Raw genomic sequence first — 144,179 nt, 5'->3', positions numbered from 1 at the left:
AGCATTTTTTCTGCTTAGATAATTAACAAAATTCTTCATAAAATCAGATGGATGGGCTGTCTTCTTCTTTTTCTTTTTTTCAATTTTTTGTTTTTCCTGAGTCAATTTGGTTATGTTTTTAATGGATTTGTCTATTTTAATCTCAATTATCATATTTATTGACATAAAATTATTTATAAAATTTTTCTTATTGTCCTTTTAATAACTGTAGCATCTATATTTATATTCTTTCTTTCACTCTTGATTTTGGAGTTTTCTTAATTGATGAGCCTTACTAAGGATTTATGAATTGTATTAATCTTTTCAAAGAACCAACTTTTAGCTTTATTAATTTTTCCATTGTTTGTCTTTTTTTCTATTTAATTAACTTTAGTTCTTCATTATTTCCTGCCTTCTATTTCCTTTGTGTTTAATTTGTTTTTTTCTAGCTTCTTAAGGTAGACATGGAAATCACTGATTTTAAACATTTCTTCTTTTCTTAAAAAAAAAGTATTTAAAGCTTTAAATTTTCCTTCAACCCTTTCTGTAGATATATACCAACATTTTGTTTCATTCAGTGAAACCTACTTTCCAATATCTTTTGTGACTTCCTCTCTGAGACACAGGTTATTTATAAATGTGTTGTTTAATTTTCAAATATTTGAGAATTTTTCTTGATACTTTTTTTATTGGTTTTTAATTTAATTTTATTATAGTCAGAGAATACATTCTATGGGATAGGAGTCTTTTGAAAGTACTGAGAGTTATCTCATGGTTCAGCTTATGGTCCAACTTGGTGAATATTCCCTGGGCTCTTGAAAAGAATGTTTTTTCTGCTATCATAGGGTGAAATGTTCTATAAATGTCACTAAGTCAAGTTATTGACTGTTGTTCTAAGCTTTTAATCCTTACTGATTTTTAAAATTTACTTGTCCTATAAATTACGTAAAGAATGTTATTAAAATCTCCCATTATGGAGATTTCCCTGGTGGCCTAGTCATTAAGACTCCACACTTCAACCGCAGGGAGTGCAGATTGGCTCCTTGGTCAGGGAACTAAGACCCCATATGACATGTGGTGTAGCCTAAAACAAAAAAATCTCCCACTATAATTGGATATTTGTCTGTCCTTTTAGTTCTGTCACATTTTCCTTCTGTTATTAGATGTATATTTAGAGATGGTATGTTTTCCTGATGAACTGACGCTTTTATCATTATGAAACAGCCGTCTTTTTTTTTTAAACAGCCCTCTTAATCTCTGAAAATACTCCTTGACTTAAGTCTGCTAATGTTAATATAGCCATATCAAATTGCTTGTACTACTGTTTAATTATATATCTTTTTTCCCTTCCTTTGACTGTAAACCAATATGTGTGTTCTTTGTATTTAAACTGTGTCTCCTCTAGATACCATATATACTTGAGTCTTGATATTTTTTTTACTCATCTGAAAAATCTCTTTTAAATGAAGTATTTAGTCCATATTCATTTAATGTAACTATTAGGATCATTGGGTTTAAGCCCAATCTTGCTATTTCTTTTCTATTTGTCCCATCTAGATTTTTTCCCCTGTATTTCTCCTTTTCAGCCTTCTAGCTTTTTTTTTTCAATTAATGGAACATTTTCCATATTCCCATTTATTTCCTCTATTGGCTTTTAAATTATATCTCTTTGGATTTTTTCTCTTAGCAGTTGCTCTAGATATAACCACAACCCACACTGCAATGAAGATGGAAGATTCCGTGTGTCACAACTAAGATCCAGCACAGTCAAATAAACAAAGTAATTAAAATAAAATAAATATTAAAAATAGGATAGTCCTCTGATTTAAACACATATTTATTTTGTCTTTCATTTCACCTGATCTGAATTTTCACCTGGTATCATTTTCCTTCAGCCTAACAAATTCTGGGAACAAATTCTCTCAGCTTTTCTCTATCTAAAAGTGCTTTATCCCACCTAAGATTTGAGGGATATTATCACAAAATATTGAACTCTGGGTTGACAGGGATGGTTTTTTCCCACATGTCATTCCATTTTCTTCTAGCCTCCTTTGTCTCCTATGAGAAGTCAGCTCTAGTTTGTTTCTTTGTTCTCCTACATCTAATTTCCCCCGTCCCCACTTCTGGCTGCTTTAAGATTTTCTATTTATTTTGGGTTTTCAAAAAATTGACTGTAATTTCCTGAACAGCAATTGAATTGATGAACATTGAAACTGGACCAGCCTGTTCAGATTGCAGATTAAATCTCTGGAAACATTTCTTAGTATACTTTAGTCTACTTCACAGTTTCCCAGCTAAAAAGGCATTAAAGACCTTGAAGAGGAGAGAGATTAGATGCCCAGAACAAGGAGGTAGAAAAATAAAGCCATGAGAAAAGGTTAACATATTGTTATACTAGAAGATAAGAAGTCTGGAGGGGCTCATGAAGAGAAAATGCACAGATACCTAATAACAACTACATAAATGTTGAGCTCTACCTAAGTAAAAATTTATTTTAATATCAGAGTTGTCTGTCTCTAAACGTGAGTTAATAATGGTCACTGAAGTATTCAAATAGGAGCAGGAAGAGTCCTTGACTAGAGGCTGGAGAAGATGGTTCTGTCTTGGGCTGGGAATGAGCCAGTCAACATCTATGTTTTCATCAAATAGTAGCATTCTATAATTCAACTTCAGAATTTTGGGATTCTCTTTCATTCATTCATTTAACAAATACCAAATGCCTATGATGTGCTGAGCGCTGGGAATACCATAGTGAGCAAAATAACATAGTTTCTGTCCTTAAGGAATTTACCCATCAGCAAAGGGATGAGAAGAAATAATTCTGGGCTCTAGCACTAAGGATGTAGATAAGCTCTAAGAAAGGGTTTGCTTAGTTGTTAAACACAGCAGTTTTGTAATTTGTATTCCGCTCCTGTAAATCTTTTAATATAAGATAGATTCTCATCTACCTGGGACACTTTAAAATGTAATCAGGGAATGCTTGTAGACAGAGGAATGAACTCTCTAGTCACTTGAAATCTTTTCTATTCTTGTGAACCAATTATCATCTGGACATATTTGGGACTATGTCAACTTAGAATATTTCATTCAAGATCTTCATGCTACTTCCTAATCTCAAGTAAGCAAAGTTTACAAGATGGGAAAAATCTCTTTATCCTTCTGTTTAAAAAGGAAACTGAGCAAGATGATTTCCCAGGACCAAAAGCCAAACTTTGACAAATAACCTTTATTACCATTAATATTTACTGAATATCTACTATGTGTTATGGACCTACCGGCCTAGGTATCTTAAGTACATTATATTATTCATTCCTTCCAATAATCTTAAGGCTATGTATTGTTATTAGCACTTTAAAATGAGAAAACTGAAGCCCAAGAGAGTAAATATAATTTGTTAGTAAGGAGCAAGATGAGGATTCAAGCCCAGATCTAATTCTAAGACTTCTGCTCTTTCCCTCTGTACTGTAGTATGATCATACACAAAGTGTATATAGTAATTGAGTTTGCAGTTCTCTAGGCTCTGCTGGCCAGGAGGCATCCATGGCATGCCCTCCCACTCAGGGAAGACACATCTTGCCCTGGAACGTGGAAGGTCCGAGCTACACAGGTTAGAGAATAGCAGGACCCTGAGCCTTCAATGCCAAGCAACATATCTCCTAGTGGCTGGGTGACAGTGCTCCTGATGAGGCGATGGATCTACTGCTAATTAAAGTCTTCATTTGAGCTGGGTCCAGCCTCCTTCCAGGGCCAGAGGCAGTACAGATTAAGCCCCTAATCCAGGTGACACTGACTTGCTTTCTGATGCCAGAATCACCCTCTGATATATTGGGGAATATATTTTCCATTTGCTGATTGGGTATTAGTGTTATCCTTCTTACCAATTCTGTAGGAAACCACTGACATGATTACCTTTATCATACTCTTTAAAACATCCTGGAAGATATTTTATAAGAGAAGGCATAGGTGGAAATCCCTCAGAAGTCAAATACCAAAGCACTGATATATCCCTCAAGAAGCCTTTTCAAACCCAGTTTGTGTGCTCCATTATTACACTTAATCATATGCCAGTTCATAGCACAGTTATTAGTGTATGTTTCCCATCCACTTTACTACATACAAGTCCTGGTGAAACAACTTTTGGAAACAGATAGATCTGGATTCAAATTCAGTCTCTATCACATACTACTTCTATTTGGAGTTAGGCAAATTGTTGAATTGCTGAATTTCTCTGACTCTCTGTTTCCACGTATTAAATTTGGGTTGACAATATTTCCCATTAGAGAATAATTCTTAGAATTAAAATAGACAATGTGTATAAAAATCCTAGCTAGTTAACTAATAGGCATTTGGCCCAGGGTTCTTTCCACCTGGAAAGCAGAGGCCATATCTCTGTCATCTTTGCGTCCCTCCAAGTACCTAACTTAGATGCTTGAACTTCCAGAATGTTCAGTCTCTGTTTGCTGAGTGAGGAAAGCACTCTGAACTTGCAACCAAAAGGTCATACTTACTGCCTGTGTAGCTGTGAACCCTATGCTTCCCTTTGATGAAACTCAATTTTCTTACTGGTAACATAGAGTTGATACCATTTATCTCATCTGGTTGTTGTAAGGATGCAGTAGGCATCACTGTGCCAAGCTCAGTGCTTATAAACCCTGATTATACATTAGAATTAGAATATGGGAGCTTTTGAAAAATACTAATCCCTAACCCCACATAGCTCCTGAAAAAGAAGTCTCTAGGGATGGGGTCTTGGCAATGTATAAATTTCTACAGGAGCTTCTAGTGGAGAATGAAGGCTGAAAATCACTAGCACGTGTCTGAGGAACAGCAAGCACCCAGTTAAGTGTTCTTCCTTCCAGGTAGAAGTAGTAGAAATGGTGACGACGGGAGCAACTTCCTAGGGGAAGGACTCACTCTTTCAGAATCATTCCACACATATCTTGTCACTTAGAACTTCATATTTTAAAATTATTTTAAAGATTGAAATGCTGCTAGGTTGGTTATATTTATAAATATTTATAATTTAAGCTGGTGGAACCCTTTGAAAGCATCTGTTCCACACCCCTCATTTTGTGGATAAGGAAACTGAGTCCCAGAGAGAAGAAATGGTTTTCCCCATGTCTCATAGTGACAAGAACACAAGTCTGCAAACCACCAGACTGTTGTACTGGATAATGAGATTTTGCTCAAGCTACCAACTAACTGAAAGCGATGGAAGGGCAAGACCTTGAACAGGTGCACAAACCTTGTGCATGATACTATACGTGCTACAGCTACAAGAACAATTCAAGCAGGGATTCTACCCTGATGGAGAGATTAGAGATTTTCTAAGAAAAAGGTAGAGAAAGGAAGGTGGATGTTTCTTTCCTTGCAGTATTGCCTTGGACCAGGGGTAGGGGGATCACTGTATCAGTGCATCATGAAAAATCATCCTCATGCTACCCTGGGCACCTAATCTAAACTCAGTTGTTACTGTTGTTGTTGTTTATTCTTAATATAATATGAGCATTATAAGCCAAGTTTGCTAATACAGACTGACCACATCAGAGGTTCCTGGAAAATTCATATTTAAAATGTACATAATTGAGATTTCCTGCTGTGACTGGAATCTGTACAGATCAATTCTTCCAGCTAGAAAATCCGGATAAAATATCTGAAGTAAAAGCATCAGTTTGAAGGTTCAGAGAGCTACCAAGACATCAAACACTTGAAGACAAAGACTTTGACAATGAAGAGATGAGCACAACTTTCAACTTTACTATCTTAGACACATTTGTTGATTTAAAAGTGGGGACCATGAGGCTGGGAGAATGAGCAGAGCCACTGGCAGCCTTAAACACTGGGAGAGCAGAGCCTGGAGTCAGGATCCACCAAGGAAGAGGAACTCTAATAAAACCCTAGGCTTTCACTTAGGACCTCTAAAAGGTAACATTTTAGGAGTGAATGTCAACTAGAAATAGACAAAAAAAAGATAAATCTCAAAAAGGATAAATCTCAGTGAATTCAGTCATCAGTTGGATTGGGATAATTTCCCTCTAGACTTCTGCTACAAGCAAATGTATTTATTCTCTGAAGCAAAAGAATGCCAGTAAGAGCTTCTGATATTTTGTACACAATGCCCAGGATTCGAACAAAAGTTACAGAAGCAACAGGAGACAAGACTGAATGTGTGAAAAACAAGAGGGGGAAAAAAACAGAAAATGAGAGACCCAGAGAGACCCAGACCAAGATCCATGAGAGATTCAGATCCTGACATTATCAAATTAAAATAACTGTGAATAATATACTCAAAAATAGATAAGATGGAGAAGTTTCCTCAGACAACTGGAAAATATTTTTTAAAGAATCGAATGGAAATTCTAAAACTGAAATAAATACAATAACTTAAATTCAGAATTCAACAGATAGATTTGACAGCACATTAGACAGTTGAAAGTAGATTCACAAACCAGAAAAAAAAATCAATATAAACTATCCAGACACAGAAAAAGAGAGAGAAGTACAGAAAAGAGCATGAGACATATGGACACGGTGAAAGGTCCAACAGACACAATATTTGTCTTTAAGGAAGTGACAGAGTGAATGGGAAAGAAGCAGTATTTGAAGAGATATCAGCTGAGAATTTTCCACAACTCATTAAAGGCATCAAGCCCCGCACTGAGAATCTCTGTGAATCCAAGCAACAAAATACAAAAACAAACCAACCAAACACACCCACAACTAGGCACATCACCGCAAAACTGTTGAAAACCAAGACCAAGGAAAAACTAAAAGAATATGGGGCAGGGGGCAAGGGAAGGGGAAAATGGAATCACATTACCTACAAAGAAGTGAAATAAAATTGACAGATGACTTCCCAATAGAGACTATAGAAACCAGAAGGCAAGGACATATTTTAAAATGCTGAAGAAAAATAGCTGCAGTCTAGAATTTGATAACCCATCAGAAAAAATTATCATAAGTGAAGCTTAAGTTTACCATTTTCAAACAAACAAAAAAGAGAGATTTCATCAAAAGTAGGCTAGCACTGAGAGAAAAAATAAAGGTAGTTTTTTAGGGAGAAATAAAATTATCCCAGATAGTATATTGGAGATGCAAAAAGGAAAAGAGGAAACAGAAAAGATAAATATGTGGATGATTCTAAAGGAATATTGTATAAATTGATAGTATCATGTAATGAAACCCCAGTTCCCAAAGCTGCTCGCCTGGTGGAGGCAAAACCACCGTAGTCACTCAGGTGATAATTAGAAATCCTTCCACATTTTTCAACCATCACATTTTTTCTCACTTTTCTTCTTAAGCCACAGATGATTTATCTGCTAATCATTAATACTAACTTTCATTATTATTGTTAGATTAGTTCATCTTTGGCCAGGATTAGTTGATCTGTTATGATAATACTGTTCCAGTACATCTGAACATGTCTTCTTCAATACACTATGTACAAATGCCTGTACAGTCTTTGCCAAGATAATCTGATGAATTCTTGGCCCCAGGATCTAATAATATATATTTAAAAAGTAAAGGTCTATTTTCTCCTTCATTGCTATTTATTTTCTGCTTCTCCCACCAACAATGTTGGAAGCTTTAGTACACTTTGCTCTATTCCAGCACCAATTATTTAATTCAGAGTCACAACCACAGCCATCTTCAGTTTCACCCAAATGCAAACCTCTCTTTAAGCTAAAATTAAGCACAGTTTTGAGTATGGAATTTAGGCTAATCAGGTATAAATGCAGTGCAGCTCTTTCAGGTTTTTAAATTTAGACTTGCTAGTATGTCATTGTCGGAGAAGGCAATGGCAACCCACTCCAGTACTCTTGCCTGGAAAATCCCATGGACAGAGGAGCCTGGTGGGCTGCAGTCCATGGGGTCGTTAAGAGTCGGATACAACTGAGCGACTTCACTTTCACTTTTCACTTTCATGCATTGGAGAAGGAAATGGCAACCCACTCCAGTGTTCTTGCTTGGAGAATCCCAGGGACGGGGGAGCCTGGTGGGCTGCCATCTATGGGGTCACACAGAGTCGGACATGACTGAAGTGACGCAGCAGCAGCAGCAGCAGCAGCAGCATGTCATTGTACATTATTGACTAGTCTGTACTCTAGATACTCAAGATGTAATGGGCCCAAATGTTGATTCCGTCTACTGATTGTTATTTAGTCAATAAGTCATGTCTGCCTCTTTTGTGACCCATGGACTGTAGCCCACCAGGCTCCTCTGTCCATGGGATTCTCCAGGCAAGAGTACTAGAGAGGGTTGCCATTTCCTTCCCCAGGGGATCTCCACAATCCAGGGATCGAACCCATGTCTCCTACATTAGGGGCAGATTCTTTACCACTGAGCCACCAGGGAAGTCCTTCTATTGGTTACTTATATCTTTTTTTTTTAATCTAAGTTTCAAAGAAGTTCAGGTGATGTTAAGTGAGACAAACTATATTTATTCATTCAATAAACAATTTTTGAGCACTCAATACAACAAGATTCCTGCAATGACATAAACTAGAATTAAGACAATTGAACATGGCTCCTATCCGCCATCCAGCCCCTATTCTCACATATAGTAGTCTGTTTGTTTTAGTTGCTAAGTTGTGTCTGACTCTTTGCAACCCTATGGACTGTAGCCTGCCAGACTCCTATGTCCATGGGGTTCTCCAGGCAAGAACACTGGAGTGGGTTGCCATTTCCTTATCCAAATATATATATATATTTATATATATATGCCTTTGGAAGCAGAGAAGTGGAGAGTGAATCTCAACATCCCCAGTATCTTCTGGATGTATTTTCTTGAAGTAGGCCAACAAATGGGTACTACTGATCCCGAGATTGCTAGAATTACTGTTTTTGTCCTAGAAATTCCAACAATAGATCACAGAAGCATCCCCAGAAATATTTAAGACAGAAAAGATAACTGACACCAGAGATTGCCAAAACTCAGCCAGGTGTTGATAAATTTGGATGGGAACTCCCTGCTGGCTAACTGAGCTGGTTAGCCCCAATTATTTCTTCTATTTCATTAACCTTATTAATTTGACCCCCCATTTTTTGTTAGTGAATTTTTGGACACCACTTAATCAAAGATTAGTGAAATTTTATTGATATGAATTTTAATTAATATGCCCTCAAGGAACTTGCATTTTATTGGAGGGACTAGTTAAACTAATCAATAATTATAATGCAATTTAATAAATTCCATAATAGAGATATGGATAGGATGGGATTATCCCAACCAACCAAACAAGGGGATAATTGACTTTTTCTTTTATCAAGTTTTTCAAGAGACTAGGATGATCATCTTCATTGTAAACACTTTTAGACTTTGAATAGATTGTTAAGAATGATGGATTTTAGATCTTTGTCGGACCAACAGCTAAGTGTGTTAAACTAAATACTACAAATGTATCGCCACTATCCCCTATTGCAATTTTCTTTCATTAATATTCAATGCTATCATCACTGTGGTTATTATTTCAGTGGTTCTTAAAGTTAGAGCTGCATTAAGTCCACTCTTAAACTAAGCTAATTAACTCCTAAGCAGGTATAATCATGAGCTCTATTTGACTATGCTAGTGGAAAAAAGGCCAGTTTAAAGAGGTTATAAAAATTATTAAACTTAAAACTAACACGAGGGAGAAGAAAAATTCCTTCAGGGCAAAAGCTTTTTTATTTCTAAGAATAGAAGATATGGCAACAGGCAAAATCATACAGTTGGAAGTTTAACATTTTATAAGGCATCTGGGGAGAAGTCAGAGGAGAAGGCAGTCCAAGGTTGATTTCTTATGAACAGTACAAAATGAAGGAAGACTGGAGACCAGAAATCCCCAGACACTATAATCTTCTCAAGGTTCTTACCTTGCTCTCCCTGCACAGTTCCTCTACAGCCTCTTCTTCCAATCTACTTTAGCAGTCAGCCAAATAGCAGCCGACTGGTCTGGTTACAAAGGAATTCCCCACCCCCAGGAATGGCTACAATAGGGTTTCAAAAATGCAATTTATAAGCAAAAATTTACAGCAGGAAACATGAAAGGAATAGGGTTATGCATAAACCATGAGACATATCTGCCAGGGCTCTCTTCCTTAAAAGGCTGGATCTAATTATACAGGGAGCCATAAAGGAGATGAGTTAGCGTGAATGACCCCCAGAGTTTCACATTCCCAAGACTAAGGGACAAGGGGAAGGGGAGGACTTTGGTGTCTCTCTAAACAGAAAGAACTCCAGCTTAGCGATGAGCTATGTGTCCCTTCTTTCTGTGATCCTCTGGGTCTTGGTCCCTTTCATGCTCTTGTATATTTGCCCAGTTATGTGTCTCGGTTTCTTTTATCCAAGCCCTTTCCTGACTGATTACATTTTATCTCTCGCTTTAATGGGCATGTGAGAGTACAGGCTCTTCCACCCCCATGTCAGAGCAGACATCTTATTTCCTAGTCTTTCATTCCAGTGCCCACCTAATAAAACATACTGAGCTTAAAATGATGTAGGATCTGCTTCCACAAATCCCCAGTTTAAAGCTTAATTGTAGACTCTTCCTTCCCCTCCCCTGCTTGCCTCTTTAACAAGGGAAAGCAAATAATGTTACCAGAGTCTTGAACTCCAGCTCTTATCTCTATCTCTGCATTCTCCAAAGTATCACGTGATGGAAAAAAACACAAGCTTTAAAGTTCAGGGGGACTTGGGTATAAATCCTGATTCTGCCACCTCTTAGTGTTGTGACCTTGGACGAGTGAATCAATATATTTAAACTTCATTCCCCCCATCTGTACAATGGGAATAAAAGAGCTACTTTGCAGGGCTTACATGATTTAATGAAATGATAAATGTAAAGGTGCGAGCCATATAATGTACATTTAGTAAGTGCTAACTATTAGAGAAAAAAACTCTTCAATTTTAGGTATATACTTTTTTCATCCTCACAATAACATTGAAGTTCATATCCACAGATGTCTCACTCTTAGAATGTTATGGCAAATGAGACCTACGTTGTGTCAGTTCCTGATAGCATGAGTGATGGACAGTAGCAGACCTTCTTACTTATAACTTTGGTCAAGATGTTGTCGTGCTTTCTTTTTGTGTCAGATTTCCAGCCAAACCAGGTGATGAATTCGCAGAGCTGAACCCGTATCTCTGCTCCAGTAATGGACAGAATCATTTCTCAACCTAATCCCACCCAATCCTGGGGTCTTTCTTATTCACCATTTGGAGAAGAAAGTTAGCCTCCTTCAAGAGAGAAAGTTCCAGCACAAACAATGGCCCAGATTTTAACCAGGAACAACCTGGTGACCATTCAGAGACTTATCATGAGTCCAGAAGCAGGGAACTGCTCTATCATTCAGTAAACACTTCACAGTTTTCAAAGGGCTTTCATATTTCTAACCTTCTGGGAAGGCCAATTCTTAATTATTTGCATATTCAACTCTCCCCCTGTCTCCTCCATTGAGGAAATACTAATTAGTCTGTTACTTATCCATATTATTTGGTCCATGTCAATCTCCAGGAGGACTGACACCATGTGTAACTGATGTAACATTGTATTTCTAGCTTCTAGCCCAGTGCCTGGTATAAAGTGGGTACTCAATAAATATTTGGTGAATGAAAAGAAGTTACAATACCCATATGCCCATCAATCTCTAATAAACTATTTTTTATCGGGCTAACAAGTTTAGTTGGAAAATTAATCTAATGTCAAGACAAATGTCATGACATTTCCCAAAGCCAAAAGTAAGTATCTTTTTGGATAATCCCAGTTACTGCTCCACAGATCATCAGAAAAGGACTGTAGACACCCCTAACTCTCTCCGCTAATGAATTATCATCTCATTTAAGAAGCCAGCTGAGTATTTTCTTCCCAATTCCATTTCATCAGTTTTACTTAAACAGCTGTCAACTCTAATAGGTTGTTTCTACTGATTAATTCTGCTCACTTTAAAAAAAAATTTATTTTGTGTTGGAAGTATAGCCGATTAACATTGCTGTGATAGTCTCAGGTAGACAGCAAAGGGATTCAGCCGTACATATACATGTATCCATTCTTCCCCAAACCCCCTCTCATCCAGGTTGCCACATAACATTGAGCAGAGCTTCCTATGCTGTACAGTAAATCCTCATTGGTTATTTATTTTAAATATTCTGCTCACTTTTTTAGAATGACTGATGACCCATCACCCCCATTCTGATCTTTCTATTCTTCAAGATCTTCCTTCTAGAAGATAGCAATATCATTTAGAGACTGTCTTATCAAAGTGGTCCAGGACTCAGGAAGCATCCTAAAATTCATTATACATATTTTTTTAATTTTAAGAAAGTTTTTAGATTTCTCTAGAGTGGTCTTTTCTGATTCCTCCCCCATAGCTCTTTCTTTTTCTTTTCTTTTTTTTTTTTTTTTTAACATTTTCCTGTTAGAGACTCTCAAAATAAACAAGTATTGAGGGAGGTGTGATAGAAGCCCTGAGATGTGCTCCATTCCTGGCCTTACCCCAGATGCACTGCAGCTGTGCCCGAGGCTGCCAACACGGCTGAATGACATGTCATACACACTGTCCATGACCTGTCCTGTCAGCCAGTGCCAAAAGTTGCTTTGATTAATTTTATTTTTAAATGCAATTGCTGTGTGGGTGGAGCATAGATCCTGCCTCTGCAAGTTTGGAGCAGGGCACATAATCTGTCTCTTTCACCTCTTTGTCCACTTGCAAAACTGGTATGGCAATAAGATTTGTCTTTACACATTGATATATAGTAAGACATAAACTATCCAGGACCACTGATAGTTTGAGCATGAAAAAGTGCCATGCGAACAGCACAAAATGATGTTTTCTGAACTCTCTGCATCAAACCTTGTATCTTTAACAAGGTTCCCTTGGCTGTGTACTGAGTCCCCAGCCCCAGCCTTTAATAATTGTATAAGCAACAAACACAGATTCATCTTAGTGCAAATGAAGCCAAAAGAATTCCCCTAAAACATAAATCGTGGCATTCAAAAGAGTTTGGATGATCTAACCCACAGCTCCACAGGCAATGAAGGCTGGCCTCCTTTGGGTACTTACTCTGTGCCAGGAACTGTGTTCAGTACTTTACATGCATTAACTATTCAGTCCTAACAATTACCCTATTGCTACTGCTGCTGCTAAGTCGCTTCAGTCGTGTCCGACTCTGTGCGACCCCATAGATGGCAGCCCACCAGGCTCCCCCGTCTGTGGGATTCTCCAGGCAAGAACACTGGAGTGGGTTGCCATTTCCTTCTCCAATGCATGAAAGTGAAAAGTGAAAATGAAGTCGCTCAATTACCCTATTACACAGGTGCTATTATTAAACTTCATTTTATAGGTCAGGAAACTGAGGCACAGAGAGATTAAATGGTTTGCTTGATATCACACATCTAGTATGTGGCAGAGTCCAGATTTGAGCCAGCTGGCTTAGCTGTCACACTCTACTGCATTTCCAGATAATGAGAGTGGCCATTCATGTGCCAGCCATCGGGCCAAGTACTCTACAGAGACTATCTTGTTAAATCCCCATAACAGTCATCCCCATCTATAGATGATAACACTGAGACTTCAAAGAATTAATCTGCCAAACATCACAGAGCTAAAGAGTGGGAGGCTCAGAGACAGGCTTTCTGATTATAGCGTCTGAGAGCAAAGGAAATACTAGATCATGTTGAGAATGTCAGTGATGAACTCTAACCACAGGGTCTTCCATGCAAGACACCCTCATCCTTCAGAAGGTCATGCAAATGTCCTTGCTAGATCTGGTGAGGAGGGAGATTCCTCTGGAGTCTGTACTCTAAGGAATGTGCAGAAAAGCCAAGGGCAGAATGAACTTCCACATAGGCTCCTGGAGTCTATTGAGGCAGGCTTTCACCCGTGATGAGCCAGCAGGCTTTTGGAGGACCAGGCTAAGGGTGGGTAGCTCACAGCCGAGGAAGCCCCCTCCCAACCACCTTCCACATGGCCCCAGCAGCTCCACCCACCCCACCCCCAGCAACACAGGCTGCGTGTAGCATTCAGGTGGATGGGTTAGATTCACAGAATCGCAGCCTTAACTCTTAAAATGGACACTCTGCTATTCTCACCAGGATGGCCCCGGAATGTTTCTGTCTTCTGTGAATCTAATCTCTGAGATCAGTCTTCCATTTGCTGAAGTTTATCCTTTGCCATCACATGAAGCAACACTCTATTCAATCCACAATTGCCTTTTTAAACTTTTTTTAAACTTTTTATTTTGTATTGGAGTATAGCCAATTATTTCATGGCATCACTTCGTGCATACATGCTCAGTCGCTTCAGTCATGTCCGACTATGAGACCGTATGGATTGTCGCCTACTAGGCTCTTCTGTCCATGGGATTCTCCAAGGTGAAAATACTGGAGTGGGTTGCCATGCCCTCCTCCAGGGGACCTTCCCAACCCAGGGATCAAACCCGTGGCATCTCCTGCATCTCCTGCATCACAGGTGAATTCTTTACCACTGAGCCACCCAGGAAGACCTGGCATCACCACTTCATGGCAAACAGAAGGGAAGAAAGTGCAAACAGTGACAGATTTTCTTTTCTTGGGATCCAAAATCACTGTGGACAGTGACTGCAGCCATGAAATTAAAAGATACTTGCTCCTTGGAAGGAAGGTTATGACAAACCTAGACAGCATATTGAAAAGCAGAGACACCACGTTGCCAGCAAAGGTCCGTATAGTCAAAACTATGGTTTTTCCAGTAGTCATGTACAGATGTAAGAGTTGAACCATAAAGAAGGCTGAGCACCAAAGAACTGATCCTTTCAAATTGTGGTCTTGGAGAAGATTCTTGAGAATCCCTTGGACAGCAAAGACATCAAACCAGTCAATCCTAAAGGAAATCAACCCTGACTATTCATTGGAACGACTGATACTGAAGCTGGATCTCCAGTACTTTGGCTACCTGGTGTGAAGAGCTGATTCATTGGGAAAAGACCTGATATTGGGAAAGACTGAAGGCAGGTGGAGAAGAGGGAGACAGAGGAAGAGATGGTTGGATAGCATCACTGACTCAATGGACATGAGTTTAAGCTAACTCCAGAAGATAGTGAAGGAGAGGGAAGCATGGCGCCCTGCAGTCCATGGGATCACAAAGAGTCGGACATGACTTAGCAACTGAACAACAACAACATAGCCAATTAACAATGTTATGATAGTTTCAGGTGAATAGAGAAGGGACTCAGCCATATGTAATACATGTATCTATTTTCCCCTAAACTCCTCTCCCATCCAGGCTGCTACGTAACATTGAGTAGAGTTGTCTGTGCTCTACAGTAGGTCCTTATTGGTTATCCATTTTAAATATAGCAGTGTATACAGGCAACTATAAGTTTGTTGTCTAAGTCTGTGAGTCTCTTTCTGTTTTGTAAGTTCATTTTTAGATTCCATATATAAGGGATACGATGTTTCTCCTGCTCTGACTTTACTCATTACAACAATCTATAGGTCCATCCATGTTGTGCATAGATTTGCCTTTTTATGATCAAATATTGCCCCCACTATAATAAGGAATACAGCAGAATAGTGCGGGACCAGAGGAAACAAAGATAGGCCTGGGAGAGGGAAGAGAGAGATGTAGAAAAGAAACTCCAGGTTTGGTGGTTTGGAATTCTGGGGCTGTGGGAGACAGGACAAATATTTCAGTGATGAAGGGCTAGTGAGTAGGATGGGGGAAAAGGGGGCAAATGGGGGATATCCTCTGCGACTTCCAGCTCCACCAGGGAGGGCACCAGAAAATGTGGTCACACAGTAAACAGTTCCCCAAATGTGGCCGGCCCAGGTCTTTCTCCTTTGCATTTCCTATCATCTCAGCCCTTCCCACTGAGACCAAGTCCATCTATTCTGATGTGATTAAAAAGAGCTCACCCGACTCCCTCCTCCCTCGAAGACCTTCTATTGAGTTATTTTTTGGCCGGCCCTCTGAATTTGTCCTAAAAACTGTGCCTGGAGCAAAAGAGAGTCAGCATCGCCCTCTAGTGACTCAAAGCCAACCCCTGTGGTGCTCTGGAAGCTTTCCTGGACGTCTAGGCAGAAGCACATCGCCAGAATGGAAATAACTCCCTTAGAACCTCTGACTGTTAAATGGCTTTAACAGTCGTTTTGCCCAAGTGGTGAGGTCTCCACATATCCCCCTGTTCCCCCTATCCTGCCAGCCAGTTTCCTGTACAGACAAATGAGGACTGACTGTCTGCAGTGTCTAGCTCTTTTTTCTTTTAACTAAATTTCAAGTTGATTTACAGTGTTGTGTTTGTTTCCATTGTATAGGCTTCCAAGGGGGCTAGTGGTAAAGAACCTGCCTGCCAATGCAAGAAATGTAAGAGATGCGGGTTCAACCCCTGGGTCGGGAAGATCCCCTGGAGAAGGGCATGGCAACCAACTCCAGTATTTGTGCCTGGAGAATCCCATGGACAGAGGAGCCTGGCAGGTTTTGGTTCATAGGGTCGAAAAGAGTTGGATACAATTGAAACAACTTAGCACATAAATATATGCTCTTTTAAATATTCTCTTCCATTATAGATTACTACAACATATTGAGTCTATTTCGTATTCTATACTGTAGGTCCTTATGGGTTATCTATTTTATATATGGTCGTAGTTGTTGTTTAGTCACTAAGTTGTGGCCAACACTTTGTGACCAACTCTTTGTGACCCCATGGACTACAGCCTGCCTGGTTTGTCTGTCCATGGGATTTCCTAGGCAAGAATACTGGAGTGGGTTGTCATTTCCACCTCTAGGGAATCTTCCTGACCCAGGGATTGAAAATGTGTCTCCTGCATTGGGAGGCAGATTCTTTACCACTGAGCCATCAGAGAAGCCCATATATAGTAGTATGTATATTTTAATCCCAGACTCCTAATTTATCCCCTCCTCTTCCCCTTTGATAACCATAAGTTTGTCTATGTCTGAGTCTATTTCTGTTTGGTATATAAATTCATTTGATTCATTTTTTTATGTACATCGCTTCTGTAAGAAAGCTTGTGGGTTGGTAAGTCAGCAGATCAGGACTGGAAAGAAAAAGGGAGTTCTGATGTCTTTGTTTCCATTTCAGTCCATTTAGCCAGGTTGAAGCAGACTCCCTTTCATTTGTCTTAAGTCCAAATAAGTAAATAAACCTCTCAAATCAAACACCATCACATATTACTCCTAAGGAATAATGAATTACCTTTTTAGGTAAGGGAAAGAAAGGCCCAGAGAATCCCAGCCAAGCCTGAGGTGAGTGGAAGGAGGCAGGGAATGAATTTTGTTGACTAGGGAAAGGTCTGGGCCTTGAGCTCAGAAGCCAGTCTAGGGGCATCGAGCTCTGTGTGCCTAGGTCTGTGCTGTTCCCGCTGCAGACAAATGCTCTTCCTGCTGCAGGTCGCTCTGGGACCATCGGAGGCTTTGCCACCACACTGAGGTCACCATCCTCCCAGGACCTCCTCTGGCTCTGATAGGAGGAGGTAAGTGGAGGGTGGATACCAGAGGACAGCTGGGGTCCGGCCGGAGCCGCCCCTCCATCAGAGCGCAGAGCTCCATCAGAGGGCAGAGTCCAGACCCATCCTGGCCAATGCAGAAGCGGGGAGTGAGAGAGGCAAAAGGAGCCAGCCCGTTTCCATAGATACGGATTGCAGTTGCATTTTATGACAGCCGTGCCGGCTGCGTGCAGAGGCATCGCGTTTGGATGCTTGGGGACGCGCTCCGAAGGAAAAATGAAGAAACAATTCAACAAAAAATAAATTCCAAGTGGCTTCCCTCCCAGATTCAGGCCAAGAGGCCCCTGTGCCCTCCAGGGAGGTTCCTATTTGAAATTAAGAGGGGGAGTCATTTGCCTCCCTGGAGCCCTGGGTTATGTGAGCAAAGCTGGCCATGAACTGCACTTACCCACTAGCGGAAATCTCCTTTTGGAGGATTTAGAACTCCATCTCTGCTTTCTCAAACCTCTTCTCTATCCTTGGCCAGCTTTCACGAATAAGATAAAATAGGACCTGTTACCAGAATGTTCCTCTAGCCACTTTGGGGGTGTAACTAAAATGCCTCGGTGTGTCCCAGGGGCATATGTGAGGCCCTCTGACCATGGGAATGCTGGAGTGGGGGGCGGTTACAGGTCCCTCCTCTGGGGCTCCCACAAGCCTCCCTGTTATGTGTCCAGAGTCCCTTCATGCCTGTGAGACTATAACCTGGCTCTGACCTATTTTGATGGACAGCCTGGGGAGAAAGGGCCAGGTGTCTGCAGAGACTGGCCTCAGCAAGTCATGTCAGAAGCACAAAAGTTAAGGGAAACCCCAACTTCCTCAGAAGCCACAGAGTATCTGAGGAAGTATAGAGACCCAAGGTAGCCAGTGTTTTGGTAATGGGTAGCCTTTTTCCCCAGAGAAGGCAATGGCACCCCATTCCAGTACTCTTGCCTGGAAAATCCCATGGACAGAGGAGCCTGGTGGGCTACAGTCCATGGGGTCGTTAAGAGTCAGACACGACTGAGCGACTTCACTTTCACTTTTCACTTTCATGCATTGGAGAAGGAAATGGCAACCCACTCCAGTGTTCTTGCCTGGAGAATCCCAGGGACGGGGGAGCCTGGTGGACTGCCATCTATGGGGTCAAACAGAGTCGGACACGACTGAAGTGACAGCAGCAGCAGCAGCAGCAGCCTCTTTCCCAGCATTACCTGGGAGGGTGGGATGGGGTATTAATTGGCCAGAGACCTTCAAACTAAACTTTCTCAGGTCTTTATAACCTCACAAGGTGAGAAAGTAAAGATTCCAGGTTCCAGATGACAGGACACTGTGGTGCCATCCTCATGGGAGAGGCTCAGGAAGAGGCAATGGGAAGGCGACATAATACCTCAAAAGGCTGACCTGGAGCCATTTAGCAGAGTCTGCTGCTTAGGGAGTACCAAGGCAGCGTGTGTGTGCATGCTAAGTCGCTTCAGTCATGTCTGACTCTTTGCGACCCCATGGACTACAGTCCACCAGGCCTCTCTGTCCATGGGATTCCCCAGGCATGAATACTGGAGGGGTTTGCTATGCCCTCCTCCAGGGAATCTTCCCAATTCATGGATCAAACCCATGTCTTTTATGTCTCCTGCATTGGCAGGTGGGTTCTTTACCACTAGTACCACCTAGGAAAACCCAGTGAGTACGGCAATTCCATTGCTGTTTTCGGAGGGAACACAAGTCTCCCAACATTCTGAAAACTTCATGCCCTATAGGGCCAGAGAAGGTGATGGCTTTGTGGTCAGCTCTCTTTGTCCCCACACACAGTGCTAGCTCAGGACTGAGTCCCGTATCTGAAACCGACATCAGCCCATCATAGCAAGGTCACTTTCATTAACCCCAAGGGATCCTGTTCTATCCTTCTCAGGTACTCTCAGTGGACATTCTCAGGTATCTTCTTCTCCCAGGAGAGGAAGGAAAAAGAGACAAGGGATCATCCCTGGCAGGATCCTCTAAGTACAGCCTCTATCACTCCTCACCCTCCATACCAGAATGAAAGTGAAAGTCACTCAGTTGTGTCTGACTCTTTGGGACTCCATGGACTATATAATCCATGGAATTCTCCAGGCCAGAATACCGGAGTGGGTAGCCCTTCCCTTCTCCAGGGGATCTCCCCAATCCAGGGATCAAACTCAGGTCTCCCGAATTGCAGGTGCATTCTTTACCAGCTGAGCCACAAGGGAAGCCCAAGAATAATGGAATGGGTAGCCTATCCTTCCTCCAGGGGATCTTCCCAACCCAGGATTTGAACCAGGGTCTCCTGCATTGCAAGCAGATTATTTACCAACTGAGCTATCAGTAAAACTCAGGTCACAGTCAAAATGATTCTTAACAGCAGACCACGGCTAGGGCTTCTCTTACAGCTGCCACAGGTCTGAAGGAGTTAACAGTCCCCCAACCCCTAGTGACCCATCATGAAGGCAACTATGGGAGCTGTGAGAGGAAAGGTTTCACCCTGGCCTCCTCTGGGCGGCTCAGCCTGCAGCCTGAGAAACTCGTCTTACTCCCAGATACAAACCATCCACTCCCTGAAGCACTCCTTCCCTTTCCCACTTTTACGTCTTCATCTCCTATCACCTCACCTACTGGGATGACTCTTCTACTTTACACTTATTCATATATCTGTTTACCGAAAAACCACACTGAGTTCTTTCATTTGCCCAGCCTTCCTAAATTAGACACAAGGAAGACACATTTCCTGCCTCTCAGAAGCCTCATAGACTAGTGGGGGAGACAGAAACATAAATGAATTATTGAAAAACAAAGTAGATAAGGTCAGAGACGAATTCCCGGAGAAGGGAAAGCCCAAACTGAGCCTTAACAGATGAGTCAGAGTCGGGGGAGGGAGGATGAAGTAGAGGGGACTGCATGGGCAAAGGAATGTAGGCAAGAATCAGAGTGACATGTACAGGGAACATGTAGATCAGAGATGCTGAAGGTCAAGTGCAAAGCTCTGATCTGAGAAAGATGGGCTGGAGTAATAAGCAGGCTTCAGACAGCAGAGGGCCCCGTTCACCTTGTTAAAGGGCACAAACTTCATCCTGCAGTGGTTCTTTTCTCTTTTTTTTAAAATGATTCTAAGTTTCAATTTATTTTATTTTATTATTGGAGTATAATTGCTTTACACTGTTGTGTTCATTTCTGCTGTACAACAAAGTGAATCAGCTGCATGTATACATATTCTCTCTCCCCCTTGAGTCTCCTCCCACCCCTCTAAGTCATCACAGAGCGCCGAAGTGAGCTCCCCGTGCTATGTCGCAGCTCCCCACTGGCTGTTTCACACATGCTAGTGTATCTATGTCAATGCTCCTCTCCCTGGTCCCACCCTTCCCTTTGCATCTCAACACTGTGTGCATATCTGTCTGTTCTCTACCTCTGCATCTCTATTCCTGGCTTGCAAATAGGTTCATCTGTAGCATTTTTCAAGATTCCATATATATGCGTTAATATGTGATATTTGTTTTTCCTCTTTCTGACTTACTTCGCTCTGTATGACAGACTCTATCTCCATCCACATCACTACAAATGACCCAATTTTTTTTTCTTTTTATGGCTGAGAAATATTTCTGTGTATATATGTACCACATCTTCTTTAACCATTCATCTGCTGATGGACACTTAGGTTACTCCCACGTCTTGGCTGTTTCAAATGGCAAGACAGCAGAGGGCCGTATTTGCTTTGTTAAAAGGCACAAGCTTCATCCTAAAGTGGTTTTTGAACCTTATTTCCTGGAGCTCCTGAGAGGCAGGACTTGGGGCCCATCACCCCTGACCCAAGTGACTCAACTACACAGTAAGGTTTAATTTGAAATAAAAATATGGAACAATACCTCTATGTGTAACCTACGGAAGGGTTTTTAGTATAGGGAAGGCCAAATTTGTGTTTCAGAAAGACCTCTCTGGCCTCTGGGTCCCACTTCCAACCATTCTTTAGGGAAAGTCTATTGTTTAAGAAAAACTTTGACAGTAATAAATTACTTGAAGCAAAAAATGAAAGCTAGACTGTGATAACTGTTGCCAAACTTATTACATTCAGAAGAAAATGAAATAGGGATCCCTTTCTCCACTTGGACGTCAGACAGAATCATCTTCGTCAGCTCTCTGTGTTGATGACGCCATCTAGTGGTATGAGTACACCATTACCCTAAAAGGAACCAAGATTGCTTCCTAAGAACCTTGGTGTCACATTTGTAAAATTCCCTATTTTCTTATTTAATCCTCAAAATATCTCAGTAAGGTACGTGCCATTTTTCATCCATGTTACAGGTCAAGAAACAATGGAATTTATGGGAAATAATGTTTCTGTTGAGTCTTCTTTGGATTAGGAGCCATGTTAAATGATTTACGAGAGATTGGCATTATCCCTACTTCAAGGGTGAAGAAACTAAGTCCTTAGTGATTGAGAGATCTGCTATATTAAGCCATAGACAATGAAATTTTTCTGCTGCCATAACCATACTCTTTCTAATGAATCTGGTCAGGTTCAAACCCCTTACTTAAGTCAAACGAAATGAAGTAGCAGTAAAAGAATGAGTAAGAGGCAGGCTTTTTTTTGGAATTGTGGGTAACTGTCCCAGACTATAGCTATTTTATTTGCCACCAAATAGAGGGTGGGGAGAGAGGCAAAAAGATAAAGATAAAAGCTGCTCCTTATAAAAGGGTAGAAAATATGACTGTAAAACAGAAAATAATAACATTCATGCTCTCTCTTTCTCCACCCACCCATAATACCTGAATATAAGTAAAAAATTAGGCATTCAGAACGATAAGGAGGCAAGACAAAAACACAAAAGGACACAGATGATTCCTACGTTTGGTTTCCTGATTTGCAAATCAGAATAGGTCCTTGAAAATGGTGATGATGATGAAATCTGTTGCCACTTACACCAAGTTGATAAATAAAAATTGTAGAATTTCTTTATCAGTAAAAAAAAAAAAAGGCCAATAGAAAAAATAAAGAGGCTAAAAACTAGAAGGAGAATAGACAGTACTCATATTGCTCTGACAATTCAGTTTTTTCAAGGATCCAGGCTTAAATGCTGAACTAAAACAGAGTCTACTCTGGCAACTTTTTTTTCCTAACTGATTTCCTGAATTTTAATGAGACATAGAGGCCTTTCCAAGCCAGGCGCAAAGTCAGGAACCATAAATTTTCAAATGAGAGATTCAATTATATAAAAAATATAAATCCTCTGTATAGCAAAATATGCTAAAAGCGAAGTTACAGAAATTACAAGTGATAGTTTAAAAAAAAAGTTACAACATACATGACAGAGAAATAATAACCACAGTCTATAAAAAGACCTTATGAATCAATAGGAAAAAAGCAAATAAACTGTCAAAATTGGACAAAGGATATGAGTGGGCAACTCAGAAGGGAAAAAAAAGCAAATGGCTAGTAAACATGTAATGAGTCACTTCATCTGTCTAGTAAGCAGAAAAATGCGAATCAAAAAATACTTTCTGCCCAGCCTATTGTCAAAAAATGTAAAGACAGACAATAGTAAGTGATGGTAAGAATATGTCATGAAGTGCCCTCTCACAACCTATATCTAGAACACTGGTGCAGTCTGGCTTGAGAGTAATTGGAAGTATCCCATGAACTTAAAATTTTTACCTATCTTTTGAATAACCAATTCTACCTCTAGGAAGACATCCTTCAAAAATATTCCAGCGCATGCTAGAATATTGGAATATATGTATTCCAAAAATATCTATATGTGGGTATTTACTTTAAAAATTTGTAACAGCAAAAAAAAAAAAAAGAAGAAGAAGCAACCTAAGTGTCCTTCAATAGAGAACATACTGAACAAATTTATAAGATGTACTTTTGATGGAATACTACTGCAGACATTAAAAGGATGCCATTGCTCTATATGTATACTTCAAATATATCAAGATATATTAAGTGAAAAAAGCAAAAAGTGTCTGAGAGAACACATAGTGAATTGTCAAGCATGGTTACAGTGCTCATGGGGAAGAAGGGGATAAAAAGAGATCTTTACTTTTTATCTTATAGGCTCCTATATTGTTTAATTTTTTTTCAATGTGCAAGTATTCAGGCAATACATTTGCAGTTTTTTAATATGGATATATGCCAAGAGAATTCATCTATTTAGAAAATATTTGTAGCTATGTTGGTTGCCCAGAACATGCAAAAATAATAAAAGTTAAATACACAGATATTAACTGGTTAGAACAAAGACCAGAGACCCCAAATGCTCTGAAAGGTCAGCACTGTAGTACTGAATCTCCTAATTAAAGGAGACAAGATGAGCAGCCAGAGCAAACACGGGCTTTGGAGTCAAGCAGATGTGATTTCTGTTCTTGCCCTGCCCCTTTCTTTCTGTGACGGTGAGCAAATTACTTAGCCTCACTGGGGCTTGATAAAAAGTATAAAAATGTTTTTATCCCCTTCTGATTTATGGTATTATAGACGGTTGTCATTGCTGTTCAGTTGCTCAGTCATGTCCAACTCTTGCGACTCCGTGGATTGTGCCCACCAGGCTCCTATGTCCATGGGATCCTCCAGGCAAGAATACTGGAGTAGGTCGCCATTTCCTTCTCCAGGGGCTCTTCCTGACTCAGGGATCGAACCCACGTCTCCTGCATTGCAGGCAGATTCTTTACCACTGAGCCAACAGGGAAGCCAGTATTACAGATGGAAGATGGGCTAATATGGCAGCTGAGAGCCATCAGGGAAATCACAAGAGTTGTGTTTTCTGGATAGACTCAAAGAAAGGTTTCTAGGGTTTTGTCTTGGCAGCAGAGTGTCAGGAAAGGCAGTGGATGTGGGAGAAGGCTATACAAAGAACATTCTGGGTACCAGGACTGGGATGATCAATCCTAGTAGCGGGGGCTACCTCCAGCAGTCTCAGAATCACCTGAAGGGCTTGTTAAAACAGTTTGTTGGACTCTCACCCCAGAGATTCTGATTCAGTAGATCCAGGCTTGGTCCAGGCTTGAGAGTCTGCATTCCAGAAAGTTCGCAGGCAGTGCTGATGTTGCATGCTTAAACTATAGTGCTGATGCTAAAACTACAGTTTCAGGCCCACTGCCCTAGAATATCAATAACTGCTCCCACACCAATGAATTTTAGGTGGCAGCAGCCTCTTTCCCTACCCCTCTGCTGAGATGTTGTCTCTGCGAGCCTCTCTCGGGCACCTAGAATGCCAGGACGCCCCCTAGGCTCACCCCTGGCCAGCCAGTGGCCACTGTCTGCGGCCTGTGCTCCTCTTGTGAAGATGATGGGGCAGCCAAGAAGAGCCCAAGACTTTGAGCAGGGAGAGGGGAGGAGATGAAGAGAAACGCCCAGCCCCGGCCCTGGCCCGGGTCCTGTCTGCTCTGTGTGCTCAGCACAAGGACAGGAAGTGTGTCCCTCTTCTGCCTAAGCAGATTGGAAAAGATAATTTTGTTAGCAGAAGAAGCCGGTCTGAGGGGTCGTGCTCTATAGAACTGGCACAATCTGCTCTCATGCATGAGCTGCTCTGCTCAATAGAGAGCCCGGCCTTGTCCTGACAGCTCGTCTGTGCGTCTGTGAGGGAAATCCTCTCCCCAGTGAAAGTGCCCCCGATCCACCCTCCACCCAACCCTTTGCCCCTCAGGGCACAGGAGCCCTTGAACTTCAGCCAAAGAGCTGTGATGAAGAAGAATTTCTGTCTGATAACCAAGTTTGCCAGGGAGGAGGCACGGAGAGAGCCATGTGGATAACAAGCAGCAGCAAGTATTGATCCCAGTGCTGGTGAAGCAAGGGACCTTGACCTCATTCCAACAGTATCCAAACCTTCCTCTTAACAGTGGGAATATGTATCCTGATAGCTCAGATGGTAAAGAATCTGCCAGCAATGCAGGAGACCTGGGTTCCATCCCTGGTTCAGAAAATCCTCTGGAGGAGGAAATGGCCACCCACTCCAGTATTCTTTCCTGGGGAATTCCACGAACAGAGAAACCTGGCAGGCTGCAGTCCATGAGGTGGCAAAGAATCGGGCACGACTGAGCAACTAATATACACATTTATCAAGAGCTTCCTGAATGCCAAATACTGAACTCAGTTTTACTCACGTTGCTTTATTTGATCACTGCAACTCTTTTTCGGTGGATATGGGTTCTCATTTTTCATAAGGAAAAACTGAGGCGGAGACATGGAAGTCACTGACACAAGCTTAGGCCGTGTGCTAGTGGCAACACTGACACAGTCTCATTCCAAACCTTGGCATCATGGCTAGTCAGTCTCCTACAAAATGGAGGCCCCATCCCAAGGCCTGCTCTGCGGGGTCGGGGCTGGGAGGCCAGACTCCCATGGTCCCGTCTCCTTGAACAGATCTGCACGTGGTAGCATCCCATCGGGGCCTGTGCCTTATGCGTCTTTGTGCTCCCAGCACAGTGCCAAGCAGAGTGACAGCTGAGCAAAAAGTATGATGGCTCAATCACTTTGCTGTACACCTGACACTAACACAACATTGTAAATCCAATATAATATAAAATTTTTTTTAATTTCTTAAAACCTATAAGGGCAGAGAATCAGAAAAAACAGATTTATATGTATGTATGACTGAATCACTTTGCTGTATGCCTAAAACCAACACAACTGTGTAAATCAACTATATTCCACTATTAAATTTTCTAAGTTTTTTAAAAATGTGTAAGGAAAAATAATCTTCAAAAAAATTTATTTATATGTATGTATGACTGAATCATTTTGCTATACATCTAAAACCAACACAACCGCACAAATCAACTATATCCCAATATAAAATTTAAAAATCTATAAGGGAAAATAATTAGCAAAATATAGATTTATATGTATGTATGACTATGACTGAATCACTTTGCTGTATACCTGAAACTAACACAACATTGCAAACCAACTATACTAAAATTTTTTAAAATTGAAATTAAAAAAAATTTTTTTTCAAGTGTGTAATGGAAAGGAAGGGCAAATTTGCACATCGGATGCTGTGTGGGATCTCGTCTCTTGGTGGTACTGTAGTTTTAAAGACATGCAAGTGAACAAACCCTATGTGGACAAATAATCAAGAGACAAAAATTTTCATTTCCCAACAATTTCTGTCCTTGCCTACTCTGATTCAGCCCCTGTTGCTATGGCTGACAGCCTTCCCTCAATACCCCACAGCTCCATCCCTTCAAAGCAGACCTTTATAGTCTGTTCAAACCTTATGTTCTCAGTAAGTTCTGTGTCAGTACCACCTCCCCTCCCTCTGACTCTCCCAATCCCTCGACTTTGTCATATTTTTTTCATATCTAGTAGCACTTATCAGCTTCTAATCTACTAAGTGATTCCCTGGCTTTTTGTATTTAATGAGTATTATCTGCCTCTCCCACAAAATATAAGCTCTGCTGTGACAGGGATCTTTGTTTTATTCACCAAAGTGTCCTGAACATCTCAGAGGGTAGGAGCTTAACAAATACTTGTTGAATGAATCTCTGAACATTGCCCACTAACTCAGAGCCAGGCCTAAGATGCTCAGGAAAGGGACCCAATTTACCCACAAGGTCTGGTCCTAGGTTTCTTAGAGGCTCATTCCCTCTCACACCTTAGCAGCTGGAAGGGAATAGATGTGTGTGTATGTTCGTTTCTCAGTCATGTTCAACTCTTTGAGACCCCATGGACTGTAGTCCATTCCACTGTAGCCTGTGGAATTCTCCAGGCAAGAATACTGGAGCAGGTAGCCATTCCCTTCTCCAGGGAAATCTTCCCAGACCAGAGATCGAATCTGAGTCTCCTGCACTGCAGATGGATTCTTTACCATCTGAGCCACCAGGGAAGCCCAGAGGGGAGGAGATAAGTGTCCCCCAATTGCAGTCACTGGGATTGACTGAGGACAATCTCCTCTGGCCCATGTAACCACCTGCCCTTCTACTCATGCCCAAGCTCACCTGCTTCTCCCTAAAGAACCCTCTGCTTATATGAGACACGGAGGCACCAGAGCCATGGACAGTGCCTGAACCTCAGAGCTGCAACAAAACATCAGTGTCATTTCCACACCAAGCCTGAGTTTCCTCATCTATAAAATGAAGGCAGTTGGAGTCAGTGATCTCTTCTGGTCTTTCCCAGTTCTGACACTTCCTGCAGGAAGAGGGGAGTGTTGGACCTTGATCAAGGTACACTTTGAAACAAACCAATTCAGGTCCCAGGAGTGCAGGACACAGCCATACTCGGAGCAAGAAGAGATCACAGCAAACATGACCAACAAGTGAACAGGGATTCACAGCATTGTATGGGCTAGATAAGCAGCCGCCATCATTATAGAAGGTTCTCTTTACCAAACAAAAAGGCAGGTATTATCCTATTTCACAAATGAGGAAACTGAGACTCGGAGAGGCCAAATAAACTGCCCACAAACAAGAAGCAGAAGAGCCACACCCAGAGCCAGGTCTCCTGACTACAAACCCCACAGTCTTTGCACACATGTAACTGCTTCACTATTTCCAAAATGCAGCCTGGTAGAAAAATGCCACCATTGAATTATTTAAAATGTTAATAATCTATTCTAAATAATTACGGAATATTAAAAAATTGGAATTTGCATTTGAATGTGGTTATGTGCCGTGTTTTAAAGATTTATTTACATCCAATGAGATAATAGGGCCATCATGAGAAAACATTCCTCTGAAAGACCTGAGAAGCTGACTCTGATTCCTTTAGGATTAGGCCGCCCATCTCTCAGCAACAGCTAAGATGAGTCTCTCTCCCCACGTCTTTCAAAACATTCCTCAAGAGGTTTGGGATTAAGTGTTTATATTTTCAAGGACTTTGCAACTGCCAACAAATATATTTTAATCAATTGGGCACTATTAGCAGAGTGTCTTCAGTGTCAACAGAATAAATAAGCAAAGAAAGTGCTCGATTAGAAAACTGGATTCCTCCAAACCAGAGAGACTGACTGGTTCAGAGCAATGTGGACATTCTCTGTTTTTCCAGACACAAACACATGCTCTACTATCATCTCTCACACAATGATGTCAGGAGATGGGGTCACCCCAGCACGTAGCCAAACTGGGCTGGGATGCCTTGAGTGAGTGAAGTTCATTTTGAAAGTTCTGGGATGTCTCAGGGAAAACACAAGTGTCAGGAATCAACAGTTACTGAATGTTCTCAAAAGAAAGAATGATTGGATTTCTTTCCTTCTCTGCTCTGTCTTCTTGCCTTACTGATATTGGGAACAACTATGACTGGCTGTTTTCAACAGAGGGATTCCCTGGAGGGCATCATCTCAATCACTGTAGGCCCTTAAACCTAGAAGTTGGAAGGAAATCAGAGTTCTAAAGAAAATAAGGCTGTGGGCTAGTAAACATTTTAATAAAAATAGAAGTTGAGACCCACAACCTTGGTACTCTCCTCCTTCAAACTGCCACCATCAAAATGCAATATGCTGGAGAAGGAAATGGAAATCCATTCCAGTATTCTTGCCTAGGAAATCCCATGGACAGAGGAGCCTGGAGGGCTACAGTTCATGGGGTCACAGTGAGTTGGACACAACTTAGAAACTAAACATCACCAAACTAAGAATACCTAGGGCAGTGGTTTGTTGTGAGATTAAAAATAAAGTATGCCTGCTGCTGCTGCTAAGTCACTTCAGTCGTGCCCAACTCTGTGCGACCCCAGAGACGGCACCCCACCAGGTCCCCCGTCCCTGGGATTCTCCAGGCAAGAACACTAGAGTGGGTTGCCATTTCCTTCTCCAGTGCCTAGGACTTGAAAAATAAAATGCAATGTGCCCATGACACTAGAAAGGACAGGGAATAAGGTGTGCGGCTGAGGCAAGTGCCCTTATCCCCCTGGCTTAATCTCAAAGTTGCCTTCGATTTAGTAATCGCACATTGCAGATTTCTTAAAACAATTCCAGTTTCAACTATTTTGCTCTATTTTTCCACAAGTAAGTTTGTAGAATAAAATGCCCCAATTTTTGTTTTGGAAAATGTGGTCACAACAACCATTTTACCATTATACCAGTGCAATAGTGGAAAGGTAGCAGGCTCAGAGAGGCACAGAACATGCACTCAAGCCCTCCGTGCCAGCTTCCCAAGCATCATTCCTCGTTCAGTAATACTCGTGTTTCCTCCAACATTCTCTTGGTGAGCAAAACTATCAAACCCTCATTTCACAGACGGAGGCACTAAAGTCTAAAACTCTCACTGACGTTTCTTCAGCTTTCTTCCTGTTGATTGTTCAGCTTCTCAAAAGTATTTATAATTATGAGTGAAACAAAGTGGGAAACATCATTACCTTGACAAATGGTGCCAGAATTCTTTGGAGTATTAAGACTCCTTTCCAGTGAGGGAGACTGCCCTGCTGAAAGTTATGAGACACAAGAACAAACCACCAATGGAAGATGAAATATCATCCTTTAAAGGGATCAAGTTTACTCTTTCTGGAGTGGCTTTGGCCCGGTCTGACTCGGTGACATCTGACTGTCCCTACATCCCTAAGATTCTCTAAGCCCACGATAAGGTGCTGGGAAAATATGCCCAGGGCTTATGTCCTCTGGAGAGAAGTCAAAGATCTCCTGTTGCAGAGGGCCAGTCTGCTGCTAAAAGAAACTTTTGGAGGCTGCAGAAGCCCCAGCTAAGCTTTCCCACATCAGCTTTTCCCCACTCTCCTCCCCTCAATGCCTAACACAGCTCTCCCATTCTCTCTCGCCTATTGTTTTCCAAACATCCCTCCTTTCATAAAAGCTGTCTGGCTGGGAGCTTAAAATATTGCTGGACAGTAAAACCTACCCATCAGGGCCAATCCAGTCATATCTGCTCAGTCGTGCAGCACAGTAGGGGCGGGGTAGAGAAGTGGGAGGTGGGCTTTTAGGCGCCAAAGGAAAGAGGCCAAAGTTGCCATTTTACCGCTGAGCGCCAAGAGACGAAGAGAACACGTATCTCTCCGGGAGACCTACTCCTATTGGCAAGTTTTCCCTGGGTGATATTAGCTTGAAGGCTTCCAAACCCCTCCCATCCCCTACTTCTTTCCCAGCCTAATCTAAGCTACATCTGGAATTCTCCAAAAGGAGAAAGGTTGCCACTTATGTTCAGTCTTGGATTAGGATGGCTGGACTTCGAGTTCAATTCCAAAAACCTTGGAATTGGCCTAGGAGTTGGCAGAGGTTTGGAAGGGAAAGAAACACGAGAATGGAGGGACAAGGTGGGGTGGTGGCAGAGATGTCCAAATTCTAACTACAACTTGACTTTCTAAGGCCTTTCTTTTATCAGAATGAATTAACATGCCCCCAGGTAGCCCAAGGGATCTAAACCATGTATTTGAGGTTATGAAAGTTTTCTGTACTTTTTTACTCAAACTCTGCCATAGAAGTAGCAGTGATATTAATATCTGTTGAGTGCCATGGGGGTAGGAGAGGCTTCATGCTCAGCATTTTCGATGTTGGAGTATTTACTGGAGCACAGGAATGGGTTTGTAAGCACTGCTAAAATCGTCCTGGGGGCAGGTTCTGACAGCTGGTGGTTAAAGGGAAATGTGGCGGCACACTTACACTGCCTTACCCACTGGAGTGGTGCTTGCTTGCTTTCTTGCTCAGTTGCTCAGTCCTGTCCGACTACAATCCCATGGACTGTAGCCCACCAGGCTCCTATGTTCATGGAATTTTCTAGGCAGGAATACTGCAGTGGGTTTCCATTTCCTACTCCAGTGGTAAGTGGCCTCTAATCCTTTTTATGGAACTAGTTAACACGGATGTATATGTGTTGTTCTGCCTCTTCAAAGCCAGAAGAAGGCTCTGCTATCCTGAAAATTACCCTGGGCTTGAAGTCGAAGACCACGATTCATGTCCCGGCTCTGCCTTCATTAGCTGAGCTCCCTTGGGAGACTTACTTAACCTCCCACTCCATCTCCCATCCTGGTAAATGGGGCTGATAATGCCAGGTTCCCTGGTTCTCAACCATCCATCTGTAGACCTGTCAGCTCTGGTCCAAGACGAATTATTCAGCTGCCTGTGACTAAAATGTGACAGTGATGTAGTAAACAATGGAGTAAATTGTTCACCAAGTTAAACGTGTTCGATTTCAAGGCCTGTCTTTTATTCCAAAATTACGTCCTATCTAGGGTTGTAGTATTAAAATTCCCCTTTTTTGAGATGATGGTGAAAAAAGACTGCAATCATAGTAATTTTTAAAGTTTTTTGGCAAAATAAGGAGTCAGTAGCGATATGTTGGAGTCAGTACCCTATTTTGTTGTTATTGTACTAGTCTCTGAAATCCAGGTCTGATGATCACTGGCCTTAGTTCACAGGTTGTTATGAAAACTGAAATAAGATATGCTAAAATGTATCAGTTATAAATAGATAAGGGCTACCCAAACATAAGGTATTATTTTAATCATGACCTAAAACCATAATCCTCTGGTGGGGTGTTATGGTGGATAGCTTGAGGGTGGAGGCTTGAATTCTGTCAGTTTGTTTTCCACCTGTAATAGATTTTAACAAGCAAAATAAATGAGAGAGTTGCCTCCTTGAAGAAAAGGGAAATCCTTTGCTTCAGATTTTGCCATTCCAATGAAACAGTTTGCCCAGATTTACTCTTATCTGACTTCCTTTAATTATAATTTTCACTTTTAGAAGTCAAGAACCCAGGGCACCTTTCCTTAGCACTTCTAAATCTTTTCTCCTTAATGGCATTGTTGGCCTGTTTCAATAGCATGAAACTGGAAAGATCTTGTCCTCAATTATAGTTTCTCTTTTTTCATTATTACAAGAAATTCTGTAACATAGACATTTAAAAAAGAAAGAAAACCAGTCAAACAATCCTAGCATTGCAGGGTGAGGTGTGGAAGGACACAGCTCTGTCTGGTTTTAGTTCGGAAATTACGAATGGGGTAGTCAGGAGGGTCTTTATGCATCATGAATGTGTGTCATGATACATGTCAAGAATTATTGGCCTTACAGCTTATATCTTTAATTTTATACAAAACAATACCTCAAAACAACTAGTTCTGGATCCATTTACCATCCTTTTTTTGAGTTTACCATTTCTTTGCAAGTTTTCAATCTCCCCACTGCTAGCCACAGCAAAAAGGATTGAAGTTCCTTAGGAATTGGAGCTCCCTGTAGGTAAGACTAGTATTACATGCACTCAGGGATTGAGAATTTCAGATTTCAAATGATTACCACTGATCCTATCCACTGGTATCTATGGAGCTCCCACTCTGTGAGGTCTTTGTTCTGTGTCATGGTGGTTCATAGAGGATAAAGACAAAATGGTCCCTGTTCTCCAAGAGCTTTTGATTCTAAAAGGGGGAAACAAGACTAGTAGACATACAGTCCTGAGAATTGGTGCTCACCACACACATTCATGTGGATACGTGAGTGAAAAACATACAAAATTTCAAAGGGACCAATATGGTACAATACAAGTAAGCTTGTAAACAGAGTTGATGTATCAATGGGGATAAGACACTGGCAACATGACATTTAGAGTTCATTAAAGCCAGACTTGATCTCCCAGGAGTAAATTACATAAATTATTGTTTTGACATGAATTTTAGATTGAACTAATTGATTAAAAAATATTGGATTTTCCCAGCTCCATCACCAGTAGGATTTATGCATAGACTGTTTACATGATTGTTTCCCACCTTCTTCCAGAAGGCAATGGGAATGGCTGCCACTCTTCATAGGGCAAAAACTAAATTTGATTGCCATCTGAGGAGTATTAAAGGCAGTAGTATCACTAGATGCATGTGACTGGGATTCTGAACAGCTAGTTTTGAGTCAAGAACCCTTGCTGCTGCTGCTGCTGCTGCTGCTGCTGCTGCTGCTGCTGCTGCTGCTGCTGCTGCTGCTAAGTCACTTCAGTCATGTCTGACTCTGTGCGACCCCATAGACAGAAGCCCACCAGGCTCCTCCGTCCCTGGGATTCTCCAGGCAAGAACACTGGAGTGGGTTGCCATTTCCTGCTCCAGTGCATGAAAGTGAAAACTGAAATTGAAGTCACTCAGTCGTGTCTGACTCTTCACAATCCCATGGACTGCAGCCTACCAGGCTCCTCCGTCCATGGGAGTTTCCAGGCAAGAGTACTGGAGTGGGGTGCCATTGCCTTCTCCGAACTCTCTCTACTCTCCACCAAAAGAATAGATAGCCGAGAGCCTAGGTTGGTCACTATTCACCCCTGCCATCAGTATCTGCCACCAATTCTGTCTGGCCAGGCTCCAAACTACAGGTTAGAAGAAAGCTTTCAGATGTCATTTTGTTTACCCTCTCCTAAAAATGACAATCCCACTTAATTTAAGATACCACATTTCATCACTCATCCAAATGTTTAGCAAATATCACTGTCATTAAATGCAATGGGCATATCCTTTGGCCCCATGGACTTCTGACCCTATAATGTAGGGCTCGGCTAGAGAAGCCCAGACCAGCATCCCTATCATGGGCTCTTGCCCTGATCTGAGGGCAGTGATGAGTAAACCCCACAACTCTAAAGATGTTCAAGCTGGAGGAACATAGCCAAGGTGGAGGTTTTGACCAGAGTCTTTCAGAGATTACCAGCTTGTACCACAGGTTTGCACTGGACAAATGACCTAGTTTGCACACATCACCCCCATCAGTTCAATCCCATGTCCATTAGTCATCACCATTGCTAGGGGCATTGTATACTATCATGTTTAATGGTTTTGTTTTTTTTTCTGACAGATGAAATTTTAGCTCTATTAAAGCAGCCACATGTTACAGACCCTAAACACTTTTCACTCTGTGGGACAGTAAAACCATCTTAATGGATTTTTCTCACCCTGTCACATGATTTCTTCCCAAAGCACTCTCCCCATTTTTTGGATTTAAAAGAGTGATAATAAATAAATATAGATATATATGTACATATATATATCACTCTCAATTTGAAAAGCTATTAAGAAAGGTTTCCAGATTTCAACCTAGAGAAGAGAAAACATAATGAAGAGCACAGGAGTCAAAGAACTGTACAGCTCCAATCACAGGCAATGAGTCCCAAAGGGGTGGCAAAAAGAACCTAACAGAAAGAACTGCTGCTAGCTATCTGATCTTGGACAATTTATTTAAACTCTCAGAGCCTCAGTTTTCTCATGTGATAGAATCAAATTAGTTAAACATTTATCAAGCTTTCATTATGTGCTGGGCTCTGTAACACGCATTGAGTAGGTCTCGAAGTATCAAATTGAATGAAAAAAATGTCATGTCAAAGGTCGGCAACAAAGCAGATATTCAAAAAATATGTTTCCTTCCACTTCCCTTTCAACATACGATCATTGTATACCCCAACACAGTCACAAGTAAGGTGACTACAAGCAATTTCATACATAGGAAAAAATTTGGAGGGGGAGGGCAGACACCAACGGATTAGAATATTTATTCAGCATTACGCCTCATGAACCTCAGTTCAGCTTGTGGTCTTGACTTAAATCCATGAAATCATGAGTTTCTATTTATGATCAACAATGATTTCTTATTTGATACGTAGTTCAAGGCTTATACAGACGCTGCCTCTTTTATCCTTTCAGGCAGCTTGTGAAGTGAATGAGAACCCATTTTACAGATGAGAAAGCCAATGAAAGCAGATTCTTTTATGCTCCTTTTGTTCCCTAGTACTAGTACTAGTCTGCACTGAGGAAACACTCAAAAGATACTGCTTACCCACTGACCGTTTCAGCCACCCATGAAGGGAAGGTACCCCGAGAGTTAGTTTAAAAAAAAAAAAAAGATAGATTGCATTGTAGCCGCTCAGCTTTGCCTTCTTCCTGTAGGTAGGTGAATCATGGGAGACTGGAGTTTCCTGGGGAACATCTTGGAGGAGGTGAATGAGCACTCCACGGTCATCGGCCGCGTATGGCTCACGGTGCTTTTCATCTTTCGGATCCTTATCCTCGGTACTGCTGCAGAGTTCGTGTGGGGGGATGAGCAGTCCGACTTCGTGTGCAACACCCAGCAGCCAGGTTGCGAGAACGTCTGCTACGATGAGGCCTTCCCCATCTCCCACATCCGTCTCTGGGTCCTGCAGATCATCTTCGTCTCCACGCCGTCGCTGGTGTACGTGGGGCACGCGGTGCACCACGTCCGCATGGAGGAGAAGCGCAAGGAGCGCGAGGCCGAGGAGCTGAGCCCTCAGTCGCCGGGCAACGGCGGCGAGAGGGCGCCCCTAGCGGCGGACCAGGGCAGCGTCAAGAAGAGCAGCGGCAGCAGCAAGGGCACCAAGAAGTTCCGGCTGGAGGGGACCCTGCTGAGGACCTACGTCTGCCACATCATCTTCAAGACCCTCTTTGAGGTGGGCTTCATCGTGGGCCACTACTTCCTGTACGGTTTCCGGATCCTGCCTCTCTACCGCTGCAGCCGGTGGCCCTGTCCCAACGTGGTGGACTGCTTCGTGTCACGACCCACCGAGAAAACCATCTTCATCCTCTTCATGCTGTCCGTGGCCTCCGTGTCCCTCTTCCTCAATATTCTGGAGATAAGCCACCTGGGCCTAAAGAAAATCCGATCCGCCTTCAAGAGGCCGGTGGAGCAGCCACTGGGGGAGATTCCTGAGAAGTCCCTCCACTCCATTGCCGTCTCCTCCATCCAGAAGGCCAAGGGCTACCAGCTCCTCGAAGAAGAGAAAATCGTGTCCCATTATTTCCCTTTGACAGAGGTGGGGATGGTAGAGGCCAGCCCCCTTTCTGCCAAGCCTTTCAGTCAGTTCGAGGAGAAGGTGGGCCCGGGTCCCCTGGGAGACTTGTCCAGGGCCTACCAGGAGACCCTGCCTTCCTACGCTCAGGTGGGTGCCCAGGAGGGAGTCGAGGAGGGGCAGCCCATAGAGGCGGCCGCAGAACCAGAGGTGGGCGACAAGAGTCAGGAGGCAGAGAGAGTGAGCACAGAAGGCGAAGAGACCCTGGCCGTGCTGGAAGCAGAGAAAGTGGAGCCCCCCGAAGTGGAGAAGGAGGCTGAGAAAGAAGAGACGCCGCCTGAGAAGGTATCAAAGCAAGAGCTGACGCCTGAGAAGGCGCCTTCTCTATGTGCGGAGCTGCCAGGGGAAGACACCAGACCCCTGAGCAGGCTGAGCAAAGCCAGCAGCCGGGCCAGGTCAGACGATCTCACCGTGTGAAGCGGTGCCAAAGAGAGAAAGAAAACGCCTGAGCTAACACAAGGCAAGATGAAACCTAAAGTTGCCGACACGATTTGAGTCTTCTCTCCCTCCCCTCACACCCACTCTGGTTGGACGGACCCCGTGATGGAACCATGCATGCAGTACAACCAGGAAACTGCCTTTCCCGTGTACAAAGGCTGCCCAGATAAACCCATTGTCCCATCAAAGTTCCCAGTCTCGTGACTGCCCTGGCCCTCTCCACAGCCACGGGCAATTCTGCTTTCATCCTCATTTCCCCATAGAAAGCCTTTCAATCAGAACTGATTGCCTCAGAGCTTTTTACCAGCCTTGCGGCAACTTTACAAACTCAGCTGAACTTTATCAACTCAGCACTTCCCTAGCAGACACCGTGTGGCATATATCAGCAGTCCCAAACTTAACCACCTACAAGATGCAGGCGCTTTAATTGGTGAAGTGGTTTAAATCGGGGAAGTGCACCTGTTCTAATGCCATGCGAGGGCTGGGGCTGTGAAATTTGGAGAGCAGAGGGCAGCTGCTCGGTTTCAGGCAGCAATTACCAGACAGTGTTACCTGGCCATCTGATTTTCCAAGAAAAGCCAGAAATCCACATTTTTAAAGGTTCAGGTGAAGTTTTCCACATTTTTAAAGTTGCCAACTAAATTTTAAATATGCCATGTGAGCCTCCCCCCCAAAAAATGTGCAAGCCAAATTTAACCTGCGGGGCACCAATTTGCAAGTTCAGCTTATACTTGTAAGCCCAGCTTTCCTATGGAATTGGTCATATTATTTATGGTCTCAACTCATTTCTGTGGCTTCCAAACCTCATTTTACCATTTTGGAGTGTTTAGTTTAAATCATCAGTCCAGGAGATGTCCAGAGTTCTCACTGGCCTTTCTTTTGGGTCACTGTAGCCCTGGGTTCTGATGCAATTACATCCCTTATATTAGTGGGAATTCTGCACTGGGCACCATCAGAAAAGGAGAACAAGACTCCATACCCTCTCCCTGAACTGCTGCTGCTGCTGCTGCTAAGTCGCTTCAGTCGTGTCCGAATCTGTGCAACCCCATAGACAGCAGCGCACCAGGCTCCCCTGTCCCTGGGGTTCTCCAGGCAAGAACACTGGAGTGGGTTGCCATTTCCTTCTCCAATGCATGAAAGTAAAAAGTGAAAGTGAAGTCGTTCAGTCATGTCCAACTCTTAGCAACCCCATGGACCGCAGCCTACCAGGCTCCTCCGTCCATGGGATTTTCCAGGCAAGAGTACTGGAGTGGAGTGCCATTGCCTTCTCCGTCCCTGAACTGAAAAGGTTTTAAAAATCCTGGTTGCAGTTTTCTTCCCTAAAGCAGAAAAGGTCTCTTTCTTTCCTGTCCTCTTATAGGTGCAATACTCAGCCTGAAATCTACACCTCCTTTTATCAGGGACTGGGAACAAACCTAGCTCTGGGCTAGATGATACCTCCTACTGGCTTGTCTTGAGGAGAATCAGCCCTCAGGCCTTGCTCGGGCACAAGATGTATACCAAAAGAGTCATCAGAGGGCCACCAGGGAGAGCCTCTTACAAACTGGGAACACAAACAGCCAGGGTCCCTGTCAAGCCCCAGGTCAGACTTCATCCCTGGAAGGGACCTAGAGGCTGAAGGGAAAGATCTATCTTTTGTGCCCTCAACCAACACTCTGCATATCTAGAGGCCAATTAGAGGAAATCCTCAGGTATAACTACATATTTCTCACACACAGTAATTTTAACTAGAGCCAACCAGTTCCCAAAGCAGAGGGAGAAATTGATAACCAAGATGGTTCATCTAAACCAAAGCTATGCTTCATGGGTTGCAGTGCCAAGGCTAAGGTGGGAGGGATAGAAACCAAGCTGACATCACAGGGAACTGGACAGGAGAACCCCAGAGACCCAGAAAAACTGCCTTCATTGTATCCCCCCATCCAGCACCATCCCCCCCAAAAGCCAAATCCCTTGTGCTGACCTCTGGTTACCACCTTCCTTTTAAGATATTCATTCTAGATATGCCCTCCACACCAAAGCCTCCTCAAAAACTATTCCTCCCCTGTGACAGTATTCCCACTCCTTGGTGCTCCAACCTAAAGCAAAATGGTCTAAAAATTAAATTCATTCTAATATATGATTTTTTTTTTATAATTACCCCAGGGAAATTTTACATTTTAAAAGAGAAAGCCTAAAATGTATTTTGCCTAGGTTAACTCAAAGTGACAAACTTTCAGTGAAGCAATGTATCAGGCGGTGGACAGTTAACAGGTGTATTTATCTTGTGGACCTATGGCTTTCTGGCTACTACCTGAATCTTCCTTCCCCTTTCCATCAATGCTATTCCAAACAGAACTTCTCCTGGATGGTGAAAGAAATAAAATCCCACGCCTGAGAACTGGACATCATCACACTCCCCTGCCCCCAATGGCTACACTATTGCTCCTACAGTTTTGCTCCTGAAGATCCATTTTAAGAAGATGTAAACTCAGAGCCTGAGAATAGCTCGATCACTACCAGAGTAAAGTATCTATCTCAACTAGGACCTAATCCAGAAAAGAAAAAAAATTTCATCCTCTTCTAAGTGAAAAGTGCTGGTGCTCTTTGGGACCAGCAGCAGATGTGTAGGTGAAGGCTGCTGGTCTCCTCGTCTTGTTGCTTTTTCAGTCGCTCAGTAGTGTCTGACTCTTTGTGACCCCATGGACTGCAGCATGCCAGGCTTCCCTGTCCTTCACCATCTCCCAGAGCTTGCTCAAACTCACGTCCATTGAGTCAGTGATGCCTTCCAACCATCTTGTCCTCTGTCACCCCTTCTCCTCCTGCCTTTAATCTCTCCCAGCATCAGGGTCTTTTCTTCTTATCTTGGCTGAGGCCTAAGTGTGTGTGTGTATTTCCTTGAGTAAAGTGGCATCCTGCTTCAGAGTCTGTACCTACCCCACCATCGTGGAAGTTGCCATTGTCCCTCTCAGGCTTCCCAACAAGCGAGGAAGCCTCTTTCGGAAGAAACAGACCCAGGCATCAAGGGACCACGAATTTTTCTTTTTTTCTCTCTCTGCCACTTAGGATTTGTGTTATTGTCGTCTCTTAACCTCTCTGTACCTAAGTTTTCTGTCTGCAAACTAGAGATAGCATTTGCCACCAACCTACCTCCAGGGGTATTAGAAGGATTAATGAGTTGGCTGCCAACTCTAGCCCCTGCTGAGTGGTGCCTGACTGATTCCTCAAACAGCAGGGAGACTGAGAAGAAGGGCAGGTGGGTAGCTTCTATCCGACCCTCCTGACCTGCCTTACAGTTTTCTGGTGACAGCTTTTCAGTATGGACTGGACACTCTGGAGATGTTTTCTCAGAGAAGACTCAAAACAGAATCTTGACCCCTTATGTTTGGTAGGAACTTATCTGACCTTGAGACATAGCTGGGGACAGAAGGGTAATTACTTTCTACCTGGGGAAAGTGTTCCTTCACGCTCCATCTTAAGCTACACATAGCTCTGTCAGATTCCATTCACAGGCAGCAGCTGACTCAGGATTATCACCATCCCTGGGCTCCATTAAGGCCAAGCTTTCAATTCTAATCCTGGTCCTGCCTTTGTTAGACTAAATCTTTACGGTTCGTGGAACTACCAGTAAAAAGAAGCATTACAGCAGGCCATCAAAGGTGCAGCTCTCTCCAGAAGCAAAGGACTAACTGCCCAATAGCAGTTATACCACCTTCATTAGGAGAGATCTGTGACCAGGAAGGATAGAGTTCTTCAAAGCTCAGTGAGAAAGTTTCAAGCTTGGCTCTGGTAATCCCTGGGTCTCATGTTTGGGTCATCGTACAAAGGCCTGTCCGCTTTTCATCATGACTTGGTTACTTGGCACCCACGTGAAGCATGCAACACAGAGTTGGACAAATATTCCTGAAGGTCAGTGCAACTTGGGGATCAGATTTTCCCATAAGGAACACTGAAGGTCAAATAAGAAGTGTGGGCTGTACCTCTCTGACTCTGGGAACCCCAAGATGTCATTTACCTGCTCCATATGACAATTTTCCTTAGGTAAATTGTGGGTAATAAGTTCTGCCCCTCCTCCACGGGATAGATCCAGTGAATTGATATGCAAGAAATACAAGGAGCATACTAGAAGAAATAAGTGGGGTTTTTTAATTCACTTATTGGGAAATGAAAGGGGGGAAGGTCTTATTCAAATCTGTCATAAGTCCTTATTCTAAAATGTTGACTGAAGAAATAACAGTCACCACTTTCAAATGCTTCACAGATTGTAAACTAAGCAACTGGTTAAAATTGAGCCAATGAGTAAAAATGAAAGAAGAAAATGAGGGTGATGGGGGGAGGTAAATTTTTCTGTAGTTTTGAATTCCTGAGAATTATAGTGCAAAAAAGAACATCTTTGATCATGCATGAGATTCATTTTTGAAAGTGGTGCTGAAGGATTCAGCTCACTAGGATCGCTGCGGAGAGATGTACCAGCTCTGGGGCAGTCTTACTCCAGGCGGAAGGAAGTTCATGGAATCAAAAAAGCTGCATATAGCAGCTCTTAGTTAAAGCCGTGAGGAAGGCATGGGGTGAGACTTGGACAACCGCATTTCCTGAGTTCCTAAGGAGGGTCTCTGAGGCAGCTCCAATACCACTCAGACAGCACCTCCCACCCACCCCCAACTCCTTCTCGCTCCTTCCCCTAACCTTGAGTTACCCCCACCATGTGTATTGTGTGCAAATGATCACACAATCCAAAGTAGCAAAGTGTAGATGAAAAACATTTGCCTGGTTGGATGGAAACTCTTCTAAGCATAAATGTGTAAAGCGAAATAAGTATGTACCTAGAGGTGATAGTGAAATAGGCAGGGAGACTGTCCCTTCTTGTAATTATTGTATTATAACTAAGCATGTAATTGGGGGAGAAAGGAGAAAAAGGACGCAAATTTCTAGGTTCAACAGTTAAATAGCAGGAAAGATTTTTATGAAAGACAAGTCATTTCCACCATCTTAGACATTGCTGCTCCCAAAGTCTGGAGAGAGTGGTACTCAATACAACCAATGAGGGAACAGTGGGCTACATTGCAAATCTCCAGCCAAGGCATTCTGAAAGTTCTCCAGAACAAAGGATATTCTGGAAGAATTCATAAAGTCACCTGGAGAGAAAAGTAGATAGCTTCATTGCCTTTTTCTGCAAAATTTCCATCTATGAAATAGGATTAGTAAAGACTCAGCTAAGAAACATAATCAAAACAAACTTCCTGGGGAAAACCTCTGGCAAAGGCATTATTGGGATTGTGTCCTGAATTCTCCAACCTTCCACATCTTTATGTCAGAGCTAATAGTCACATGTTAGACTGTTACAAAACAATAAACCTAACTTGACTTTTCACTGTCTTTGTGTTTTCTTTTGCCCTGTCAGCCACACTACCCTGTCAACAGACTTCCCAGTATCTGGTGTTCTTCCTTTGAAATTAAGGGGTTGAAGAACAAGAGCACCGGGGGGAAAAGGGAGGGAGGCAGTGGTAAGATTGTAAATGTGTAACAAGCAGCTCTTTCCAGGGTAAAGAGGCCCTGGTTTGTAGTGTTTGTCAATTTCCTCGGTGTAAATTCTCCCACCATCTCCAATTTCAACTCACCAACATAATGCCACTGAACATAGAGATGAGATGTACAATAGCACAACTATATAAATATTTCTATCATACAATAGATATAAATAATATCAAGAGCATAAATAATAGTAAAATAATTAAGAAGTGATAAGCTTTGAGTATTATCTTTATATCATTTTTAAATTTATGTAATTTAATTGTTAATAGGGAGGCCTGGCGTGCTGTGATTTATGAGGTCGCAAAGAGTCAGACAGGACTGAGCGACTGAACTGAACTGAACTGAACTGAATGACTGTACTTAGAACTGGCTCACAAAATTCTAAGAAATTTAGCAAATGATTCTTACAAGCCAGTACAAGTAGCTCCAGCACACCGCTAGGTGGAATGGAGGAGAATCTGATTCAGAAAGAACACGAACACTCTCTTTATTAGCTGAAGTTTGGTCAGTCTGTCCCCTCCCTTATTCTACACAAATCTCAGGAAAAATCAAAGTATACTACTTTGGCCATTTGAGAAGAGACAAAAGAATAGGATTTGTTCGCTCTTATGTCATTGACAACTGTAGAAAGAAGTAAAGTTATTCATTACAAATAAAAATACATCAAATAAAATTAGCCAAAATATTCTGCCTGAGATTTATCACGTCACTTCTCTGCCTAAAATCCTTCAGTGACTCAGTTGCTTACCTCAAATTCTAAATTCCTTAACATGACTTACAAAGCCTTTGTAAGTGACTACAAGCCACTTAGAAAAGACCTCTGTATTTACTTGCCCAGAATCTATTCTCCCTTCTGCTCTAATAACATCTCTATTGAGATTTATGCTTCCTCAATTGGATATAATCTTGGTGGGATTCTTAGTAACATTGTTTTTTCTTCTGTTTACAGCTCCGAGTTTTATTCAGCAAACAAAGGACAGTACACCCTTGAGGCGGGAGGGCAGGCCGACCCCAAAGGAGAGCCCTCAATCCATCATGGGTCAAGTTTTGTTTGTTTGAACTCAAGTGGGCCAATCATACACTCTCTCCCTGGAATGTGAAACTTGAGTGTGGTAACAGAGACTGAAATGTAGTTGGGATTCATTTGTCTTGACAGATGCCCTTGAAGAGATTCACAATTAGTTCCCGCTTACCTAGATTTCTGGCAAATGCTTAGTTCCTCATTTTACAGATCATGGTTCAACAACCTTTCTTCAGTTTGCTAAGCTACTCCAGAGTTCCTTTTTTTTTTCTAATTTAATGTTGCCAAAATTATTCCTGTTGCTTACAAGCTTCTGGCTGATAGGTACACCACATCCCAGCCTCATCTCCCACATTTCTAGCCTCATTTCCCACATCCATCCACACATGCATATGCCCCAGTCTTACAGAGCCATTGGCTGGTCCCCAATATTGACAAGCCTGACATTTAGTGATGAAGGAATTTTTCATAGTATTTCAGGACTCTGCCCTGTCCAGCCTTTTTTCTGTAATCAGCTCCTTCTCATCCTTCAAGATTCAACTCAGTTGTCTCCTTCTTTATGAAATTTCACAAAATTCCCTCTATAAAGTGAGTTGCTCCCTCTTTTTGATCCCTTAATATTTGTGTACACTTGATCATAGCACTTATCAAAAGTGACTTCAAAAAGAGACTTCATATCATCACTCCAAATTTTTGTTGTGATGAGACAGAACCGAGGAGAATACACTCGCCTGACAATATTATTATATAATCTCTGAATATTCAGTACTTAGCACAGTGACTGGAACATAGTAATGTCTGGGGAATGAATGAATACTACTCCCAGGGCAGAAAAGAGATAATTGGCTAAGTATGCCCCAGCACCAGAGCAGGCTGACACTATAAGGAATGTATCTGAGGAAGAGCTTCCCTGAAGGTCCCAGGAATTCCAGGTTTAAGGTACTGGGCTTGTTTTATCATAATTACAGGAAAAAAGAAATTTTCGGACAAATTTCTGGCTGTCATCAGCCAAAGCAGCCTTGGAAGCCATATGTCCACAATGGCAGTCAGTCTTCAAATGACTATAGACTAGAGGATCACTGCCACCCCCACCAACACCTCTTCCAATTCCCATGAATTGGACTTTTGGATTTCACATGAAACAAAAAATAAACTTGTGTTGTATTAATTCTCTGAGATCTCAAGATTTATCTGTTATCGGGCCTAGCAGTATCTTTATAGAAATTGAGGTTAGATGTAGATAACAAAACCCTAAGATATGTGGCTTTATCTTGACAGTTGAACAGTGAGTGGTGAAGAAATGAAAATCAAAGGTTACAGTGATTGAGGGCTTCCTTGGCAGCCCCGTGGTTAAAAGTCTGAGCTCCCAATGCATGGGGCCTGGGTTTGATCCCTGGTCAGGGAACCAGATCTTACATGCTGCACCTATATACCACAACTAAGACCTGCACATGCAAACCAATAAATAAATAACTTAAAAAAAAAAAAGTTACAAAGAGCCTCAGACTATGCCATGCAAATATTTAGTAAAAAATGTAGTCTGTGATGAGTCATACAGTAGTTATCTATTGCTTTGTAATATATCACTCCAAAACTTCACGGCTTGAAACAGCAATGTGCATGTGTGCCAGCTGCTTCAGTTGTGTCCAGCTCTTTGCACCCCTGTGGACTACAGCCCATCAGGCCCCTCTGTTTATGGGATTTTCCAGGCAAGAGTGCTGGAATGGTTTGTCATGCCCTTCTTCAGGGGGATTTTCCCAATCAAGGATCAAACCCATGTCTCTTACATCCCCTGCACTGGCAGGTGGGTTCTTTACCACTAGTGCCACCTGGGAGCCCCTGAAGCAATAATATGTATTATCTCTTATAGCTTCTGAGGGTCAGGAACTCTGGAGCAGCGTGGGGTCTCTCATAGGGTTGCAGTCAGATATTGACAAAGTCTGCAGTCATCTGAGGCTTGACTGAAGAGGTGAGATCCACCCGTTCACATGGTTATGTGATAAGAAGGTTGGTGCTGACAAGTTAGTATCTCTCTACTTGGGTCTGCTTGAGTGACCTCATGAACCAGTGGCTGGTTTCCCCTAGAACAAGTGAATCAAGAGATCAAGGCAGATGCTTCAATGTCTTTATGACCTAGGTTTGGAAATCACATGCCATCACTTTCATTGCATTTTTAGTCACATTCTCTCAGATTGCTCCATCTACTGTGCAGAGAATACACTAGAGAGGAGCAAGATTTGAGGTAAAGATGCCACTTGATTCAGAACTACCTCTGACTCATCTGAACCAATCAAAGCCCTGGACAAGGCATCCTAAGTGCACACTAGGTCAACACCAGGGTCAACACATCCAAAATGAGGCTGCTGCTGCTGCTAAGTCACTTCAGTCGTGTCAGACTCTGTGCGACCCCAGAGATGGCAGCCCACCAGGCTCCCCTGTCCCTGGGATTCTCCAGACAAGAACACTGGAGTGGGTTGCCATTTCCTTCTCCAATGCATGAAAGTGAAAAGGGAAAGTGAGGTCACTCAGTCATGTCCGACTCCTAGCGACCCCATGGACTGCAGCCTACCAGGCTCCTCCGTCCATGGGATTTTCCAGGCAAGAGTACTGGAGTGGGTTGCCATTGTCTTATCTGAAATGAGGCTAGATAAGAAGAAAGAACTAACGCACATAGCCAAGAAGGTTTGGAAGAGTGGTGACCAACTTATAAAGAAGTTCAGTCACGTGGATGTTTATCTAGTGTGAACATTTTTGGAGACATTCTAAAATCAAAAGCAGGGGATAGCAGTTTCTTGGGTCACCCACATCAGTCCTTGACCTGGACACAGGTGTTAACAGTAGGGAGAATTTTGAATTGTTGCTGTTTTTCAGTCACTCAGTCATGTCTAACTCTTTGTGACCCCATGGACTGCAGCACACCAGGCTTCCCTGTCCTTCATCATCTCCTGGAGCTTGCTCAAACTCATGTCCATTGAGTTGGTGATGCCATCCAATCATCTCATCCTCTGTCATCCCCTTCTCCTCATGCCTTCAATCTTTCCCATCATCAGGGTCTTTTCCAGTGAGTCAGCTCTTTGCATCAGATGGTGAAAGTATTGGAGCTTCCGCATCAGTCCTTTCAGTGAATATTCAGGGTTGATTTCCTTTAGGATTGACTTGTTTGATCTCCTTGCAGTCTAAGGGACTCTCAAGAGTCTTCCCCAACACCACAGTTCGAAACCATCAATTCTTTGGCACTCAGCCTTCTTTATGTCTCACATCCATACCTGACTACTGGAAAAACCATAGCTTTGACTAGATGAACCTCTGTTAGCAAAGTAATGTCTCTTTTTTATATGCTGTCAAGGTTTGTCATAGAATTTTGAATGGTGTCTTTCAAAGCTTTACACAGCCCTGGGGCCAGTGGGATTGTATACCTTTTTCTGCTGCCAGCTTCACTGAGACCCTGATCCCCACCATGCATTCCAGTAAGCCACTAAGGTAAACTGCTTGCCTTGATAGGCTAACACAGCATTCTGCACTATCACACAGCCTTGATAGGTGAGAGTCTAACTCATCATCTGCTTACACAGATGCTGCTTCTTCCCCGATAGATGTAGCCAGGGACACAAAGTTCTCTGGCTTAGACTCTCCCTTAGTATGGATGTCTCCACTGCTCCCTGGCCTTCTGGATTGGGGACAGGACATCTGAGAGGTGTTTGGGCTGCTTAGTATGAGTAGAATTCAAGTCTAAGAAAGAAAGATACATTTCCTTGTGTGTAATAAATCTGAGTCTCAGTTATTCAGACTGTAGTAAACTAAACACTCTGGTCCAAGTTGCAAGTATTGACTTCCAGGTATTGACTGTAGCCTTGAATGCAGCCAGTTTCACATTGGGTGATGGCTGGGGCCAGCTTCAGGATAAGATTATGAGCAATTCATGGACTAGGTAGAGGCCTGGTGGGAAAGGATAAGCCCCACAGCAGTGCATTAAGCCTTCACAAAATGAGTATTGACTGGATAAATTAGTGATTCTGTCTACATTTGAGCAATTCCAACATGGGTGGGGCAACTATTTCCTAAAATAACTCATCTTCAGACTCTTAAAGAATTATTCCTTCTTTTGAATTAAATCTATCTTTATTTAACTCCCAGTCCTTTGTCCTACAAATATCTTTTGAGGCCATATCAATTCTACCCATTCTTTCAAATGAAGACAACTGTCAATGTTCCTGAGCCTTCTTTCTTCATTTCCTTTCATCTGTCCTTATCTGGTGACTCACCTCTGAGCATGCTCCAATACATCTATTTGCCTCTCAAAAGAGTGGTAAAAGAATCAGAAATTTATTTGATTAGCTATATGTGCTAAAACCTGCCTTTATATTCTTCCCTCTTTATGCCATTGTTTGTGGACCCAAGCTAAGTTGTGACATGTAGAACACAATGCCTGATTTGTGGTATAATCCATTATTATTAACTCCTCCATTATACGGACTTCCCTGGTGGCTCAGACGGTAAAGCTTCTGCTTACAATGTAGGAGAGCCGGGTTCGATCCCTGGGTCGGGAAGATCCCCTGGAGAAGGAAATGGCAACCCGCTCCAATGTTCTTGCCTGGAAAATCCCATGGATGGAGGAGCCTGGTAGGCTACAGTCCATGGGGTCGCAGAGTCAGACACGACTGAGCAACTTCCCTTTCACCATTATAAAAGAGAATTAAAATAAGATGTTATCTCAGGCCCCACCTCCGTTAGCCTCAGAGGTGGAAATGCTATCCTGTATTACATCTGCTTTCGAATTTTCAGACCTCGTTGCTGTACTTTGCTCTTTTTAGCCAGGCCCCCCTCTAATTAAGCCCCGCCCCCAGAACGTCCCCTGGCCGCGCCCCCCGCTCTCAGCTCCTCAGCGTCCCTCCCACTCGTAGCCTGAGGCGGGAAGCGCTGGACGTAGTTGCTGATTGGCTGGCTGGGGCGCAGCTTGATGGCGTCGGGCTGGCGAACCGAGGTCCCCGGGCGACTGCCGCCGGTGTGAGAGGGTCTGTGGTCTAGCGTGCTGTGGCTTCGGGGAAAGTGGAGGCACGAGCCCTCCTTACTCTTCGCCATGAGTTTCCTGATCGACTCCAGCATCATGATTACTTCCCAGGTGAGCCACCGCGGCCCGCCTCAGGACTCCTCAACCTCTCTCCCGAGCCGTCTTCTCCAGGCCTCGGTGATGCGGGCTGGCCCGGAGTCTCGCCCTTGTCGCCTGCGGCTAGTGCCTGCCGCACCTGTGCTCAGCTGCGAGAGGGTGTGGGATTTGCTGCTCCCTGCTCCCTCGCTGTCAGGAGGAGTCCCGCGGCCGTCCGTGTCCCACTCATACTCCGTTCCTCCTCCCATCCTACCCCACCTCCCAGTTTCCTTTCCATTTGGGGGAGAGGTCAGGTGGCCTTAGGGCTCAGAGCCGGTGCCGCGGGAAGGGAGCTGTCCCCAAAGCGCCCCGAAGCTCTGGGCTACGCGGCTGATCCATGGATTAGGGAAGAGTGTGGTTCCGGGTGCAGAGTGTGCCACTCGCCAATCCAGCTGGCTCCTGGGGACACGTGAGGGCTTTGTTGGTTAGTTGTCAAATTCTGAATCCGGATGCGGAGGAATTTGTCGCCGTCACTTCAGAGATCTAAGTATCCGTTTTCGTTTGTTAATACCTCCAACGTGTATCCTCTGTTTGCGGCCACGCTTTCGGATCTTTTTCTGACCCTCTTTCCTTCCAGATTAGCCATCTTCATTCATTCGTACAGTCAACAAACACGTTTATGGAGCATTATATAAAGTTCTGAGGCTACACAGCTAAATAAGACACTGACTTGTCCCTGCTCTATAGAAACTTCGTCTAGTGAGCTTTTTGTTTTTACTATGTAAATTTTTTGAGTTACTCTTATTTTCTCCACAGCATTTATCATAGCACTGATATCATTTATGTATTCATTTATTTATGAATTTATTTTTTTTTTTGAGAGCCTACCTTTTTAATAGCTCTATCCTCCCTCCAGGTGCAGGCGCTCAATAAGTATTTATTGGCCAACTGTTAAAATTTATAGAAGCTCAGACTACCTAATTACTGATCTCCCCGCTACTTCATTTCTCCACTAACTTATGGTATTTTTCTTTAATTGCTCTTTTTTTCAAGTGGCACATGACAGAAACAGTTCCTTCTAGGAGTTTAAAGTAAACTAAATCTTAGGGTTGGTTTTTTTTTTTTTTTTTTCTGTGTTTGTATTACTTTATCCTAATGCTTCTGTCTTTGGAGTGGAGCATTGTCCCTGTTTCTTGAAAAAGTTTTATTGAAATACTTTAGAGTATGAAACAAGTAACATCCTGATAACAATTTTTTTATTTTTAAATTTACCAGCTTTTATAAGTTTTCATATTGCTTTTATTGGCTACATAATATTCAAATGTATCAATATACAAAAATCTGAACATGTAATTCTCTTGCTTTTCTAACTTTTCTCAGGCTTCCTGTTTGCCCTTTATGACAACTCAGGGTTATTTTTAGCCCGAGTATCAACTCAGGAAAAATGACAATATTTAAGTAGCATTTTCTTCATTTAGAATAAAAATAAGAATGTCATTGAGGAAATTGGCATTGTATTGTAACCTTTAAGATTTATAGTATGGATATAATTGATAAGTTAAGCCAAGAAAGTGGCTTTCTGATCTTATGTGCCATATAATATTTTAACTTTCACACATGCATTAACATGCAGTATTTAATTCTCAAAGCTGCTCTTTACAAAGGAGGAACTAAGACCCCCAAAAATCCTTTGTGTGGTATGTTCTCTGTTCAAATATTTATGTGGCTACTTCATCATCATTTAGATATCAGTAAAAATGTCACTTCAGGGAGGCTTCACTTGACTCCCTACTCCTAGTCAAGGTTAACATCCATTCCAGCCACCTTCTGTCTCATGTCCTTGTTTTAGTTTCTTCTTCATATCTGTCACTACTGTTTGTTTGTGTTTGTTAGAGTTGAACTTCATGAGTTCCAGGATACTCTTTGTCCTTGTTTCTGCTGTATTTCCCAGCATCTGGATCAGTTTCCGGCACATAGTAGAGGCCTTTTTGTTGTTGTTGAGTTTCTGAATTGTGTCTGACTCTTTGCAACCCCATGGACTGTAGCTCACCAGGCTCCTCTGTCTGTGGGTTTTCCCAGTCAAGAATACTGAAGAGGGTTATCATTTTCTTCTCCAGGGGATCTTCCCAATCCAGGGATGGAACCCGTGTCTCCTGCATTGCAGGTAGATTCTTTACCACTGAGCCACCTGAGAAGCCCTATAGTAGAAGCCTAATAAATATTTAATAAAAAGCACCTTTCTGGAGAGGTGTGATTGCCTTAGAAACATCTCCCCCTCATTTTTCATGTTTTATATGAACTGAAAGATTTATTTGAAAGGAAATCTGAAATCAGAGATCATGTATTGAAGCTGGTTCACCCCAGGCAACATCTTGGTATAGAGATTGTTCATCATTCCACAGGATAAAGTTCACATCCTTAACTGGCTTATGTGGTCTCTTAGGATGATTCCACTCTTAACCTCTTCAGCCTTGGCCTTCACCATTTCTCACTTCAGTTTATACACTAGCCTTACTGAACTTCTTTTAGTTCCTTAACCTGGCCATGCTGTCATGCCTCCAGGTTTCTGCTAGTCTGTTCTCTTTCTGGACCTTTTTCCCATACGCCTTCTTTCTCCCGACTGACCCCTACTTAGACTTTGTTTCTCAACATGGATATCCATAAAACCTCTTCCAGACTGGACTAGATATCCCTTGACATGTTTTCCTAGTACCCTTTGCCCACTTCCCTTATAGTAGCACTATATAGTAGCACTGTCGCATTGTTTCATAATTCCTTGTCTATCTCCTCCATAGGTTACAAACCTTGAGACAGTGTCCATGCTGTCTTGTTCACCCTTCTACCCTTAAGACCTGGTGCATATTATATACCAATAAATATTTGTTAAATAAAAGTGTAAATAAATGATCCAAGAAAGGAATCTTTTTCTAATCTGTTCTTTCAATTATCCTGCTAATGGCCTTTTTTTTTTTAATTCTGTAGCTAATTTTCAATTTAGGAGTTATCTTTTGTGAAAGCAACTGTTATCTAACCTCTGTTTTCAGCCTTCTCTACAGTTATAAGACTTATCAGTTCAAGTACACTCTAAGTCTCAAGGTCAAGACTGCACAATTTCAAAAATATTCTCTTTTTTGAATAAATGCAGTGCACATTCTTGTTTTATTTGCAAAATGTTTAAAATTGCTTTTCCCTTTTGCCTGCTTTTTAGATCCTGTATAATCTTGCCAGAATTTGTATTAATCTTGGACTTCTTGAATTTTCCTGGTATTTTTTAATATTAGTTATATAAAAGTCTTTTTAAACTTTGTCAATATGAAAGGAAGCCATAATGAAATACAAAGGAGCATATCTCTTTTCTCTTTTTCTCCCATTTCCCGCCCCCTCATAAAGACTTATCAATTTCATTTGTTTTCTTTTCTTGTCTAAAGTCCCATTTCAGAGTGATCTTGGTGAAATATTTTATTTTTTATTATCCATCTCACCATATATACTACCCTCTAAATGCCTAACTTCAACTGCAGTCATGAGTTCAGAAATCATTTAAATATGGCCTCTAAACTATGAATTTAAATGTCTCCACTGGTGATGATTTAAAATAGCTAAAGGATCTCATAAGTAGTCTAGGGGTATTTTGTCCTAATCTATTCACCCTCTTCCTTTTCTACTTGGTCTGAAATCATGGATCCACGCTCCTTCATAGTCACTTGGTTCTTTGCCTGCATGTAAAGTCCACAATTGGATCACTGCTGTAGTTTGTGTACTGCTAACTCAGGAACCAATACTTTAGCCACCTGATGCAAAGAACTGACTCACTGGAAAAGACCCTGATGCTGGGAAAGATTGAAGGCAGGAGGAGAAGGGGACGACAGAGGATGAGATGGTTGGATGACATCACCAACTCGATGGGCATGAGTTTGAGTAAGCTCTGGGAGTTGGTGATGGACAGGGAAGCCTGGTGTGCTGCAGTCCATGGGGTTGCAAAGAGTCGGACACGACTGAGTGACTGAACTGAACTGAACTCAGGAGCCTGAAGGCTTTTGTAGAAAATCACATATGTGCAGATTGCTGATGCCTTGAGTTTATGGACACCCTCAGGTCACTGATTCTTTTTTTTTTTTTCCTTGACTTTAATCAGCTCCTTGTTCCCTTCCTTTCATAATTTCTCTGAGTTTTTAATCACTCTTTTCAAAGCCCCTTTTTTCAATTTCACCTCTCCTGCCCTTAGCAGATGACCTTGCCTCCTACTTGATCAACAAAACTGAGGCCAAAAGGTGTGAGCTCCTTCTACATCTTAATCTAAGCAGTTGTCTATGTCCATGACCATTCCCAACTCCTTTCCTCCCATGTCAGAAGATAAGGTGCCCCTTACTCCTGTTTAAAGCCATGTTTTCCACATGTACCTTAGATTGTGGAGCAGCTTATTGTGAAGTGATTATAAGCACAAGCTTTGGAGTCAGCTACACAGACTTCAGCTTGATCTTGATTCTGACACCCACTATAAATGAGTTAACTTCTGTTAAACCTCAGCTATCTCTGTAATGCTGCTGCTGCTGCTAAGTCGCTTCAGTTGTGTCCGACTCTGTGCGACCCCAGAGATGGCAGCCCACGAGGCTCCCCCATCCCTGGGATTCTCCAGGCAAGAACACTGGAGTGGGTTGCCATTTCCTTCTCCAATGCATGAAAGTGAAAAGGGAAAGTGAGGTCACTCAGTCATGTCTGACTCTTAGCAAACCCATGGACTGCAGCCCACCAGGCTCCTCCGTCCATGGGATTTTCCAGGCAAGAGTACTGGAGTGGGGTGCCATTGCCTTCTTCTATCTCTGTAATGAGGACAATCAAACCTACCTTGTCAAGTTTTTAAGATTTAATATAATTGCAAGGCTAAGCACTTAAGAGTTCCTGGAATATACTAAATGGTCAGTAAAAGATAGCTGTTGCTGATGATAATAACAACTCACATCCAGTGTTTCTTCTCATATTAGTTTATCTCTTTACTGCTTTCTTCCCCTTGGCCTATAAATTTTTCTCTTTACCCCACATTCTTCTTTAGGCTAATAGGCTAATGTTTTCTGTCTTTCTCATTCTTGGCTGTCCCTTGAGTAATCTATGTTTATTGTCTCTACTGTGTTACCCCCCATGCACCCCCAACTCGGTGAAGTTTAGTTCCTAGTGCAATCACATTAAATCATGGACGGAGGAGCCTGGCATATTGGCATATTGCTCTCTTCATTCTATATACTATTCCGGAATGATCTCATATTCTCTGACGGTTTCAACTCTCAGGTGTATTTCAGCCCTCCCTTCATAATCTTTTATGTCAACTTGGATGGCCCTCAAGCACTTAGCATATCTAAAAGTGAACCCGTCATCTTCCTGTCTCCCATCCACATTCCCAAAATTTTTTTCCTCCAGTAGTCTTTATATAAAGTGGATGGCTTCCTTCTTCATCCTATATTCCAAACTGGTCATCCTTAATTTCTCCCTGCTGATTTTACCTTCGAAGTACTCAAATCCGTTGCCTCCTCTCCAACCACTGATGTTTTAATTCAGTTCAGTTCAGTTGCTCAGTCGTGTATGACTCTTTGCAACCCCATGAACTGCAGCACACCAGGCCTCCCTGTCCACCACCAACTCCCGGAGTTTACCCAAACTCATGTCCATTGAGTCGGTGATACCATCCAACCATCTCATCCTCTGTCGTCCCCTTCTTCTCCTGCCCTCAATCTTTCCCAGCATCAGGGTCTTTTCAAATGAGTCAACTTTTCACATCAGGTGGCCAAAATATTAGAGTTTCAGCTTCAACATCAGTCTTTCCAATGAACACCCAGGACTGATTTCCTTTAGGATGGACTGGTTGGATCTCCTTGCAGTCCAAGGGACTCTCAAGTCTTCTCCAACACCACAGTTCAAAAGCATCAGTTCTGCACTCAGCTTTCTTTATAGTCCAACTCTCACATCCATACATGACCACTGAAAAAGCCATTTTTTACTGTTTTAATTCAGGCCTTTGTTATCTCTCATCTGTACTGCTGCAGCAACCTCCTGTTCTGTTTCTTTCTCTACAGTGTTGTTGCCTTCAGAGAGCCCCCATAGTTTCTCTGTAAAGTAAACCTAGCCATGTCTTTTCCATCCTTCAATAACTCATCACCTACAGACTATGATTCAAGCTCTTTACAGTGACCTTGGGGCTTTCTGTCATTGGTCCTCTATTCCTCCTTTCTTTGCCTCATTTTTTAACCACATTTTTCTTTGAATTTTGTCTCCCAGCAGCACCAAACCATGTGTAGTTACCAGTATATACCATGCTATTTCTCACTTCTGTGCCTTTACGCGTGCTCTTTGCTGTCTGAAAAAGACCTGTCCACCCCCACTACCTGTCTCTTACCTGCCTAATTCTTTTGCAACACTTTATGAGAGTGTTTGGTTCTTTTGTTTGTTTTAAAATATTTTAGGGACCGTGGGAACCTTTGAGTGTATGTGAATACCTTGAAGCCTCTCTCTAGAAAAATGCATATAATCCTCAAATTGGCACATGATACCAGGTTTAAACTCTAAATTAAAACCTCCTTCAGCCAAGGTATTATCTTCCCCCAGAAAAATCTGTCCTAACCCCATACCAGATTTGTTTAGTCTTCCTCTTGCATATTCTTTAACAATATCATGTGCATGTCTCTATCATTGCATGTCCCATCAGTTCAGTTCAGTTCAGTTCAGTTCAGTTGCTCAGTCGTGTCCGACTCTTTGCGACCCCATGAATCGCAGCACACCAGGCCTCCCTGTCCATCACCAACTCCCGGAGTTCACTCAGACTCACGTCCATTGAGTCAGTGATGCCATCCAGCCATCTCATCCTCTGTCATCCCCTTCTCCTCCTGCCCCCAATCCCTCCCAGCATCAAAGTCTTTTCCAATGAGTTAACTCTTCGCATGAGGTGGCCAAAGTATTGGAGTTTCAGCTTTAGCATCATTCCTTCCAAAGAAATCCTAGGGCTGATCTCTTTCAGAATGGATTGGTTGGATCTCCTTGCAGTCCAAGGGCCTCTCAAGAGTCTTCTCCAACACCATAGTTCAAAAGCATCAATTCTTTGGCGCTCAGCCTTCTTCACAGTCCAACTCTCACATCCATGCATGACTACTGGAAAAACCATAGCCTTGACTAGACGGACCTTAGTCGGCAAAGTAATGTCTCTGCTTTTGAATATGCTATTTAGGTTGGTCATAACTTTTCTTCCAAGGAGTAAGCATCTTTTAATTACACTATAATTATTTAGTGTCTTTACCACTATACTGTACCTCCTTGAGAGTAGTAACAATCTTACTCATCTTTGTGTCCTCATCACTTAGCACAGTACATAGAAGTTGTTACCAAAGAATTGAGGTTGAATGTTCCTGAAGAACAAGCCATCTTTCACTGTGCACCATTTATCCATTCAGCAAACATTTATGGGGAGCCTGCTATGTCCTGGGCATTGTGCTGGGTGCTGAAATACAACGATTGGCAAGACAAACATGACTCTTGCCCTCACAGAACTTACAGTCTTTTTAAAAAGAATGTGTTTAAATTAGACATTAAAAAATTGTGTGGCAAGTGCTTTGGTAAGGGAAATACAAGGTAGGATAATAGGATTATATAAAAAGAGCAAGTTTTCTGTATTTGGGAGGCCAGAGAAGGTCTTCTAGAGGTAATAATAGTTAAGATTTGTAGGATAAGTAAGGAGGGGACTGGAGAGAAGTTCCTGTCAAAGGATAACATCTGGAAAGGTCTTGGTATGAAAGAATGTTATATCTAAAGAAGCACAGGCAGTTCCATGTGGCTGAAAATATGAATTTGGTGAATAGGAGGGACACAGTACGAGGAGGAAGAATCTGCTAAACCATACTCGAGAGTTCACACTTGCTCCTGAAGTGAGTTGGAAGGCATAAAAGAATTTTATTCTGAAATAATGCCACTCGCAGCAACATGGATGGACCTAGAGATTATCATACTAAGTAAATCAGAGAGAAAGACAAATATGATATCACTTATATTTGGAATCTGAAGTATGACACGAACTTACTTATGAAATAGAAACAGACTCACAGACATAGAAAACACACTTATGGCTACCAAAGGGGAAAAGGGGTGAGGGAGGGATAAATTCAGTTTTCAGTTAGCAGGTGCAAACTATTATACATAAAATAAGCAACAAGTTCCTACTGCATAGCACAGTATTGGAAACCATATCCAATATCCTGTAACAAACCGTAATGGAAAGGAATATGGAAAACAATATGTGTGTGCGTGTGTATATATATATGTATATGTATAACTGAATACACCAGAAACTAACACAACCTTTTTTTTTTATTAATTTTTTAATTTTTTTTTAAATTTTAAAATCTTTAATTCTTACATGTGTTCCCAAACATGAACCCCCCTCCCCTCCCTCCCCATAACATCTCAGTGGGTCATCCCCATGCACCAACCCAAGTAAGCTGTATCCTGCGTCAAACATGGACTGGCGATTCAATTCTTACATGATAGTATACATGATAGAATGCCATTCTCCCAAATCATCCCACCCTCTCCCTCTCCCTCTGAGTCCAAAAGTCCGTTATACACAGCTGTGTCTTTTTTCCTGTCTTGCATACGGGGTCGTCATTGCCATCTTTCTAAATTCCATATATATGTGTTAGTATACTGTATTGGTGTTTTTCTTTCTGGCTTACTTCACTCTGTATAATCGGCTCCAGTTTCATCCATCTCATCAGAACTGATTCAAATGAATTCTTTTTAACGGCTGAGTAATACTCCATTGTGTATATGTACCACAGCTTTCTTATCCATTCATCTGCTGATGGACATCTAGGTTGTTTCCATGTCCTGGCTATTATAAACAGTGCTGCGATGAACATTGGGGTACATGTGTCTCTTTCAATTCTGGTTTCCTCGGTGTGTATGCCCAGCAGTGGGATTGCTGGGTCATAAGGTAGTTCTGTTTGCAATTTTTTAAGGAATCTCCACACTGCTAACACAACCTTTTAAAGCAACTATAATTTTTAAAAAGAATTTTATTCTTTGATAACATTCCTAGCCAATACAAGAAGAAGAGTTGTGTCAGAGTATGTTTATGTGGAGAAGGTATTTACCAGTGAAAAACAAATGAGCTTTAGAACAATCAACAGAGCTGTCATGTGGCTACTATCTTAATTTGTGCCCAACTTAAAACATGTTCTAAAACAAGGATAATTTCAAAAATTGAAGAGCATTTCAACATCTGGTCCACTGTTGAGGACTTTAATAAGTAGGTGTTATATGAGTGGATGTCACCTTTAATCTCTAAAATAAGCTATTTAGTTAGGCAACCTTTTATCATAAAATAGTCTGTAAAAGGCATTTCTTAAAAAATTATGTATTGACATGCTGATCTTCTATCTTCTTTCTCCCCCAGATACTTTTCTTTGGATTTGGGTGGCTTTTTTTCATGCGACAGCTGTTTAAGGACTACGAGGTGAGAAGAGATCATTTTGATTATGCTAATATTATGTCAACTTATTGTTTTAAATGGGAAAAGAAAAATACCTCCATTAAAGAAAGAATCATGTTTGAGAAAAACAATTATCATATTATATCACTTATATGTGAAATCAAAAAAATGATATAGGTGAACTTATTTACAACATAGAAGTCGACTCACAGACATAGAAAACAAACTCATGGTTACCATGGGGAAAGTGGAGGAAGGGGGAAAAGGGATAAATTGGGACTTTGGGTTTACAGATAAACACTACTACATATAAAATAGATAAGTAACAAGGGTCTACTGTAGAGCACAAGGAATTGTATTCAGTATCTTATAATAACCTGTAATGGAAAAAATCTGAAATATGTGTGTGTGTGTGTATGAATCACTTTGCTGTACATCTGAAACATTTTAAATCAGCTATCACTTTCACTTTTCACTTTCATGCATTAGAGAAGGAAATGGAAACCCACTCCAGTGTTCTTGCCTGGAGAATCCCAGGGATGGCGGAGCCTGGTGGGCTGCCGTCTGTGGGGTCGCACAGAGTCAGACACGACTGAAGTGACTTAGCAGCAGCAGCAGCAGCATACTTCAATTAAAAAACCATTTATGCTTGAACTTTCATGACCTGTGATGGTCAAAAAAAAATTTTTAAAGATAATCATGTTCACTCCCAAGATGGGAAGCTTTTGCTACTATAATATAAGAATATAATTAAGCTTAGTTGATTTTTTTTTTTTAATGCTAGTCATATATAGCCCAGAAGCCAGGATCAAGAAATATCATGGTATAGTGATATTAGTATACACACCAATAGCAAATAGTTCTTTGGGAGAGAATTTAACTTGTAATGTCTCATAAATGTACTCATTCATTTGGGTATCTGGCATTCAGTGTTAATTATCAGTCTGACATCCTAAGTTAATTCTAAGGCTGGTCTGATTCATATCTTAGGGTTTGAATCAGAAAGACAACAGCCTTAACTGGACATTTCCTGATTAATCTTCCTCATTTAGTAATAAGCTCAATGGTCATGGACTATCTGGGGTCATTTCTAGTATGTTCTCCATTAAACTTCCCCAGGGAGTTTGAGTTGTTGTCTGAAAGAGCCCAGAATTCTAGAGATTCTCTTCTGCTCACTACTGTAAGGCCTCCTAGGAGAGGTTCTAAAACTGTTTCAAGGTCTGTGCAGAATGTTGAAGAAACCCTTTTAGAACTAACCTGTATATCTAAATCTGTCATTTTTTGTCACTGTACATCAGGAATTCTAAGTGCTACTTCTGACCTTGTCACTTCATCTTGTGCTTTAAATTTTTCATCCACAAGAGGATGATGGTAATAGTGACCTATGAATTAGAAGTACAACCTATTTTCATCTATTCTTTTAGCTCTAGACAGGTTACTGTCATGGTCCTGTTTCTAATAACTTGAGAATTTCTTCAAAATAAGTTTTCTGACTTGTAATCATCAACTCAATATTTCACACAAGGAAATGACTTTTAGTCTCTATTTGACTTTTAACAGGTGCGTCAGTATGTGGTACAGGTGATCTTCTCTGTAACTTTCGCATTTTCTTGCACCATGTTTGAGCTCATCATCTTTGAAATCTTAGGAGTATTGAATAGCAGGTGAGTAAGAGTACTAATTATGTCTCCTCTTAAAGAGACCTATGTTACTTTCTTTATGGTGGAAGATTTACTGGGATCCCGTAGCTGAAAAAAAATCCACGTGTAGTTAGCTTAGTCTCAGTAACTATAATAATCATAGCCAATATGGGTTCCAGGAACCTAGTAACTGGCTTGACAAAGATTGTAAAATAGCAGGAAAACAAGTCTGAACATTAGTTCTGAAGTACTAATTGAGACTGGGCTGTGAGAACCTAGGTCCCAGGCTTTACTACAAGAAGTTTTATTTTTCTCAAGCTGCTCTCTGATTGAATCCAAGGAAGAGCTCTTCACATTATCCTGCTGATGGAGAAATCTCTACCTGAAAAGATCCAAATTCCTCCGAGCTAGTTAAGGGCTTCTATGAAGACTAAACTCCAGTTCTTAACAATCTAGTTAATTTTGTTTATTTCATAGGCATGTTCAAGTCTGATTGAACTTAAGAGTGTTCTTTAAAGCAATTTAAAAAAGTAACTCCTGTCCTCCAAAAAATAGACCTGTTATGAACAGTCTATCCAAAATATTTCTTGCTTGTTAAACTGCAAGCTTCCTTTTTTTTAGGGGCCAGTATTTGTGTTTAGAGTACATCAGCTATTCTGTGTAGAGTTTTGTTGTACTTTTTAAAAATCACTACATGGAAAATTCTTAAGAATAAAGTGGCATTGGCTCTGTAGTCAGAAATCAATGCTGAGCTAAGCTAAGCTGTGTAACTCATTATATATAGATCCCTGAGTCTTGAGACTTATAAACAGATTATATTCTCAAATTCCTATTTTGAGAATCAGAGTTGATGATTATAGTCTCTTGATGGATAAATTAAGAACTTGTGAAACAGGAATATGTTCTGACTTTGTGGTTTTTAAATTTGTTCTTTAATAATCCAAACCTTTCTTGGGTGAGCTAAATATAGATCCTATGACTATTGAGACTAGGCAAGTGTTATTTTACATGCTAATTATTAAATTTTATGTAAGGGTCCAGAAATAAACCAAAGCATATACAGTCAACTGTTTGACAAGGGAGCCAAGAAGACTCAATGGAGAAAAGACTTCACTATCTTTTCAGTATTGAAGAAAACATCTTCAATAAAAGATGGAGGGAAAATTAGATATTCACATGTAATAGAGTGAAACTTGACCCCCATCTTATACTACTCACAAAAATTAACTGGAAATGGATTCAGTTCAGTCGCTCAGTTGTCTGACTCTGCAACCCCATGGACTGCAGCATGGACTGGTTTGATCTTCTTGCAGTCCAGGGGACTCTCAAGAATCTTCTCCAACACCACAGTTCAAAAGCATCAATTCTTCCACACTCAGCTTTCTTTATAGTCCAACTCTCACATCCATACCTGACTACTGGAAAAACCATAGCATTGACTAGATGGACCTTTCTTGGCAAAGTAATGTCTCTGCTTTTTAATATGCCATCTAGGTTGGTCCTTATTCCAAGGAGTAAGCGTCTTTTAATTTCATGGCTGCAGTCACCCTCTGCAGTGATTTTGGAGCCCCTAAAAATAAAGTCTCTCGCTGTTTCCACTGTTTCCCCATCTATTTGCCATGGAGTGATGGGACCAGATGCCATGATCATAGTTTTCTGAATGTTGAGCTTTAAGTCAACTTTTCATTCTCCTCTTTGACTGTCATCAAGAGGCTCTTTAGTTCTCCTTCACTTTCTACCATAAGGGTGGTGTTATCTGCATATCTTAGGTTATTGCTTTTTCTCTTGGAAGTCTTGATTCCAGCTTGTGCTTCATCCAGCCCACTGTTTCTCATGACGTACTCTGCTTATAAGTTAAATAAGCAGGGTGACAATATACAGCCTTGATGTACTCCTTTCCCTGTTTAGAATCAGTCTGTTGTTCCATGTTTAGTTCTAACTGTTGCTTCCTGACCTGCATACAGATTTCTCAAGAGGCAGGTCAGGTGGTCTGGTATTCCCATCTCTTTAAGAATTTTCCATGGTTCGTGATGATCCACACAGTCAAAGATTTTGGCATAGTCAATAAAGCAGAAATAGATGTTTTTCTGGAACTCTCTTGCTCTTTTGATAATCCAACGGATTTTGGCAATTTGAACTCTGGTTCCTGTGCCTTTTCTAAATCTAGCTTGACCATCTGGAAGTTCACAGTTCACGTACTGTTGAAGCCTGGCTTAGAGAATTTTGAACATTACTTTACTAGTGTGTGAGATGAGTGCAATTGTGCGGTAGCTGGAGCATTCTTAGGCATTGTCTCTCTTTGGGATTAGAGTGAAAATTTCTCCAGTCCTGTGGCCACTGCTGAGTTTTCCAAATTTGCTGGCATATTGAGTGCAGCACTTTCACAGCCTCACCTATTAGGATTCGAAATAGCTCAACTAGAATTCCATCACCTCCACTAGCTTTGTTTGTAGTGGTGCTTCCTAAGGCCCACTTGACTTCGCATTCCAGGATGTCTGGCTCTAGGTGACTGATCATACCATCATGATTACCTGGGTCATAAAGATCTTTTTTGTATAGTTATTCTGTGTATTCTTGCCACCTCTTCTTAATATCTTCTGCTTCTGTTAGGTCCATACCATTTCTGTCCTTTATTGAGCCTATCTTTGCACGAAATGTTCCCCTGGTATTGCTAATTTTCCTGAAGAGATCTTGAAATGGATTAAAGACTTAAATGTAAAACTTGAAACCATGAAGCTCTTAGAAGAAAATATAGCAGAAAAACTCCTTGAAAATATTTTTTTTGGAAATCACACCTAAGGCACAAACAGCAACATAAAAAACAAACAGGTGGAACTATATCAAACTAAAAAGCTTCTGCACAGCAAAATGAACCATCAACAAAATGAAAAGATCACCTATAGAAGGGAAAAAACATTTGCAAATCGTGTATTTGATATGGAGTTAATATCCAAAGCATATAAAGAACTTGTAACTCAATAGCGAAAAAACAAATAATCCAATTTTAAAATGGGCAAAGGACCTGAATAGACATTTTCCAAAGATTTATCAGGCCAACAGGTATGTGAAAAAATGCTCAACATTACTAGTCATTAGAGAGATGACACCTCATATCTGTTAGAGTGGCTATTATCAGAAAGACAAAAGATAACAAATAGTGGTCTTGTAGAGAAAAGGGAACCTTTGTGCACTGTTGCTGGGATTGTAAATTGATACAGCTGCTATGGAAAACAGTGTGGAGGCTCCTCAAAAAACTAAAAATAGAACTCCCATATGATCCAGCAATTCCACCTCTGAAAGTAAGTCCAAAGAAAATGAAAACACTAACTCGAAACACCTCATGTTCATTGCAGCATTATTTACAGTAGTCAAGACATGAAACAACCTCAGTGTCCACGGAGAGATGAATGGATAAAGTATGAAGTGTATATACAGTGATGAATGATGAAATCCGTCCATTTGTGACAACATGGATGGACCTTGAAGGCATTATGCTAAGTGAAACAAATCAGACAGAGAAAGACAAATACTGTATGGTTTCACTTATATGTGGAACCTAAAAGCAAAAACAAAATTAAGAACACCAAACTCTTAGAAAAAGAGATCAGATTAGTGGTTGCTAGAGGGAGTTTGGTCCAGTACTCTTGCCTGGAAAATCCCATGGATGGAGGAGCCTGGTGGGCTGCAGTCCATGGGGTCACTAAGAGTCGGACACGACTGAGCAACTTCACTTTCACTTTTCACTTTCATGCATTGGAGAAGGAAATGGCAACCCACTCCAGTGTTCTTGCCTGGAGAATCCCAGGGACAGGGGAGCCTGGTGGGCTGCTGTCTATGGGGTCGCACAGAGTCGGACACGACTGAAGTGCAGCAGCAGAGTTTGGAGGAGGGGAAATTGAAGGAAAGTGGCTAATTTGCTGTGTGATATGTGGGAAAGTTAAGAGTAAATCCTAAGAGTTCTCATCATGAGAGTTTGAGAGGTTTTTTTTTTCTTTTTTTACTGTATCTAAATGAGAGAATGATGTTGACTAAACCTTTTTAATCATTTCACAATATATGTAAATCAAACCATCATTGTGGACGCCTAAAGCTTATTTAGTGGTCTGTGTCAGTTATTTCTCAATAAAACTAGAAAAAAATTTTTTTATTATCACAACCTGAAAGTTTTACTGCTGACCAGAGGTCAGCAACCATTCCTGTAAAGAGCCAGAGAGTAAATATTTTAGGCTCTGTGGACCACACTATTTGTATTGTAACTTCTCAACCTTGCTATTGAAGAGCCAAAGCAGCCAGAGGCAATATGTAATCAAATGGGTGTGACCGTGTTCCAGGAAAACTTCATTTATAAAAACAGGTGACTGACTGGCCATGAGTAATGTCTAGGTAGTTTAGAAAGGACTTTGACTCAGTCTAAAACCAAAATTACTGTTTTTGGTAGCTGATGTCCCCCAACTTTTGACTCATTTATTGTTAATAATCCCATATAGTAAGATATGTCACTCAGTTACTTGGATTTATATTCCTCAAATAGCTTATCTTAAAGATTATGAAAGTAGCATTGCTAAATCTGGTTCTTCTGTAGGTCCTTTTTGGGGACTGGGTAGGCTTCAGTTATACCTGTTTTTTTATACTAACAGTTGGTCCTACAATGTAACAGAATTATGGATTGTGATCATATATTATTAACTGTGCATTGACTATTCAGAATAGTTTTCAAAGGAAAATCTTTGACCTGAACAAGAGTATTCTTTTGGCTCATCTCTAAGCAGACGTGCTGTAGCCTCCTATTCAAATATGTAATCTTGTTGGTATCCTTAATTTTCTCAAGAGACTGTCACTTTACCCTCAGCTCAAATTGCAGTTAAAATATATGGTTTGCTTTTAATGGGCGATATGGATTACACTTGTTATTTCAAACCCACTGCCTCCCAGTATCTTTTAGAAACTTAGTTGAAATACTGAGTACAGTTGCCTGGAGGATGTGCATGTTGTTTCTCTAAATGCTCAAAAGTGGGTAATCCAGATGAGCAAAAGCTGTCAGTTTATTTATACTAAATGGTATTGGCTCTCTGTAGGATAGCCTTTACTAAATAGCTCTGTGTTTTATGATTCCTGCCATATCCACTAAGGAGTAAAAAGTAAGAAATAGCCCACTGAAACTCACTGATGTTTCTCTTGAAAGGATGGTGTGAAGAACATTGTTAATTGCCCTCATATTTTCTTCTTTAAGAAATCTTTGGAGAAATTTCAATATGATCATGGTAATAATTCAGTTATAATTAGTAATACTTATGCTTCCTTTATAATTTGTTTTTCTTACATACTCTATGATGTATCAAACTGATCGAATTTTCTCTTTTACATTGGCCATTAGAAAATGTAAGCTAAATTTATGACCCACCTGTAGCAAGTTTCTAGAACTCTAAGGTGTGAATTTTCATAATAACCATCAGGCCTAGCCTGATATTCTACCTATATTTTGCCATTGTTTTTCCTTCCTTTCATATTACCTTATAGTTTTTTTCATCATCTTGTATTTAATATATACTCATAAGCCATTTAACTACTTAACCTTCTTTGAAACCAGGCCTAGTTTTAAGTAAATTTAAAATCAATAAATACAAAGGACACCATCAAGAAAGTTTACAGATATCCCAGACATGGGAGAAAATTTTTGTAAACCATAAATCTGATATAAGACTTCTATCTTGAATATGTAAAGAACTCTAACAACTCAATGATTAAAAAAAGAAAACAAATAACACAGTCAAAAATTAGACAAAGGAAAAAAAAATGGACAAAGGATCTGAGTAGGCATTTCTCCAAATAAGATATGCAAATGGTGGAAAAGCTAAAAAGTGGAACAACCAAATGTCCACCAGCTAATGAATGGATAAACGAAATGTGGCATATCCATACAATGGTATGAATATTCAGTTCAGTTCAGTCACTCAGTCATCACCAACTCTTTGCGACCCCATGAATCGCAGCACACCAGGCCTCCCTGTCCATCACCAACTCCCAGAGTTCACTCAAACTCAAGTCCATCGAGTCAGTGATCCATCCAGCCATCTCATCCTCGTTCATCCCCTTTTCCTCCTGCCCCCAATCCCTTCCAGCATCAGAGTCTTTTCCAATGAGTCAACTTTTCGTATGAGGTGGCCAGAAGTTTCAGCTTCAGCATCACTCCTTCCAAAGAACACCCAGGGCTGATCTCCTTTAGAATGGACTGGTTGGATCTCCTTGCAGTCCAAGGGACTCTCAAGAGTCTTCTCCAACACCACGGTTCAAAAGCATCAATTCTTCGGCACTCAGCCTTCTTCACAGTCCAATTCTCACATCCATACATGACCACAGGAAAAACCATAGCTTGACTAGACGGACCTTAGTCGGCAAAGTAATGTCTCTGCTTTTCAACATGCCACCTAGGTTGGTCATAACTTTTCTTCCAAGGAGTAAGCATCTTTTAATTTCATGGCTGCAGTCACCGTCTGCCGTGATTTTGGAGCCCCAAAAAATAAAGTCTGACACTGTTTCCGCTGTTTCCCCATCTATTTCCCATGAGGTGATGGGACCAGATGCGGTATGAATATTATTCAGCCATAAAAAGGAGTGAAACACTGATAGATGCTGCACATGGATGAACCTTGAAAACTTAATGCTAAGTTAAAGAAGTCAGTCACAAAAGATCATATATTACATGATTCCATGTACATGAAATGTCCAGAATGTGCAAGTCCATAGAGACAGAGTATATTGGCACTTTCCTAGGACTGGTGGTTGTGGTGGTTTAGTTGCTAAGTTGTGTGCGATTCTTGCAACCCCCTGGCAGGAGTCCATCTAGCCTCCTCTGTCCATGGGATTCTCCAGGCAAGAATACTGGAGTGGGTTGCCATTTCCTTCTCCAGGGAATCTTCCTGACCCAGGAATCAAACCCAGGTTTCCTGCATTGCAGGTAGATTCTTTACTGACTGAGCTATAGAGAAAGCTCCTCTTCCTAAGACTGGGGAGGTTGAACGGAAAGGGGAGTGATTGCTAATGGGTACTGGGTTTCATTGTGGACTGATGAAAATGTTCTAAAATTGATTGTAGTAATGGTTGCACAATGTGAATATGCTGAAAACCCTTATATTGTACACTTTAAATATGTGAATTATGTCTCAGGAAATTGTTATAAAAAGTCCTAAAAATCAATAAATCAAATAATTTATAAGCAGTAGTGAAAGTAATCATGCAGATCAGATGTTTAGTTATACTGAGGTTACAGAAGAAGTATTTATGTGTCTTTATAATGCATATTATTAACATTTATTTTCTTTTAACTCTTATATTGAAATATGACTCCCAGTGTTAAGTGAAACAATAGTCATCTACCAGTAATAATATATATTGATATATGTTATTATATATTGCCTATTAATATAACCAGAGCATTAACAGTCTCAATTAAAAAAATAAAATTCTTAGGAGGTTTCTATGGCCATATATACCTTTCAGAACTTTATAATAAATTTTTTAATCTCTATAAATGAGTAGATAGTAACAGCCTAGTTGACTAATGAGAGGAAATATATTCAGTATTGAGTTCAAAGAGCAAGAGAGCCTTTGGAAGACTAAACGGAGTGAAAATAGCTGCCCTTTTCCCCTCCTCGTGATAATTCTTTGACATTTGTTTCAGCTCCCGTTATTTTCACTGGAAAATGAACCTGTGTGTAATTTTGTTGATCCTGGTTTTCATGGTGCCTTTTTACATTGGCTATTTTATTGTGAGCAACATCCAACTACGTGAGTATTTTACCCTCATATCAGCACATGATTAAGATGAGTGTTCTTAGGGATTGAGGCTGCAGAGAGCTTCATTTCTTTATTACTTTCAGTAGCTACTGTTGTTTGGGGGCACCTCATATACAGCATCTTTAAAAGGTTAGCACAAAATAAATATTAAATGAATGATTAGGTTATTTGTCCTGCCACAACTTTATTTCTCTTTCTACTAGAATATCTTTCCTTTCATTTTTCCAATTCAGGGTACTATTTGTACTTGTTGATTTGTACTGGGGATTGTTATTAGTACTTTATCAGAAAATGACTTTTTCCCCCTCTTCAACTGTCATTTTAAAAGACTTCTTCATTCTTAAAAAAAAGACTCCCCTAATTCAACTAGATTTCTCTTATAATGGTAAGAAGTTTAGAAAACAACTTCTAAAACTTATGTTGTTCCACCATTCATTTACCAAGTGAGCAAGGCAGCCAAATATTAATTAGGATGATCTCATAAACTTATGTAAAGAAAACTGTTTTATATATACTTATTTCACCTTGTCTCCTCTTTCTTAGTACATAAACAGCGACTGCTTTTTTCCTGTCTCTTATGGTTGACCTTTATGTATTTCTTCTGGAAACTAGGAGATCCATTTCCCATTCTCAGCCCCAAACATGGTGAGTGTATGTGGTGGAGAGAGGAAAAGGGTTGTTTATCATTTTCTACTTTGAAAAAAATCAATTTTTATAAACTACTTATTATGGGAAACACAGCAAGTTATTCCTCTAAAAAAATGTCTGGTTTTGAACTAAATTTTTCTTTCATCCTAGGGGGTATCAGATGTTGGTTTGGGAATAGATTTCTGTCATTTTAGAGCAGGAGTTTTGACTTTAGGTTAGTGAATGAACTTTAAGGGAATAATGGATTGAGAAAGGTATCCTTAACTTTAGCCCCCTGGTATTTTATGCAGAATAATCGGAATGTATATGTATATTTGGAAGTGAAGTATCCATAAGCTCTTATGAGATTCCCAAAGTGGTCTGTGACCCAGAAGGTAAATGGTCAGTGCTTAAGTGATAATGAAGATCATCTCTAGGGAGTGTATGTATTCTGGGAAACAGCAATGACATAAAACTCTATTAGTAGATGAAAAGCTTTTTAGGAGTTAGTGTCTCTCCACACAAAAAGTTCATTTTAAATACAACAACCGGTCGTGGACAGAGGCCTGCTTTCTATGCTCATCAATGGGCAAAATCCCTCAACAAGCAAGTTCTTCTAGAACTACTCCAGAAATAAATACTCCTCCAGAATATATATATATATATATGTTAGATTAGAGCACCTGCCTGTAGTGGATCTACTGGGACTTTCATATACTGAAGCTTTTTTTTTTTAATACACATCTTTTCATTTTACTGTCCTGCTGTACCTATCAGAGAAGGCAATGGCAACCCACTCCAGTACTCTTGCCTGGAAAATCCCATGGACAGAGGAGCCTGGTGGGCTGTAGTCCATGGGGTCGTTAAGAGTTGGACACTACTGAGTGACTTCACTTTCACTTTTCACTTTCATGTATTGGAGAAGGAAATGGCAACCCACTCCAGTGTTCTTGCCTGGAGAATCCCAGGGACAGGGGAGCCTGGTGGGCTCCTGTCTGTGGGGTCGCACAGAGTCAGACACGACTGAAGCAACTTAGCAGCAGCACCAGCTGTACCTATCAGGGTTCTTATAGCAAAAACAGTTTCTACGCTAACTGTTTAAAGCAGGAAGTGGTTTATTACAATGTATTGGGAGTTTTCAGAAATTCTGGTAAAGCAGGGTATCAAACTTGAGTGCTGCATAGTAAAGAGAAACACCCAACCACACAGTACTAAATTAGGAGGAAAAAGAAAACCATAGAAGTTGTCACCTGCCACTTAGGACCTATGATCGGGGACCAGACATTAGAAATGGCTCCAGCTGCTCCAGTTCCCAAGTGCTGTCTTCACTCCCACTTTATTCATGTCTGTGTTTGAGGTTTTACATGGGCAAGTGACTATGAGGCAACCCAGGTGACATTCAGAATCTTAGCTTCAAGGAAATCTGGGAAAGAGCTTTTGGCTTTCCAGATTCTATAGGAAAAGAAGTCATGCTAGAAAGGCACGGAAATGAGTGGTGCCTAAGCCAGTATCTTGAATCTGCCATACCTTCCAGGTGCCCCTTCATGTCTAGTCATTGCCTAGAGCAGGGATCTGGGGGAGAGAGGTTTTAAGACTCTTCTCCAGGAGTGTCAGAGGAAATGTGCAGTTTTTAAAAGCATTTGCAATGTCATAAATAACTGTATTTTTTTCATAAAAATAGTTATTTTGAAATTTCACATAACATCAAAAAGTCCGCAAAAGTTAAGAAACACCAGCATACCAAAATCCTTTATATGCTTATCGTGTCATACAAGACTTCCCGTGTCCTGACTGTTCTCTTTCTCTATCTGTCCTCCAGTCCTGCCAAATGACTTAAAGTTTCTAGAACTGTTCTATCAGGCTGGATAGTCCTTCACCTCTGTTCTGCCTGGAAAATACCTATTTATGCTTTCAGTGTTCAACTCTTGTCAATTCCTCTAAGAAGACTTTCTTGGCTGTCATTAGGAGATGTCAGTTTCTCCTGCCTCAGTGCACTTATATCACCTTTAAAACTTGTGATAACTTGTTTCCTTACTTATTCCTCATTAACCTGTGAGCTTCCTGAGGTCAGAGACTACGTCTTATTTATCATTATATCCTTAGTGCCTGTCATGGAACCTAGCACATAATAAGTGTTTAATACGTATCTATTGAATTGGTGAATGAAAAGAAAATTGGTTCTCCAAGGTGGTAGATCAGTTCAAGAATCTAACACTCTGGGTAGGAACTTAAGATTTGCTAATGTGATCAGCATGCCCATGTCGTTGTATGGAAAAATTTGGAGTAGAGAGGCCCTGATGATATACTTCTCATATAAACGGTTTCAAATGAATGCCCAGAGAGAGATTTGTCTGTGATACTAGAAATGAGGAACACTAGTGGTAAGAGGACCCCAGGGCTGCTAACAGTGATAGTGCAAGGTAACGTGTAGTTCAAAGGTGTGACGGATGCCTTTGTCCAGCCTTCTGGAGAGCAGTCAACTCACGTGACCAGTGCAACCAGACAGTGCCTGAGAGGAGATAAAGACTATCACATCTATTGTAACTTCGTCCATCCCTTTTTAAAATTCTGTGGGGATATCCTGAAGAATACACCCAGAAGAAGAGCTAAGGAATAGTTTCAGTGTTAGTCTTTCCTTTGTGCTCCAGTAAATAAGCATTTTGGTTTTATTTTGGAATGTTCAAGTATCTAATTTGACCCTGTAAGAGAAATAAGGTGGAAGAAAAGTTTAGGCAAAGCTGAGAAGCAGTGAGGCTTACACTGCCTTTTTAGAGCTTTCCCCAAACTGGCCCAACAACCAGTGTGGTTTGTTGCTATGGAGACCATGGAAAAAACTATAAGATGCAATCTTGACTTATGTGAAAAAATGTCTGTAAAAGTATTCCTTGTGCAGTGCCTGCACCTAGGAAGGTTGGAAGACATTCCATGGTAGGAAAGAGTAAGAGAAACTAAGAAGTCATATGAAGCAGCTATAAGGAATCTGTGTGAGCAAATAGCAGCAAATCACTTAATCCATCTGACTTTCCATTTATGAAGTAGAAAATAAGAATTATAATGGTTAACCTTTACTTCATAGAAATACTGAGATTAAGTAGATAGTATTAAAAGTACTTTAAGCCAGAAAAAGATACTTAATAAAGGGACAGTACCTTAAAGAGAATAAAAGAGAGGGCACATTTTTCCAGTTTTTTATATAACCTATATTAATCCCTTAGGGTTTTTTTTTAAATGTAACTTGGTAATAATTATGTATCACAGTCAACAAACATTTGTTGAACACCTTTCATGTGCCAGGCAGTAAGTAAAGATCAATAAGACATGATTCCTTCCTGTAAAAAGGATACAAATTAAAGAGATATGTGAAGAGTACCTTCAACAGAATTTGGATTTATTCATTCACTTAACATTTTACAAATATTTGTTGAGCACCTAGTTTATATTAACTGCTAGAGATACAACCATGAACAAAAACTATCATAGAAAATAATGCAGATAAGGATATCAAATTTATTGCAAGCCCTAGCATCAACCTTTCTGAGGAAGTGATATTCAAGCTGAGATTTAAAGGACAAAACCAAAGGTATATTCAGCAGGAAGTCACAAGAGACATCATGTAAAGCCCTGAAGTGTATTCAAGACCGAGTAAGAGACCAAATAGAAACTAATGGTATAGATTTTTTTTATTGTGACCAGATAGTTGATGATGTCATTTGCTAAGAAAAGTAATACAGAAAAAGGAAGATAATTTTAGTTTAGGATATGTAGAATTTGTGTTGCCTGTGCACATCTGAGTGATATTCAGTAGGTAATTAGATACACAAATCAGGAACTTAAAAGTACAGATTTATCTGTCCTCTTGGAGATAATCCCAGGAATCTAAAAAATTAGATATCATCAGCTAAATGCTGTTAGGTGAAACTGGGGAAACAAGCAAGATCACCCAAGGAAAATGTATAGACTGAAATGAAAGAGGGAATTCTGGTCCATGGAGAGCAAAAACAGACTAAGAAAAAGCAAGTAGAGAAGGAAAACAGAAATGGTAGTATAAAAGCCAAGAAAGGAAAATAATGTAAAATAGGAACAATTCAATGTCATAAATGATCAAATAAAACAAGGATTGGAAAATGTTTAATTTTGCAGTCAGAAGAAAATTCCTGACCATATTATGATAATGGCTAAGAGTCCAGGCTCTGGAGCTAGGTTGTTTGGGTTTAAATCCTGACTCTGCCACTTATTAGCTATGTTAGCTTGACTAAGTTACTTAACTACTCTGTGCCTCCATTTCATCATCTGTAAAATGAGATCTTCAGTAATATCCACCTGAGTTGTTATGAGAATTAAGTGAATTAATACAAGTAGAATACTTAAAACAGTATGTAGTATATAATAGGTGCTTGGTGAATATTACCTATTATATTGCCATTGCGATTTTTCTTGAAAGCACTTTCATTCAGTGTAGAACAGTGGGATGAAAGCTGAATTGCAGCCAGTTGAAGAGTAAACGGACGTGAAAGAAGCTCCTCCATTTAAGGGGTAATAGAGAGGGTTGGTAACTAGATGTACACTCAAGGCCAAGGACAGACTTTTTCTTAGGAAAGAAACTTGAAACTGAAAGGAAAAAATCAGCAAAGAAGGAAAGATTGAAGATAAAAGAGAGGGGGAGAGAGAGAGTGGACAGGCAGTAGAACAAATTTTAGAGGAGGTAGAAGGGGCATTAGATCAAAAGCACAGGAAGAGAAGCCTTAGCTGTGGACACCATCTTGTTCTGAAGGGGGCAAGTTAGAAGGATGATTCCAGATGTAAATGTTCCAAGGTAGTTGATGTCTAATAACTTCTTCCTTACATGATAAGCACATTAGCTAAAAAGAACAAAGATTGGAAAATGGGTTAAAGTATATCTGCTGAGGGGTAGAGGGAGAGATGGCTGACCAAGGTCAAGAAAAGGATTCCTTAGTAGCAAATGATTTCTGTTAAGACTGTTATAATGGCATCAGTGTCAGCATGCATTCTAGTAGTTTTGCACAGCTCAGGCATGGGCACTGGGAAGGCAGAGTGTCAGGTTGATCTAGGGTTAGGAGTTTGCAGGATCGATGCTTTAGGAGAAGAGTAGGGGCTGAGGGTCCTGACAGGAAAAGTTAAACAAGCTTGGAGTCCAGGTTTAGCAAAGAAGGAATTGGAAGGTCAGGGATGCAAAAGACTAGAAACCAGAGGTCACAGTGAGCTCTAAAATGGGGTAGTGGAAATACAGGCACAAAAGGACTTAAATATTAGAAGTACAGCTTCAGAGCCCATAGAATTCCTGAATGGTCCCTCTGGTGTTAGGCCACAGGAGTGGATGGCTGAAGTCGACTCTATCCTAGAAATAGGAAGTGAGACCAAATTTAAATTAGTTTTTTCCTGTGACACCAGACTTCCTGAGTTACTCTTAGCATTGCTTTCTTTTACTTATTCCAAATACATCAAAAATAGCATTTATTTTAACTACCATGCTAATTTTCAGCATTCTCAAAGAATAGGAAACAATTGATAATTGGAATAAAATTGAGTATCTAAAACTTACATACTTACTCATTCTATAAATTCAACCCATTTATTAGATGCATTATGTGCTTATTGGTGGCAAAAATGAATAAGACATAGCTAAAGAACTGATGACATTAGGGGAAAATATGTAGACTGAAGGTAACTATAGTGGAAAGTATTACTTCCTATTTATACTTTTCCAGCAGATTTGCTTTCCTAAAAGTACTACTTTGTTAGAGTTCATGTTACCTTGAGTAAATAGTCAGCAAATGTTATTTATTGTTATTTTACCATTACCCAAGAATAGAGATGATTCTGGAAGCATTTGGGTTAAGAAGAAAATCAATAGACTTATATTTATTAGAGAAAAATCCACATAATAATTAATTTAGCTTATGTAAGTTAGCTAAAAGTAATGGTTGTTGTTTTCAGTGATGTTTCCTTTTGCTGTGAGATGAAAGCCGGTTTATCTGTATCACCTGGCATTAATGTGCTTTCATATTTTTAGGGATCTTATCCATAGAACAACTCATCAGCCGGGTAGGTGTGATTGGGGTGACTCTCATGGCTCTTCTTTCTGGATTTGGTGCTGTCAACTGTCCGTATACTTACATGTCCTACTTCCTCAGGTAAGGAGAATTTTGTTTTTCTTTTCTTCTCATTACTTCTTGAATACATATGTAACATCATGCCCCCATCATTAATACTTAAATATTCGATCTATGATACTGCCTTTTTATTCTTCTCTGTTCTTTTGGATATTGGCCTAGAAATCTTTCTAAATGAGTCTTATTACTTATATATTGCTTGCCCTTGTTATTTATCCTACATTTATTTTTAAAATGGCAATTTCAATCTAACCTTCAACCCCTTTCATTCCCACTTTTTAAAGCACATTTCTAGTGGACAGCAATGTGAGCCAGTCCCAACTTCAGCAAATTGGTTTCTCCCAAAAGTAAAACAGTAGACGACAATGCCAAGTTAAAAGTGTAGATACACATATATCCTAAATGTCACTGGATCAAGTCTAAGGAAATCTATAAAATTGCTAGTTACCTTCTGCTCCCCTGAGGCCCCAGGAGTATTGGCTATTAAAAAGTGACAATAAAAGCATTTTTTTGCTTATTATACTTATTTTAATATTCCCCAGGAAAAGTGCAGTTCCTTAAATTACTGGGTAATGATTGAGGTTCCTCTGTTCCTCCAGCTGTCCTGTATTATGCCCAAAGATGGAACCCCAAACTCTGCTAACAGCTTATGCTTATTATAGGAATGTGACTGACACAGATATCCTAGCCCTGGAACGGCGACTGCTCCAAACTATGGATATGATCATAAGCAAAAAAAAAAGGTGAGCTATAGGCACATTAAAAACTTGTGCTGTTCAAATTCCTCAACAAGGAAATTTGACATGACTGGTGGTAACAGGGAATTTCATCTCATTTATTTTTAAGTTAGGGAACCACCAGAGACTTTAGTGTCTAATCTTGTGTGAAGGAAAAATTTCAAATCAACCTTACTTCCTAACTTCAAATATAAATTATCTTAGATAAGTTTTAGAATATCTTTTATATTTGAAGGTATTCTATATTGAGTGTTTTACCAGTCTATTATCCTGCATTTTTATAAACTTTTTCATACTTTGTTTCAACCTCCTTTTCTCCAACTACTTTATAAAATCCTTCAGATCCTCCAACTATTGTTGTTTTTATTATTTAAAAAGTACTTTTAAAATGCTTGTTTTCAAAGTGGCATTTCTAGAAATTTGTGTCTCAGTGGGTAAAAGCACAGACGCTAGATTCAGACTATCTGGATCTGAGTCCTTGGCCTACAACTCAGTGTGACTTTAAGGTAGTTGTTTTATTTCCTTATGTCTTGATTTACTTATCTATAAAATGGAAATAATAATAATGAGTTGACTGACATGCAGACTTCTTAGAATAGTGAACTATAAATAGCTCAGGGAAACTATTTATTAATAATCTCGGCAGGACAATCATTTGATTTTAATATTTTGCCTTCATTCATATGAATGAATCATTCACTTAATTGTAGAAAGCCTAGTTTATGTTGGACACTGTACTAAATGCTGAATAGTACATGGAGATAGAATGATGAGCAAGGTAATCAATTTCTACCTTCGTGAAACTTATTAGTTTACTGTTTTTATTAGAGTTAATATTACTCATATAAAAATGGTGTCATAGAAGTTTTAAGTTGATGAGTGTTTTTCCATTTCATGTGTCTTCTTTCGACACTTTCCTATAGTAAGATACATAATCAAGTCAGAAGACAATGTAAGAGAGAACAATAGATATTGGAATGATAAAGAGGTCCAGATTCACCAACTAATTCTTTATCTCCATTTGTATACATCTTCACTAGGGGACGGGAAGTAGATACACATGTGTATACGTTTATTTACTTGTATGTTTCAATCATATTCAAACTATACAGTTTATTTTATATGAATGAATATGAATGTTGATTTTTAGAATACAACAATAAGAGCAATGTTATTCAGTATTAAAACATACTGTTTTTTATAGGAACATACTGTTTGGATTTCCAGGATTATTCTCCCTTTGACTATATTTACTTTATTCATGTAGAGAGATGAATATAAAGTCATGACCCACATCAAATGCGGATGTGTACTTTTAAGCCATTTCATCACTAATCTTTCTTAAGATTTGGCTCTGATGTATACATGAACCCCTATAGACCTTGAAGTCAGGATCTGGGATGCCTTGTGGTCCTGCAGCATGTCTTCATAATTTGAGTTGCTCTCAGAAGAATCAGCCTCCCAATTTGAGCTAGTTATCACAATTTTCTACCTGGTAGAGCTAACAGTTCAAGTACAGCTAGATAAACTGCTTGCTAGAACAAAGAAATAACAGTCCTCAGAAAAATAAAACAGATTACAAAGTCAGTGAAACATAATATCTACAAAGTCAAGTCTTCAGTCAAAGCTTGCTGGGAATACAAAGAAACAGAACTCTGCAACCCATATTCAAGATAAAAAGCAACTAATAGACATTTAACTCCAGGTGGGCGCAGATAATAGCTTTAACAAACAGACTTGAAAACAGCTATTATAAATACATTTTAAAAAATGAAAAAATATACAATATTAATTAGTGAACAGAAAAGGAGTCTCAAAAGAGAAATAGAAACTATATTTTTAAAAAAAAGCAAAAGGAAATTCAAAAGCTGAAAACAACAGTAACTAAAATGAAAATATTACTAGGTAGGCTTAGCAGAGTTGAGATGGCAGAAGAATCAATTAGTGAACTTGAAAGTAGGTCAGTAGAAATTATTCAGTCTGAAGAATAAAGACACAAAAGATGAAAGAAAAATGAATGAAAATCTCAGGATGAAGCACTATCAAGCAGTCCAACAGGTACCTGTAGCTGGAGTCCTCTAGGACTAAGGAGCAGAAAAAAGTACTTAAATAATGGCCAAAAGCCTCCCAAATTTGGTGGAAAACATTAATTTACAGATCTAAGAGGCTTAAGTCAAACACAAGTTTGACTAGTTTTATATAGTCAGATTGCTAAAAGACAAAGGTAAATAAAAACTGATGAATATAGTTGTTTGTTGTTCAGTCACTAAGTTGTGACCGACTGTTTGCAACCCCATGGACTGCAGTACGCCAGGCTTCCCTGTCCTTCGCCATCTCCTGGAGTTTGCTCAAACCCATGTCCATTGAGTCAGTGATGCCATCCAACCATTTCATACTCTGTCACCCCCTTCTGCCTTCAATCTTTCTCAGCATCAGGGTCTTTTCTAATGAGTGTTCTTCGCATCAGGTGGCCAAATTATGGGCATTTCAGCTTCAACATCAATCCTTCCAATGAATATTTAGTACTGATTTCTTTTAGTATTGACTGATTTGATCTCCTTACAGTTCAAGGGACTCTCAAGAGTCTTCTCCAGCACAATTCAAAAGCAACAATTCTTCGACCCTCAACCTTCTTTCTGGTCCGATTCTCACATCTGTACATGACTGCAGGAAAAGCCATAACTTTGAATAATATATGGACCTTTGTCAGCAAAGTGATGTCTTTGCTTTTTAATATGCTGTCTAGGTTTGTGATAGCTTTACTTCCAAAAAGCAAGCATCTTTTAGTTTTATGGCTGCAGTCACTGTCTGCAGTGATTTTGGAGCCCAAGAAAATAAAATCTGTCACTGTTTCCACTTTTTCCCCCATCTGTTCGCCATGAAGTAATAAATCTAGGGGAACCATGAAGAAAGTAATACAACTTGGAAACTACATTCCATTCACTTAGTATCCAGGTAAAGGTCATTTTAAAAGGAAATGGTTAAGTCAGTGTGGCCAATGCACTTAATGTTCTTTTTATTTTTTTAATGCTTTAAAAAAATTTTTGTTTATTTATTTATTTTTGGTTGCACTGGGTGTTTGGTTGCTCTGCGCAGGCTTACTCTAGTTGCGGCGAGCAGGAGCCACTCTTTGTTGTGGTGCAAAGGCTTCTCATTGCAGTGGCTTCTCTTGTGGGGCATGGGCTGGCTCTAGGGCACACGGGCTTTAGTAGTTGTGGCACATGGACTGAGTTGCCCCAAGGCATGTGAGACCAGTCCCATGTCCCCTGCATTGTCAGGCAGATTTTTAACCACTGGACCACCAGGGCAGTCTTCTTTATTGTTATTATTTTAGCCAACGGCTTAGTTTAGCCTACAGAAATGCCATATGGTATTTGATACCATTGGTACTGTTTGTATTGGTCCTAACCATGAACACCAATGCTGCTTCTTTATCCTTACCACTTCTATCTCTTGTCACTCTTTTGAGGTTAACGTTGAGTTAAATTCTTCTTTAGGTCTACAAATCTACTTTTGTTAAACTCATCCTGTATTTGTTTTTTTTTTAAGCCAATAGGCCTTGGCCTATTGTACCCTTCAAGTAACCATTTATGACAAATGGTCTATTTTTTCTCACAAGGACCCTGTTCTTAATATCTGTGTGATAGGCTGGAACATGCCAGCTGCCACCACTGATGTGGTAGGCCCTTCCATAAGCTGATAGGAAGGACAAATGTCCCACTGATTTATTCAGTAGTAGGAAGAGATTGACAGTAGAGAGAGAATGGTGCTTTAGAAGAGGCCAGGTTTGTGTGATTTTCTGATTTTTTTTTCTCTTGTCAGCTTCTGAAAAGGAAGGAAAGAAACATTTATTGAATTCCTACCCTGTACCTGATCCTTTATCTAGGCATGTTAGCTATTATTTTATTTTGTTCTTAAATGATAATGGTAATAAGTAAATATATTGTTTCACTGATCTTCATAATCATCCAGAGATGAGGACTTGAGAACTCTAAAGCCTCACAAGTGGCAGATCCAGTCTTCAGATTTATTGCCAACTCCAGTTCTGTGCTCCTTCACCTATTCCACATTCCTTCTGGGAGTGTATAGTTTTCCCTCAGTTGTGAGCAGTAGAAAAGTGGGACTCCAGAATTCAGTCCTTCCCTGAACAGCTCAGCAAATGAAAGGAGCAGCTATGAGACGACAAGAATGGACTTTGAGGGTCCGTGCTCCTTTGCTGAAGTTTTACATTTTCTTTTTTTAACAGTAGGTCCTTCTTGGTTATCTGTTTTAACTATAGCTGTGTGTCCATGTCCATCCCAAACCCCCTGACTGTCTCTTTCCCCCATTCTTACCTCCCACCATTCCCCACCCCCGGCAACCATAAGTTCATTCTCTAAGTCTTTACATTTCCTTTTATTTCAGGATGGCAATGACACGGAGGACTATGTTCCAGAAGGGGGAGGTGCATAACAAACCATCAGGATTCTGGGGGATGATAAAGAGCGTTACCACTTCAGCACCAGGAAGTGAAAGTATCCTTTATCCATTGGCCTGTTTCTTTTTCTCAACTCTGCACCAAGGGCAGAAGAAAAATTAGTGTTGGGACAGGGACATTCTCTTCTAAGATACTGCATCAGAGTTCAGCTGGCCAGGACTGTGCTTAGGAAATAGAAAGCCATAGATAATCCTAAAATAATAAAACCATTGTCTTTGAGCTGAAGGGATCCAAACAAATCAGTCTTTCCATTTTACAGATGAGAAAATAGACCCAGAGAACTTAAGTCACTCAGTGGCTTGTGGCAAAGGTAAGGCCAGAACTGTGGTCTCCTTAGTTCTTTCCACTACACTATTTTATTTCCCAACTCCAAAAAAAACACCACAAAACAGTGGCTCCCTAAAATGACTGGTTTGTATATCGATTGTAAGGGCCCATTTCTAAAGCAGTCAGTTTTAGAAACAAATTTTAAGCAGCTCTTTATCTCCAGTAACTTCTTGGTTTAAAGAATCAAGGAGATTGTGTTAAAGAATTTGTCTTGGCCCAGCTGCTTGCAGTGTTAAACTAATTCCCAAATTGAATAACCACATCTCTTTGTGGCTACCAGGCTGTCAAGCCAAAATTTGGTGTGAGGGACTAGAGGTAAGATTGCTTATGTGTTATTCCTCCCATCTCTGGCCTGAGGAAGAACAAATTCCCTTTTACCTCAGTTGGAGGAAAAAAATGTAACCTGTTCTTGCTATAAATTATGACATACCTTTTTAGTGTGAAATGCAGGTAGGAATTAGAACAAACAAAATGGGATGACCACAGGAGAGAGGGAGGGGGGAAAGGTGACTTTAAATTTATTTAAACATTTATTTCACGTCTCCTATTTCCAGACAGAGGGCTAAACTGATGAGCAGAAGATAGCCTCTCTCCTCAAGGAACTTACTGCCTAATCATGGGGGAGCCAGACATGTAACTGAACCATGGTATTCAGTGGCCTGAACTGTACCAACAGCAGCCACTACTGAGGAGGGAGCTGAAGGGCACTTGCTGATTTGGGTAATAGAGGGAAAAATCACAAAGAGGAGGGAGGATTTGGATTAAAACCAATTAAACTTCTGTTTTAGAAAGGGCTATCTTTACTATTCTTATTACTTAAAAATTCATAAAAGCCAAACTTTAGGTTTAAGCTATCTCAGCAACACTAAGCCAAGTCAAAAAAGTATCAGGGTTATTTAACCTCTCTGAGTCCTTTCCTAAATGGAGAGGATAATCACACAGCCTCACTGAGTTCTTGGAAAGTGGCATACAGTAATGGAAAGAGCAGATCTTGGAGTAAGGCAGCTCTGACTTTGCTTCCACGCCTATTAGCTGTGTGACTTTGAGCAAGATATTTGACTCTCTGAGCTTTACTTTCCTTATCTGCAAAATGGATAAGGACACCAATCTCATGGGATTGTTGTGAATGATAGAAGATAAGATCTGTAAAGAACTGAAGAAGGTAATGTCTATAAATCCCAGCCTGTATTAGAACTCAGTAAACATTAGATCCGTTTTCCTAGCATCGTATTTATTCAAGATGATTCAAGAGAAAAGTTTGCTGTATATTTTAGGTGTTTTTCTTACTATGTAACCTTTTGAGATTTCAAAAATGACATTTGACTTAAGCTAACTAGATAAAGCAAAAATAAACAGAACCACTTACCTGAGCCACTTTCAAGCTAGTGTAAAACTGAGTGGTAGCTGTTTGGTTGTGGTGCTCTTCATGGTAAAGCTTTTATACACCTGTGTCTGAGACTGGAAAAATAGTTCTGAAATAGTACTGCTGGCTATGAAGCAGGAAATTGAAAATATGGGCAGTTCCTAGGACCCGCTATAGAAGAAACCAAAAGCATGTGCCTTCTTCATTGCTATTCCTTGAAACTTCTGTGTGATTTAAACCTTGATGCCCATTTTGTGCCAGATCTTACTCTTATTCAACAGGAAGTGGATGCTTTGGAAGAACTAAGCAGGCAACTTTTTCTGGAAACAGCTGATCTATATGCTACCAAGGTACAGAGCAAGGAAACTGAAGTGTGGTTTTTACCAATGTGATTGAAGAGAGAGCAAGACTAAATAGGCTTTGTAGCATCCTCTATGGCCAAGCCATGTAAGAGGCACCTCAGTAGCTTCAGGATCAGTCATGAAGCATTGATACCTGAATTCTTTGTGACATTGCTCCTACCAGTAGCAAAACCCTTAATGGAACACTCTCAAAAATGGAAGTTATTGGAATAGTCAGAAGAAGCTTTTAATCATCTAGAAAGGTTGCACACATCACTTCCTACTGATGGCCAAGATCAAGAGGGTGGTTCCTATGGTAGCTCCTGTGATTGTTTTTTATTCTCTTGCAAGTTAGTAATATTGTAAGAGCAGGAAGACATCCATCTGCTTTTGTTATTGTTTATTCCCTAAGTCATGTCTGACTCTTTTGTGATCCCATAGACTATAGGCCGCCAGACTCCTCTGTCCATGGGATCTCCCAGGAAAGAATACTGGACTGGATTACCGTTTCCTTCTCCAGGGTATCTTCCTGACCCAGAGATCAAACCCAAGTCTCTTGCACTGGCAGGTGGATTCTGTACCACTGGGCCACTAGGGAAGCCCTTGCTGTGGTCTAGCTCTATTTTAAAGGAGCCGGATTAAAAAGGAACCTAACTACAAAAAGAAACTTTCCTACGTACACCTAAAATGCAATATAATATAAACATGCAAAATCTATTATTTAAGGTTGTTCAAACTATTTTAATCCTTTTTGAGGATCACTTCACAGGAATAGCTGCATAGGATAGAGATAAACATAGGCTTTGGAGACAGGTAGACCTGAGCCTAACTTCCCTTACTCACTAGCTGTGTGTCCTTAAGCAAGTTATTTAACCTTTCTAAGACTTCATTTTCTCATCTGCAAAATTAAAAAGGACATACCTCATAAGAGTTGTTATGAAGATTAAAGTAGACACTGCATGTAAGATGTTTATCCTAATTTTTGGTTTAAAGTAATCATTCAATAAATTTTCCCACTACTACTATTATTGTTATTTTAATATTATTATTGTGTGTGGTTTTAATCCTTAGCCTGAACAGTGATTCATAGAGGCAGAAATATTTTTGTAGAATGTAAATATACATTTTGCGAAGACTAACTGTGATTTGTGTTTGTTCTCCCTCAGGAGAGAATAGAATACTCCAAAACTTTCAAAGGGAAATACTTTAATTTTCTGGGTTACTTCTTCTCTATTTACTGTGTTTGGAAAATTTTCATGGTAAGTATATTTTTTTTAATTGTCGAGGTTTAGATAATTGCTCTAGTAATGGGAGAGAGAAAATTGGGTTTGGTTGAGGCCGTGAACTAAATTCCAAATCCAACTGCATCAACAGAGCATGTCATCTTTCACATATCTGAGCCTCTTCCCCCTCTTCTTTTTGGGTCACCTAGAAAAGGGAGGTTGCATTTTTCTTCTGTCAGAAATTATTAGTGAGTTCTTAGGTTGTGAAATATATGAAGTGACTATAGAAGTTTCGTGTTTTACACCCTACTCTTCATAGTACTCGTTGAGTACATGACTGTATGTAACACAACTCCAGCCTCCAGCTCAGAATAGAAACCACCTGTCCTTTTTAATAATCTGTATATACCCAAAAAAGTAAATTCTAAAACATATTCCTACAGATAAATTCATCTTCTGTGCTTCCAGCTTTTACTCTTTTGTGGCTTGCCCTCCCACTCTATTGTTTATGTGCATTTTATGCACTGCTTTATTTGTCTTTACTTGTGACCCATCTGCAGGTATTAATGGATTTCAGTGTGATTATAAAAAAGGCTGATTTGACTTTCTGGTTTGATGACTTTCCCACTGAGGCTATGCTTGCACAAAGAGAAGCTTTGTCAGCTTGTTAGTTAATTTTGATCAGTGTAGATGAATGGAGGGTTCTAGATTTAACAGATATAAATGTTATAAAAAATTGATGTTAATACCCATGCAGATGACATTTTTAAATCTTGACTTTTTCAGTGGGAGAGAATAAATGAAGATAGTGTATTCAGTTATCAAGTATTCATATTATTAAGCTACTAAAGGTTTTCCCTGAGATGCAGCCATTAGGAGAGTGTAACATGTTTTAACAGCTTTATTGAGATATGATTGACATTCAGTAAACTACATATTTAACATATACAATTTGGTAAGTTTTGATATATACATATACCTGTGCAACAGCCATCACCCAAGCAACATAGAGAACATATCCATCCATCACTTCCAAATGTTTCCTCAGGCCCCTTTGTCTCTATACTTTGTAGTATTTCCACTGTATGGATGCACCACAATTTGTTTTATCTGTTCACCTGCTGATCAATATTTGTTTGTTTCCCATTTGGGAATATTAGAAATAAAGTTGCTGTGAATATTTGTCTGCAAGTCTGTGTTTGGACATGTGTTCTCTTTTCTCTTGGGAGAAAGCATTTACTTGTAGAATGGCTGGATCATATGGCAGACATGTTTAACTTTTGAAGAAATGGCCAAACTTTTCCAAAGAGGTTGTACCATTTTACATTCCTACCTGCAGTATTTGAGAGTTTCCATTATTCCACATCCTTGCTAACACTGTGTAGTCAGTCTTTTAAATCTTAGATGTTTTAATAGATGTGAGGTGGTACTAAACCATTTTAATTTGCATTTTCCTAATGCCTAATGATGTTGAACAACTTTTATGTGCTTTTTTGCCACCTGTGTATCCTCTCTGGTGATTTATCTATTCAGATTTTTTGCCAGTTTTTTAATTGTGTTCAGTCGTTCAGTCATGTCTAGCTCTTTGCAGAGCATGGACTATAGACCGTCAGGCTCCTCTGTCCATAAAATTTTCCAGGCAAGAATACTGGAGTGGGATGCCATTTCCTCCTCCAGGGGATCTCCCCAACCCAGGGATTGAATCTACATCTCTTACATCTCCTGCATTGGCCTGCAGATTCTTTACCATTGGGCCACCTGGGAAGCCCATTTTTTAAATAGGTTGATTGTTTTCTTTTTGTTGGGCTTGAGAGTTTTTCAATATAATCTGGTAACCTTTTATCAAATATGTGATTTTAAAATATTTTCTCCCATCAGTGACTTGGCTTTTCATTCTGTTAGCAGTATCCTTCAAAAATCAAAAGGTCTTAATTTCGATGGTGTCCAATTTATCCTTTTTTTATTATAGATTATGCTTTTGTGTTGTATCTAAGAAATCTTTGTCTAACCTGGGGTCACAAAGATTTTTTTTCATATGTTTTCTTAATATGAAAAATATAAAATAGAAATTTTATAGTTTTAGGTTTTACATTTAGGTCTGTGATCCATCTTAAGTTTAATTTCTAACATGATATTGGAGTATGAATCCAAGTTCACTTTTTCCACATAGATATCCAGGTGTTCTAGCACCCTTTGTTGAGAAGAATATCTTTTCTCCATTGAGGCAATTTTGCAATTTTGTCAAAAACTAATTAACCTTATGTATATGGGTCTGTTTCTGTTCCCTTTTTTTCTGTTGAGATTTATATGTATCTTACCACACTGTCTTGATCAATATGTCTTCCAATCCATGAACATGGTACAACTGTTCATTTATTTAGATTTTCTTAGTTTTTCTCAGCAGTGTTTTATAGTTTTTGGTGTACAGATCTTTCTCATCTTTCATCAGATTTATCTAAGTATTTAATTTTTAGATGCTATTATGAATGACAATGTTTTTATAATTTTCATTTTCAAGTGTTAATAGTATATAGATATACAATTGATTCTTATATATTGATTTTATATTCTGTTACCTTGCTAAACTCTCTTATTGTTTTCCTATATAGACAATTCCATCCTATCTTCTCCTCCTCTTCAAGCCTTACTGCACTGCCCAAATCCTTCAGTAACAGAATTAAGTAAAGCAGTCACCCTGATCTTGTTCCTGATGTTAGAGGGAAAGCATCCAATCTTACACCATTAAGTATGGTGTTAGCTGTTGGTTTTTCCTAGATGCCTTTATCAGATTGAGGAATTTTCTTTTATTAATAGCTTCTTAAGTGTTTTTAATCATGAAAGCATGTTTGATTTTGTCACTTCTGCATCTATGGAGATGATCATATGGTTTTTCTTTTTTAGTCTGCTAATACGGTAAAATTAATTTTTGAACATTAAACTGACCTCACATTCCTGGAGTAAACCTTACTTGGCCAGGTGTATTATCCTTTTAATGTTTTGTTAGATTTAATTTATTAATGTTTTGTTGAGTTTTTATATCTATATTTATGAAGAATGTCAGAGTGTAGTTTTCTTGTTAATGTCCTTGGTTTAGGTGTCTAACCTTAAAGAATAAGTTGAGAAGTATTTCTTTCTCTTCCAATTAGTAGAAGGGTTTGCATGGAATATTAATATATTAATAAATTAATGAATGTGATATATAATTAAATTCTATAATTGAATGTTAATATATAAATATATTAATAACTTTATTAAATGGAATCATGCGATGTGATTTTTTGTGGTTGGCTCCCTAACATAATGTTTTCAAGGTTTATCCATATTGTAGCCTCTAACTATAAATATTTCATTCCTTTTTATGATCAAATGCTATTTATTCCATTATATGGCTATGCCACATTAATTTAAATTATCCACTCATTAGTTGATGAACATTTGAGCTGCTTCATTATGACAGTCTTGGCCACTGTAAGTAATGCTGTTGAGCATTCATGTATAAGTCTGCTTGGGAGCTGTGCTGGGGCTTCGTTGCTGTGCAGGCTTTTATCTAGTTGCCACGAGCAGGGGCTGCTGTGTTGTCGCAGTGCACAGTCTTCTCGTGGCGGTGGCTTCACTTGTTGCAGAACACAGGCTTGAGGATGTATGGGCTCAGTCGTTGCAGCGCATGGACTTAGCTGCCCTGCGGCATTTGGGACCTTCCTGGACTAGAGATCAAAGCTGTGTTTCCTGCATTGGCAGGTGGATTCTCTACCTCTAAGCCATCAGGGAAACCCCATGTATAAGTTTTTATGTGGACATGTGTTTCATTTCTCTTAGGTATATATCTGTAGAAGTAGAATTGCTGGGTTATATGCTTACTATATGTTGAACCTTCTAATAAACTGCCTAACTACCAAGCTGTTTTCCAAAGCATCTGCACCATTTATATTCCTGCCAGCAATGTATGACGGTTGCAATTTCTCCACATCCTCTCCAACACTTATTATCTATCTTTTTAATTATAGTCATTTTGTTGTTGTTCAGTCGCTGAGTCATTTCCAACTCTTGGCAACCCCATGGACTGCATGCAGCACGCCAGGCTTCCCTGTCCTTCACTGTCTCCAGTGTTGTCTCAAACTCATGTCCGTTGAGTTGATGATGCCATGCAACCATCGTACCCTCTGTTGCCCAGTTCTCTTCCTGCCCTCAGCCTTTCCCAGCATAAGGGTCTTTTCCAATAAGTGAGCTCTTCACATCAGATGGCCAGAGTATTGGAACTTCAACTTCAGTATCATTATCCCAATAAATATTCAGGGTTTATTTCCTTTAGGATTAGATTGGTTTGATCTCCTTGCTATCCAAGGGACTCTCAAGAGTCTTCTCCAACACCACAATTCAAAAGCATCAATTCTTCAGTGCCCAGCTTTCTTTATGGTCCAGCTCTCATATCCATACATGACTACTGGAAAAACCATAGCTTTGACTAGACGGACCTTTGTCAGCAAAGTAATGTCTCTGCTTTTTAATACTCTGTCTAGGTTTGTCATAGCTTTTCTTCCAAGGAGCAAGCATCTTTGAATTTCATGGCAGCAGTCACTGTCTACAGTGATTTTGGAGCCCCCCAAAATAAAGTCTGGTACTGTTTCCATTGTTTGCCCATCTATTTGCCATAAAGTGATGGGACCAGATGCCATCCATGATTTTAGTTTTTTGAATGTTGAGTTTTAAGCCAGCTTTTTCACTATCCTCTTTCACCTTCATCAAGAGGGCCTTTAGTTCCTCTTCACTTTCTGCCATAAGGGTGGTGTTGTCTGCATATCTGAGGTTATTGATATTTCTCCCAACATCTTGATTCCAGCTTGTGCTTCATCCAGCCCAGCATTTCTCATGATGTACTCTGCATAGAAGTTAAATAAGCAGGGTAACAATATACAGCCTTGACATACTCCTTTCCCAATTTGGAACCAGTTCGTTGTTCCATGTCCAGTTCTAACGGTTGCTTCTTGACCTACATACAGGTTTCTCCTTACAGGAGGCAGGTCAGGTAGTCTGGTATTCCCATCTCTTGAAGAATTTTCCAGTTTCTTATGATCCATACTGTCAAAGGTTTTAGCATGATCAATGAAGCAGAAGTCGATGTTTTTCTGGAATTCCCTTGCTTTTTCTATGACTCAATGGATGTTAGCAATTTGATCTCTGATTCTTCTGACTTTTCTAACCCCAGCTTGTACATCTGGAATTTCTTGGTTCATGTACTATTCATGAACTAGGTTCATGAAACGTAGCTTGAAGGATTTTTAGCATTACCTTGCTAGCATATGAAATGAGTGCAACTGTGTGGTAGTTTGAGCATTCTTTGGCATTGCCTTTCTTTGGGTTTGTAATGAAACTGACCTTTTCCAGTCCTGTGGCAACTGCTGAGTTTTCCAAATTTGCTGGCATATTGAATGCAGCACTTTAACAGCATTATCTTTTAGGATTTGAAATAACTCAGCTGGAATTCCATCACCTCCACTAGCTTTGTTTGTAGTGATGCTTCCTAAGGCCTACTTGACTTCGTACTCCAGGATGTCTGGCTCTAGGTGAGTGACCACACCATAGTGGTTATCCAGGTCATTAAGATCTTTCTTGTATAGTTCTTCTGTGTATTCTTGCCACCTTTTCTTAATATCTTCTACTTCTTTTAGGTCCATGCCATTTCTGTTTTTTATCGTGCCCATCTTTGCATGAAATGTCCCTTTGGTGTCTCTGATTTTCTTGAAGAGATCTCTAGTATTTCTCATTCTATTGTTTTCCTGTTTCTTTGCATTGTTCACTTAAGAAGGCTTTCTTATCTCTCCTTGCTATTCTTTGGAACTCTGCCTTCAACTGGGTATATCTTTCAATATTTTGGTGGATGTGAATTGATATCTCTCATTCTATTTTTCCTGATCAATCTAGATAGAAGTTTATCGATTTTATTGAACTTTTCAAAGAACCAGCATCTGGGTTAATTGATTTTTCTGGTTTCTACTTCATTGATTTCTGCTCTGATCTTTATTAATTTTCTTCTGCTGCTTTTTTGGGTGCCTTCTTTTTCTGATTTCTTAAAGAGGAAGCTAAGATCATTGACTTGAAACTTTATTTAAATATAGGCATTTTAATGCTACAAATTTCTTACTAAGCACTATTTTATTTGTATCTCACACATACAACTTTTTTGATAGGTTTATATTTATTTTCATTCAGTTCAAAATACTTTCTGATTTCTTCTTTAACTCATCGGTTATTTAGAAGTACATTATAAAATATTTGGGCATCTTCTGAATATCTTTCTGTAAATACTTTTCTAATTTAATTTCATGTGGTCTGAGAACATATTTTGTATTATTTGAATCTTTTTAAGTCTCTTGAGGCTTGTTTTCTGGCCCAGAATATGGTCAGCCATGGTTAATGTTCTTTGTGCCCTTGAATGGAAAGTGTATTCTACTCTGGTTGGGTGGAATAGCCTACAGGTCTCACTTAGGTCAAGTTGATTGATAATATCGTTAAGTTTTTCTGTACTCTTACTGATTTTCTGATGCTTGTTTATTGAGAGAGGGGTGTTGAAATTTCCACCTATTGTTGTGGATTTGCCTTTTTAATTATATCATTTTTTTTTCTTCATGTATGTCATGTAGGGTCACTATGTACCCCTTGATGAAATCATTCTTTTATTATTATGAAATGACCCTTTTAGTCTCTGGCAACATTATTTTGCTATGAAGTCTACTTTGTCTGATATTAATATAGACAATCCAGCTTTCTTTTGATTATCATTAGCATAATAAGTCTTTTTCCATGCTTGTAGTTTTAACCTATTTGTATCTTTATATTTAAAGTGGGCTTCTTGTAAACTGCTTACTTTTATATCTAATCTAATGGTCTCTGCCATTTATTTGTCATATTTGGACCAGGAGTCAGCCATCTGCAACCCCTAGGCCAAATCCAGCCACCACCCGCTTTTATATAAAAAGTTTGATTGGAACACAGCCAAGTCCATTTATCTACACAGTCATATGACCGTGGCAGAGTTTGCCAACCTCTGGTTTAGACCATTTATATGTTTTTTAAACTTTTTTATTTTGTACTGGAGTATAGCCAATTAACAAACAATGTTGTGATAATTTCAGGTAAACAGCGAAAGGACTCAGCCATACATATACATATGTCCATTCTCTCCAAACTCACCTTCCATCCAGGCCACATAATACTGAGTTCCATGTGCTATACAGTAGTAAACCATTTATAGTCAATGTGTTATTGTTATGGTTGAGCAACCCTGTTGCTGTATGTTTTTATTTGTTTTGTGTTCTTTTTTCATTTTGTCTTTCTTCTTTTGGATTAATCGATTATTTTTCATAATTCCATTTGATCTTTGTTGGCTCGTCAGCTATAATAACTCTCCTTGTTGTTTTAGTGATTGCTATTAGAGCTTTCAGAAAACAACCATAGCGAATGACCCTGGAATCACTTGATTCTCTTACCTTGTGTTTTACCAGAATGTTACCTTTCTGGATCCTAATAAATTGAGGTGTATATGTCATAGCCTTATCCCCCTTTACACTCTACAGAAAAGAAAGATAGCATAGATAGGGACTTTTGCTTGCCAATATGTGAATAGCCAAAATAGATTTCTTATGTATGATTTAGATTGAAAGTAGAATTGCACTTTTAGGAATATCCACCTGTAAGAAACACTTGGTGATTCATTATTTTGAATCATTTTTTGAAACTGATTTTTGAGATGCTCTAATGTAAAGGTCTGTGTCTCTGTAGGCAACCATCAATATCGTTTTTGACCGAGTTGGGAAAACTGATCCAGTCACAAGAGGCATTGAAATCACTGTGAATTATCTGGGGATCCAATTTGATGTAAGAATTGTATCAAAATCTTTGTTTGTTATGTTTAGATTCTATGTCCTTACTCTAGGTACTTGTTTCTGCTTTCATTCTTCTCCCTCTCCTATGTTTTGGAATATTCACATGGCAGATTCATAAAGGGCCTAAAACCATAACTAATGACTGACAATTATTATTTTCATGGGTAGTGATCATTTCTACAGTTCCTTCTCTTCTCAGTCACAGCTACCACTCTCCAGCTTCTCCCTACCAAATATTCAAATACTTCTGTCTGTGATACTTGATGTTATCTTCAAACATATAACTCACCTTTGATTCCTCTGGTATAAAATTAACTACTAATTAGTGTTTTTGTGTTAGAACTAAAATGATTTCTGCTATAAAAAATTATCTGTATCAATTCATATGGGCTTTGAGCTAAAAATGGTTAACTCACCTGTGCACAAATTTTTTTTTAATCTTCTACCTGTTTTATAATTGGGACAGTCTTGTCCCAATTTAAGTTTAATGCCTTTATTTGTAGAATAGTGTATTTTCCAGGTATTTATATGGCCAGTGATTCTAGCTGATTAGCACTTTGGTACTAAAACCAGTGTCACATTCTTAGTCCCTATGAGTGCCATTTAGTTGTTCTATGATCCTGGCCATAGTTTGTATGATAACCCTCAGCTGGACATGCCCCTGGTAGCTGGATAAAATGAAAATACACCAGAGCAAATTGAGCTCCAGTCCTTGAGAAACAACTCAAGGCACACATTTCTTAGATGATAAATCAACAGTATATCCTTTTTCATGTGAAGGAGCATGGTTTCTTTCCTTCATGTAGTATATAAATTATATGGTAAAGCATGCTTCACTCATATTTCATATGTATTTTCCTTTTAAAATTTTTTTACTGGGGTGAATTTTTAGAAATGCCCTTCCTGTTAGTGCTTTCTAGGGCTAGTTTCTGTGGATGTATATGTGTTCCTTCTGTAGCTCATCTACACATCACTCCACATTTCATAAATCTGAATAACATCTCTCAGATGTTGGCAATACAGCTCCCCTGTGATGCTTTTCAGCCTTGAATCAAGCACAGGGTATCACAGCTGCTTCTCTCTCTGAAGCAATCCAACAGAAGAAAAAGGTATCATCCTGTGATGATTCAAATAAAGGTCAGCTACTTCCTAGACCGTAGCTGAGAATGTCTACATACTCTATTATTATTTCAGTTTTGGGTGATCAGAGAACTGTCATTCACAAATATTAAAAATTATCAGGCTGCTATTTAGTTTCTTTTTAATTCACGCTTTTTACTTGAAGCTATGTTATTGGCTTTGTGTTTCTTCTGATTTATTAGTATTATTTTCATCACTTCACTGCACTTGCTGTCTTCTTTCTTAAGTTTTAGGTCTGCTAATTAAGATACCCACTGAAGTCTTCGTATAGTATATGTTTTTATTGCCACTTACTCGCTAATGAAGTTCCCTCTCACAGTCACATAAGTGATAATAATGTATCATCTTAGCTTTCCCATCTCTCTGAACAGAGATTTAACAAGTATTTTTTCTTCCTCTTGCCTTGACAGGTGAAGTTCTGGTCCCAACACATTTCCTTCATTCTGGTCGGAATAATCATAGTCACATCTATCAGAGGACTGCTGATCACTCTTACCAAGGTAGGTTGTATCATGGAGTTGAAAAGTAGTTAATTACATGTGGCACTGTGAGATAACTTCACCTAATTAAGATTTCTGCCTTCTGAGATCTTAAACAACAACTACAAATTTGTAAAAGACATGCCACAGAGTAAAAGAAAAAGTTAGGCTAGCACATAAATTGATGATAATGTATTTACATCATACAGCAGACAGATAAGTAGTTACCAAAGGCCACAGAATGAGATCACAGTATGTTTCATGCACTGATGTGTCACCAGCATCTGGAACAGAACCTGGCGCATGGTAGACGCTGAGCAGATGGTTGGAATGAATAAATGAGGTAGTGTTTGAGGTGAGACGAATAACTGGGAGAGTTGCTTGTGAAGAGAATATGGAAGTAGGAGAAGCTGGGCAGTTTTCTGATCAGCATAGGAAGGTTTCATGGAACTGGAAGGTAAATTCTCTAGTAGAAGAGGTGGGATTTCAGAATCCAAGAGTTGTTGAAATGAAAGGAGTGAAGAGGTTGGGAGGGGGAAAGGGCTCTGCAAGCATTCAGCACAATTTTAGGAAGAGCTCAGGAGCCCAGAAACAACTACAGGGGCTTGGAGTGGCCTGGTATAATTTGCTTTAATGTTATATAATGATGCTAAAATCATATGTATTACATGGTTTCTGGTAAGTGGGAATCTTTTCACATTATAATACTTAAACCCACCAACTTACCCATTTCAGTTCAGTCGCTAATTCCTGTCTGACTCTTTGCAACCCCATGGACTGCAGCATACCAGGTTTCCCTGTCTTTCACTATCTCCTGGAGTTTGCTCAGATTCATGTCCATTGAGTCGGTGATGTCATCCAACCATCTCATTCTCTGTCACCCCCTTCTCCTGCCCTCAGTCTTGCCCAGCATCAGGGTCTTCTCTAATGAGTCGGCTCTTTGCATCAAGTGGCCAAAATATTGGAGATTCAGTTTCAGCATCAGTCCTTCCAATGAATATTCAGGAATGATTTCTTTTAGGATTGACTGGTTTGATCTCCTTGCAGTCCAAGGGACTCTCAAGCATCTTCTCCAACACCACAGTTCAAAAGCATCCATTCTTCAGTGCTCAGCTTTCTTTATGGTCCAACTCTCATATCCATACATCACTATTGGAAAAACCATATCTTTGACTAGATGAACCTTTTTTGGCAAAGTAATGTCTCTGCTTTTTAATTTGCTGTCTAGGTTGGTCATAGCTTTTCTTCCTAGGAGGAAGCATCTTTTAATTTCATGGCTGCAGTCACTCTCTGCAGTGATTTTGGATCTGTTTCACTGTTTCTCCATCTGTTTGCCCTGAAGTGATGGGACCAGATGCCATGACCTTAGTTTTTTGAATGTTGAGTTTTAAGCCAGCTTTTTCACTCTCCTCTTTCACTTTCATCAAGAGACTCTTTAGTTCCTCTTCACTTTCTGCCATAAGGGTGGTGTCATCTGTATCTGAGGTTCTTGATATTTCTCCCAGCAGTCTTGATTCCAGCTTATGCTTCATCCAGCCTGGCATTTTGCTTGATGTACTCTGCATATAAGTTAAATAAGCAGGGTGACAGTATACAGCCTTGACGTACTTCTTTTCCAATTTGGAACCAGTCTGTTTTTCCATGTCCGGTTCTAACTGTTGCTTCTTAACCTGCATACAGATTTCTTAGGAGGCAGGTAGTGTTCTGGGTATTCCCATCTCTTGAAGAATTTTCCAGTTTGGTGTGATCCATACAGTCGAAGGCTTTGGTGTAATCAATAAATCAGATGTTTTTCTGTAACTCTCTTGCTTTTTCTGTGATCCGACAGACGTTAGCAATTTGATCTCTGGTTCCTCTGTGTTTTCTAAATCCAGCTTGAACATCTGGAAATTCACAGTTCACGTATTGTTGAAGTCTGGCTAGGAGACTTTTGAGCATTATTTTACTAGCATGTGAGATGAGTGCAATTGTGCAGTAGTTTGAGCATTCTTTGGCATTGCCTTTCTTTGGGATTGGAATGAAAACTGACCTTTTCCAGTCCTGTGGCCACTGCTGAGTTTTCCAAATTTGCTGGCCTATTGAGTGCAGCACTTTAACAGCATCATCTTTTAGAATTTGAAATAGCTCAACTGGGATTCCATCACCTCCACTAGCTTTGTTCATGTGATGCTTCCTACAAAGCATCTTGTCGTGATATCTTCCCATACTTACCCGATGGGAAAACTATAAGTGGATCCTTTTGGGGCAGTCTGTTTAAATGTCTTATTTATAGCCTAGATGGTGGCATGGAAAAAACACTTTTATTTACATGCTACTTAATGTTTTTGACACAGGAATCTAGAAGTACTGTATAATCATCTTTCCTCCCTTTCTTGACAGTTCTTTTATGCCATCTCCAGCAGTAAGTCCTCCAATGTCATTGTCCTGCTATTAGCACAGATAATGGTAAGTTTAATGAACTAGCTTTATGTCTAGAGCTGTAAAATACCAGAAATGTTTCATACTTTTTAATATTTTAACTATTTCCTTTGTCTGTCACTGCATTCAAAGTCCCTTCTGGATTCATTTGACCTACAGGGCATGTACTTCGTCTCATCTGTGCTGCTGATCCGAATGAGCATGCCTCTGGAGTACCGCACCATCATTACCGAAGTCCTTGGAGAGCTGCAGTTCAACTTCTATCACCGTTGGTTTGATGTCATCTTCCTGGTCAGTGCTCTCTCCAGCATACTTTTCCTCTATCTGGCCCACAAACAGGCACCAGAGAAGCATATGGCACCTTGAACTCATGCCTATTACAGACTGCTACAAGCCAGTGGTGTCAGAATTTGGATATAAGAGGGAAAAACTGGAGGGGCCAGGGCCTAACATTTTTAAAACAACATAGTGCTGTGGTAGCATATTCTACCTGCAGCTTATGCCTTCGTCCTCAGATGATACTGTAATCATGAGTAGCTTCAGCTTCTCATTTGTATGAGAGAGAGAGAGAAGTAACTCAAGCTAGCACTCAACCAAGAGTACCCTGTTTGGTTTGAGGCTGGTAGAGTATGCCGGGTGGTGGGGCTAAAAGGAGTCAAGAAGCTAAAGGGAGAAAATACACTGGAATTCTTGGGTAAGAGAAATGTAAAGTAGCTGGTTAAACACTTGAGATTCTGTTTAAATCAAGGATCCCATGGAGGAGGTTATGAGTTTCCCTTGAGATTGACTATCATTAAAATCAGAGATTGTTAACACTTGGGCCTTACTGTCATTCTGTCAGGGATAGCTTGGTATTATTGCTTGTGTGGTCTAAGTCAGCATCCCAGCCCTCCTCCCCATCCCCTTCACCCTTCAAATAACCAAAAGTTCATCTATGCTGGGGAAGGAGTGGTTTGCAACTGAAATAGAGTGTACCGAGACAGACTTCAGAGTATGACATTTTTCTTGATTTCCCTTCAGCTTAGTTCGATCCCTGGGTTGGGAAGATCCCCTGGAGAAGGGAAAGGCTACCCACTCCAGTATTCTGGCCTGGAGAATTCCACGGACTGTATAATCCATAGGGTCACAAAGAGTCGGACACGACTGAGCAACTTTCACTTTCACTTTACTAGTATTATTTAAGAGTGAATTACTCTAAATTCAAGTCACTGATGATATTTCATTTCTTCTTTTCATCTGCCATTTGTGGAGTTGTGGGGTAAAACAGTGAATAACTTAACTGGAATAGGTCACTTTCCTATCCTAGGGCTCAATGTCTTCATCTGTAATAGGAAGCTTTTGGAAAATTTGTAGGACACTCAGAAATTCAGTTTAAGAAAATCTTGAATTTTATTACCAGGAAGTCTCTCTTTGTTATTGAGATCTTATTCTGAGTTTCGTTGTGTTGGGGGTTTCTAGAGGCAAAATGAAGGTTAAAACATAAAAAGTTTACCAGAAACAAAAGCACTGTTAAGGTTCTATCAGCCAACAGGAAAAATTCAAGCATACTCAAAAGGCATTTTTAATGGCATTTATTTCAGCAACAACATTCTTACAAAAGCATAGTTTTAATAGGCTTATCTGCTCAGATACGTTAATTAGCAGTTCTCACATATACAGATTTATGAATCATCTTTGGTGCTCTGGGAACCTATAGAAGAAATAAGATCAAACAGAGAAGAGTAGTTAAGTTGAAGGTTGGAAGAGATCGCATGAAAAGCATCTGGCTCGTATATTAATTTTTTCTAAGTTGGCCATAAATAAGCTCTCTGCAGTAGCCACCCCTGAGACCGGTGACAGCAGAAGACAATCACATGTGATGAACTGGTTTCCAAGGAGTTCTTCTCGAACAAAGACAGTAAACGGATGTCAGCTCATTCCTTGGGAAAGGATTCCTATTAAATACCCAGAAACAGCTGTCAGCCAAAGCCAGTGCTTGCTCTCATCACATCTCTGTGTCTTCAGAATTAGAAGAAGAATGAGAGGCTGTACTGTGGGCCTGTGCAAAAGAAAACAGAGGATGTGTAAGTGGTAAGAGTGTGAACTTAAGGAGATGGATGGTCTGTTTTAGATTTGCACCTCTTGAGTCAGGAAGAAGAGTCACTCACTAAAAGCTTGGTGACCAGAATTCTGCACTTGGCTTCATTTCCAGCTTGCTGTTCGACCCTGACACATTCCTTTTAATATCTATCTATATACATATTTCTTTTCTATAAACTAGCATAGTACTACAATTGACTTTGTATAGAGTTATTATAGAATTTTTTTAAAGACATCTAGAATACTTTCTCTGTGAAACAATACAGGATACAAGGTCAATGGCAACATGTATGCTATGATCTGCATGTTTGTATCTCCCCAAAGTGCAGAGGTTGAAATCCTGTTTCCCAAGGTGACAAGGAGGTGATTAGGTCAGGAGGGCAGAGCTCTCATGACTCAGATTAGGCCTTTATAAGTGGCCTCCCAGAACTCCTTAGTTCCTTCTGCCCTGTGAAGGCAAGCCAGAAGTCAGCAGTCTGCAACCCAGAAGAGCGCCTTCACTAGACCCTGAATCTGCCAGTGCTGTGACCTTGGGCTTCTGAACCTCCACAACTGTGAGAAATAAATGTTTGTTGTTTATAAGCCACCAAGTCTATGGTATTTTGTTTAGCAGCCCAAACAGACTAAGACAGCTTGTATTCATTAAAAATGAGTATTTGCTTTTTAGATTACCAATATGCAGAAATAATGTAATTTTAAAAATGTAAAACTTTTATTTAGAGTCTTGGCTTTGTCATACATTTCCTTTATGAACTTGGATAGTTTACTTTCAGACCTCAAGTTCATCTATGAAGAGAAATTGAGACTTGCCAAGGAATTTATCTAAATGAAATACAAACAGAATAATGTTTATTCTTCCCCAGTAATGAAACTTGAATACTTGCCAGTTATTTTAAAAAGAATATTGTCTCTAACCACCACCATTCATTCTCATGCTCACCATTAACCAGGCACTGTTCAAAGACTTAAAAGTCTTAATATATCCTGATAACAATCCTACAAATTATCTTTGTTTTATAGGTGGGGAAACTGAGGCACAGAGAATAAGTCCATTATTTTCTATTACTTGTTACCCAAGGCTGACAAATCACCCAGCCTATTACCCAAGAGTGATAAATGGCAATTCCAGAATTTGTATGTAAATAGTCTGATTTGGGTTCTTCTGGTGTTTTCATTATAATTTTGATAAGTTACTGTCAACTCCATGCTGTGAAAAACAAGTTTATTCTTAAACTACCTCCTCTCACCCATGGTAACTGAATTTGCTAGTTCTCTTTACACTGTAATTTTCTAGTGTTTTAGGAAACCTGTGGTAAACGTAGATACATGGTGCACTTGTTAAGGACGTTACCATACTCTGGTTAGTTAGATCACTATAAGCAACGTATCACCACTCACTCGTTCTCGTTCTTCTGCCGTATGTGAGTCTTGCTCTGATTCTTCCAGCCTTCCTTCATCAGGATCAGGGTCGTCATCCAGTGGATCAGCCATGGAGGAAACGATAGGGATTTTCTCAGCCTGAAAATAATCATAGGCCTTCTTTCCACAGACTAAGAGTGTGACAGTCTTGCCACTGCTCTGGATTCTGTCCACCACCTTCTCATAGGGCTCATCCAGCATGTTCACTCCATTCACCTCAATGATGACGTCCTCGTCCTCCAGCCCTGCCAGGTCAGCAGGGCCGCCCTTCTGCACCTGTGAGCAGAGTTCTGCGTTACCACTTCCAGACAGAGACCACAGAGTGTTAGGCTAGCAGTTCTTCAGAGGAGAGGTGAGGGCTTTTAGAATTTATTCTCAGTCATGTTGAGAATACAGACATTTCCCCTTGAGGTACGGAAGTTTAAAATGGTGCCCTAATGGTTTCTGCTTATGAAAGCTACAATTTCATAAGCGCTGCTTAAGAATAGTGTTCACAATGGTTGAATATCCTGTTGTGTATCTTTCATACAGTGCTTTCCAGGGTGAAGGCATTAGATTCCATAGGTCCCCCTTCTTCATTCCCAACTTGAGAGCTACAGAGATAGTTTTCTGTCAGTCCCTGCAGGGTGGCATTATGCCAGACACACAGAAGCAAACAAGTATTACTCCCAGACAAGAGTTGTTAGTAGTGACTATCAACTACAGTCATGTCAACTCACTCTGTTTAATTTGAAATGTCTAAAGAGACACACAGATGTTTCAGAAACAAATGATGTGAACTTTGATGTACTCTTAGCTATCTTAAAGGGTATGAGACCAGTATTTACTTGAACCCAAGTGAGACACTCAGTGTAGGCCTTTGGTGTAATCTTTTTCCTGAGCCATTAGTGAGTGGGAGAAACCGAGGCTCTCCTCACTGTGGCTGTGTTCACTGGGCTGCTGCAACCAGCTCACCATACCTCTTTGACGAATGAGCCTGGCTGACCCCGAACCGCATTTAAGTGAAAGCCATAGCCATCTTCACCTCTAGCCAGCCTGCAGAGTTTAGGCTTATGGTCTCCTACTTCCTCTGTAGTTTCCGGGCTTGAGACCTCCAGAGGAGCAGGAGTAGGAGCTGGAGCCTCCTTGACAGAACCATTAGGCAGCTCTTGGCTTTGATAGTAGAAGAACGGAGAAAAGCCAGCCTTTTGAAAATAAAGTGGAAAAAACATTAATGATAAGTATGAGAATTTACACTTTATTAAATGTGCTGGTTTAATTTATAAGGTATCCTCTGTGTTCCACTCCTCTCCCAGATACATCTGGTTGAGAGCTGTAAAATATCTCTACTACCCCAAACAGAAAAGGTGTAAAGAAGACTGAACTTAGTTACAGAATAATGAGCATAAACATGTAAGCAAATGTACATACACATAAAATAAGAGCAGTACAGAATGCTGTACAAGGATCCAAGTCTAACAGAACTGCTAGTTTATTCTGATTCCATGATAGTGAGCAAGTCACGGAACAAACTGTCAGCAGTCTCCTGTTGGGAGATTATAAGACATTGGGTGACTTACCCAATACCTCACGCAGAGGAGGTTCACCTGGGCCTTTGCCTCAGTAAAATGGTCTTCAGAACTCTTCAGAGCTCCTTAGACACATTAGAGAAAGTGAAACAGGAGGTGATATTTTTGTCACTGTTTGATTTACAGTAATCAATTGGGGGAGTGGGTAGAGGAAGTTGGCATTCACACAGTCACACATGGTAACAAAAGTCAATTCCAGTCATTTCCTACTTGCTTCTCCCACTCCCCACTCCAGTCCTGTGTCTCTTGTACTCTGTTTTACTATCTGCTGATATAACCATTAGCTGATCCTCTGCTATGCTAGACTCCTCACTATCTTTTTTTAAGCTTTTTATTTTGCATTGGAGTATAGCCGGTTAACAATGTTGTGTTTCAGGTGGATAGCAGAGGGACTTCAGTTCAGTTCAGTTCAGTCCCTCAGTCGTGTCCGACTCTTTGCGACCCCGTGAATCGCAGCACGCCAGGCCTCCCTGTCCATCAGCAACTCCCGGAGTTCATTCAGACTCAACGTCCGTCGAGTCCGTGATGCCATCCAGCCATCTCATCCTCTGTCGTCCCCTTCTCCTCCTGCCCCCAATCCCTCCCAGCATCAGAGTCTTTTGCAATGAGTCAACTCTTCGCATGAGGTGGCCAAAGTACTGGAGTTTCAGCTTTAGCATCATTCCTTCCAAAGAAATCCCAGGGTTGATCTCCTTCAGAATGGACTGGTTGGATCTCCATGCAGTCCAAGGGACTCTCAAGAGTCTTCTCCAACACCACAGTTCAAAAGCATCAGTTCTTCAGCACTCAGCCTTCTTCACAGTCCAACTCTCACATCCATACATGACTATTGGAAAAACCATAGCCTTGACTAGATGGACCTTAGTTGGCAAAGAAATGTCTCTGCTTTTGAATATGCTATCTAGGTTGGTCATAACTTTTCTTCCAAGGAGTAAGCGTCTTTTAATTTCATGACTGCACTTAGCCGTACATATATTTGTATCCATTCTCTCCCCAACTCCCTCCCATCCAGACTCCTCACTATCTTTAAATACTTCTAATCCATCTCAACTCCCAGACTGTCCACGTGAAGAAGGCAGTGATGGTCTTAAATATAAAAAGGCAGAGAAACAGGAAACACAGGACTAGTTTTTGTTACAGAATGAAGAGTTTAGCTGACTGTGGGTTTTAGTTAAGAGAATTAAAACTTTGTTTTATTTAGTTATGTATCTTATTTAGTTGTATATTTGGATATGGTAAGATCTTGGATCAGCAATTTAATTACTGCCCACAGGTGTGCAGGACATTTGTTAGGCAGTGAGTAGAAAATCAAGCAATTAAAGCTGAGCCTGGCCGACCCTGAATCGCGTTTAAGTGAAAGCCATAGCCATCTTTACCTTTAGCCAACCTGCAGAGTTTAGGCTTATGACCTCCTACTTCCTGTTCAACAACTTGGCTAAAACTGGATTTGGAAAAAAAAAACAAACTGGATTTGGGGTCTTAGTATCATCTGTTTTACCCCAAGACCACATCTTCCTTTCTAAGCAAGAGTAGCACCAGCACAGGACTTCCCTGATGATACAGTGGATAAGAATCCTTCTGCCAGTGCAGGAGACATGGGTTTGATCCCCGGTCCAGGAAGATCCTGCCTGCCTCAGGGCAACTAAACCTATTCATCACAACTACTCAAGTCTGTGCTCTCTTGAGACCACAAGCTGCAGCTACTGAAGCCCGTGTGCTACAGCCTGTGCTCCACAACAAGAGAGGCCACCACAGTGAGAAGCCCGCACACCACAACCCAGCACAACCTAAAATTAAAAAAAAATTTTAAAGAGTACCACCAGCACAGAACCTCCTACTTACCCAATTCAGTGAACCTCAGATCTCTCAATGCTATACTTGCAAATCTTCCCACATTTCTTTCTCTTTAAAATGTGGGAAATTGTCAGAATGACTCATCACATGCAAAAATACTTCTGCTATCACTACAGATCAACTGTATCTGACAGTAGCAGCTCATCTCGAGGCAGAGGACAGTGATGAGTCTTTACTCATTCTTCATTCAAATATTTGGGTGTCTGGTATGTGCCAAGAACTGGTCTAGGTGTTTGTTTTATTCACTGATATATATATCAAAGATCCAACCATCATGCACCTACCCACCTATGGAACTTACTCTGGGAGAGAAGAGGGAGGAAGAGAATGGAGACAGGCATCTTTTTAGATCCAATTTCTCTCATATTAATCAAAACATTAAAATTATAGTTAAGTCATTGGAGACATTGGAAAGGACTTGGGACTTCCCAGGTGGTGCTAGTGATAGAGAACCTGCCTGCTTGTACAGGAGACACAGAAGACGCAGGCTTGATCCCTCGGTTGGGAAGATGCCCTGGAGGAGGAAATAGCAACTCACTCATTTTCTTGACTGGAAGATACCATGGACAGAAGATCCTGGCAGGTTACAGTCCATGGGGTTGCAAAGAGTCGGATGCAACTCAGCAAGCACATAAACGAGCATGCATGAAGAGGACTTGATGCCTGAATTCCCTTTACAGCAGCTACTGTAGTGACCTTCTGACTTCTGTTTGATTTTTTCCTCCATCTGGGAGCTTCCCACTCTGCAAAGCTTTTTCCTGGTACCTTTGGTTGTCTTTAAGCCAAAAGCTAGCTCCTTAAGCCTTCTCTATTTGGTGAAGCTGTGCCCCGTAGGACACCTCAAAAATAAGTCTATTTCCCACATGTAATAACCTTTCAAATTTGTGTGTGTGTGTGTTATTTGTGTTAAATCCATTTATCTGTCAATGGACACTTGGGTTGGTTCCATCCTTTGGCTCTTGTGACTTGATTTGTGGCCTGGCACATGGTCTGTTCTGAGGAGTATCCCATGTGCACTTGAGAAGAATGTGTATTCCACTGTTGGGTAGAGTGTTCTGTGTATGACTGTTAGATCTAGCTGGTTTGCATTGTTCAGGTCCTCTAGTTCCTTACTTCTGTCTGGTTGTTCTATCCAGTATTGAGAATGGGCTATTGAAGTCTCCAGCTATGATTGTAGAATTGTATTTCTCTTCAATCTCATCAGCTTTTGCTTCATGTATCTTCCCAGCTCTAACAATGTATAATTGACAGTTACAGTTGCATATGTCTGAGGTGTATACATCATGATTTGCTAGACATATACATTGTGAAATGATTACCACAATCAAGTTAATTAACACAGATCCATTACCTTACATAGTTACCATTTAGCCTTTTAAATTCTTGACAATGTTTTCCTTTCTTCCCCCAAACCTATGGTTATTCAAACTAAATATTCACATAATGTCTTACAAAACCTATTCCCTGGTTACCTTTCTTGACACTGGCCTAAAGTGAGGTTACCAGGACTGGGCTCATTGTTGATTTACTCATGTAACACTTAATAACTACCCTTTGCCATAGATACACCTACCTTACAATGAAGGAAACAGGCACAGGGAGGGTTATTTACCCAAAATTACATTACTGGTAATTTCAGGTATAGTCTGATGAACTCAGAACAGTAATACTATCATCTTCAAAAGCCAAGTGTCAATTAATGTAACCTTAAATTGAGTTTTTTTGGTAGGGGCAGCTACTTAGAGTGTCATCAAGTTTTCTGTACTTTTTTCTATAGTCATCAGTTCAGACCTCACCATTTGGTATTTATACAATTTACTTTTAAGTTAGTTTAGTACTTGAAATATATTCCTGATTAAACTTTAAACTTACTAGTTTTTATTCTATCTTGACTAGATATTTTAAATACTAGTCTCTAGTAATTATCCATCAACACATTAAGTCATCTGTATGATTTAAGTATATTAAATATGTTTTCCATGTCTCCATCCACATTTAATAATATGCTAGCTTAGGAACAAACAGCATGCTATTAGAGTCTGTTCGGGTTGACATTTGGTCCAGTATCAAGTACTCTTAGGTATGGTTGTTCAACTAGCTAAAAACCCATTAATTTTTCTATCATCCAGTTCACTCGTTAGTCTTCTTTACACAAATGTTTTGAAATATCTATTCAAAATGTGCTGGGAGAGAGTATGGCATAATTAAAACTTGCTTTCAAATACTGACTTCAGTCTTTGCTAAAATGAGTGAGTTTAGCCAATCACTTAGTCTCTCTAAGCTTCAGGATTTTTTAATCTGAAGGAGGCTAATTCTACCACCCATAATATTCCTCCCTCTATATCATTTATATGCCTTTGGATGCTTCTATTGTATATCACATAGAACAAGTTCATCTTGGTTCATTTTTGTGACCAACACCCAACAAGGCAGATGATACTTTAGAAGGCCCCTGAATGTCTGCTAAGCTAGAGTGAACCTCAGTTCTTGTGATAAAAGTGTTATAAAAAAAAACTTTAAAATATGCAGACAATAGCTATTGTGACTAAGAGATAAAAGGAAATAAGGTTAGTTTGACACAGCTTGGTCTTGGTGAATCTGTGTTTCTACTCCCTTGCTAAGGGTTTATAAACTAGTCCCTGTGGACTTCCCTTCTGGCTCAGATGGGAAAGCATCTGCCTCTAATGCAGGAGACCCAGGTTTGATCCATGGGTCGGGAAGATCCCCTGGAGAAGGAAATGGCACCCCACTCCAGTACTCTTGCCTGGAAAATCCCATGGATGGAGGAGACTGGTGGGCTACAGTCCATGGCGTCGCAGAGTCGGACACTACTGAGCGACTTCACTTTCACTTTCTTTAGGCTTTTACATGGGATTGGTAGAACACATTGGTCTACAGATTAAAATCCAGTCATTCCCTATTTGGGAAAGTTAGGACTACATCTGTTTATTTCCAGGCTATTGTTCATAGATTTTTCCCAGGTCACCAAGAGAAATTCTGCAGTTACATTTGCAAATTCTTTCAAAAATCTTATTTCCAAGGACTTAAACCTCATGAACCCATCACATTCTCTTATCTACCAATTTGAGCTTCAGTACAGCCTTAATGATGATTGTTATGCCTCTTCCAGTATGAAGATCAAAGTGGTAACTTAACCAAAGTTTGAGGGCGTGAGTGAATGGACCCAACCTTAATTCATGAATATGTGACCTTGTATTACTTACCAGTTTATATATGTTGTCTGTCTCTTTGTCTACCACCAGCAGAGAGGTCTGATCTCCACCCTTTCTAATCATTTCCACCACAGTGTCATGATCAAGGGACTCCACAGACTTGCCATTGACAGCAACCACCAGGTCATTGTTCTTCAAGCCAGCCTTTTCTGCTGGACTTTTGGAATCTATGTCCTTGATGATTTGACCTACCCATCCCCCAAAAAATTTTTTAATAGAATTACCAGAAAGATCCATAGAAAACAAACTGGGGGATTTCTGCTGGGGCCTAAAGCCCTTATAAAATAGATATAAAAGGCATGCTGAGTACAACTCCTGTCCTTCCCACTAGGATATCTATACACATCCTATCCACCTTGCTCTTTGGTCAGAACTCATTCTAGGAATAAACCCAGTCATTAATAATGAAAGAGTCTTAAAGAAAAGAATGTTATTACTAAAAGTGTTTGGGATTCAATCTTGACAAAACAGCATGCTAAGCAGTAAGGGTCAGCAAAGTCCCAGGAAATCAGTGTGCATACTTGTATGCTTATGTAGAAGCTAAGCCATAAAAAAGGGGAGGAGAGGATGGGAAGAATGGTGAACAAAACCAAGAATTCAGACCCCAGGAAACCCAAGCTAGCCTTTTAGTAGCAGTTGGGCAAATTCAGTTGTGAATGGATCTGTGAGTGCGTGCCACACAGATGGGTGTTGAGTCTTCAGGAATTGAACCATCTTCACCAGAAACCTTCAAATCTCTCACCCTTAATTTTTTTTTTGCCCCTCATACAGTTTTAACAAGCTCCAATTTCACTTTTCCAGCCAGTTGCTTGGCATCTCTTGGTCACCCGTTAGTGGGAGCACCATCCTCCTGGCACTGACAGGTAGCATGATTCTTCCTCAGCATCCACTCCCTGTGTCTAATCAGCCAAGTCCTTCAGTGCTACCTTAATATTTTTACATATCTCTTCTGGAGCCCTAGTTCCTCTACCTGAAATGCAGTTTGTATTCATTCCTGCCTTGAATTCTTCCTAAACTGCTACCTTACCAGTTGCTCGCCCCTCCTTGTTTGCCTTCTCCAGTACAGACCTGCCTTCAGATTCATCTTGATGCACCGTCTGAGCGAGTCACTCCCCAGCATGACAGCGTGAATGTGAGCTTTAGAACTAAACAGACCTAATTTTGATTCTAGCTGTACTAGAACTATTTGACCATATAAAAATTATTGTATCTTCTTCAAGTCCCCAGTTTCAGCAATTCTTACAAAATTATTAGGAGTAATTGAGATGTGTAAAGCCCCCAAGACAATGTAGGTTTAATTTTTCTTCTCTCTCACACTGTTCAAAAAATAACTCCCCACTAACTCTGAAAATAAGTCTAAACTCCTCAGCATGCACTAACAGTCCATCATATGTCTCTCCGACTGACCTTTCTAACTTGATTTTCTGTGCTACACTTTAAATGGCAGTCAAACTGAGCCTATGTCTTCCTGCTTTATTCACGCAGTCCTATCTTCATGGATTGGACTTATTTGTCCCTACCCCATCAACTTGCCTAAATTCTATTCATACTATAAAGCCAGAGCTCAAGTGCTACCTTTACTTTGAGGCCTCCCAATACCTTTTTCGAGAGGAAAAACTCGCTCCAGCATTGAATTTCCATAGTATCTTACCTGCCCTGTTTTAAGATGTTTCTTACCATCTACCTTCAGTTATGGACATATGTGTCTTATCTCCTCTAGTAAATAGGGGTCTTCTTGACTGAAGAATTCTTATCACATTCATTTGATATTCTCAAAGATCCTGAGGATGTTTTTATACCATATGAGTCAAATTAATGTTTCATAAATTAATGTAAATATATATGATGGAAAGAAAATGGTAATTCTGGGTGAATAAGTTTTCATGGCCTGAACCTACTTTTTTTTTTTTCGTAATGTATTCAGCTTGTGTAGGAGGACCTTAATTCTTACTGAATTACAGGGAATCAGAAAGACTCCTGGTTCTATTCACGTCCCAGATCCCCACCCACACCCCTGCCTCAGATCTAGTGGGATGTTGGCGCTGTCACACACCAGCTCATGAGAATACTTCTCAACTTCGCGTTCTATGACAGCTGTTGTAGCTTGAAATCAGACATGATGGGAGTATTTACACCACAACGAAACAACACATACTACAAATTAGGGCTTTTTTTTAACCCCCCAGAGAGCCAATTTACTGGCATGCTACTGCTCAGATCCAAAATTCTGCTTTATAATTCTGCTATGAAAACCTAAGGATACCCTGATGGGGGGCTGGGGGGCCTAATGGAACTCTGGGGAGTCAGACTGGGATGAAGAATTGGGTGGTTACACTGCCAAGTTTTCTGCTCTTCAAGTGCCTTACCTTTCTGTTCTGGGCTTTCCCTCAGGTAGAAACCATAGCCATTGCTTCCCTTCTTCATCTCTACAACACGGGGCTGGCAGGGTAGCAGTTTCAGACTGGCTGTTTCTCTCTTGACTTTTATCTTCTGCTCGCTATGGTGCTTGTCAGTTTCCTTGTCCACAAGCAGGAATGTGATGCGGCTTCCAGACTTCTTCACCTGCAACAACACTCAGGTGAGGACCAACATCAGTCTCCAAGAAAGATGCTGGGAAATAGGAAAGTTTCTGTGTTGAGGCACACAGTCTATAGATTAAACAGGATATACAGGATGTAAGTCCTGACCTTAATTAAGCTGTAATACTGTTTTGTACCACCTCACTGGTATTTATTTATCTTCCCTCATATAGTTGTTTTTCCCTTTGTTAAGTATGACGTCACCCACACAGATGCTAACTGAACCCAAGTGAAAGCCAGAATTCAGAAAACCCAGAAAGGTACTTAGGTGAAGACTAGGAAAGGAATTTGGAAAAGAAAGTAAAGGTCTACTTTGAAATACCATTCTACCAAGAAAAGATACAGTTGGTCAATTTTCAAGGTTCCATATGACCCCAAAGAAAAACCTCTGAGTGTTTTCCATCCATCATGCTGGGGGATAAGACTTGGGGTATAACACATCAGATACTCCCCATGTGTAACTCGATATTCATCACCCACACTGGTCATCTTCCAGCTTGTATTAAAACACTTTAGTAACATTGATTCAAGATCGAATTTACTACAAGTTTAGAGAGTGATTCCAGTAACTTACACATAAGATCCAGAAGATAATGGTTCTTTAGAACACTTTTCTTCAAGACAACATGAAACTAGCAAAGGCCTCATTCCAAAGCCCTATGTTAACACTGCTTACACCACTAATGAGTCTGTTGGCTCTTAATACAAAGGTTTAGCTTCCCATATCACAGTCTTCCCATCATAAACTACCATTCCTGTCTTCCTGTCACTTCCAGTGAGAGCAGAGTGAACGTTAAAGGCGAGAAAGTGCTCCTTTGGGATATACCTTTTCAACCACCTCCTCGTGGCTGGCATCCTCTACATTCTCTCCATTCACTTCAATCAAGTGGTCATCAACCAGCACTCCAGCTTTCATAGCCACACCTTGAGGTTTTATATCAGTCATGTACACTCCAGTTTTACCTGAAAGAGAGTAGGGGGTAGACAGGTGTCACAGCTCCATTACACTGAAAGTCTAACAGCAAAGGGTTTTCTCCCAATAATATAAAACTAGAACTTTGCATTTTAGGACTAACTCAGATAGACTTTGATACAGAATGACAATTAGAGCTCATAGCACAAACTTGACACAGCCATTACTCAGCTGGTTTTTATTGATTTGAATAGGATTTCTGAGCCCAAATAAGTACAAAGAAGAAATCTCAAGTGGCACTGGCCTCTTGAACCAGAAAGCAGCGAATCGTGCCCACTCAGCATCGCTGTGTCATACTCCCTTTTCTTTGCATTTGTAGAATTAGACGGCATCTGCTCTGTTCTTTCCTCTTTAAAACTATCACCAACTACCACAGCCCAGTGGACTGAATAAATCTCACTGATGCAGGCTAAAGCAAACAGGCACAGGAAGAGAGGAAAGCACAGACACACGGTCAGGCTGGATTAGCAGGGAGGAGGATTCAGGTGCTTCTTAAAGAAGTGCTGTCAGTGCTGTCAAAATAATATTTCAGCCTAGGCAAAGGGTACCTTCATTATGACTATATAAACCATTTGTAAATAATAATTTAAACTCTGCTTTCTCAAATACTTGGCATTTCTCCTGTTACCTTTTTATATGTTTGTCCTGAAGAGAACATTTTCTTCATAAAGCTAATTTAAAGCTTTCACCACAGACATTACACAAAGGCCAAACGAATAGTCTGAACTGCAATTTCTTTCTTTCTTTCTTTTCTTCTTTTTACCATATTACTGATAATAAACCTCTGAGAAATGCCAAGCTTCCCTTGACCACCTATATCACTGTGTTTTAACAACTGGCAAACTCGAGATATCTCTTATAGCTAGTTTATTTCTCTTGCCAACAGGTTAAATAAGCCTTAGAAACCATGTGTAGTATTGGTCCGCTCTTTCCAAGCCAAGCCTTAGTTGCTCAGTCGTGTCCGACTCTTTGCAACCCCATGGACTATATATAGCCCACCAGGCTCCTCTGTCCATGGAATTCTCTAGGCAAGAATACTGGAGTGGGTTGCCATTTCCTTCTCCAGGGGATCTTCCTGCCCTAGGGATCAAACATGCATCTCTTACGTCTCCTGCAGTGGCAGGGAGATTCTTTACCAATAGAGCCACCTAGGAAGCTCTTTATCACTTAAGCAAATTATGACCCACCACCAGTGCCTTTCTAGTACAGAAAGAACAGGGAAGGAGCAACGTTAGAGGTGGAACCAAAACCCTGACCAGCTATGGTTCCAACCTCAATCCCAGTGAAATCCAAAAAACCACAGGCAACTGTTCATGGGTCAGCCTGCAACTCTGAAATTCTAGGAACAGAATCTAGTACTTTCTGATGGTTGGGGTTTCTCAAATCACTGGACCTCTCAGCTAGAGGTCAGGGAGACATCTCAAAGCATAGCCACAGCTGAGGGTACTACCTTGATGCCACTGGAGGGTGGGGATCTTGGCCGTGCCTGCGGCAACTCTAACAGCAGCTGATACATAAATAAGTGCTCAAGGATTTTTTGAATAAGTGACCACCTGGACACTCAGAGATGAAAAGAGATACCATTCTAATTCAAAAGTAGCTCATGGAGAACCTCCTTTTTCTTGCCTCTTATTCTCCATTCTCTCCTCCATCTTTACCCCCAGAGAAGCGTCAACCCTCTAACCCTCTGGCCTTGAGGACTCAGCTTAACAAGCACAGGCAGATGGGAGTGCCCAGTGTCCCTCCACAGTGCTGTTGCCCACCATCCTGATCCCTCTTTGCACAGCTGTACAAAGGAAGGGCCAGGGGAGAGAGGCTGCTTTTGAATCTCCGCAGCAATTGACAGTTAGTCAACGAAGTCATTAACAGATACCAGTCTCTCTCTTCCAGAAAGCTGCTTGTCCCTGCCCCACCTTCAAGCTCACCTTGGACAGTTTTCAGAGAGAAGCCATAGCTACCCCCCTCCTTCACTAGGTAGCAGAGCCGTGGCTGCGTCCACATCTGTGCTCCTCCGTTCATCACAGAGGGCGGCTTCTTATCGTTCAAACTTGACTCCTGACTTTGACCCAACGCTTTCAAGTCTACTTGCTTTTTCACAGCTTTCTCGTAGGAATCCCCATCCAGAACTAGTAAAGTCACTGAATTCCCACTCTTTCTGACCAGATCCACAACCTAAGAGGAAGAAAGAAAAAGATTAACTTTAACCAATAACCCTCTATCAACCACCAGGGTTGTGGGTGAGAGAGCAGTGCTCACCATCTGACTCTGCAGATTCTATCAACTGACCCCTGACATCCGAGTAGTCAGCAGATCATCCCCCAGCCGTCTCCACCTGGGCCCCACCAAGATCCAGGGACAAATTAGGCTGGGTCTTTAGCACCACTGGACTCTATGTGCAGCCCAAGCCCAGCCCAGGAAACTTTTACTAGGACAGGTCTTCTCCCGGGATGAATGCTGCCCCGAAGTACAGCAGGTCCTCCTGAGTCTACGGAGACTGCACGGTACAGTGAAAGGAGCACCCACTTAGAGGCAGATGGAATCGGGGTGAGGTCAGACACTCCCATATGTTCACTGTGTGAACACATTAGCAAGCTAAGGTGTCTGAGCTTCCACTTCCTCGACTGTGAAATGGTACCTCATGGGTTGTGCCAAGGATTTAACAAAATAATGAATATGAAATTGCCTAGTATAGTCCCGTTCACATAGCAAATATGCAATGCACATTAGACCTGACACTATTCAAACCTAGGAATAACTTTTACAGTTCTTGGTTAATCATAGGAGAGTTGATTAGCTGGCAGAGTATAGCTGTAAATGTGTCCTGCCCTACCAGTGGCAGCCAGGAAAGCTCCACTAACACCCAGAACTAAAATAATCAGAGATATAGGGGCTAAAGAGATCCTCGAAGAACTCCAAATGTCCCACTTACCTGCATATGCTCTTCCTTATCCACGAAGACACCATTAATCCTAAGAACTCTGTCTCCATCCTGGAGACCCGCCTTCTCTGCTGGGCTACCCTTCTCAATCACCCGGACCAGGTGGCCATCAGTGTCCTTCTCAATTCGCAGGAAGAAGCCATAGCTTTTCCCTTCCTGTTTGGTTAGCTTACATTCTCGGGGGTTGAAGGTGGAGGCCATTTCTGTGATGAAAACCAAATGGGTGAATCCTCGAGAAAGAGTCTAACTGGGGTGAGAAATCTGTACTCCATCTCCTACACATCTTTTCTTCTAATCACACCAGCTCCCAGCTGTTCAGGTAGCAACATTTGGGGTATGGGAAGTCACCTTCCAGGAGTTGCTAGTGATTTCCAAATCTATTCCTCCCCAAAGATGACCTTTCACTTGAGTTTCAGACCCATGTATTCAGCTAGGTACTGGACACAGATGCTTCAGTTTCAGTAGTTCCAAAACCAAATTCCCTTTTGTCCCATGACCAAAAGAAATTAGTTCCAAATTTTTAAGAAAATCCAAGTCCACTTTCATTTAAATATCTGAAGAGCTTGCCAAGTTCAAGGCATTGAAGATAAATCTGTGGACAAGACAGATCTATACTTTTCTTCTTGTATCAGGGAGAACATGTTTTTACAGAAACGTGTGGTGAATGATCTGCTAGGAAAGAACAGAGTGATAAGGGAGAATATAAGAGTCTTGGGAGCAAGGAATGGGGTGAGAAGAATAAAGTACTGCTTCCTAGAGAAATGCCTTTTCCAAGACCTGAAGAATTAGTCAGAGTGGTGAGATGGGACAAAATAAGGAAGACCTCAAGCAATTAAAAATCAGAGAAGTCAGACCTGAGAGCTGACATGACACATTGGAAACAGCAAAGTGGTTTCCAGGACCGTGGAGTTCTAGTCAGAGAGGAGTAAGGATTTCCCCACAGAGAGAGGGCCCCCACTGCCAGGTCAGGTTTATCCCTCCTGAAGCCCCTTGCTTTTCCACCCATCCTGCTACTTCTTTCACTCCATGTAGGATCGAGGTCCTGGGCCACAGGATGAGGAAAGGGAAAGTGTAAAAGCTTGGAGCCCTGTCACCCAGTCATTAAGTGTAAGATTCCTGCCAGGCACAGGAAGCTATATTCACTATCCTGTGATAAACCATAAAGGAAAAGAATATGAAAAATATGTATACGTGAATCACTTTGCTGTACAGCAGAAATGAACACAACGTTGTATATCAACTATACATCAATAAAATTTTTTTTAAAAGTTTCCTTCCAGGGGTCCCCAACCCCTCCTGGTGGAAGCAATTTTTTTTCCATAGGAGATTGAGAACAGAGGCCAGAACTGCTGGTGTGTGTAAAGCAGAGGCTAGACTCTGCTGGGCCAACTGCCTGCTGGGCAAACCCTCATGTTCCCCTCCTCACAGCTCCCCACCAGTAGCTCAGAATAAACCATCCGTCTCTCCTGGAAGGACAGGAGCCGAAGACTGCACAGGGCATGGGTGGGGGTGGGGGGGCGGTGAATGAGAGACAACAAAGCGCTCCAGGCTCCCTGGAAGCCACGCATGGTGTTTCCAGGTGGCCATCTCTGACCTCCATGCCCACAGAGACACACAGGACACGTTGGGCAGAAAGCCTCCAATGGCCTGACCCCTTGGCTACCTCACTTGGTCTCTGCAGAGTCTGGCAGACAAGCCGCCAGGGGCGTGGATGACTAAGCAGCCAAGGAAACAAGCAACAGTGTTTCAAGTAATGTCTTACAAGGGCCCAAACCTAAGGCTGAGCTCACCCCACTGAGGACCAAGGGCAGAAAAAAGTGAAGACACAATCCCCAAGGTTGCCACCCACACTTGGGAGAGTGTTAGCTGCTCTACTGTATCCGGACCAGCCACCAGGAAGATGCTGCTTTGGAAGGAAAGGGGGGAAGTAGGGAGTTAGGGGAGAAGAGGGCAGCACCAGAGTGGGGCTTCTCACACACAGGCATCTGTGTGTGGTCCCTCTCACTCTGACCTTTGGCTTCTCTTTCTGCTGATCATCTATCCCACAAGCATCGATTCCATTTTCCAACTTGAATCCACATCTATGTCCAAACTTACCCCTAGATTCCTATCAGCTCTCAATTTCATAGGCCTGCAAACTCTTGAAGGAAAAGAAAGAAAATCCCTCTGAAATTTGGAGGTAATTAATAGAGAAACTTCATCCAAATCTTACAAAATTCTAAACATGTCCTTATAATTATTAAAAAGAAAGACCATTCGATGAGATATTTTCATCAAGAGATGAGGCTATTTGTGACCAACATATGAATGCTCATTTCTAAAGCTGTTTTTTTTTAAACAATAAGTGCTGGAGAGGGTGTGGAGAAAAGGGAACCCTCTTACAGTGTTGGTGGGAATGCAAACTAGTACAGCCAGTATGGAGGACAGTGTGGAGATTCCTTAAAAAACTGGAAATAGATGCCATACGACCCAGCAGTCCCACTGCTGGGTGTACACACTGAGGAAACCAGAATTGAAAGAGACACATGTGCCCCAGTGTTCATCACAGCACTGTTTACAATAGCCAGGACATGGAAGCAACCTAGATGCCGGAAAATGGATAAGAAAGCTGTGGTACATATACACAATGGAATATTACTCAGCTATTAAAAAGAATGCATTTGATTCAGTTCTAATGAGGTGGATGAAACTGGAGCCTATTATACAGAGTGAAATAAGTCAGAAAGAAAAACACCAATACAGTATATTAACACATATATATGGAATTTAGAGAGATGGTAACGATGGCCCTATATGAGAGACAGCAAAAGAGACACAGATGTAAAGAACAGACTTCTGGACTCTGTGGGAGAAGACGAGGGTGGGATGATTTGAGAGAATGGCATTGAAATATGTATGTTATCATATGTGAAACATCACCAGTCCAGGTTCAATGCATGAGACAGGGTGCTCAGGGCTGGTGCACTGGGATGACCCTGAGGGATGGGATGGGGAGGGAGGTGGGAGGGAGAGTCAGGATGGGGAACACATGTACACCCATGGCTGATTCATGTCAATGTATGGCAAAAACCTCTACAATATTATAAAGTAATTAGCCTCCAATTAAATTAATTTTTTAAAAGTAATAAAATTGTTGTTTAGTCATTAAATCGTGTCCAACTCTTTGCAACCCCCTGGACTGTAGCCCACCAGGCTGCCCTGTCCATGGGATTTCCCAGGCAAGAATACTGGAGTAGGTTGCCTTTTCCTTCTCCAGAGGATCTTCCCAACCGAGGGATCGAACTAGAGTCTCCTGCATTGCAAGCAGATTCTTTACCACTAAGCCACCAGGGAAGCCACACATTTCTAAGGTACACACCCCTAAAATTCAGCCATCTCACACTCTGCAGTAGCAACCACAGGATCCTACTCTCTCAAGGATGGAAAGTGAAACCTCCTTGACAGAAGGACAGTCTAGTGTTTGGGGAGAGGAGAAGAGCAAAGCTTTCCTGTGTCTCAATAGAGACCTGAAAGTCTGAAATAAAAGGAGACACAAATGCGTTTCTGGGCAAAATCTCAAGTTGTTTTGTTTGTTTGTTTGTTTCAAGTTTCAAACAGAGAGTAATTACTCGGATCTGCACTTATGTCTTTGAAGGGTCAGGTGTTCAAGATCAGAGTTTCTTTTCAACATCTATGGTTAAAGCCCAGAGAATTAGAGCCAGTTCACAATGATAAAAATACTGATAGAAACACTACCACATTGATGGGGAAACAGCTACTGCTCCAAGCCCCGGGTTACATCCTTTCACTCTGTTTGCCCTCCCCACAATTCAACCACTAAAGGATTAACGCTGGTGCCCACCTCAAACTGATGAAATATTTAACACTTTCAACTGTATCAATGCAGAATGCCAGTCAAAACCTCCAAAGCCTGGACTTACACAGAGCCCTGCAACTATTTGTCTCCTTTGCCATCTTGTAGAGATGGTTCAGCTAGGAGTCAAGAGGACTGGGCTCTGGTCCAGATCCAGCCCTGGTGGGTCCAGTCCACACCCTGGTGTTCCACTGGCCCCTAAGGCAGGGCTGGGATCCGTCACTTTAGCAAGACTGTCACTGCTCCATGATGAGGCTGCCTGGGACTCTGGAACCTGGGGCTGAGCTAGGAAGGACCTTTGTATTCAAGAATGCTGTTTCCTCACATATCATATATTAATGCATATATATGGAATCTAGAAAAACAGTACTAATGAGCCTATATGTAGGGCAGCAATGGAGACACAGACATAGAGAACAGACCTGCGGCCACAGTGCGGGAGGGAGAGGGTGGGGTGAATTGAGGGTAGCATTAAAACAGATATATTACCATATGTAAAGTAGAGAGCCAGCGGGAATTTGCTGTATGATTCAGGGAGCTCAACCCGGTGCTCTGACAACCGAGAAGAGTGGGATGGGGTCGGGGGTGAGAGGGAGACTCAAGAGGGAAGGGATATATGTATACCTATGGTTGATTCACACTGATGTATGGCAGAAACCAACACAACAGTATAAAGCAATTATCCCCTAATTAAGAAATAAATTTTTTAAAGTACTGTTTCCTGTTTGTTCCTCCTTTTCTTGCAAATCAAAACCACAGTGAGATATCCCCTCACATTCATCAGAATGGCTGTCATCAAAAAGACCACAACTAACAAGTGTTGATGAATATGTGGAGAAAAGGAAACCCTCATACGCTTGTTGGTGGGAATGTAAATGGGTGCATGGAAGACAGTCCTCAAAAAATTAAAGAGTCCTCAAAAAATTAAAAGTAGAATTATCATATGACCCAGCAGTTCCACTCCTGGGTATATATCCAAAGAAAATGAACACTAATTTGAAAAGATACACACCCCAATGTTCGTAACAATAGCCAAGATACAGAAGCAACCCAAGTGACCATGGACAGATGAACGGATAAGGAAGACGTGGTACGTACGTACCATGGAAAACTACTTAGCCACAAAAAAAGAATGAAATTTTGCAACAACACGGCTGGACCTGGAGGGTTCTATGTTTAGTGAAATAAGTCAGACAGAGAAAGACAAATTCTATATATTATCACTTATATATGGAGTCTAAAAAATAAAGTGAATATAACAAAACAAAATAGACTCACAGATATGAACAAAAACTAGTAGTTACCAGTGGTGGGAGGGAGGGGGGGAGGGAAAAGACAGGGGTCAGGGATTAAGAGATACAAACTACTGTGTATAAAATAAATTAGCTACAAGGATATATTGTACAGCACATGAAATATAGCCAATATTTTATAATAACTTTAAATGGAGTATGTACGTGCTCAGTTGCTCAATCCTGTCTGACTCTTCGAGACCCCATGGACTGTAGCCTGCCAGGCTCCTCCATCCGTGGAATTCCCCAGGCAAGAAATGCTAGAGTGGATTACCATTTCCTACTCCATTAAATGGAGTATAGACTATAAAAATTTTGAATCAGTATGCTGTACACCTGAAACAGAATAGTGTAAATCACTATACTTCAATTTTTAAAAATTAAAAACAAGTAAAGGTAATGATTTTTAAAAAACAAAAAAAAGATCCTGTTTCTTTAGTCCCCCACCCCCATCTTCCACTTCCTGAGAATACAGGAATCAGAGCCCTATGGTAGATAGATATGTAATTAGTGAAGGCCCATGGATTTCTACAACATCATATGAGCAATCATCTGAAACTGGAGTCCATCAAACCCTCAGTCGGCTTTATTCCCCAGTTTAAATAGCCAAAATAAAGTACTGGAAATGAAAGAAAGCTCTAACCATTTCTGAGCTCTGAGAAAAGTCAATTCTTAGCAACAAAGTTGCTTGTCTGTGGGAAGGAGAACAAAGTGCCAGCTGGCAGGTAGGAAAGACTCCAGGTAAGAGCCAAAGAGATTTTTTTAAATCAAACTTAATTATTAATTGTACCTTTAGACCCCACCTTCTAAAAGGATTAGATCATTGCTACCAGGAAAGGGAATAATATGTCCATGGTCAAGGAGAAAATGCAGGTACATCTTAGAAGTTAGGAAGGCTAGGTAATGACAGCAAGGAGGAGGGCAGGTAGGCCCTATGAAGGTGGCCAGAGAAAGAACTGAAGCCACCAAGTGATTTTCCACAGGAGAGAAATATCTGGTAGGACCCAGGAGACTCTTCCAAGGCCAAGGCAGACAAAGGTCTCCCAGGTCCAGGCAGCCATCAACATGGGCCCATTCCCGGTCCTAGGGGAACACCCAGCCTCCCGGCAAGGCCGGATGGAGCCACAAGTCTGAGCAGGAGCTGCTCCTGAGAGGATCATGACCACAAAAGTGAGACTCAAACCACCAGAAGGGTTCAGCTTAGCTGGCCAAGGCTAGCAGGAAGCCTCATTTTCCCCTCAGTTTGTGTGTTTGCGTCTGGAACCTGCAGGACTTCCCCCGACAAGGCTAGTTTGTGAAAAGAGTGAGACTGCACTTTAACTGATCCCCAGGTCAGCGGGATCCCCAGCAGTGAAGCACCGCTGCCTTGTCACTGGTGCCTCAGAAAGCCCTCCGTTCCGTGATAGTTGCTGCAAGTGGAAAGGCCCAGTTAAAAAATACCATGGGCGTAAATGCTCCTGAGCCCCCACTTCCACTCAGTGCAGGGGAGGACTAGAAGTGAGGGGATTTAAAAGGTACTTAGTTTATCAAAATCCCTTGTCTCCTGAGAAATATTTGAGCATCTCAAGATCAGTGGGAACCTGACAAGAACATAGAGCATCTCCCAGAACAAAGGAAACAGGGTTTTCCAAATTACTTCCTGCTCTAAAGCAGTTATCTAACTCCTGTTAGTTTCCAGGTATTATTTTATGAAAGAATCCTGAAAACAGAAACAGACCCACAGATCTTGAAATCAAACTTTTGGTTACCAAAGGAGGAAAGTGATGAATAAGGAGATTGGGACTGACATATACACACTACTATATATAAATATATATATATACATTTACATAAAATAGATAACTAATAAGGACCTATTGTATAGCCCAAGGAATTCCACTCAATATTTTATAATAACCTATATGGGAAAAGAATGGATATATAATATATATATATATAAAATAATGAATGGATATATTATATACTTTATGTGTATATATATATATGAACAGATATGTATATTATATATACAAGTATATAAGATTCACTTTGCTATACACCTGAAACAAACAAGACATTATAAATCAACTATACTCCAATAAAAGTTTTAAAAAAAGAATCCCCAAACTGCTACAGATCAGATCAAACACAAGTCAGGGAAAAGCAAATTTTTCTGAGGAAGGAAAGGAAGGAGAAAATAGCTCCTGGGTCAGCAAGAATTAGAGGATCTTCATTCATCTCCTCAGTCCTGGGAGTTGTCTGCCCAAAGGCAGCAGCTGGTTTCCTCTGACAGAACAGATGTACTCAGTGGTTAGCATAAATCTATAGACCGTTTAAAATCACTTTACTGTTTAAAACTCACCATGCTATATTCATGCATGCTACATGATCTCATTAATCCTCACAATCACCTCAACATCTTTAATCTCAATCCTAGCTGGCCCTCAGAATCACTAACAGAGACTTATGAAAACATGCTCAGTTAGGCCCCACCTCAGATTTACTGGCTCAGTCCAGGCCTGAAACCGGAACATGGGCATGTTTAAAATCCCCACGAGTTTAACAAGCTCATGCTCCGCACCACTCTTTCTGCTCCCAGCTCCCCTTCTCTCCCCCTCAGCCTTGGGATAACACCCTCACGGGTCAGAGAAGAACGTCAAGGCTGGGTGAACTATTAACAGCTACCTTGAGCTCACCTTTACTCAACTTGAGAAACCAAGGTGGCAGCCTAGTTAGGAGAGGTTCTCAGGATCCCGCTCTGCCCACGATTCCGCCTCACCTGCAGCATAGGAGTGTGTGGCAACCTAAAGCCTGTGCCTCTGCTTCCCACCACATGCTAGTTCTGACCCAGGCAAACAGAATCCAGCAGATGAAAACAAACTTTAATAGCTGCCACAGGCTCTTTGTTCTGTGAATTAAGTCTGAGGGGACCCTTTCCAGCCCCCCTAAACCTAACCACCTTAAGAGCTGAGGCTGGGACTTCCCTGATGGTTCAGTAGTTAAGAATCCGCCTGCCAAGGCAGGTGACAGGGGTTCAACCCCTTGTCCAGGAAGATTCCACATGCTGTGATGCCACAATTGCGGAAGCCTGCCTGCCTTAGAGCCTGTGCGCTGTGACAAGAGAAGATAGCACCGTGAGAAACCCGAGCACCCCAGTGAAGAGCAGCTCCCACTCACCTCAGCTAGAGAAAGCCCACATGCAGCAACAGAGACCCAGTACAGACAAAATAAATAATTTAAAAAAAAAGAGTTGAGGCCATTTCTCTTCCTCCATCATCCAATGGGTGGAAACCCAAGTTCCATTCCTGTCTGAGGCCAAACAACTAGATTCTCCAATCAGCATCCTGGAGTACATGCAACTTGCTTGGGATCATGAATAAAGATCCCTCAAAATTCTACTGAACATCAAGAAGACATACTGCCCCAAATCTGATTTCATAAGTCCAAGCCACAAATATTTGCCTCATACTGTGGATGGTGATTGCAGCCATGAAATTAAAAGACACTTGCTCCTTGGAAGAAAAGCTATGACCAACCTAGACAGCATATTAAAAAGCAGAGACATTACTTTGCCAACAAAGGTCCATCTAGTCAAGGCTATGGTTTTTCCAGTAGTCATGTATGGATGTGAGAGTTGGACTATGAAGAAAGTTGAGCGCCAAAGAATTGATGCTTTTGAACTGTGGTGCTGGAGAAGAAAGACTCTTGAGAGTCCCTTGGACTGCAAGGAGATCCAACCAGTCCATCCTAAAGGAGATCAGTCCTGGGTATTCATTGGAGGGACTGATGTTGAAGCTGAAACTCCAATACTTTGGCTACCTGATGTGGAGAGCTGACTCACTGGAAAAGACCCTGATGCTGGGAAAGATTGAGGGCAGGAGGAGAAGGGGACGACAAAGGATGAGATGGTTGGATGGCATCACCGACACAATGGACATGGGTTTGGGTGGACTCTGGGAGGTGGTGATGGACAAGGAGGCCTGGTGTGCTGTGGTCATGGGGTTGCAAAGAGTCGGACACGACTGAGCGACTGAACTGAACTGAACTGAACTGATGTGCAAAACACTGTTAAGTGGTTGAAGGAATAAAGTAAAACAACACCTCTATCCTCGTGGACTTTATAGTTAAATAGGAGTGAAGAAAAGTTCTAGTACAGAATGAGCAACCACTATGAGCAGAGTATAAATGCTATAAGACCTACAACATGAGACAAATTAAGGAAAGCTTCGCAATTTACATAGGATTTGATTTAGTCATTGACAACAGATGGGTAGGACTTCAGTAGGACAGAGGTAGGAAACGAATATTCTAGCCACAAAGAGTAGTATGAACCTCAGGCATGGAAGTGGCAAAGTTCTTGGGGATGGTCAAAGAAGAGCTAAAGCCCAAAGTGACTGAAGAACAGCCAACAGGACAGCCAACACATCCTTTTGTCATGGGTGACAAGTTAGGCTGTAAAGGCCTCTAATAACAGTCCAAGGGATCTGGCCTTAGTTTGGTGGTCAGCAGGGACCAACAAGGGGCTTCCATGGTGGTGCTAATGGTAAGGAGTCCACCTGCCAATGCAGGAGTCGCAAGAGATGCCTGGTTCAATCCCTGGGTCAGAAAGATTCCCTGGAGGAGGGAATGGCAACCCACTCTGGTATTCTTGCCTGGAGAATCCCATGGACAGAGGAGCCTGGTGGGCTACAGTCCATAAGGTCACAAAGAATCGGACACAACTGCAGCGACTCAGCACACACTCAGGCATGCACCAAGCAAGGCTTATAAGCAGAGGAAGGACAGGATCAGAGCTGGGCTCCACGGGTGGTAGGAGGGATGGCTGTTGTAGTAATCCTCCTCACGTGCAGCCTGACCCCGCACCTCTACCTGAGAATAGAGGTGAAAGAGCTGGAGGAACTAGAGAGGACTAAGCCACACGTGGTACTAAGTCTTCGATCCTGTCCTCTCAGATTTCTCCATACAGAGATGGCCTCAGACAGGACAGGTACAACAACACAGGTGTACACTGACCACAAGACACTCCAGGTCCCTGTGACTCTCCCTAATTACTGCCTACGTCACTCACACACCATTTTGTTGTGGATTTGAGAGGGTAACAGGTAGGAAGGCCAGAGGTCCCCAAGCGGCAGGAGGACATAAACTGCAAGTGGCAGTTTTTTTCCTTCTCTACACAAAAGTAAAAGAGGCTTCTTTAAGTTCTGCATAGACTACACCTGATTCTGCCTTGAGCTAACCAATGCATTTTTCTTATGGAAATGTTCTTCTTCAGCTATGTTAATGAAACTATGTATTTGCTTTGGAATCTGCCTTTCTTCAAAATGGTTCGGCTTAGACTTTTTCTTTTCTTTTCTCAAACTTTGAGCTGATAATGGCTTAACAAACCAGTATTCATATCAATCGTTTTATGACCAGGAGGTAAAACTCATATTGTGGGAGAGGGGCCTGATGAAACTCCCTCAGCCTTAAGGTGTCTCTCTTATCTGATTAACAGCTTTCTAACAGACATAAACACCTTGCTAAAAACTAGCAAGGGGGCATTCTTTCTGCTCCCTTCTGATGTCTAGGTCAGAAGCTTTTTCTCTCTCTCTCATACTTTAATAAAATTCTGTGACACAAAAAGCTCCAGTGGTCAAGCCTGGTCTCTGGCCCCAGATCGAAATCCTCTCCCCCAGAGGCTGCACAGAGAGGTACGTGCACAGTTCTGTCTTCTGAGGTCACTGCCCGATGTGAACAGAGCTGTGCTTCTGACTCCTCTCAGCTCTGAGTTGCAGAACACCCTAATTCTGCGGTCGTTTTCTCATTCTGTCTGCTTCCCCACAAGTGGCATACTTTCCCTGGACTTATCACCCTTGTTCAGTTTTTCCCTGGGCTTCCCTCTTAGCTCAGTCAGTAAAGCATCTACCTGCAGTGCAAGAGACCTGGCTTCAATCTCTGGGTCAGGAAGATCCCCTGCAGAAGGAAATGGCAGCCCACTCCAGTATCCTTGCCTGGAAAATCCCATGGACAGAGGAGCCTGGTGGGCTGAAGTCCGTGGGGTCCCAGAATTGGGCACAACTGAGCGACTAATACTTCACTCTTGATACTTTTTCTACTTCAAGCTTTAGACTCCCCGTCTGTTATGGACTCAATTGTTTCACTCCCAAAATTCATATGTTGAAGCCTTATGACTATTTGGAGATAGAGCCTTGTAAAGAGATAATTAAGGTTAAAAGAGGTCCAAAAATGTGGGTCTGGCATCTTTATAAGAAGACACAGAAAAGCATATATGCAGAGAAAGGGCCACATGAAGAAACAGCAAGAAGGCTGCCATCTGCAAACCAACAACAGAGGCCTCAGGAGAAACGAGCCCTGCTGGCACCTTGACTTTGAACTTCTAGCCTCCAGAACTGTGAAGAAAGAAATTTCTGTTTAAGCAACCAGGGATTCTGTTTTGTGGTATTCTGTTATGACAGCTAGGAGACTAATGCATCTTCCAAGTAACACTGCCTACTTGGGTTGAGTGTTAGAAAGGAAGAAGTCAGAGAAAGAAAGAAAAAGACCCACAAGTTCATGCTTTGGTGACTGACAGATAAGTTGTACCATTAAAAGATGGTATAGTCATGAAGAATGATATGGCAAAGCCAGTCTGAGATGGTTTTAAATCAGAGGACTGAAAAAAAAGAGGAATTGAATATCTACTTCACGTTACACACAAAAATTAATTCAAAATCAAATAAAAAAATTAAGAGCTAGAACTGTTTCTTCTAAACTCTTAGAAGAAAATATGGGGATAAATCTTCAAAAGGTAAAACTTTTTAAAAATCAGAGGACTTGGCAGAACATCCTGCAGGTAGACAGAAGTGTGGACCTGGAGCGTGGGCAACGGTGGCCTAGAATCCTCACAGCAATGCTCTTGTGACGCCCGGGAGTAACAACATGAAAGGAGGGGAGCCAAGGATAAAGCCTTGGGTAATACTGATATCTAGGTGACAGGAAGGAAGCTGCGAAGGAATCATCAGATGGCCAAGATTTTACAGTCCAGTCTAAAAGAGGAATTTCAAGACAACAGAGTTAACAGTGCAAAACCCTGCTAGGAGGTAAAGAGGATAAGCACAGAAAATGCCACTAAGTTTAGAAAATGGAAGTTCAGGGCAGATAAGGGACTAAGAAGCAAGTGAACCTTAGTAAATAACAGAGGCAAGGAATATAGATACATCCTGAAACAGATACATGAGAGGATTGGGATAGCAGTTTGAGGGGGAAGTAGGGTTAGTGGATGGGTTTATTTTTAACGTTTGTATATCAAGGGATGATACAGACAGTATGGATAATGGGTTTGGCCTTGATGAGATGGAACACTTCTACTGAGGCAGGAGAAGAGTGGAAAAAACGAGACAAAGAGGAAGATAAGGGCAACTTAGTGAGACAAATGAGGAACTTTGAGAATGTGGACCATTCCACCTTCTCCACATTCTCCACATTCTCCACTGGGCCCCAGACTGATAAATCGGTGACGGTGGCTAGGAGAGGAGTGTGGATTAGCAGTATTTACCTCCAAAGGCCACTGCACCAGTCCATCCTAAAGGAGATCAGTCCTGGGTGTTCATTGGAAGGACTGATGCTGAAGCTGAAACTCCAATACTTTAGCCACCTCGTGCGAAGAGGTGACTCATTGGAAAAGACCCTGATGCTGGGAGGGATTGGGGGCAGGAGGAGAAGGGGACTACAGAAGATGAGAGGATTGGATGGCATCACCGACGCAATGGACATGAGTTTGGGTGAACTCTGGGAGTTGGTGATGGATAGGGAGGCCTGGCGTGCTGCGATTCATGGGGTCGCAAAGAGTCGGACACGACTGAGCGACTGAACTGAACTGAACTGAGGAAGAAATCAGAGCCCAGCGTGCTGGATCCTCCAGTCTCTCAAGAGAACTCTAAAGTCCAGACTTATGTGAAATGTCCCCATATTTAAAAACAGGCAGCTATTTCAAAGTTGTAAAGAAACTTCATGTAAAGTAAACAGAATTGGACCCCTGGGCTGGCAGTTTATAATCTTGGCAAAAAGGCTATCCAAATTAGCATTGTTTCACTATAAACAGGCAACATGTTGAATAAAAATTTCTAAGTAACAACAGGCCAAAATATATTTTTTTCATTAGACAGATAAATATAGATCTCATGAATTTATACAAGACCAATCAGCATGATTTCTCATGGCTTTTTCTCACTATGTATTGGGTTTATCAAAAAGTTCATTCCGGATTTTCCATAAGAGCCTATGGGAAAACTCAAAGTTTTTGGCCTACCCAAGACATCAAGAGTAGAAAAAGAAAGTGGTCACTTTTACCCCAGGTTGGAGCATGACATTTTTAAAAACAGACGGCTAGGAGGTGAGGGTTTCTATGTTTACAATGAGCTCTGCTGCTGCTTGCTGCTAAGTCGCTTCAGTTGTGTCTGACTCTGTGCAACCCCGTAGACGGCAGCCCACCAGGCACCCCATCCCTAGGATTCTCCAGGCGAGAACACTGGAGTGGGTTGCCATTTCCTTCTCTAATGCATGAAAGTGAAAAGTGAAAGGGAAGTCGCTCAGTCGTGTCCGACTGTTCGCGACCCCATGGACTGAAGCCCACCAGGCTCCTCTGCCCGTGGGATTTTCCAAGCAAGAGTACTAGAGTGGGGTGCCATTGCCTTCTCCGTACAATGAGCCCAGCGTTAAATTAAGACGTGAGACTATGAGGCTGGTGTGAATTGTGAGGAAGAGAAACTGCATGAGGGCTTCCCAGGTGGTACTAGTGGTCAAGAATCCACCTGCCGATGCAGGAGACACAAGAGACCCAGGTTTGATCCCTGGGTCAGGAAGATCTGATGGAGTAGGAAATGGCGACGCACTCCAGTATTCTTACCTGGAAGATTCCGTGGACAGAGGAGCCTGTTGGGCTACAGTCCATGGAGCCACAAAGAGTCGGACACAACTGAGCATGCATGCAGCACTGAGCTACAAAGATGGAGTGATGGAAAAGATGAAGGGTTCTAGCTTCTGTTCTAGGTCTAGCTTCTATTCTAGTGTTCTGGCTGGGCAGGATGAATGGGGAGAGGGAGGAAGCGGGCACTGAGCGAACAGTTTTGAAAATTAAGCGGCTGACATAGGAAAAGGCATCTTAAACAATGTTTAGAACAGAGTAGTTTTCAGTAACAAAAAGTCTAAACATAGGTATATGGCTGATGTAATGGGAGTTTGTTTTTATTTTCATCTTCCCTGAGCATTCTAGTCTGGATAAAGTACATCAGAAAGAACCAGAGTTTTACAGCCAAACCCAATTTTAATTCCATTGTCGCCACTTGCTAGCTATGAGAACATGTGTGGCTTCCTTAATTTTGACCTGGAGATAGAAATACACCAGAAGTAGGAAATACGCACGGATCAGTGCACCGGGCCAGCGTCACAGAAGATGGACGGTCTAGAGCAACCTAAGCACAGCGTCTGGAGCAGAGGAGCCCCTCCAGGTGGACCATATTCCCTGCTCTCTGGTGGAAGTCCTGAGACCATGGGAATCCCGTTCCCTGTGATGGCATTTGAGCAGTGTTTCTGATTTTCCTTGTGAAGCAGACAAGAGATTGAGCGATGGACTAGGGATGAGCAGGCCTCTTGATTGTCAGGTCAGAGATTCTCTGTCTCCTCACTCTGGACCATCTCTGCAAAGTTAGTTTTAGCTGCTGAAAAGTCGGCTGAAGATTTTGTTCCCCCCATGAAATCAAGCTCAAATAATGAACTCAGATTTCCCTAAGAACTATCATGTAAGACTGAAAGCTAGGGAATTACCAAAATGGAACCAAATGCCATGTGTTAAGGAGCTAAAAGATTCTGGGGAGCTTTTACAGAGCTAAGCTGGCCAGAGAGTCCAAACATCTGGAGAAAATGAGTTCTAACAGATGTGAGTACAAGATAGAGCAGCCAAGGGACCCACATACAAGGGTGGAGAAGATGGATTGAGGCAGTATCCTGAGGTGTGGATGATCGTGGTCACCAGGGAGTGACCAGGGAACAGGTTCACTCGCTGGACCGACATCACTGGATTTCCAAAAGATTAGAGAAAGGATGTGGGATGAACAGCATTCTGCTTGGAGGGGGAATTCAGAAAGGGGCTGTGAGCAGTGACAGCCAGGTGCAATAACTACTGTCAGGAAAGAAAATACCCAGTGCTATCTTCTTTGTCTTTCTCCTCAAATCTAGGATGTAGCAGATCATTCTATCAATACAGTAATCTACTACCATCAGTCACGAGTGCTTTGGACCAACCACCATCTTATGTAGATAAGATGGAATGAAATAGATACCCCATCTACTTTAGATAAGAGGAAAATAGTTAGGAATCAATGGTGCAGACACTGTCAGACTGCAAAGAAAACACAACCTCTCCTTACAAGGTGCTTATGTAAACAACACCCAAGGCATAAAAAACTCAAAGAACAAAAACTGAGCAAGATAGTGGGGAATAATGTTTAATCCTAGATACTGCAGCTGTAGGAGGATATTCGTATAACCTAGGATGCAACCAGAATTTCTGTGTAATGAGTTAGACAAAGAAATCACTAGACTTTTGTTGGGCTTCCCTGGTGGCTTAGTTGGTAAAGAATCTGCCTGCAATGCTAGGAGACCTGGGTTTGATCCCTGGGTCGGGAAGATCCCCTGGAGAAGAAAATGGCAACTCATTCCAGATTTCTTGCCTGGAGACTTCCATGCTCAGAGGAGCCTAACAGGCAAGTCCATGGGGTCACAAAGAGTCGGACACAACTGAGTGACTAACACAGACTTTTGTTGGAAAACTACGACTGGTAGAGACTGGTGATGTTATGTCAGCACCTAAGGGCTTCCATGCTGGGCCAGGTGTGTCTGCCTTCTTTCACAGCCTGCCTTAGAGCCTTGAGAGACACTTTCTTCCAACAACATAAAAGAAATCCTATTGTATCTCAGTTGGTATTGACAGATGTCTCAAGCAAGGAGGACATAAATGAAATTCAATTTCATCCTTCTTCAAAAATATTTTACCTAGAGCAAATCCAGTATCTTTGCTGCAGATTATATTTAAGCCAGCTGGATTCCTCCTTTAAAAAGCAAGAGGTGTGGAAATTCAAAACACTCAAGTGTATTAGTTTTAAATTAGTATCAAAAATAGAAAAATAAATGGGGCCCCAAGATATGTTTTTGCCAACTGTGCTTTCCCACTGTAAAGATTACTGTTTGGTCTTCAGTTCAGTTCAGTTCAGTCGCTCAGTTGTGTCTGACTCTTTGTGATCCCATGAACCATAGCACGCCAGGCCTCCCTATCCATCAACTCCCGGAGTTCACCCAAACTCACGTGCATCGAGTCGGTGATGCCATCCAACCATCTCATCCTCTGTCTTCCCCTTCTCCTCCTGCCCCAATCCCTCCCAGCATCATGGTCTTTTCCAATGAGTCAACTCTTTGCACGAGGTGGCCAAAGTATTGGAGTTTTAGCCTCAGCATCAGTCCTTCCAATGAACACCCGGGACTGGTCTCCTTTAGGATGGACTGGTTGGATCTCCTTGTAGTTCAAGGGACTCACAAGAGTCTTCTCCAGGACCACAGTTCAAAAGCATCAATTCTTTGGTGCTCAACTTTCTTCACAGTCCAACTCTCACATCCATACATGACCACTGGAAAAACCATAGCCTTGACTAGATGAACCTTTGTTGGCAAAGTAATATCTCTGTTTTTAAATATGCTATCTAGGTTGGTCATAACTTTCCTTCCAAGGAGTAAGCTCTTTTAATTTCATGGCTGCAATCACCATCTACAGTGATTTTGGACTTAGGCAGCCATAAATTTCAAATATGGGAAATTAATGAAATGTGTTCCAGTAGAGAAGAGTGCTCAGAGGCTTGGTGAATGATTCTTGTTTCTCTTTTATGATAAGGAATGGAATCTGCTTATCTTGAAATTCATTTGGCCTGCTGGCACTGAATGCTCCTCCCCCCACCCACCCATCATACTTTGTCCTAGAAGACAGGACTCCTGGTTGGAGTTCAAGGCCTTCCCCACTCTATTTGCTGATCTAAGAGTTCTGCAAGTTGGGAGAGAGACGAAGTCAGTATCATGTGGAAACAAGAGTCACCCTTGGAGAAAGGATACTTTGTGCTGCTAACAGAACTGGTACCTGAAAATAGCCAAACTATCCAGAGGATTGGCCAGAATGAGAGTGTCTCCCAAAGTAGGCATCTTGCTTTTCAATACTTTTGAATCTGCATTTCTGCCCCCTGGCTTTTTTCCCTATAACTTAAAGTCCTCTGGCCTCTCCCAGTCACTGCCTCAAGACAAATTGCCTGGTCTTTCTTTCACTATGTTAGTCTCTAAAAATGACACTTAAGAACCTAAAATCCACTACAGGTTGTCATACTGAGAGAAGTAAGTCAGACAGAGAAGGAGAAATAGCATTTGACATCCCTTATATGTGGAATTCAAATGATACAAATGAACTTACTTCCAAAACAGAGAACAAGTTTTTGGTTGCAAGGAAGTGGGGAAGGATAGGGGGAAGGGATAGTTACGGAGTTTGGGAAGGTCATACACACACTGATATATTTTAAATGGATAATCAAAAAGGACGTACTGTATAGCACATGGAACTCTGCTCAATGTTATGTGGCAGTCTGGATGGGAGGATGGTTTAGGGGAAAATGGAAACATGTATATATATGGCTGAATCCCTTCACTGTTCACCTGAAAATATCACAGCATTGTTAATTGGTTAACTCCAATACAAAATAAAAAGTTTAAAAAAAGAAAAAAAGAACCTAAAAGTCCAAACATCTTGATCAGGCTTTGAGGCACAACACAGTCAAGCCCAACTTTATCCTCCTCTGCTCCTCAGGGTCACCTTTTGGCACACATGTAGTCACCCACACCCAGCCCGCCCTTTGCTCACCCCACATGCTCTGCCTGAAACACCTCCAGCCCCCACCCCTAATTATTTATTTATAGTAGGTCACATTTTTTTCCAAGTGGATGAATTAAAGACCTAGCCATATTCAAGGCTCAGTTCAAATTTTAAAAGTGAAAGTGAAGTCTCAGTCATGTCCGACTCTTTGCGACCCTGTGGACTGTAGCCTAATACTCCTCCATCCGTGGGATTCTCCAGGCAAGAATATTGGAGTGGGTTGCCATTTCCTTCTCCAGGAGATCTTCCCAACCCAGGGATCAAACCCGGGTCTCCCACATTGCAGGCAGACGCTTTACCATCTGCACCACCAGGGAAGCTCAAATTATAGGTCATATACAAATCCTTGCCTGACCACTACAGTCTGAAGGAATCACTCCAGCCTCTAAATTTCAACTAGAAAAGAAAATTGCTATACATATTTATTGAGCTCCTACTAGGCTCCCGGCATCAGCCTAGGTTACATTTTATGAGTTCTCACTTAATTTTTTTTTTTACTTTACAATACTGTATTGGTTTTGCCATACATTGACATGAATCTGCCACAGGTGTACATGAGTTCCCAACCCTGAACCCCCCTCCCACCACCCTCCCCATATCATCTCTCTGGGTTATCCCAGTACACCAGCCCCAAGCATCCTGTATCCTGTATTTAACCTAGACTAGCGATTTGTTTCTTACATGATAGTATACATGTTTCAATGCCATTCTCCCAAATCATCCCACCCTCTCCCTCTCCCACAGAGTCCAAAAGACTGTTCTTTATATCTGTGTCTCTTTTGCTATCTCGCATACAGGGTTATCATTACCATCTTTCTAAATTCCATATATATGTGTTAGTATACTGTATTGGTGTTTTTCTTTCTGGCTTACTTCACTCTGTATAATCGGCTCCAGTTTCATCCACCTCATTAGAACTGATTCTAATGTATTCTTTTTAATGGCTGAGTAATACTCCATTGTGTATATGTACCACAGCTTTCTTATCCATTCGTCTTTTGATGGACATCTAGGTTGCTTCCATGTCCTGGCTATTATAAACAGTGCTGCGATGAACACTGGGGTACACGTGTCTCTTTCAATTCTGGTTTCCTCGGTGTGTATGCCCAGCAGTGGGATTGCTGCGTCATAAGGCAGTTCTATTTCCAGTTTTTTAAGGAATCTCCACACTGCTCTCCATAGTGGCTATACTAGTTTGCATTCCCACCAACAGTGTAAGAGGGTTCCCTTTTCTCCACACCCTCTCCAGCATTTATTGCTTGTAGACTTTTGGATCGCAGCCATTCTGACTGGTATGAAATGGTACCTCATTGTGGTCTTGATTTGCATTTCTCTGATAATGAATGATGTTGAGCATCTTTTCATGTGTTGGTTAGCCATCCGTATGTCTTCTTTGGAGAAATGTCTATTTAGTTCTTTGGCCCATTTTTTGATTGGGTTATTTATTTTTCTGGAATTGAGCTGCATAAGTTGCTTGTATATTCTTGAGATTAGTTGTTTGTCAGTTGCTTCATTTGCTATTATTTCTCCCATTCCGAAGGCTGTCTTTTCACCTTGCTTATAGTTTCCTTTGTTGTGCAGAAGCTTTTAATTTTAATTAGATCCCATCTTTATTTTTGCTTTTATTTCCAATATTCTGGGAGGTGGATCATAGAGGATCCTGCTGTGATTTATGTCAGAGAGTGTTTTGCCTATGTTCTTCTCTAGGATTTTTATAGTTTCTGGTCTTACATTTAGATCTTTAATCCATTTTGAGTTTATTTTTGTGTATGGTGTTAGAAAGTGTTCTAGTTTCGGTCTTTTACAAGTGGTTGACCAGTTTTCCCAGCACCACTTGTTAAAGAGATTGTCTTTAATCCATTGTATATTCTTGCCTCCTTTGTTGATAAAGCCCAGAGATAAACTCACTTAATCTTAATGGTCCGCTTCACAAGAGAAAAGTCCCTGAAAATGTAAGCTGATTTTCCATGGCTATTTGGAAAAGCAGCAGAATCTGGATTTAAACTTAGTTGAATCCGGGTTCCTCCCACCATCTGCCCAGCCTCCCAACCATGAGGGCTGTGTTAAGTAACCCAAGTAGTTAGATTGGGAGGAGGAAGGCACTCCAGGCAAAAGGAATAGCAGAGGCATGTTCCCGAATCGGGTTGTGGGCGGGTGGAGCGGTGCGGGGGGGTGGGGGGGGGTGGAGGTGCTTTCTTGGTAGCTCAGCAGTAAAGAGTCTGCCTGCCAATGCAGGAGATGTGAGTTTGATCCCTGGGCAGGGAAGATCCCCCGGAGGAAGAATGGGCACCCCACTCCAGTATTCTTGCCTAGGAAATCCTATGGACAGAGGAGCCTCGAGGGCTACAGTCCATAGGGTAGCAAAAAGAGTTGGACACAGTTTAGTGACTAAGCAAGCACACATGTTCACGAATGGTGAATCTTGGACCACAGGTGCCATGGAGTTGAGTAGGAGCTCTCTTTCATATTTATCAAAACTCCTCCCCACTGCCTGGGTTCCTTCCTTCCTTGGGGTCATGCCCATCATAAAACTGTCTGATGATCATCAGAATAGTAGCACTTAAGGTGCAAGAGGCACTATGTGCTTCTCCAGTCTCATTCTCATAACATTAGGAACTAGGTTCTATTACACCCACTTGATGGATGAGGAAATAAGCAATTTCCTCATTTCCTCATGAGAGTAAGAACATATCTGTTCTGTAATTCAGGTTTCTAATACTTAATCATTTAGTGATGATGCTCACCAGGCAAAGAGATTATCATGAAGGGCCAAGGAAAGGAGATGCTGAACTCTTTAGGAAAATATGTCTAGTTCTGGCTCTGCCTTGCCACTCTCATCAAATTCCTGTGCAACAAATGTGAAAATCATTTAACCAAGATGTCCAGAGACGTCCATTCCCATTCCATCAGACTTAGGACCTTAAGGGCCTCCCAGGTGGCACTAGTGGTAAAGAACCCGCCTGCCAATTCAAGAGCCACAGGAGTCACAGGTTTGATCCCTGGGTCAGGAAGATCCTCTGGAGGAGGGCATGGCAACCCTCACCAGGATTCTTGCCTGGAGAATCCCATGAGCAGAGGAACCTGGCAGGCTACGGTCCATGGGTCACACAGAGTTGGATACGACTGAAGTGACTTAGCACACATGCAGGCAAGGACCTTACGTGCCTGAGAGAGTATCAGAATTCTTCAGCCTCCTCCATCTTGATAAAAAGGATTATCCAAACATACTGACTCTATTCTTGCAGCTCTCTCCCTGCCACACTAACTTCCAATATCGGCGAAGCTAAGCATCTACTGTATGCCAGGTATTGTTCTAAGAGCAGGTAACACAAAAGTCAAGACCCCTGCTCTCTAGAGCTTAACATCTGCCAAAGGTGACAAAAAGTAAACAAGATGATTTCTGATGATAAAGGCTACAAATGATGAGATCTGGTGGTGAGGTAGAAGGAGGAAGCTGAATTTAAAAGCCATTCCTGGGAAGGTAACATTTCCATTCATACCCAAATGACAAGCAGGACCCAGCCTTCAAAGCTCCAGTATCTATCATATTTCGGGGGCTGAAAAGGACACCAGCAACCTCAGCCCCTTACTGATAGATGAGTAAACAGAGACTCAATGAGATGATATGCAAATTTGTTCCACATTTCTTAAGGACTTCCCTGTTGGCTCAGACGGTAAAGTGTCTGCCTTCAATGCGTGAAACCCGGGTTTCATCCCTGGGTTGGGAAGATCCCCTGGAGAAGGAAATGGAAACCCTCTCCAGTATTCTTGCCTGGAGAATCCCATGGACAGAGGAACCTGGTAGGCTACAGTTCATGGGGTCGCAAAGAGTCAGACACACTGAGCGACTAACACTTTCAACGAGATTAAAACACAAGATCTCCCAGCTGACAGCAAGACTGCCCGACTGCTCCACAGGGCCTTTGGAGACACATATTTGAAATGTAAGCACATTTGTGGTTATGCTTGAACACATATTTCTAATTTTATTTGCAATACACCCTTGGGGAAAAGATGAGAGGCTTTGATAGGCAATAAACTTGTGGCTCCAGTTGGCAAAGGGACTTGTCTAATAGCCTGTCACTAACAACTGAATCAAAGCCCAAGTTATTTGTATTCCAGTCCCATGTTCCTTCCCTGGGATGAGAAAGAGTTATCTAACCGGTGGTCTATGAAAGTAAGACATCATTACTAGCAACTTCATAGTTTATGGTGCAAAGAACAAACAAAAGAGTCAAAGATAAGAACAATTTACTTTGTCATAACACAGAGACTCAAAGTCCCTGAGTTATTTGCTGCAGGGAAGAACATGTGACTCCAGGTGACTAGACAACCATGGCCTGAGACAAAGAGCCCCTGTGTCTTTTGGAAACGGGACTGAGAGTTCACTCATCGGTGCAACGTTGCAGCAACTGTAACTGAGGAGATGTGTGTTCCTGCAGAGCCAGCCCAAGAATCTCCTCCACTGGGGAGCCCCGAGACGACAGTCACACTTAAGCCTCTTGACCACTTCCGCTTAGGAAATAAGTTACTAAGTAGTGGCTCCCAAATGTCCCTTCCCACAAGAATCATCTGAAGGGATGTTGCAGAAGGAAAAAAAAAAAAGATTTTTCATGGCCTCACAAGATCCAAAGAACCAGACACTCCAGAGGGTAAAGTCTGGGGATCTGTTTTAAAATTTGGTCAGCCTAAAAATCCACAGACTTTTCTTATTTCTCAGAGCTATAACATGATAAAAAGCATTTTTATTATCCAGTGAGAAAGTTGTTAGGTTGTATCTTTTAACGGCTGCTTCCAAAAGAAAATCTCTACTACCCAAAGCCCTTGAACAGTGGGAAGGTCTGTGAGAGAAAGAATCTCCCCGGAAATCTGTGAAGTTTGTTGTCTCCCTCCCTTCCCTCTGGCCGGTGCCACCCTGGGAAACCTTGCTCTGAGGGTCAGATTACCTATTCTCTTGTGAAGCAGACTCCAGCCTGTGAGGGTCCGGGTGTCTCACGCACAGAGAACCTCAGAGTGTAGAGAATCCCTCATCCCCCAATCCCACCATCACCAATGGGGCCTGCCTGGCTTCTTCCCCACCAGGCTCTCTTCTGCCCTGGACAGCCAGCTACTGCATAGAAATGGAAAAAGAAAAAGAAAGAAGGGGGTCTGGGCCTAGGTGGTCAGGGCCCTCAGTCACAGGGACCCCAAGTCAGTTCTTACCTAGGTCCTGCAGGAAGAAGAGCCAGTGGCCTCACCAGGAGGTTCTCTCTCTGCTGGTGAGCTCTAGTTGGAACTCACTGGACTTTGAACAAAGGTTGATTTAAAAGCTGATATATTTAACAGGGATGTGGTCTGAGTTCAAATGACCTCTGTCCAGCTTGCTGCCAGCTGGCTGGGCTCTGAGCTGGGCAAACCTGGAAAACCCTCAGCAAACCCAAGGCTCATGCCCACCTGCCTAGAGAGGGGCGCAGAGTGGGGAGGGGAGGCTAGCCAGGGGGAGGGGCCTTCCGCTCGGCAGATGCCTCAGTCACACCCAAGCAATACCCAAGCCTCAGAGCCACCGCTGTCCCCCAGGCCAAGGGCAGCGGTGATCGCCAGCACCTGAGCACCCTGAGGTCTTCCTGGGGAGCAGTGCCTGTGCCACCTCACCCGTAGGAGGCCACAGGCCAAGAAGTCCCGGTAAAAGGAGCAAAGCTCCGTGTACGCCCGTCCTGCCTCCTCTCCACCTGGCGTTCTTACTTTGCAGGCTCGCTGGAAGCTGAGCCAGTAAAGCCCCTGCTCTTATTTCTCAACTCATTTGCTTTCCTCATACACTCTCTCCTCTCTGTCTTTCCTTTCTCTTTCTCACCTGAGGGTGCTCTGTTTCTCTTCTCCGACAACTGGTTTCCCCGTCCTCGCTCAGAACCTCTCAGGCAAGCCCTGCTGGGCAGGTGGAGGCACTTCCACAAGCTCCTGGGCCGGCTCCTGGGAAGCACAGTGGCGTCCTGAGCTCAGCCCCTAGCCCCGAGCAGCTGATCCCTATCAGCAGCACCCACACAAGCAGACCCAGTGCTGGGCTTCTCACTGACCTGGATCCTCAGCCCACACTGGAAATCAGGGCAAGAGATTGCTCCGAGCAGTGAAGCAAAGAGAACCACAGGCTGAGGACAGGGTGGCCTCGCCCTTCTCCACCTACATTCCAAAAGCGCCTCTTGTCTTTGCTGGGCCTTGGCTGCTCTCAGGTGAAGGCACGGCAGGAGCCAGAGGGTAAATGGTCAACAATGACAGACATCTGAGTAGCTAGTTCATCTCAGGTCATCTCCACCTTCACATCTATGTGGGCCTCCTAAATGTCTTCCAAAGTGGACAGTAGAAGGGGAAGATCTGGATGTAAGATCAGAACACCTAGATTCAAATTCTGACTCCATCACTTACTGAGTGTTTGATCTAGAGGAATTTATTTATTTTGACTGCCCTGGGCCTTCGTTGCTGCAGTCAGACTTTCTCTAGTTGCAGTGATGGGGGCTACTCTCTAGTTGCGATACGTGGGCTTCTCACTGAGGTGGCTTCTCTTCTCTTGTTATGGAATTCAGGCTCTAGGGTGTGCGGACTTCAGTAGTTGTGGCACACGGGCTTAGTTGCCCTGCAGCATGTTGGATCTTCCTGGACTAGGGATTGAACCCATGTCCCCTGCATTAGCAGGTGGATTCTTAACCACTGGACCACCAAGAAACCTTGAGGAATTCATTTTTAACTCTGAGTCTCACTTACTTTCATCAGGTAAATGGTTGTTATAACATTGTTTTTAGAAGTTTTTTTATATTAAATCAAAACATCTCTCACTTCTACCCCTGAGTTCTCACGGCTCCCTCTGAGCTACACACTAAGTGTACTCTATTCTGCACAGAAGCTCTTCAGATATTTGAAGGCTGATGTATTTCCCATGTGTGTGTTAGTTGCTCAGTCGTGTCCAACTCTTTGCGACCCTATGGAATATAGTCCGCCAGGCCCCTGTGTCCATGGAATTCTCCAGGCAAGAACACTGGAGTGGGTTGCCATTTCTTTCTCCAGGGGATCTTCCCAACCTAGGGATCGAATCCTGGTCTCTTGAATTAGGCAGATTCTTTACCACTGAGCCACCAGGGAAGCTGAATCCCCCATAAGCCTTCATTCCTCTGGGAGTCAATGGATCCCTTCATTCCTTCAGGTGGTCTGCCTTTGCCATGACTTTAATACTTCTTGCCCTGGATCCCAGCCTGTCAACATCCCTCTTAAAATCAAAGGCCTGAAGGGGAAACTTGGAGGTGCGGGAATTAGTTCTTTATCTTGAGTGTGGGTTTTGTCTACAATGACCAACGAAACTATACACCTACAAGTGGATGAATTGTGTTGTATTGAAATAATTCTTTAATTTTTAAAGTAGCCAAAGTCAGCAGAATTATTCTTGAAATTTCTAAAATTAAAAAAAAAATTGAATGATTAAAAGAAAAGGCAACTTCACAATGCAGTTTACCCTTGGTCTGTATTCAGAGACTTCTCAGACTTACTCTTCACCCCAGGCCAGATGGGATAGATAGCAATAGCCTGAAAACTGGAAATAGAAGAGGGCTTGATATATAGAGACACTATTAGTTCAAACTTAAATAGAAATGAGCAATTGTTTGTTTTTAATGACAAAACTCTTCCCCACTGTTACGTGGAACTGAATGAGATTTGCCCTCACTAAAATTTGGATTTAAAAAAATCTCATGGCAATAACTGGGTGTGATTTGGTTAATGCAAAGCAGAGTAGGTCTTTTTGCTGATTATTTAAATCAATTACTTAGATCTAGACATTAAAGACAAGGGAAAATAACATTGTCTATTGTGTGTGCCTGGTAAGCCTTTATATCTATTATTCTGTTAACCCTCAGCATGATCTTATGAGACAACATCCCCATTTTACAGATAAGTGAAGTGAAGTTGCTTAGTCATGTCTGGCTCTTTGCGATCCCGTGGATTGTAGCCTACCAGGCTCCTCTGTCCATGGAATTCTCCAGGCAAGAATACTGGAGTGGGTTGCTATTTCCTTCTCCAGGAGATCTTCCCAACCCAGGGATCCAACCCAGGGATCAAACCTAGGTCTCCTGCATCGCAGGCAGACGCTTTACCGTCTAAGCTACCAGGGAAGCCCCAGGATAAGCCCCTTATCTTAATTTACAGATAGAAAGAGAGAAGTCGCTCAGTCATGCCTGACTCTTTGTGACCCCATGGACAGTAGCCTGCACCAAGCTCCTCTGTCCATGGGATTTTCTAGGCAAGAGTACTGAAGTGGGTTGCTGTTTCCTTCTCCAATTCTTATTTTATTTCTTCTCTTCTTATTTTACAGATAAGAAGCCTTTAAATCCATCTGGTTAATTATCTTATCAGATCTCCTGGCTCAGAAGGCTTACAGAGCCTGTCTGTCTCCTTAGGTAGAATTGTTTTTCCTCTACAATAAGGCCTCCCACTATCCAAGGAATGTGCTGTCCTTCCCTAGAGGTACTCAAGAAGAGGTTGACGATAACCTGTGTCATGTTACGGAAAGAAGTCCTGCATTGTTAGGGGATTGGAGTAGGTGATTTCTTGGGTTGCTTCCAACTCTAAGATTCTGTGAACCTAAATGCTGTGGGTCCTGCCCTGGTGTGTGTAGGGGCAAGAGTTATGAGCATGGAATTTGGCATCAAATAGATGCTGAATTGAATTTTAAATCTGCCATTAACAGTTTTATGTTTTTTATTGTGAGCTTAAATTTGCCTGGGCTTTATCTATGGAACACCTGGCAGCTTGGGTGGAGGGTTTTGTTTTGTTTTTGTCAAGCAGATCTTCTCCATACACATAGAATGGTGAAGAAAGACACGAAAAAGCTTGGGTCAATTCATGTTGGTTACTTGCTGTAGTGCTTCTGCTGCTGCTAAGTCGCTTCAGTCGTGTCCGACTCTGTGCGACCCCATAGACGGCAGCCCACCAGGCTCCCCCGTCCCTGGGATTCTCCAGGCAAGAACACTGGAGTGGGTTGCCATTTCCTTCTCCAATGCATGAAAGTGAAAAGTGAAAGTGAAGTTGCTCAGTTGTGTCCGACTCTTAGCGACCCCATGGACTGCAGCCTACCAGGCTCCTCTGTCCATGGAATTTTCCAGGCAAGAACACTGGAGTGGGTGCCATTGCCTTCTCCGGTAGTGCTTCTAGATCATGCGAAAAATGAACGTCAGTTACAGCACCAGCACCTCCTGAAAGCAGATCCATGGTCAGGAACTTGCAAAAGAAGATTCTTTTTCTTCTCAGAGTCCAGGCCAAGACAGGTGGTTTCCTTCTTATTGCTGATCCATTTTACCCTGTTCTGTTTTTTCCATAAACCTATCTCCTTTTATCATGTTTATATAATGTTTATTAATTATATTCTGTCTCTTCCCCACCAGAATATTATCTCCCCAGGGATAGATATTTGTAATTGTTTTGTCACTGTATTCCAAGAGCCTAGAATATAAGCCTAGCTTATAGCAAGCTTTCCAAAAATGAATGAGTGAATGAATAAATGAATCAATCTCCTTTTGCCAACAGGATTGGTTTTTACCCCACCCTTTCACTGAGATTGTAGCCTTCTGAGATTCTGCACTCCCTGCAGGGTCTCAGTTCCTAGGTCTTAACTCCTGTCCCAAAGTGACCCTGGGAAAATAGACTACTTGGTTACTGGTTTTCAGCTTTCTCCTCACTTTCTTTCACTTCACTTTCTCTTCACTTCTGGACCTTAGCAATTTCTTCCCTTTTTCCCAAGTTCAACTAGGTAGTTGAAAACAGTTTTTTTTTTTAATATATTTTACCCAGTATTTCCATGAACTTTGTAGAGAAAGGGATTCCAGATTTTCTAGTCTGCCATGTTTCCAGAAATGATTCTATCACTTAGCATTACTTTGCCTCTCAAAATATCAGCTTTAGACAATGCTGCAAACATACAATGGAGAAGGCAATGGCACCCTACTCCAGTACTCTTGCCTGGAAAAATCCCATGGATGGAGAAGCCTGGTGGGCTACAGTCCATGGGGTCGTTAAGAGTCGGACATGACTGAGCGACTTCACTTTCACTTTTCACTTTCATGCATTGGAGAAGGAAATGGCAACCCACTCCAGTGTTCTTGCCTGGAGAATCCCAGGGATGGGGGAGCTTGGTGGGCTGCCGTCTATGGGCTCGCACAGAGTCAAACACGACTGAAGCTACTTAGCAGCAGCAGCAGCAAACATACCACAATCAAAACAGTGCGGTATTGGCACAAAAACATATATGGACCAAAGGAACAGCCTAAAGACCCCAGAAATAACCCACACACTGATGGTCAATTAGTCCTTAACAAAGGAGACAAGACTATACAATGGAGAAAAGACAGTCTGTTCAGCAAGTGGTATTTGGAAAGCCAGGCAGCTGAATCAATGAAGTTAGAACACTTATTCACACCATACACAAAAATAAACTCAAAATGGCTTAAAGACTGCAATATAAAATATGATATCATAAAACTCCTAGAAGACAACACAGGCAAAATATTCCTGGACATAAATCATAGCAATGTTTTCTCAGGTCAGTCTCCCAAGGCAAAAGAAATAAAAGTAAAAATAAACAAATAGGACCTAATCAAACTTATTAACTTTTGCACAGCAAAGGAAACCATACACAAAGTGAAAACACAACCTACAGGCCGGGAGAAAATAATTGCAAAGAATGCAAACAACAAGGGCTCAATCTTCAAAATATACAAACAGCTTATTTAGCTCAATTAAAAAAAAGGAGGGGGGGGTGCAAAAGACCTAAATAGACATTTCTCCAAAGAAGACATAAAGATAGCTAAACAGCACATGAAAAGATGCTCAACATCACTAATTATTAGAGAAATGCAAATCAAAACTACAATGAGGTTTCACCTCATACTAATCAGAATGGCCATCATCAAAAAGTCTACAAATGATAAAAGCTGAAGAGGGTGTGGAGAATAGGGAACCCTTCTACACTGTTGGGAGGAATGTAAATTGGTACAGCTACTATGGAGAACATTATGAAGGTTCCTTGAAAGACTAAAAATAGGACTTCCCTGGTACTCCAGTGGTTAGGAATCTGCCTGCCAATGCAGGGGACATGGGTTTGATCTCTGGTCCAGGAAGATTCCACATGCCATGGGGTAAATAAGCCCATGCTCTAGAGCCCACATGCCACAACCACTGACGCCCATACTCTGCAACAAGAGAAGCCACCACAGTGAGAAACCCACACACCACAGTCAGCGAGTAGCTGCCTTTCGCCGCAACTAGAGAAAGCTTACAAGCAACAACAAGGACGCAGTGCTGTCAGAAAGAAACTGAAAATATAGTTACCGTATGATCCAGCAATCCCTCTCTTGGGCATTGACTCCAGAAAAGACAAAAAACTCTAATTAAAAAAGATACCTACACCTCCTCCCTCTCGAAGAAGATACATATACCCCAATATTCACAGCAGCACTACTTACAATAGCCAAGACATGAAAGCAACCTAAATACCCATCAACAGATGGATGGATAAAGATGTAGTACATATACCCAATAGAATATTACTCAGTCATAAAGTAAAAATGAAATAAGGCCACGTGCAGCAACAAGGACGGACCTAGAGATTATCATACTAAGTGAAGTAAGTCAGACAAAGACAGATATCGTACATGACTTGTATATGAAACCTAAAAAAATGATGCAGATGAAATTATTTAAAAAACAGAAACAGACCCACAGACATAGAAAACAAATTTATAGTTACCGAAAGGGAAAGCAGGGAAGGATAAATTAAGAGGTTGGGAGTACACTACTATATATAAAATCAACAACAAGGTCCTACTGTAGAGCACAGGGAATTATAATCAATATCTTGTAATAACCCATAAGGAAAAAGAATGTGAAAATTATATATGTATAACTATATAGAGATAGAGATATATAACTGAATCACTGTATACCACCAATTGAAACAACATTGTAAATTAACTATATTTCAGTTCTTAAAAAGTCATTAAAAAAAAACAAACTCCAGTTTTTTCTTCTATGAAGTACAGATACTAACAATGTTAGAGTATTTCTTGGAGACTTAAAAAGACATTTGTAGATCACCCAGAACCTGACGAACCCTCAATAGAAAATAACATTATTGTGGTTTTTGCAAGAACAAGACCTCTTAATTTATGGGCACATGTTGTACAAGCAAGCTCATGGAAATAAACGGGCTAGACGTACACAGTGGGCAACTCTGTTCAGGAGTTCAGAATGTTTGGGGCATCATGGATGGCATTTTTGCCCACACACAGCACAGCATTTTGTGCAAGTGGTCAGGAACAGAAAAGTAAAAAGACATCCCAATGCTTTCCAATTTTTCCTATCATGTCACATGGAGAAATTGGTAACAGTTGCATAGCTCATCACTAGAGTAAACAGATGAAGCTTTTTAAGGCTGGAGTGACCTGCCTAGGGCCAAGTGTCCCAAGCTCTGCCCACACTCCCCAGAGGGGAAGGGGATCAATATTTGGGTATGCTTGTAGAAAACAAGAAAACATCATTGAGGGCTTCCCTGGTGGCTCAGTGGTAAAGAATCTGCCTGCCTACGTAGGAAACAGATTGGATCCCTGATCTGGGAAGATCCCACGGGGCGCAGAGCAACTAAGCCACGTGCCACAATTGTTGAGCCTACACTCTAGAGCCCAGGAACTGCAACAACTGAGCCCACATACCAGAGCTACTGAAGCCCACACCCTCTAGAACCTGAGCTCTGCCACAAGAAAAGCCACCGCAGTAAGAAGTCTGCGCCACAACTGAAGACCAGCCCTGCACTCTGCAAACGAGAAAAGCCCAGGCAGTAATGAAGACCCAGCACAGCCAAAAAACAAATAAAAATACTTTAAAACTCATTGAGAGCAACTAAATAAAATTAAGCAAATGAAGATTTTACCATATCCATTGATTGAAACTTCAGCACTAAGATAGTTCTCCAAACTGATCTACAGATTATTGTATTTCTAATCAAATTTCCCACAGGGATTGTTTGTTTTTTGGTGAAACTCAACAAACTGGTTCTGAAAAATAAGAATAAGGAAGGAGTTGTTCTCCTGGGTAGCAAGATACTAGAGAGACAATAATTACTACAATATGGCCTGGCCGCAAGGTAAACTATAACACTGGAACAGACTAAAACGCCCCCAGACAGAGCCATACAAATAGAAGCAATATGACAAAAATGGAGGAAAAGGCAGGTCTTTTTTCAATAAATTGCTCTGCTGTATTCCTTTCAGGTCTCGGTTATTTCATTCAATATGATATTTGTGAGATTCATCCATGTTGTTGTGTGTAGTTGTAGTTCATTTGTCTTCATCCTGGGATTCTGTTATGTAATGTCCAAACAACAGTCAGAACTTGGGGTGATACTTGCCCGGGTGGCAACACAGTATCCACATTGGAAGGGATCTATATCTTGGCATTGGCATACTTCAAGAATCTTGGATCTCTCCACCTCAATTGTTTTTATTGTGGTAAAAGTATACATAACATAAAATTTACCATTTTAACCATTTTTTAGTGTCAGAGGCATTATGTACTTTCACATTATTGTGCAACAATCACCACCATTCATCTCCAGGACCTCTTTATCTTCCCAAACTGAAACTACACATCTATTAAACAACTGTCCCTTGTCATCCCCTGGGGCTCTGGCAACCAACATTCTATTGTTTGTCTTTATGAATTTGACTACTCTAGGTACCTTGTACAAGTGGAATCAGATGATATTTGTCTTTTTGTGACTGGCCTATTTCACTTAGCAAATATCTTCAAGGTTTATCCATGTTTAGCATGTATTAGAATTTTCCTTTTCAAGACTGAATAATATTCCATTGTGTGTATACACCATATTTTATGTATTCATCCACTCAGTGTTGAGTGGATTACTTTTGGCTATTGTGAATAATGCTGCTATGAACATGAGTGTACAGACATCTGTTTGAGTTCCTGCTTTCAGTGCTTTTGAGTATATACCCAGAAGTGTAATTGCTGGATTATATGGCAATTTTATGTTTAGTTTTTTGAGGAACTGCGGTACTGTGTTTCCACAGCAGCTGCTCTATCTGCATTATCATCAACAGTGCACAAAACTTCCAATTTCTCTGTATCTTCACCGACACTTGATATTTTCTGTATTTTTTAAGTAATAGTCATCCTAATGACATCTCATTATGGTTTTGATCTGTATTTCCCAAAAGATTAAAAATGTGCTTATTAAACTTTTGTATATCTTCTTTGGAGAAATGTGTATTCAAGTCCTTTGCCCATTTTTAATCAGATTGCTGGATTTTCTGTTATTGAGTTGTACCAATTCAATTTTTTTACTATGCAAAAAGACTCAAAGAGATGAAGTGACTTAACCAAGTCACTTAACCCCAAGTTCAGAGCAGAGCCATGGACAAAAAACTTGGGACTTTAGGGATACAAAGATGGTTTAATATCTACAAATCAATCAGTGTGATAAAACACATTAACAAAAGGAAGGATAAAAATCACATGATCATCTCAACTGACACAGAAAAAATGACAAAATTCAACATCCGTTCATTTTAAAGTCTCATCAAAGTTGGTATAGAGGGAATATATCTCAACATAATAAAGGACATTTATGACAGACCCACAACTAACATCATATTGAATGGTGAAAAGCTGAAAGCCTTTCCTCTAAGATCAAGAATAAGCAAGGATGCTCACTCTCACCACTTCTATTTAATATAGTATTGGAAGTCCTAGCTACAGCAATCAGAAAAGAAAAATAAATAAAAGGCATCCAAATTGGAAGGGAAGAAGTAGAATTCACTATTTGCAGATGACATTACACTTAGATAATACTTTGACAATACTTTGGCTACCTGATGTGAAGAGCCAACTCACTGGAAAAGATGCTGATGCTGGGAAAGATTGAGGACAGGAGGAGAAGGGGGTCACAGAGGATGAGACATTTGGATGGCATCATCGATTCAATGGACATAAGTTTGAGCAATCTCCAGGAGATAGTGAAGGACAGGGAAACCTGGCGTGCTGTCGTCCATGGGGCTGCAAAGAGTGGTACGTGACTGAGAGACTGAACAACAATGACAACAAATGACACTAGAAAACCCTAAAGTTTCCACAGAAAGTTGTTAGAACTTATAAATGAATTAGGTAAAGTTGCAGGATGCAAGGCAAATATGTAGAAATTTGCTATTTTTCTATACACTAGGAAGGAAGGAAGGAACGTCACTCAGTCA

General features: G+C 41.2%; 3 protein-coding genes across 3 annotated transcripts; 2 read left to right on the top strand and 1 right to left on the bottom strand.

Annotated features, from left to right (window-relative positions):
* The first annotated feature begins 35,204 nt into the window (after positions 1-35,204).
* Positions 35,205-36,527, top strand: GJA8 (gap junction protein alpha 8). Its single transcript, XM_068966489.1, has one exon. It carries the CDS (start codon positions 35,205-35,207, stop codon positions 36,525-36,527), a length of 1,323 nt encoding a protein of 440 aa, XP_068822590.1.
* Positions 36,528-48,058: 11,531 nt separating this feature from the next.
* GPR89A (G protein-coupled receptor 89A) lies at positions 48,059-94,991 on the top strand. The gene is made up of 14 exons (XM_068964257.1): positions 48,059-48,196; positions 57,591-57,650; positions 59,187-59,290; positions 66,945-67,051; positions 67,604-67,705; positions 73,719-73,839; positions 74,481-74,561; positions 78,960-79,069; positions 80,984-81,072; positions 82,230-82,322; positions 90,063-90,158; positions 91,717-91,806; positions 94,165-94,230; positions 94,363-94,991. The coding sequence occupies exons 1-14, from the start codon at positions 48,155-48,157 to the stop codon at positions 94,567-94,569; spliced, it is 1,368 nt and encodes a 455-aa protein (XP_068820358.1). The 5' UTR covers positions 48,059-48,154; the 3' UTR covers positions 94,570-94,991.
* A 793-nt stretch (positions 94,992-95,784) lies between these two features.
* PDZK1 (PDZ domain containing 1) lies at positions 95,785-134,174 on the bottom strand. The gene is made up of 9 exons (XM_068964851.1): positions 134,110-134,174; positions 110,838-111,049; positions 109,834-110,080; positions 107,762-107,898; positions 106,723-106,918; positions 104,348-104,544; positions 98,661-98,885; positions 97,681-97,977; positions 95,785-96,241 (listed from the first exon to the last, which is right to left on the bottom strand). Exons 2-9 carry the CDS (start codon positions 111,045-111,047, stop codon positions 96,188-96,190), a joined length of 1,563 nt encoding a protein of 520 aa, XP_068820952.1. The 5' UTR covers positions 111,048-111,049; positions 134,110-134,174; the 3' UTR covers positions 95,785-96,187.
* Between the last annotated feature and the right edge of the window lie 10,005 nt (positions 134,175-144,179).

The sequence above is a fragment of the Capricornis sumatraensis genome, chromosome 2 (genome assembly GCF_032405125.1).
Source record: "Capricornis sumatraensis isolate serow.1 chromosome 2, serow.2, whole genome shotgun sequence".
Lineage (NCBI taxonomy): Eukaryota > Metazoa > Chordata > Mammalia > Artiodactyla > Bovidae > Capricornis > Capricornis sumatraensis.
Note: the sequence above shows the minus strand (reverse complement) of the source record. Positions and strands in the feature narration are given on the sequence as shown.

What these genes read in the sequence shown, in the direction of transcription:
- GJA8 (XM_068966489.1), top strand. Translation starts at nt 35,205, where the DNA reads ATGGGAGACTGGAGTTTCCTGGGGAACATCTTGGAGGAGGTGAATGAG.
- GPR89A (XM_068964257.1), top strand. Translation starts at nt 48,155, where the DNA reads ATGAGTTTCCTGATCGACTCCAGCATCATGATTACTTCCCAG. An exon ending in CATTCTCAGCCCCAAACATG is followed by an intron (nt 67,706 to 73,718) that starts GTGAGTGTATGT and finishes TCATATTTTTAG; the next exon opens with GGATCTTATCCATAGAACAA. An exon ending in CTGATCTATATGCTACCAAG is followed by an intron (nt 81,073 to 82,229) that starts GTACAGAGCAAG and finishes GTTCTCCCTCAG; the next exon opens with GAGAGAATAGAATACTCCAA.
- PDZK1 (XM_068964851.1), bottom strand. Translation starts at nt 111,047, where the DNA reads ATGGCCTCCACCTTCAACCCCCGAGAATGTAAGCTAACCAAACAGGAA. An exon ending in ATAAGGAAGAGCATATGCAG is followed by an intron (nt 110,081 to 110,837) that starts GTAAGTGGGACA and finishes TCTTCCTCTTAG; the next exon opens with GTTGTGGATCTGGTCAGAAA. An exon ending in CAGGCTCATTCGTCAAAGAG is followed by an intron (nt 97,978 to 98,660) that starts GTATGGTGAGCT and finishes CTCTGCTCACAG; the next exon opens with GTGCAGAAGGGCGGCCCTGC.